The sequence below is a fragment of the Ostrea edulis genome, chromosome 6 (genome assembly GCF_947568905.1).
Source record: "Ostrea edulis chromosome 6, xbOstEdul1.1, whole genome shotgun sequence".
Lineage (NCBI taxonomy): Eukaryota > Metazoa > Mollusca > Bivalvia > Ostreida > Ostreidae > Ostrea > Ostrea edulis.
The window spans coordinates 89,715,025-89,859,203 of NC_079169.1; the positions used below are offsets into that span (position 1 = coordinate 89,715,025).

At 35.2% G+C, this 144,179-nt stretch overlaps 7 protein-coding genes and 2 long non-coding RNA genes across 17 annotated transcripts; 3 read left to right on the forward strand and 6 right to left on the reverse strand.

Moving 5' to 3' along the window:
* Positions 1-9,228: 9,228 nt before the first annotated feature.
* On the reverse strand, positions 9,229-20,818 carry LOC125648249 (uncharacterized). Its single transcript, XM_056142587.1, has 9 exons — positions 20,546-20,818; positions 15,938-16,103; positions 15,722-15,837; positions 14,806-14,872; positions 12,955-13,068; positions 12,674-12,764; positions 12,347-12,435; positions 10,681-10,791; positions 9,229-10,559 (listed from the first exon to the last, which is right to left on the reverse strand). Exons 2-9 carry the CDS (start codon positions 16,091-16,093, stop codon positions 10,383-10,385), a joined length of 921 nt encoding a protein of 306 aa, XP_055998562.1. The 5' UTR covers positions 16,094-16,103; positions 20,546-20,818; the 3' UTR covers positions 9,229-10,382.
* Positions 20,819-28,059: 7,241 nt separating this feature from the next.
* On the forward strand, positions 28,060-30,919 carry LOC125677252 (uncharacterized). The gene is made up of 2 exons (XR_008796345.1): positions 28,060-28,431; positions 30,526-30,919. It is a non-coding gene; the product is annotated as an uncharacterized LOC125677252 (long non-coding RNA).
* LOC125677253 (uncharacterized) lies at positions 30,307-31,990 on the reverse strand. 2 transcript variants are annotated; one of them, XR_008796347.1, is made up of 3 exons: positions 31,587-31,916; positions 30,784-30,882; positions 30,307-30,672 (listed from the first exon to the last, which is right to left on the reverse strand). It is a non-coding gene; the product is annotated as an uncharacterized LOC125677253 (long non-coding RNA). The 2 variants fall into 2 exon arrangements; XR_008796346.1 differs by having other exon boundaries at positions 30,784-31,990.
* Positions 31,991-33,401: 1,411 nt separating this feature from the next.
* On the reverse strand, positions 33,402-37,685 carry LOC125648246 (uncharacterized). Its single transcript, XM_056142588.1, has 3 exons — positions 37,463-37,685; positions 35,275-37,365; positions 33,402-35,177 (listed from the first exon to the last, which is right to left on the reverse strand). Exons 2-3 carry the CDS (start codon positions 37,321-37,323, stop codon positions 33,549-33,551), a joined length of 3,678 nt encoding a protein of 1,225 aa, XP_055998563.1. The 5' UTR covers positions 37,324-37,365; positions 37,463-37,685; the 3' UTR covers positions 33,402-33,548.
* A 3,169-nt stretch (positions 37,686-40,854) lies between these two features.
* LOC125648248 (DNA repair protein XRCC4-like) lies at positions 40,855-54,860 on the forward strand. 2 transcript variants are annotated; one of them, XM_048875221.2, is made up of 11 exons: positions 40,855-40,946; positions 41,197-41,350; positions 41,625-41,803; positions 44,103-44,267; positions 47,500-47,556; positions 52,484-52,538; positions 52,617-52,740; positions 52,849-52,876; positions 53,719-53,840; positions 54,009-54,089; positions 54,356-54,860. In XM_048875221.2, exons 2-11 carry the CDS (start codon positions 41,218-41,220, stop codon positions 54,459-54,461), a joined length of 1,050 nt encoding a protein of 349 aa, XP_048731178.2. In that variant the 5' UTR covers positions 40,855-40,946; positions 41,197-41,217; the 3' UTR covers positions 54,462-54,860. The 2 variants fall into 2 exon arrangements, with proteins under 2 accessions (XP_048731178.2, XP_055998564.1); XM_056142589.1 differs by having other exon boundaries at positions 40,880-41,059.
* Positions 54,861-54,970: 110 nt separating this feature from the next.
* LOC125648252 (soluble guanylate cyclase 88E-like) lies at positions 54,971-76,617 on the reverse strand. The gene is made up of 14 exons (XM_048875227.2): positions 76,543-76,617; positions 74,757-75,452; positions 74,203-74,358; positions 73,238-73,419; positions 71,158-71,287; positions 69,431-69,577; positions 68,725-68,871; positions 66,424-66,583; positions 65,662-65,771; positions 65,483-65,572; positions 62,003-62,118; positions 61,333-61,377; positions 59,533-59,645; positions 54,971-55,211 (listed from the first exon to the last, which is right to left on the reverse strand). The coding sequence occupies exons 1-14, from the start codon at positions 76,567-76,569 to the stop codon at positions 55,105-55,107; spliced, it is 2,226 nt and encodes a 741-aa protein (XP_048731184.2). The 5' UTR covers positions 76,570-76,617; the 3' UTR covers positions 54,971-55,104.
* Positions 62,444-66,967, forward strand: LOC125648247 (microfibril-associated glycoprotein 4-like). Of its 4 annotated transcripts, none has more exons than XM_048875220.2 (4): positions 62,444-62,563; positions 63,742-63,992; positions 64,264-64,382; positions 64,501-66,967. In XM_048875220.2, exons 2-4 carry the CDS (start codon positions 63,742-63,744, stop codon positions 65,235-65,237), a joined length of 1,107 nt encoding a protein of 368 aa, XP_048731177.1. In that variant the 5' UTR covers positions 62,444-62,563; the 3' UTR covers positions 65,238-66,967. The 4 variants fall into 4 exon arrangements, with proteins under 4 accessions (XP_048731177.1, XP_048731175.1, XP_048731174.1 ...); XM_048875218.2 differs by lacking the exon at positions 62,444-62,563 and adding an exon at positions 63,104-63,356; XM_048875217.2 differs by lacking the exon at positions 62,444-62,563 and adding an exon at positions 63,419-63,550.
* Positions 76,618-91,711: 15,094 nt separating the features above from the next.
* LOC125647428 (mucin-2-like) lies at positions 91,712-103,381 on the reverse strand. Its single transcript, XM_048874106.2, has 6 exons — positions 103,375-103,381; positions 100,703-100,810; positions 96,270-98,729; positions 94,388-94,711; positions 93,263-93,925; positions 91,712-92,362 (listed from the first exon to the last, which is right to left on the reverse strand). The coding sequence occupies exons 1-6, from the start codon at positions 103,379-103,381 to the stop codon at positions 92,295-92,297; spliced, it is 3,630 nt and encodes a 1,209-aa protein (XP_048730063.2). The 3' UTR covers positions 91,712-92,294.
* A 15,400-nt stretch (positions 103,382-118,781) lies between these two features.
* On the reverse strand, positions 118,782-139,148 carry LOC125647568 (CD81 antigen-like). 4 transcript variants are annotated; one of them, XM_048874286.2, is made up of 10 exons: positions 138,623-139,017; positions 132,191-132,295; positions 131,526-131,603; positions 131,092-131,301; positions 128,961-129,035; positions 127,939-128,031; positions 127,621-127,695; positions 122,522-122,623; positions 119,652-119,735; positions 118,782-119,422 (listed from the first exon to the last, which is right to left on the reverse strand). In XM_048874286.2, the coding sequence occupies exons 3-10, from the start codon at positions 131,589-131,591 to the stop codon at positions 119,357-119,359; spliced, it is 771 nt and encodes a 256-aa protein (XP_048730243.2). In that variant the 5' UTR covers positions 131,592-131,603; positions 132,191-132,295; positions 138,623-139,017; the 3' UTR covers positions 118,782-119,356. The 4 variants fall into 4 exon arrangements, with proteins under 4 accessions (XP_048730243.2, XP_055998565.1, XP_048730242.2 ...); XM_056142590.1 differs by lacking the exon at positions 132,191-132,295 and adding an exon at positions 132,873-132,979; XM_048874285.2 differs by lacking the exon at positions 132,191-132,295 and having other exon boundaries at positions 138,623-139,148.
* Positions 139,149-144,179: the final 5,031 nt, after the last annotated feature.

Sequence of the window (144,179 nt, forward strand, 5' to 3'; positions counted from 1 at the left end):
ATTTGCAAACTAGATCGGTATAACGACCACAGATTTGCGAAATGCTGTCTTTAAACGAGGGTATTGAAACCCCTTTAAAATCAACTTGTTTGTCAGTAGCCTGTCTCAATTTAAAAACTCACACATAGAACAAGCTCTTGCGTATCGAATCGGTTGAGAGACACAAAGGTCTCATTCAATCTGTATAAGGAAATAAAAACTGGCCATTTCCACATATATTTCTATTGGATTTTACTTTTATAATAATAAGTAATGTAACATTAGTTTCACACAAGTATTTGATATTTCATTATTTCTATATAGATTTAATACCAGCATATAGAATATTCTGGACCTGACCAGAAAGTTGGCTCTGTGTCACACATAGGTATGACATTGCATTTTTTTTTTTGTATATTCTTTGCATTATGATAAGTTCTGAATATTCTTATCAAGTTTATTAATAGTCTATGATTAATTAAGTGCAATAGTCGAGTAAGATAAATCTATTTATTATTTATACCATATAGTAATCAATAGTCAAATATATCTTTATAAGCACTATTAAGGGGAATAACTCTTGGTTGTAAACTGTGCTGAGCAAATGAGTTTTCTTTGTTGATATTTTTATACTATATGTTTTAATTCATGATATATATTATATGTGATATTCTTGTTATATATTTCAGAGTTAATTAGAAAAGAATACAAACTCTGATAGAACCCTACCATTGTTGTTGAGTTGTTTATATACCTATACAATCCACACTATTACATTTGGCGCCCACGTTGGGACTGACTGACTGATTGGTAAGGGACCATCGGATGGACTAGGAGACCTAGTGGACCAGGACTGGAAGGGACCAGGATCAGTGCTGGAAGACCACCTCCAGAAACAGAGTCTGAGGACCAGGAGAACATTGATTAGTGACAGTGAAAAGTGAAATCATTGACTTTTAGTGAAGCTGAACTGTGTGTGTTTCATATTCTGTGTTTCTAAAGTTGCCAGCATGGTAAGGTTGAATTATTTTTTGTGTGTATTTAGCAATTTGTTTAGCTCATTTTTGTATACCTTAGATTTACTTAGTTAAGTACATGTAGTACAGTGTATACCTGAATTCATCAAGAAGTCTGATCAAGGTCAGTAATTAAGTCATTTATTTAAGGTTAACTTGATTAGTTCATACTTGGGTAATTCTGCAGTGCATTACAAACTTATTGCTTCAGAATGTAATTAGTATTGCATAGTTGGTTTATCATTAATTACTATTAGTTAAGTTTATTTGTTTGCTATATCTTCATTAGTTGAGGTATATATATCATTCTACAGGGTGCTACCAATTTTTTCTTCTTTTTTGGTTTGAGTATTATTCATCTAGTGTACAACTCCTGTTCAAATTTTTTTTTGTCACGCCTGACTGCACACCATCATTCATTGATACTTTCCAGAGTTATTCTTCTTTCATAAATAATCAATTTCATCAGGTTCACTGAATTTATTTAGCTTTTTGAATTCTTAATATCAACTTATATATATATATTTTGCATTGTAAAGTTAAATCATTCTAGGTTAACTTTAGATTTCATCATCACTTGTGTTGCTAGTTGATTTTTTTAAAGATCCATATTTAGAGTTAATTTATTTTTTTGGTTTAGAGTTTATCAAACACAATTAAAGTTATTTGAATATTAGTCATAAGAAATATTAGCCACTAATTAGTTGCAATTTAATTAAGCTCTTAGATAATCCATTTAATTTTTTAAAAAATAAGTTATTCAAGAAATAATTATCATTATTAAGTCTTAGGGATTAATCATAAATTTAATATATTAAAAAAATTCATACTATCCGAGTGAGCTTTAGCGAAACTTCAAAACCAACATGGCGGAGCTATCTCAGGAGGAGCTTACGCAGATTGCGAATGCATTCAAGGAAATGAATATCAAACCAAAAGCCGATTCAACTGCTGACTTCAAGAAATGGATGTCTGATTTTGTCTCAAATATGAATGAAACTGAAATTAAAAAGGAACCAGAAACTGAACATACGCTTACTACTAGACAAGGAAACTACATTCCAAAGATTTCATGCTTTTCGGGAGATGGGAAACATGAGACTACATATGACCTATGGCGGTATGAAGTGGATTGTCTGATTAAGGAGAAGTATGCAGAAGGAGTCATTGCACAAGCAATAAGGCGATCTCTCAAAGGAGAGGCTGGGAGTGTTTTGATGAGAATTGGACCTGATGCCACCATATGTCAGATTTTGGATAAGATGGAAAGTATTTTCGGAACAGTTGAGAGAGGAGAAACTATCATGGAACGATTTTATAGTGCAAAGCAAGAACCGAATGAGACAACTATGAGTTGGAGTTGCAGATTAGAGGAAATATATAGGAAGGCAGTCATCAAAGGAGTAGCTCGGAAAGAAGAATCAAATGAAAAGTTGAGATCAAAGTACTGGAATGGACTTCATCAATGGATCAAAGATATTACTGGATACAAGTTCGACCAGATTTTGGATTTCGATGAACTTCGGAAAGAAATTAGACTGGTGGAGAAAGAACACGATACCATCAGGAAAACACATTTAAAGATGGCAGTAACATCAACCAGTACTGAAAGAGAGGATGATATCAAAGAGCTCAAGGCCATGGTTCAGCAATTAACAACCAAAGTACAGGAACTTGAAAATCCCAAAAGAAAGAGGAAAACAAATTCCAATTATTCTCAATACACGGAGACAAGGGACAAACAGAGACATGAAAATGATTCAGATAGAAGGAATTGGGAACCAAAACAAACATCATCCAGCAAATATTCTCAGAATCCTCATCCTGAACCATATGAGACTGAGGAAGGCAAACCTATATGCTTTAAGTGCCACCAACCTGGACACATTGCAAGAAATTGTCGCGTCATGATGGATCACAGCCAGCGTAATTTAAACTTCAGCAGACCTGCGCCGAGGGGCAGACGTTAGGTCATTTCAGGAACAGACGCCCTACATTTGAGAACACAAAGAAAACAGAAACTGTTTTAGTTGGGAGCGCGTCAGAAGTACAAATTTTTATCAATAACATGGAAGTAACAGCCCTAATTGATACAGGTTCTACTGTGTCCACCGTGAGTAAATCATACTATGAAACATGTCTCTCAGATTTACCACTGCATCCCATAACTGAAATCCTACACATAGAGTGTGCAGATGGAGGAACATTACCATATTGTGGATATATAGAGGCCAGTATAACATCTACAGGACTACCTCATTCTAACTTAGCAGAGTATCCTATCCTCGTTGTCCCGGACAGTAACTACAATCAGAAAGTACCTGTTCTTCTTGGAACCAACATACTTCATCATCTCCTCACTGATATACATACCAACTATGGAGACAGATATCTACAGACAGCCAAATTACACACTCTATGGTATTTAGCGTTCCGAAGTATGACGTTACAGGCTAAAGAACTTAGGAAACAACAGAACAGACTAGGGATAGTTAAATCCGCAGAAGTTCGACCAGTTGTCATACCACCTAACTCTAGCGTCACTATATTAGGCTACATTCATAGAGCTATTTCACGCCAAACAACACCAGCCATTCTTCAAGCAACTACTGATTCCAACATTCCATCTGATCTCGATATACAGCCCACAATCATCAACTATAGTTATCCGGCACGAAAATTAGTCAAAGTGTGCATTGACAATGTAACAACTAGGACAGTTCAAATCCAACCAAGATCTACTCTTTGTGAGATACAGCCTGTAGTCATAGAAGATCTCAACATTTACAATGCAGCACAAGCCACAGACCATTTACTGGAGGTAATCAAGCTGGAAAGAGAGACTTTGACGACCAACCAGATTCAATTAAGTGAGAAACTACTATTGACATACACAGATGTCTTCTCAAAGTCTGACACAGATATTGGCTGTACACAAATGGTCAGACACCAAATTGAACTACAGGATGATACACCATTTAAACAACGTCCACGTCGCATTCCACCATTTATGTTTTCTGAAATTAAGCAACACTTGAAGCAGTTATTAGATGGGGGAATTATCCGAAAATCAAAGTCGTCATGGTCAAGTAATGTTGTCTTATGCAGGAAGAAGAATAACGAGTTGAGAATGTGTGTCGACTATCGCCAACTCAACCAACGCACAAAGAAAGATTCCTATGCATTACCTAGAATAGAGGATATCTTAGATGCACTTAGTGGGAACAAGTATTTCACCATATTAGATATGAAAAGTGGCTACCATCAGATAGAGGTACACGAGGATCATAAGGATCGGACAGCATTTACCGTAGGCCCACTTGGATTCTTCGAGTACAATCGAATGCCGTTTGGTTTAGTAAATGCTCCAGCCACGTACCAGCGACTCATGGAACAATGCTTTGAAGGACTCCATCTTGACATTTGTTACATCTATTTGGACGATATAATAATATTCTCCAAAACCTTTGAGGAACATCTTGAAAGAGTAGAAAAAAATTTCCAGCGACTAAGAGATGTCAATTTGAAATTGTCTCCGAAGAAATGTGAATTCTTTAGACGACAGGTCAAATATGTAGGAAACATTGTCTCAGAGAGGGGTATTGAGCCAGACCCAGAGAAGATTAATAAGGTTAAAGAATGGCCAGCACCTATTAATCCGGATGAGGTACGGAAATTCCTTGGTTTCGTTGGATATTATCGTCGGTTTATTGAAGGATTTTCCAACATTGCTCGTCCATTGAATGACCTTCTACCAGACACCAAGAAGAAGACCCGAAAAGGAGCTAAACCAAAACCACCACCAGCTGGTTGGAAATGGGGTCCAGAGCAGGAACATTCATTCAACATCCTGAAAGAGAAGCTTATTACTTATCCAATCCTGGGATATGCTGATTATACCAAACCATTTGAGCTTCATACGGATGCATCTTCCAGTAGTCTTGGAGCTGTATTATACCAATTACAAAATGGCGCAAAACGAGTTATAGCGTATGCAAGCAGAAGCCTATCTAAGAGTGAGAAGAATTACCCAGCTCACAAGTTAGAGTTTCTTGCCTTAAAATGGTCAGTTTGCGAGAAATTCCACGATTATCTTTATGGAAACACATTTACGGTACTTACTGAAAATAACCCACTTACATACGTAATGACATCAGCGAAGTTGGATGCTACAAGCCAAAGATGGGTTGCAACTCTAGCCAATTATGATTTTGACCTCAAGTATAGACCTGGTAGTCAGAATGCTGATGCTGACAGCTTGTCCAGAATTCCAGCTGATTCCATCAAAGCCATTTGTAATTCTCTAAATGTATTGCCATACGTACAATGCCTATCTATGACAACATCTGCAGTAGGACAATTACCAGATTTATCAGACTACACCGAGATTGATTTACAGTACTACCAAGAGAATGATCCTGTATTACGCTTTTGGATACCATATGTCAGAAATAATGACCAGCCAAGAAAACATCAGCTGCCGTTCAATTTTTCACAACAACATGCTGCAATGTTTCGAAACTTTGCCAAACTGAAAATCAAAAATGGAATTTTAGTTAGACAGATCACAGTTAATGAAGAAGTCAAGACGCAGGTTATTTTACCCAAGTTATGTATCAAGAAAGTACTTTACCTTCTTCATACCGAAATGGGACATCCTGGAAGAGAAAAGACCATTAGTTTGATCAGAGATAGATTTTACTGGCATGGAATGACTTCTGATGTTGAAAAGTATATTAGCAACTGCAGACGATGTCTTCTGAGAAAAACACCGACTAACGAAAGAGCTCCATTGACGAACATCAGAACTTTTCAACCTCTAGAACTGTTATGTGTGGACAACTTGAAATTAGAAACCTCCAAAGGTGGTTATGAAAATATACTCGTCATTACAGATCATTTTACGAGATATGCCCAAGCCATAGTTACAAGAAATCAGACAGCCAAGACAACAGCTGAAGCATTATATAACAACTTCATAGTTCATTATGGCATTCCATTGAAACTCCACAGTGATCAAGGAGCACAGTTTGAATCTCACATTATCAAAGAATTATGCAGTATATTGGGAATTGAGAAATCAAGAACCACGCCATACCACCCTATGGGAAATGGGTTGACGGAGAGGTTTAATCGAACTTTGATCAAAATGTTAGGGACACTAGAAAATTACCAAAAGCAGGACTGGAAATCATACATATCTTCATTAGTTCATGCCTACAATTCTATGAGACAGGAAACAACTGGACAATCACCTTTCTTTTTAATGTTTGGCCGAGAACCGAAATTACCAGTTGACATCATCTTCAACACTTATGACCAAGACAAAACAGGAACTCTTCATAAATATATTGCAAATTTGAAATCGAAATTGGAAAACTCCTACAAATTAGCCAAAGATTCCATTGAAAAAGCACAACAAAGACAGAAAAAGAATTATGATATCAAAGTTAGAGGAGCTGTAATCCGACCAGGAGACAGAGTCCTAGTGAAGATCGTCGCATTTGATGGGAAGCATAAACTATCTGATAAATGGGAGGAAGAGCCATATATAGTTTACCGCCAGCCCAATGAAGACATTCCAGTTTATGTGGTCAAGAAGGAAAGTAACAGAAAGATATAAAGAACACTGCATCGAAACTTACTTTTGCCTATTGGTCACCTTGATGAATTTGAACTTGAGATCAACAAACCTAGACCCAAACCAGCACCTAGAAGAAGCAAACCTATCACCAGAGAATCCAAGAGAGAAACTAAAAACCAGAAACAAGATCAAAGCGATTCAGAATGCAGTTATGAGTTCGAGGGAGAGACAGAGGACATTGCAAACTGCGATGAAAGTACACCTGTTTCAGTTCCAAAGCCCTATGTAACTTCTGCAGATAGTTCAGAGACACCTGATACAGTGTTAACTGAGGTGGAAGGAGCTGCAGCCGCTCCAGAGAGAGACGAAGCACGTGCACATACAGATATACCCGAAGAAGCAGCAGTAGAAGTTTATACAGTCGCTAATGCTTCTGAGGATGCTGAGAAGGATGAAGAAGTCAGAACTCAAGATGAGGATGCAGATAGCAACATTGCTACAGCATTACCAGATACTAGTACTACAGTTGGGAACATACCCCATCTGAACAGTACTGATGAGGAAAATGGTGAGGAAGATGCTGAGGGTCAGAGGAAGTCAAAAAGGACTAGAGAGAAACCGGCTTGGATGAAAAGAGGCGATTACCTTATCAACCAACAGATAGCAGTATCTCAACCAGAATGGAAAGTCAGAGCAGATTATTTGCAGTCGCTTGCCACTAATCCAATTTTTAACTCGTTGAATTCCGAAGCAGTAACTAAAGCTCTCATTGATATAGTTACTGGTAAACATTAAAATTAAAGTCATTTTTTTAAAATCAAAACAAACCAGTCAGTTCAGTCAGTCTAGTAAGAGTTAGATATTAGATATCAAGTATTCGAGACATAAGAGTTTTAATATATTTTGCTAGCTTTGATTTTTCATACTTTACAGTCAAGTTACTCAAAATAAGCCATATTTATATTTTTTTGGTCATAGTAAATGACGAGGACGTCATTTTACAAAGAGGGGAAGCATGTGACAGGGTGATATTTTTCTAAAGTAAATATATTATTTCATTATTTAGATTATGAAGATTAGTACATGACAAAAGTTGTCTTTACTTTTAATTTATTTTATGTACAACTTAATAGTATATGCAAATATCTCTAAAGTTATTTATAGATTATGAGATCATAATGGTCAGTAATAGCACCATGTAAATATTTATAGAATATAGAACTCTCCAATTTCATTGGTTGTCTAAGTTCCCTCTCTTTACTATTGTTCACATTTTGAATTGTCTTCTAAGAATATAGAAGTGTTTTCCAGAAGATTTTCCTAGTACAATTTGACTGTAAGTAAATATGACTTTCTTTTGAGTTTTTATGATCATATATAATTCAAAGTACATGTGCTTACTTTGAATTAATACATTTGCTGAATAGTTAGATTTTATGCATTTTCTATGATGGTAATTGAGTAAGAGTGATCATATGCATTTCTACATTATCTTTAAGTTATCAATTACAACTAAAGAGTAAAATGTATATCAGTATGAATGTATATTAAAACTATAAATCATGATTGAATCAAATGTAGTAGTTTAAATATGTTATGTGTGAATGTCAGAGTGTTCGAGTAGTATTCAGCTATTTTTACTTTTTATGATTTCCTTGTGTGAATAAGTAATGTAACATTAGTTTCACACAAGTATTTGATATTTCATTATTTCTATATAGATTTATTACCAGCATATATAATATTCTGGACCTGACCAGAAATTTGGCTCTGTGTCACACATAGGTATGACATTGCATTTTTTTTTTGTATATTCTTTGCATTATGATAAGTTCTGAATATTCTTATCAAGTTTATTAATAGTCTATGATTAATTAAGTGCAATAGTCGAGTAAGACAAATCTATTTATTATTTATACCATATAGTAATCAATAGTCAAATATATCTTTATAAGCACTATTAAGGGGAATAACTCTTGGTTGTAAACTGTGCTGAGCAAATGAGTTTTCTTTGTTGATATTTTTATACTATATGTTTTAATTCATGATATATATTATATGTGATATTCTTGTTATATATTTCAGAGTTAATTAGAAAAGAATACAAACTCTGATAGAACCCTACCATTGGTGTTGAGTTGTTTATATGCCTATACAATCCACACTATTACAATAATACCATATTTATATGTGGTAGTTGTACTTAGTTTAGTTTTATATTTTTTATATTGCCATTCACATTTATTCACTTCAATACATATTGCGCTGCGCTACTTACTAACTTTGTGTTGTGTGTTAAAGAAACCTAAACACCCTTTTAAATATAATGGTTTAATCCGTAAGGGTCCAGTTAGAACATAACTCGGATTAGTTCATGTACCTCTTAGGTGTCATACTTGTTCTGTCATCTGATTGGTCTTAGTACTTTGTTCTAGCCAATAGGAATTCCTTGCGGAAATTCCTGAGTTCTTTTTATGAAATAGTTCAGGAAAATCTAGTCTTGAAAGAGATTCCAAAGGGTGTTGCCACTATTGAGTTCTAAATAAGCATAAAATATATATTTAATTTATAGAGGATTTGCTAACACCAACAACTGTAAGTAGCTGATAGTTTTACTATATGATTAAAAGCAAGTAATGAATTTAAATAAGTAATTAAACTTTTCTTTATTCATAAAACTTGTGTGCAAGTCGTGAGTGAAAGATTTACTGAAAGTAGAATTGTGGAAAAACATAATTTCTGTTCTTTAAGTAAATAATGAGTTTTAAGTAATATAAATGCGCAGAGTGATATATGTGTACAGAATTTAGTATTTTAGTAAATTATTCAATAGGTCATCATAAGAGTTTTAAGCAGTTCACCTTGATTTCGGAAGCTGTAGCCCAGTTCCATAAACTGGTATGTACAAGTACATATGCAATTCACTGCAGTACATTATATTCATTTTTTTAATATCAATTACTTATAATTGATGGTTCAGAGAGTTATTTCCTTTGACGATAAAATGATGACCAATAGATATATATCTGTATCGTTGCATATATCATATGTTCGATAGTGTCTTTTGTCTTTGTATTGTATTTGTCCTTATATGTTTTTATTGTTGTTATAGGGTTTGTTTTCATTGTTTCCAAAAAGTAAACGAATCTACGACCTTAACCATCTTGTGGATTATTCATATACTCAAGACCGGTTACATATATAGCACCCTTTTCATACACTATGTACGCTCAAAGGTGCTTTACAATGCATATATACCTTACAAGGGAATGTTATACACATAATACATAGAAAATAAATAAAACATTAAAAGCTGTACCTATCCTCATTGTACATATAAAACATGAAAACACAAGATACCATAAATATGCTAGATAAGAATAAACATCAGTTTCAGGGCGTATTAAAATAATAATGAAATACACACACGCACACACACCATATAATGTCTCCGGTATAATACATTAAAACATACAATTTCCTTTTTTTCTTTCTTTTTTTTTTTCAAGCTTTGTAGAAATTTTTAAGCTTTGCAGAAATTTCAATATATTCCTATTTTTCTTAGAGATTTGAATACTCGTTCAAGCTTATAGTACATGTCGTTACTAGGGCAAAATGTCTCTAAAATGTAAATCTCTGTTGTAAATGACAATGCATTCAAGGTCATCAAGTTAGATTTAGTTAAGTTGAAAACCTGTAGCATTCTTTAAATTACATTGTAGTTTTTTAATGTGATGCAAGTGTATCAGAATAGTCCAGTATAAAACGTCAAGGTAACGAATTTCGGAAAACAGTTTCCTCAATCAATATGTCGCTGCAAATCTCTGCTTCAAATAATCCAAGGTAGATATTGGTGGATGTTTATTGGATTTATCTAAGCATGTGATCATGACGTCATCGTCCGGTTGAATAAAGAAAGCAAATGATTGTCTGCCCTTCTTTTGTTTGATTTCTTCCACTGGTAAAAGCACGCGGTGTTTCTGTTTAAAAAAAAAGTTTGAAAATTGAAGCTTGTTTTGTTTCTTATTTATGAGATGGCTTTTAGGAATACATTTATTCATATTTCTATAGAGGCTAGCCAGAAGGTTAAGTAATGGTTACCGTGGCCTTCAGGCGATCTGCAGTCCATCTTTCCATTAGGTCACCAAGGTTCATTACTATTGCGCCCTCTATGGGCTTTACTGGCATATAATCTCCGTTTGGTGCTTTTATCTGTATAATAAAACGGAGAAAACCAGATATTAAGTAGACACAGAAAATGACATGTGATTGTATCATATGATTATTGTATTATACTTTGTACGTTACTAATGTAACAGGAAAGGATTCGAACCCGGGATCCCTGAACGTTTTACCGACTGAGCTATTTGACATTGGAAATCGAACACGTCTGACCACCTCATTCCACAGTTTGAAGAAATCGACCGATTATTATTATCCCCCGACAAGCATGCTCACCTGTAAGTTCCAGGGGCTGGAGTATAACACCAAATGTAATAGGAAAGAGAAAATGTGATAGGACAGAATATCCATCCCGGTGTTGTAGCAGAGACTTTTCCCCCGCATATACTTTAACCCCCGAAAAACGGGCCCGGGATAGATCATCCCCCACAGGGGGAAAAAGCGCCCCAGTATATAATTTCCCCCTATGTACAAAGTCGGAAAAACCGCCCTGGTATAAAATTTTCCCCCTCCTGTTTCCGGATTTCATCGACCGGAATCTTTTTCTTTTCATGTAGAAGCTTTTGAATTAATATAGAATGAAGCAAACCCAAGCAATTGAAGATAATAATCAATGAAATCTGTTAGTATTGCTATAAAGAGGTATATGTTATCCAAAAAAAAAAAAGTTACAAAGAGGAACAAATGTGTGGTTAAATTGTTACAGTTTAATGAAATAGATATATGCGCTCATTAATATTACGATATTCATAAAATAAAGGAATTTTATTTTGATATGTTGAAGTTGGGTTTACACGCTGAAAACATTGAATTGCATATAGTAAATACAATATGCTTCCCAAAAGAATTTAACGATGGTCAATATCATAAGTGTTTTTCGTAAAAAGTCGACTAAAAGATATACAATTAAAATATCTAAAAAGTCAATTAGATGCACTGTATAAATAAAAGTAATTTAAATTTCCCGTTTATTTAAATTCGAAATTTTAAATTAAGAAGACATTAACTTCTTCCCAACTTCACTATTCCAGATGTTAGATACTGGTAGATAACAGCAAAGACTTGAGATGTATGAATGAATATTGATATACCCTTACACGATTTGAATAATTTCCTTCTTTTTAAAAAAAACAAACAAACAACAACATAAGATGATGATTGTGATACACAAGACCCTGCTCAAAATTAAAAAAAAATAATAAAAATTCCTGGGTCTAGATAATCAAGAGAATTCTAGTAATGAACTGGAAACGGATACATGGCTAAAAGAGTACTGTCATTTTGGGGGAAATTCTATACTCGGGCGGTTTTTCCTTGGGGGAATTGGGCCCGGGTTAATTCTTCCTAGGGGGAAATTCTATGCCAGGCCCATCTTTCCGAGGGGAATGTCTATCCCGGGCCCGTTTTTCCGGGGAGAAATTCTATGCGGGGGGGGAGATTCCATGCAACAACACCGGGACCTCTGCAATATCAACCAGGTGCTCTAACCACTGAGCTATCCTGATCCATATTGCCTAAACCTCCACACAAAATGTACGTTAAAAACATAGAGCGTGAAAATTAGAAATCTGTCTTGTTCTCTGACCTCCAATCCCCCTATGTCATCCTGGAAGAGAAGTGTAGCTGTACCATAGTCCGAATGCTCCCCACACCGAACCTGTCCTTCTTTAACATCTGTTCTTACAAAAATTATAATGTAAACGATAATGTCACCTTTACAATTGGAAATGTAAAAAAGAAGTTACCTAAACAACAATGGACGAAAACAATAACCAATAATTTTATTCGAAATTACTCGTAATATACAAACTATGCTCAAGTGGAATACTCTGACAATGTAGCAGATATTTCAGAATGTTTATGATGATTAACTTTTTATAGCCATGTTGACCTTGATTAGAGCTGTGTTTACCTTTAATTGGAGGGTAGTAATTAGCTCGCAATGTCGTTGTATTATGTCCTTTGCCCATAAGTTGATGGCATTGCCGCAAATACTCTCTGTCCTGATGAACAAAACGTTAATTACCACCAGCAATATCTCTCTCTCTCTCTCTCTCTCTCTCTCTCTCTCTCTCTCTCTCTCTCTCTCTCATCTATGTGTTGGTGTGGTGGTGGTAGAAGTGGTGTTCGTGTTGTTAAATTGTACTTTATCATTTCTACTTGCATTTTTCATAGTGATGTAAAGAGACTCACAATATCCAGTCCAATGGACAAAAGATCTAAGATCCGCCACGCAAGTTTTTCACAGGTGAAGAAGAAATCCTCGAAAGCTTTCGTAAATTCAGGTAAGATGTCGTTTGGCACAGTCTGAAACATAGCTTTTAAACATGTTATTGATATCTTGTCAAACAACAATAATAATATCTGTAAACGCATAATAGATTCACGGTGTGACTGTTTGGGCCTTTCATTTTATTCAGTCTTAATCACACTTACCCTGTTTTTTATCACATGTGTTTTCCCTCACACTTACAGCGACTTACCCTGTTTTTCATCACATATCGTGTTTTCCCTCACACTTACAGTGACTTACCCTGTTTTTCATCACATGTCGTGTTTTCCCTCACACTTACAGTGACTTTCAGTGTTTTTCATCACATTTCGTGTTTTCCCTCACACTTACAGCGACTTTCAGTGTTTTTCATCACATTTCGTGTTTTCCCTCACACTTACAGTGACTTTCAGTGTTTTTCATCACATGTCGTGTTTTCCCTCACACTTACAGTGACTTTCAGTGTTTTTCATCACATTTCGTGTTTTCCCTCACACTTACAGCGACTTTCAGTGTTTTTCATCACATTTCGTGTTTTCCCTCACACTTACAGTGACTTTCAGTGTTTTCCCTCACACTTACAGTGACTTACCCTGTTTTTCATCACATGTCGTGCTTTCCCTCACACTTACAGTGACTTACCCTGTTTTTCATCACATGTCGTGCATTCCCTCACACTTACAGCGACTTTCAGTGTTTTTTATCACATGTCGTGTTTTCCCTCACACTTACAGTGACTTTCAGTGTTTTTTATCACATGTCGTGTTTTCCCTCACACTTACAGTGACTTACCCTGTTTTTCATCACATGTCGTGCTTTCCCTCACACTTACAGTGACTTTCAGTGTTTTTTATCACATGTCGTGCTTTCCCTCACACTTACAGTGACTTTCAGTGTTTTTTATCACATGTCGTGCTTTCCCTCACACTTACAGTGACTTTCAGTGTTTTTTATCACATGTCGTGCTTTCCCTCACACTTACAGTGACTTTCAGTGTTTTTTATCACATGTCGTGCTTTCCCTCACACTTACAGTGACTTTCAGTGTTTTTTATCACATGTCGTGTTTTTCCTCACACTTACAGTGACTTTCAGTGTTTTTTATCACATGTCGTGTTTTTCCTCACACTTAAGTGACTTTCAGTGTTTTTCATTACATGTCGTGTTTTTCCTCACACTTACAGTGACTTTCAGTGTTTTTCATTACATGTCAGTGTTTTTCATCACATATCGTGTTTTCCCTCACACTTACAGCGACTTTCAGTATTTTTCATCACATGTCGTGTTTTCCCTCACACTTACAGTGACTTTCAGTTTTTTCCCTCACACTTACAGTGACTTTCAGTGTTTTTTATCACATGTCGTGTTTTTCCTCACACTTACAGTGACTTTCAGTGTTTTTTATCATACATACCGTTTTTTTGGTTACAAATACCATATTTTACGTCACACTCATCGTGATTTTCTTTTACTTAATTACTTACTGTGTTTATCGTTACATATACCGTGTTTTCGTCACATTTCATTTATCGAGTCTTGTATCATACATACAGTATTTTCGCCAAACATACCGTGTTTTGCATCACACATACCATGTTTTGCATCATACATACCTTGTATTCCTTACACATACGGTGTTTGCGTCACACATACCATGTTTTGCATCACACATACCGTGTTTGCATCACACATACCGTGTTTTGTCACACATACCGTGTTTGCGTCACACATACCGTGTTTGCGTCACACATACCGTGTTTTTGTCACACTTACCGTGCTTTTCGTGGGTCTCATGTTGTATGCCTCTCGTAAGTCTGAAACTGGTCTATCTGGGTTTAACCTGTCAAATACATAAAAGACATCTGACAAGTGTTATTAATACGTGCTATGATTGCATGAATTGGGTGCTTGTTTTTTCTCTCCATGGTTTGGCTGCAACACTATGAATAACATACTAGTATGTTAGAGTTCCGGCTAAGTCGATGTGATTGAAAATGCTGACGTGTAGCTACTGTCAATTTATATTGTTTTCATTAAGTATAAGCTAGAACTACAGTATTGAAATCAAGATAGTTGACTGTCAATTTCTTATTGAATGAATTGTGTGACATGCGATATCGAACACTGAAGAAGGTTGAAAACTAATTTAGAACATTGTACATAAAATTAAGTTAGTTAAAGCATTTCAATATTGTATTTTCGGGCTTTTCTATTATTCACTTTGCCGATACAACCTTTTAATTGGGTCTGACGTGCTAGGCTGTTCTTTACACACGGGTTGCTCTGTTTACCTGAACAAGATATAAATGTAGGGCTCATGGCGGTTGTGACCGGTCGACAGGGTATGCTTACTCCTCCTAGGTACCTGATCCCACCTCTGGTATATCCAGGGGTCCGTGTTTGCCCAACTCTTAATTCTTTATTCCTTAGGAGTTATGGGATTGATCAGTGTTTGTTGCCGTCGTCTTTACATATTGTAGCAGTGTATATTTTCTCTTGTTATCACGGTCGGACTTTGTCATGTTTTGAATTCTGAGACATGGTTAATGATTTATTTGATACCAACATGCGTGATCATTTAATCATAAATACACACAATAAGCCTTCTGTGTTGCACGCACCTTCACTTTTCTCGACTCTCAATTAAATCAACACACTTCAACCGGTTTGCTTGCTTTTGCTCACTTACCTTTCTTGCTCCAGTGCAATCCACCCGTGAAATTCGTCAGCAGGTTTGGCATACTTTTGTTTGATATCCACTGGTTTGTTGAAAAACGTTTTGGACAATGCAAATGTATCTTCCACCTAATAGATATAAACATTGTTATGTATTTGAACAACAAAATACATGTACATGTATCTACTTGTATCTTGAATGCAATGATGTTCATGTGAAACTAGTTACCATTTCTGTTGGGATCCCGTGGTTTATAAGATATACAAAGCCAACCTCTTTGAACGCAGAGCAAATTTCGTCACCAAGTTTTTTCAACGTGGATGTGGGGGTATCATCGAGGGATGCCGACAATGAATACTGTGCTAAATCAACAACCGGGATCATCGTCGTTAATCTAAAATAACACAAATAGGACATACAGACAATTGTATGGAACATTGATAAGGGCTGCAACAAAAAAGAACAAAATGGTGTTAGCATTAACTCTGAATTCATCAAAGTCCAGATTGGAGAAATGGTGAACGAATACTACATGTATAATGATGATACGAGGTGAATATACATACATACATACATACATACATGCATACATACACGGGGGTTAATAAATGATGTATTGTATACACATGTATTAAATGAAACGGAAAATACAACGCTATATCAGCCTACAACTTAGCCTTAATTGTCTGTGAATGGTTAGACTGGTGATACCGTACTACTATATACATGTACTATAAAGTATAAACATTCCCTCAGTGAGATGAAAGCAGTTCTTGTTTTCATAAATCTCTAGTTGAGATCTATATGAAAATCAGTATGCTTAGTTTTGTTTCCATTGTCTATTGGATTAAAATTCATGTTTCTCATATTTGTGTAGATACATCATTGCCATTATTGCAAAGGTCAACTGTGCTGATATATAAAACAAAAATGTCTCATTTGAAACGGTTTATTTCTAAATTCAAAATATCTCATATTTTGTGAAGGTATAACAATTGGACAGACACGAAAAAGAAATATATACAATGTGTATATAGTATTTTTTCAAAAAGTATTTTGACACACTGCATAAAAGGTATAAAAAGTAGTATAAAATGGATGGAAAGGGTGTAAAACGTTCACAGTTTGTTGTTAAATCTATTTTATTGTAACTGAAGTCACAAAGGCATTAAGCACAAGTGCTTAAAACTTAGAATTCTCTCTCCCTTATACATGTATATATAACACTCTATTGTGGTATGCAGGGTAGAACACTCCTGTAACTGTAAATATAACATAACACATGTTGATCGCTTACAGACAAAATTTTGTTGCTGTGAAAGATAATAGAAAGGTGGCATTTTCATTGTACTTAATTTGTTTCCCAAATTGGGCCATTTATGTTTATTTTCACAAAAGTATGAAAGAAGTATAACATGTGTAGAAAGATGAATAAAAGTTGGACTTTTAATATTCTTTTCAACATACAAAATATAACCTATCATTGGGTCAAATGCTGTTTGACGTGTTTCATATCGATTGTTAGGCTGTTCTTGGCACACTGATTTTGACTACGATTTACTCCGTTTACCTGATCAAGACATATAACTCACGGCGGGTGTGACCGGTCAATAGGGGATGCTTACTCCTCCTACACACCTGATCCCACCTCTAGTATGTCCAGGGATCTGTATTTGCCCAACTTTTTATTTTATATTCCTTGTGGAAGTTATGAGATTGATCACTGTTCGTTATCTTAAGCCTTTCATAAACGTTTTTTCCAAGTACAGTTGTAGGCGCTATGTACATGTACTATATATATGTAAAATCTTTCATCAGACTGGGTAATTGCGGAGATGCATATGTTCTTGGTTTCTACTGCTGCTGAATATAAGAATTTAGCTTATATATACAGGACAGAAAGATTATGATAGATTCCATTGCCCTTGGGGCCATTGATGATTTTAACTAATACTCAGGTGATCAATAAGGCTCATGCGGACGAACAGATTTCATTAGTTCTCAATTTACACAAGTACCACTAGAAACTGAGTATATACTTGAACATTGTATGCGAAAACATCATAGGAATTCAACACCTTATGTGTATGTTTATTTATCGTCGGATACCCACGGCTGATCTCGTCTTCTACTCATGAGTAGACAAGATCAGCCGTGGGTATCCGACGATGATGTTCATTTTGAATTTGGGCACTCCTCCATATAAAACCTGTGAAGTTTTTAACTTTCCGTCCACATTCATTTCAGGGTGTGTAGTTTCTAAATCTAACTTGATCATTTTTCTATATGCTGTCAATGCTAAGTTTTAAATTTTAAGTGTCTTTTCTTGATATTAAAACTTAGGACACCGAATTCGTTTTGCCAACCATAACTTGCGTCTAGCAAGTGGCCAATCAAATTTTCTTAACCACTTCCCCTTCCAAATTCAAAATGTAAATTCGTTAAGGTATTCAATGTATAATGACCATATTTCATATATAATAAATGGATGGTGGAATGTTTATAATCATGGTATTATTTCAAAGAGTTCATCAAACAAAAATAAACCACCTGAGGAATTTTCAAAATTTTGTTTACTGCATGATTTATTTCATCTAGAATTTAAGATTGCAGTCTATGGGAAGAGCATGTTTTATCAAATATTTTTAAAAGGAATTATATTTTAATACAAATCGCTTGATAGAAAGTTACATACACTTTCTCTTATGAAAATATAAAATAAAATTAATCATTTACCACACACATTTTTTTAAAAATTGGATTTTTCTTATTTTTACAAAGGGCAGATAACTCGTCAAAAAAGTCTCAAGTGCAAAAAGGTCGGCTTCTAATTATTTACCAGCCATGTGAATATTATGTACTTCACTCTCAACAATATTTAACAATAAACATTTATGAATTGTTGATTTAAATCCTTCAAAATTGTTCATGATCCTTTCGTTATACATTGAATACCTCAAAGCAAGTTGCTATTTTCTTCTTTTTTATTTCAACGAAAATTTTGATACGCAATTTCTGAGTTATAGAGGTTAAACACGTGGTAATTAACGCAACCAACACACGTGGCTCTGAAGTTCAGTAACCTGGTAGATATGGTTTTGTTTATTTTATTATCGTCTAGATAACCATACCAACACGTGCTTAGATTATTAGCTAAACGTACAGGGTTAGAATGATCCTTAGGTACCCTTGCTTGTCGTAAGAGGTGACTAAATGGGGCGGTCCTTCGGATGAGACCGCAAAAAACGAGGTACCGCCTCACAGCAGGTGTGGCACGATAAAGATCCCTCCCTGCTCAAAGACCGGAAGCGCTGAGCATAGGCAGGGCCGTAAATTAACCTTCAATTTGGAGGAGGCAGGAAAATAGGCGGGGGTCTGGGGGCCGCCCAGGCTCCCAGACGCTGAGCACATTTTGTGCACACTGAACACGTTTCGTGCAAAATCCTTGATTCTAGGGCCTTTTAAGATGTTACTTGACTAACTCATTCTAAAAGAAAGATTTGGAATGCTTTTTAAGGGAGGTATCATGTTCTTAGTTATTGGAAACAACATAAATTCTAATGAACTTTAAATTTTAATTTTTTTTTGGCTCAAAAGTTGGAGGAGGCAGCTGCCTCCTCCGCCTCCATGTAATTTACGGCCCTGATAGGCCTAAATTGCGCAGAACTTCACCGGCAATGGTGACGTCTCCATATGAGTGAAATATTCTCGAGAGGGACGTTAAACAATATTCAATCAATCAATAAAAAACAGATACTCCATCGTCAACTTCCCATATTTACGTAGCAATATTCCATTATCATCTGCATATGGTGTTTATATCTCTCAACTGATTCGACACGCAAGAGCTTGTTCTGCTTATGGTCAGTTTTTAAATCAAAGCAGGCTACTGACAAACAAGTTGATGGTGCAGGGGTTCCAACAGTCTCGTTTAAAGTCAGCATTTCGCAAATTCAAATAAAAGATTAAACAATACATGTACAATGAAAAATCTAACATGTATACATTAAAAATTACAATAAAAGTGGAAAATATTGAATACAAGTAAAATGTAAAGATGGAAAATTATGCAATATAAATGAAGAAGATGAAATACTGCAGCGTTTGACATGCAGTAGGACTGGGTTGTGGATTATATCTATCACGAGCTCACTTTGAGGCATGCAGTATCAACTCGTGGAATGTAAGACTAGAACGACTACACCTGGCAACGTCAGACTCAGACGGTCTGGGTAACATATGGAGCCTTCGAAGGCATGTTTTTTTCTCGAGAGCTAACCCGTGTGTAGAGCTATGCTGACAGAAATATGCCCATCCCTCAAAGTAGAGACATAGAGCACCTAGGGATGTGACTCCGGTGGAACAGACTATATGATTAAGCGATACCGCCAGCTGTTGAAATGGATGCATTCTGTAGGGCAGAAAGATGCCATTTCAAGATTTTAGATAGACGATCTCGAAGGCTTATTCACTCAAGAGAACTCTTAAAGAACTGTGAGACCAATCCAGGTTTTCCATGAGACTTGGAATATAGAATAGTCACTTCGACCTTATTTAGAGTCCAAAACAAAATAAAGATTTGAATGTAACTACTGTGGAAAAGAGGGTCACAAGATGAAGTTATCTTTTGTCATACATATCTAGGAAGAGTAGAAAAAGAGTAAAGAGCTGAGACCAATAATACGAATCATAAACACTAAGGAAAAATAACAAGCACAAACGTAATCCTAAATGAATAAATAATAAAGATTTAGACTAACATCACCATAACTCAAACACCAAGAACAACACCAAAAACTTTAAGAGAAACGATAAGCGATTATCTGAGTGTCCTACCTCGTATGCTGTCAAAGTTTGTCGTTGCTGTCCAGTCCAATATTCATACAGATATGATTTGTTTATTTCGTCCCTGTTTGTTTACGTCACATTCGAGAATTGACCAGTGCTAGTCAGTTAAAGCTGACCTGAATTAATAAATATAGTATAATTCTATATGTCCGCCATATTTCTTTGCTAATCCGCCATATTAGTTGGATATTCTATTGTTATATGTATCAGGGTTCGCATGGTATATAAGGGGACGAGTTTTGCTACGCTTCACTTCGCATCAGTGTCTTCGATTCACCTGTTCAGATAGCTTCGACAGGTAACACGTACATCTCCGACAAAACATTGAAAAGAAATGAAATCACGTTTTGGAACACCACGCAGTGCTCAAAATTATAATAAAAATATCCTACAGTAGTAAATCATTATAAAAGCTTTCGATGAATAAATATAGAATGCCTTTTCTTTACGTGAATGTGCGTACATTTGCAGTAAATATGTCAAAACTATACGAAAACGCGCAGAAATATTTCATCTATTATCTATTGATGAAATGGAAAAAGCAAAGAGTATAAAATCTATACCATTCACACTTACTTCAAGCAAAATGCAAATACATAAATGCTACTAAACTTATAAACATGACATGGTCATGTATGCTCGCCATGAAAAAGCACCGAATGCGGACGAGTATTTACCTTGGTCTACTCGTAATATCTGTAAAGTCTCAATATACCTGGCGAATTGCCAATACGAAGCTAAAGTGACCAGGTTAAAATGTAAATATGTTAAAAGAGTATTTTATAGAATTTAAATAGTTTCATTGATATTGATATATGTATTAATATAGGGAGGTGACCATTCTACATTGATCCAGTGCCTTTTTATGGGATTCGAAACTGTGACTGAGATGTATGAGAGTTTGACTTCTAGGCGGGAAATTCTACTTTCACTTTAAACGGTAAGTTGAAAAGAGCATGCTGCATCTTTGATGTAAAATATCTCGAAAAGGAATCAAGGACCCTATTGCAAATTTGGCCTTGTTGGAAAGGTTAGGAATTTTGCTGAAAGTTGATATCTGTCATTATACTGGGGATTTTTTTTTATTTATTTTTTTAATTAGGAGGGGTTGAAAATGGGTATATTTTCCTCATTTTTGTTGCTTTTTTACTTCCAGGATGGCAGGTGCCTGAGTGTATCTCGACCCATTTCCAGGCTAGCATCAGATGTCATGATGGACCTTTAAAATCTTTCACGTGTACTTTCAAGAACCATATACATTATTTTTGAAAATTGGTTGCCATGGTAATAAAATCTGAAAATTAAAACATGGGCTTCTGAAGGCGAATTTTCCTCCATTTCCTGGTAGTTTGAGACCTAAAGGACCGCAGATGTACTTGTACACTTGTCGAAAATACTCTAAGTAGTAGTAAAACTCCCTTTATTTGCATAATTCATGAAACAATACAAACTCCATTTGTATTCCAACAGTAAATACCATTGTCCATTGTACAGACTGCGACACACTTAGCCCGTGCCGATCAGCTATCTTCAGTCAGGGGAAGTATCAGAGTATAATATTTACCCTGTATTGTGCACGAATCCTTATACCGTATGATTTACTGGTCGGAGTATTGCAGATTTATAAACCAGGAAATCATTTAGGTACATAAATTGTTTATGCATATATAATTAGCATATACAACACTGTACAAGTGTATGGGATGAGAGAGTTGTAGTAGTATTCTTTTAGATATTCAAATAGTATTTCAACTCGGAACATGATTATTCATCAGTCTTGTGTTTCTAATTAATCATAGGCACTGATAAAAATTAATATAATATAACCAATTATGATGATTTTATTTTACATTAGAATGCGTACAATTAAGCATATATATGTATACATGCATATATATATATATATATATATATATATATATATATATATATATATAAAGCACTGAAGAACCAACAACATTCAGTATCCAAAACTGTCGGATCTATATTAAATAGATACAATGGTCAGGGAAAATAATTATATAAAGCACTAGAATGACCAACGACATGAACAATTGGAATTGTCAAATTTTCGGGACAACCTGTCCCTTCGTCAGAACGTGAAAGGATTACATTGTGGAGAAAACACAAATTAATTAACAATAAGCACTAAAGCTACACTACAAAACTAGCTAAACTAGAGTTCGTCGCATCTGTTCATCTAAACATCCTTCCAAGAACAGAGCCAACTCCTGAAAACACACCTATGCAGAAGAGGCTATAGGGCTGCCCCAGTGCAATCGGCAATCGATGAGTTGTCCAGCAAAGACCGAAACACCATGTTACAATACAAAAAAAGAGAAAAAAGTAGCAGAGTCCCACTTGTGACTACCTTCCATCCCGTCTTGAAGAGTTTCAACGCTATCTTGCGTAGACACCTGCCAGTTCTTTACAACAACGAAAGGATGGCAACAGTATTCAAAGAGCCACCAATGGCAGCCTTCAGACGGCCTCGAAATCTCAAGGACATGGTAGTGAGAGCAAGACTGGACAACCCACTGCCAAACGGGGGCTTTAGAACTTGTTCTGACAAAAGGTGCCTTCTGTGCAAGCATAGCGAGGATACTGACACTTTCAGAAGGCCTGTAACTGGACGTAACTACAAAATCTTCGGAAACACGTCCTGCCACACAAACAACTGCATATACCTCATAAGCTGCAAAGCATGCCAGAAGCAATACGTTGGTGAAACAGGAGATCTCCGCAAACGTATTAATAACCACCGGTCGACCATCAAAACCAAAAGAATCACTGAGCCTGTTGGAGAACATTTCAACCTAGATGGCCACAAATGGGAAGACATGATTGTCGTGGTTATTGATCACAACCAAACCTGGAGCTCCACAGATAGAAAGAAAAAAGAAAAATTCTGGATGCACAGACTAAAGTCATTCCGTCCTAACGGCATGAACAAAATTATTTACTTTGCCAGAATGAACATTGGCTAAACCTATTCCTGATATAACAATGTTATTCTCCCTCTGATAAACGACAACGGTTTATTTCTCATAACTTTATTTCCTTTATTTCTCTTGAGATATCTGCGTACCGCCTCATATTACCAACGTTACATCGCCTTGCTTCACCAACTGGATGCATAGCAGTACCAGCACTGCCAACGTCGTTGGCACTCATCATCAACAAGTTCCATTTTTAGTTTTTTACAAGTAACCAATAGCTTAGACATTACGCCAATTTCATTTACTATTATCTAAAATTTAGATTTTCAATAGTTTGATCTAGTGGAGAATACCACGATGTACGAATCAACTGTTTCACCTTTTGATCGGCCAAGTTAGTTCTTCCATTAATTAATTTCACACTTTACCGACTGATACCACGGTGACCAGACATCCTGATTGTTATTCTTTTTTGAGTTAATAACAAAGCCTGCAACATGTAATCCGCTGGAAAAGTGTTTAGCTAGTTTTGTAGTGTAGCTTTAGTGCTTATTGTTAATTATATTTGTGTTTTCTCCATAATGTAATTCTTTCACGTCCTGAAGAAGGGACAGGTTGTCCCGAAAATTTGACAATTCCAATTGTTCATGTCGTTGGTCATTCTAGTGCTTTATATATATATATATATATATATATATATATATATATATATATATATATATATATATCCAAAATTAAAATAGAGTCTCAGTAATCGGATACTAATATTTTTTCCAGATCATTGTTGTACATTATCCATGACGTCACAATATAGACATTTAACGTTCCGCTTACTTTGAGGTCATAATCACTGTTACTATGATACTACTATGTATACATTTTTGTAAAGCTTCTGAAAGATGTAATGAAAGCGCTAAAGCTTTACGGAGGATTTCTGTGTTTTCTTTTCATATTTTATATATATATATATATATATATATATATATATATATATATATATATATATATATAAGCACAAAAACTTTCACTTTATTTGGATACCCACTTCCGACCTGCGGAACCAAATCTCCTAGCAGCATGTAACCAGCGCGCTAGACCGCTCGACCATCTAGGCAAGTCAAGAAACTTGCTTTCGATGACGATGGAATTCTCGCCACATGGTTCCACTTCATAAAACGCTTTCAGCGATAGTTTTTGTACTATTGGCCCAAAACTATAGAACTTACCCATGCATGGGCTTTTAAAATGGAGTTGTTGGTTTTTTTTTTGGTATATCATACTTGTACCTCTAACGTGTTTGTGCATTTGTGGTTTTATGTGCTGTTCTTTTTCACTCCTGGTGGCTGGTTTGAGAGAAATACCGGTATATCAACCTGAAGTTTTACTACCCATCTATCAGTCGAGGATGCTAAAATTAATTGTGACACCATTGTTTATGCATAAATTCTAAAATGAAGTCGTTTACAAAACTAGGATATTCAAGATAAGCGACTACTACATCATTCAAAGTTTACTTATATTATGACATTAATCATTACCGTAACTATCATTGAGAAAGTCGAAGCAAGTGTCTAAGTAAAACAAATCGTTCTTCTCCGACTCAATAATGCTCAAAGTATCTACAGCCAGTAAGATGTCGGTTTTTAATTTCAAATGCTTATTTATGCGCCCCTTTTAAGTGACATCGAGTCGTGAGTTAGAATAAATGTCCATTAAGTTTAAAGTCAGCATTTTGGAAATACTATGATTGTTATAACGATCTAGTTTGCTAATACAACTCATCATTGGGTCCAATGCTATCTGACGTGTTTCATACCGATTGTTAGACCGTTCTTGGCACACTGATTTTGACTACGGATAACTCCGTTTACCTAATCAAGATATAGGGCTTACGGCGGGTGTGACCGGTCGACAGGGGATTCTTACTCCTACTAGGCACCTGATCCCACTTCTGGTATATCCAGGGATCAGTGTTTTACCAACTCTCATTTCAAAATTAAGGATTATCTCCCTCATGCATAGCTCTGATCCTTAGACGAATTTGACTCCAGTCTTTGGCACTCTTTTTTTTAGTTCTTACAAGTTTATTGTTATATAGGATTTCCAATATTTCGGCTTGAGCATCACTGAAGAGACATTATTTGTCGAAATGCGCATCTAGTGCATCAAAATTGGTACCGTATAAGTTTTACATACATGTAAATTCAACCTTTCTTTCTCAATGACCATATGTAGCTTGTGACAACGTGGCGAGAATTCCATCATCATGGAAGGCTTTATGATTGATCCCGCCTCTAGTATATCCAGGGGTCCGTGTTTGCCCAACTTTTACTTTTGTATTCTTTATAGGAATTGAGAGATTAATCACTGTTCGTTATTTTCACCTTTTCATATATTTAGAAATATAAATGTATTACATGGGACTTGGGGGACAAAACCTCGTCAGGTTTTGGACGTTTTAAAGGGATATAGCACACTTGGTATGCAATTTCGCCTACATAAATACCTTTTTCTTGAATATCAATTTTTACAAATATTCTGCTATACAATGTCAGTTTATACTTGTGTTCACCTAAATTACTCAATAAAGATATCTATATGTTGATAGTATCTTTATTTGATAGGCATAAACATCACCGTGATTATATAGAGTATATAGTAGATGTAACGTAATGGGCCTGAAAAATCGCAAACTGTTGCAAAAGGCCACCCTAAACCAGAAATAAAACACTGAAATTGTTTTACTTGATTATGACTGTGTGTATAAGTCCGTTTGAGGAAATTTGGTTTAGGGTGGCCCTCTAGTGGTTTAGGTGCTCGGTAATCTAACACTTAAACCATACATTCCGAGTTCAAGTCCAATATTTGGGGGGGGGGGGGGGGGGGGGGGGGTAAATGTGATACATATATTATAACAAATATTAGTAATTTTCATCATAACTTCTAATATTTGCAAGTTACAACTTAAAGAAAGGGAATTTATTCCGAGATCATTGTAGTTCCGTTTGTTTACACTAACATGTTCCTGTGTGCACAGGATTTTCAAACCGTAGTGTGGCTGACGAAAAGCTAAACAAATACTACAAGAAAAAGGACACAAATGCACAGCATGTAATAAGTAAAAATAGGTCAAGGGAGGAAAAGAACCGTTATACATATTCACCAACAATGATCGATTATAACAGCATCAAAATAAATCCTGCTTTCCCTACTGAGCAAGATTCGCAGAGATTACTTGGTCACAACATAATTTTAATGGAAATTAACCGTAGCGCATACTATATGTATATATAAAAAATTGTAGACTTTCATAATATCAAAGAAAATAATTTATAAATGATCATTTGAGAAACATTATTATTATTCTGTCATAGAGGGTTACACATACGCCACTTGACAGTAGTAGATAACAAGTAAATATTATGACATTTTCCCTCGATTCAACTATGACGTGACGCATTTTTTCATTATGACGTCATAAAGCGCGGTTTGCAACAACAGTATTCCCTTTTGTACAAAGATCCCGAAAATGTAAAACATCACAAAAATAAGCCCATCTGGTCAAAAAACGACACGGGCGATTTCTTTTAAAAAGTCAATTTTTAAAAGATAAATTCCTACTGAACACACTGATCAATATGCAACATGTCTTTGTTCGCTACATGTCAAAATGTCCAAATGGGAAACGGTTTATTAAGTAAAGAACGACTCATATAAATGTCAGTTATGCTAAACTGCAGCAGTTATTTATCTTGGTTAACGAAACATCAAAAACGTTGGCCTTATATTTAAATATAACACGCCAGTCTATTATTGGAAACCGATGTTTTCCAATTAGATTTCTGAGTCGGCCGTATCGTCAGCAAATGCGCTATACCTCTTTGAAAATTGGTAATTCATTTTGATTGACTTTTTATTTTGTATTGCTTATAGGAGTTAAGAGATGTATCACTGTTCGTTATCTCCACCGTTCACTCATGCTTTAAAACTGTTACTGCCTGTCTGTTTTTTGTGTTACTTTTACTTTAGTAAGTCATTTTCAGCGTGGGCTTTAGCGCGATTTTAACGTGCATTTGCTTTCCCCTTGTTGCTCAGCATTTGATATATCCGATTCAGTGCTGATATTTGAGTTATCACATACGTAATATTTGTATATACCAATGAGAATGTCATTGGGGAAAAGAACAAAACAAGAGTATATACCAGAATCTTTATTAAAGAATTTACAATGTAAATTACAAGTTAAATTTCAGTTATCTTGGAGGTGGAAACACCAAATTATCCACAAAGAAATGCAAAATGTGTTGAAATAGGAAAGATATTGTAAAATTCATATTTGACCTTGGATCATTAGTACAACCTTGACCTAATACGAAGTGTATGAAATAGGACAAAATACTGTAAAATTGTTTTGACTTGATATTTTTGTACATATGATATTAGTATTGAAAATAATGCAATCTTATATGCATAAAACAAGTTATTTCTATTTGGGGAATTCGATTCACAATTCGGAAAATCCAAATGATGATTGCAAAGCAAACCATGCAATAGATTATATAGCCGTGTTTCGAGTTACTCCGGAACACAGTGTTTATTCTGTGTTTAGTCACGCCGCGTCAAAAATGTTCCACAGGGTTACTTCCGGTTTATCGCTGTTTACCAACAGTCGACACTTCGTGTATTAGGCCTAGGGTTAATTTTGTCGATCATCATGAAATTGAAATACACATTTAATAGTTTGGGGTGTATGCGGTACATATTTGTTTATGAGCGTTTGATAAGCTACTATTGATCTACGAAATACAACGAAAGACTTCGTCAAGAACAGAAGAAGACGATGCATGTCGTGTAACTCACACAAGGCCCAGCTGTCTAGTAACCGGAGGGGTAAAGGAAAAGAACGTATTAGACTCACTGAAACCTGTCAAACAGGTAAAATGAAAATTATGACGACATTTTATATATATACAAAACACAATGTGCACTGCTTCATAAAGCAGGCATTAGGTCCACTCGGGTCCAGTACAGTCTAGGGCCTATGTGAAATAGAATTTACGTTACCAAATCAGGGCCAAAATGGGCATAAACATGTAACATATATAACCAGGTCCATTCCAAAGACTATTTCTACCTACGTAGCTATTAATAGCTACCTAGGTATTTAAAGCTACTTAAAGTAGCTACTTTTACATGTTTTTAAAGATATAAATAATAATTAAGGCACATCTTTTAAACAGGTCAGTCGTTTTATGTATCATGTTGTGCATGTGCATGACAAAATTCGGAGTGTAAATTTAAATACTTTACGAGGGTGGAAAATGTAGAGGAAATTGCATGAAAAATCAACTCAAAAACTTTTAATGTAAGAGTGCATGAATGTTAACTTTAAAATTAATAAAGATTTGTAAAACATTCTAGACTTCTTATCATGTATCTTTGATCCTAAGTTCCTAGAGAATGGAAGTGGGTGCAGTTATTGATGCAAATTTGAAAGTAATCATTTTTTGTCCAATATTTTTGTGGTATTCATTGTCAGTATTAGTGAATCAAGAAATTTGGTACACGCCATGTTGCGCCGTTCCTGCGTTTGGCCACGAAATGCAAGTAAAGGAAAACGTAGGTAAAAATAGCTACCTGGAGTAGGTTTAAATACCTAGGTAGCTATAAGTAGCTACATAGGTAGAAAGAGTCTTTGGACTGGACCTGATAATTATTGATATAAAATTTAGATAATGACAATACACAGTGAAAAGTAATAGATTAGCTATAATATTATAGGTATTTGAAATGGCTTTATTATTTAAAGCTAGTTTAGATTGAATTAGACTGGGTTTCTAAGTGCAATGATATAGCCATATGTGGGTGAGGATAAAATTATCTACTTGGGTATAGTCAATATGCTGTATAATTTGAAAATAATTATTTAAACTAATACTTGTGTTACAAATTAAGTCTTTGGAGTTTGACTTCCACTGATATACTCATGTAATTGGAAGAATTCTTAGCATGACTATTTATTGTTGTAGTCATTTTATTGACTTTTCACAATCCAGTAGGTATTTGTGATTACTGCTCATATTTATATCACTGAACAAAATATATATCTGATCATGATTAAGGTAATATTATTCCTTTCAGCAACATAATTTCAATTATGTGCTCATAGACTGGTCCAGCACAATCTCTAGTATAATTAGCTTTATAAATATGCTAATCAAGCTATATAGCTTTTTAAAGCTAATTGAAATTGCTTGATATAACTATTTCAAATCTTCTATCAAATATATTTTTAAAGCATAAAAATTGAATTTCTAAGTGAAAATATTTCATCCTTGTACTTGAAACAACACACTGTAAACAAAAAAAGCTTCTTAAACTCTGTACCTTAGGAAGAATTTTGATTCAAAATTGTCAAATGTTTAGGATTATTAAGTTGTTACAGATTCCACATTGTAAAGTCATCATATACTTATCAAAGCTTCGACACACACAAGGTAGTGGACAGTTATCAATACAAAAGAAATTCTCTTTTCATGAAAATTCTTAAAATGACATATGATCTATACCTAGAATAGTGTTGTGGTTAGTTCAAAGTACATGTATATTGTTATGTGTCATTGCACTTGAGAAATTTAATCGAAACTAGCTTAAAGAAGCTGTTTGAAATAGCTTTATAAAACTATATAGCTAAATATAGAGATTGTGCTGGGCCTGATAGATATAGCAATGCAGAGGAAATCCGTCATATGCATCAAAAGTTTAAAAAAGGTGAATTGACTTAAATATAAATAAAATCATGAAAACTCATACATTCACAGTTTTAATATGAATTACTTCATGTATTTCCAAATAAGTTTAAAAAAAATATACATGTATGTACAGTGAACAGTATTTTTAACAAATACATGAATTATAATTTCAGCATTATTATTATTTTTATTTTTTTTTTTTTTTTTTTTTACATCTTTGCTTCTCAAATTGACAAAAGTCTATTATCAATATTGTGGCATCCCTCCTCTTTTTCAGGTATATGGGAACAGGATCATTTTCCATGCCTTTCACTTGAGGTCTTCAGTTTCATCATTAATCATCTGAATGTCGGTATGCCAAACTCTCATGATGTCATGCCATTACTGGATATTCCTTAACACTGGTTTATTTAAGCCACACTACCTATAACATTGCCAAAATATTAGACTGAAAATTTTCAAATACACAAGATTTGAAGCAGCAAAAGAAAAGAATTACATATGTATAACACACAAAAAAGAAATTAATTCTCACCTGGCTGATATGAACTTTTTACTCCTTTTTAGCTCCCTTTCACTGCATACCAGCCAATAACTAGCAGTCATTATATGCAGATCAGCCATTGTTATCAACCTGTGTATATATATGTTGAATGAAATATGAATGAAAATTGTTGTTCTTTGTTATTCTTTTTAAAATATATATATACTCAATAGTATATTTCCTTACACAGTACTGAATCAAAGGGGTAGGAGAGCAAATACATAATATATAACCTGGCTCATGTTCAGCTGGTTCCATTCTTGTATATAAGTGGTTTGAGTGGAAATGTACATATCTGATGTACATGTACATGCAAAGTACCTTGATTGCACAGGCAATATGCATCACTTGTGTTCGAATTTACTATTAAAGAGTACCCCAAGCGATGCATATTGCCTGTGCTTGATTGGTATTAAAAGTTGGAGAAAAGATCAATGTTCTTTGATATAATTCAAAATTTTGCAGTGAATGAACCATCGGTATGGAGCTTGAATAAATGATCATGCAAATCCTAGTATAGATCCGTAGGGATATATTATCTGGTGTTCTCATATTTTATTTAATTGGCAGATATATATACCCCCCCCCCCCTCTCATCCCTTGTGAAATTGCTTCGTAATTTTTATGAGCCTGAACCATAAGTTCATAATTGAAATTCTCTATTTAATGTCACATGAACACCGTTGTAAAATACATACACTGCTCAGATGTAGATGAGGGTACAAGTATACCTATTCTTAAGATTTACAAGATTTTGCACAGTCTATATTATATTTTTAAGAGTCAGTACAAACCTCTTGGTTTTCCTAAAAGTTAATATAAGGAAACTGGCTAGAACAATGATGTTTCTTTGTTGGTTCAGCTTTCACGGAATGTAATATTCGCACTCAATTTCGGCTGCTCGTGGTTTTCTACACAAATGACGCCACCGTTTCCTCTGCGTGAACGCTTTTCCCGGGTTTGGGAAAAGGCAAACTTTGACATCTTCCCAAGTAAATATATATCCCTTGCTATCCTTTATCTGATTTGCGACAGTTTGTGCCGCAAAATCTATATTTTGTCAAAAACAATTTTGTTACCAGTGTAAACAAAATTAACCGGAAGTGCCCCTGTGGAACATTTTGCTCATATCACGTGACCGGCGTGGCTAAATACGAAAAATCCCGGGTGTTCCGGAGGAACTCGAAACACGGCTATTGAAAGATACATGGCACAGTGATGGATTCAGTGTGTGTGTGTGGGGGGGGGGGATACATGGCACAGTGATGAATTCAGAGAGTGTGTGGGTGGGTGGGGGGGGGGGGGGGGGGGGGGGCGCTACAGTTGACGAATTTTTCCACCCGCCCTAGCTGTGTTATGTATACCGTATACAAATCGATACACCATGAGATATGTCTAATTTGAATGCGACACACAGACAGCGAGTAACATTCATCAGATAACAATATTATGGACACTTGATCTTTCACCTTGATCACTATATCCTATCAGCAATCTCGTGGACACAAAATTATTGCATGATAATATAATGGCATGTACTCTGAAATTTGGGACAAGCACACTTGAAAATGATACAAGAAATACTTAAACCATTTACCGTTTGATGTCTTTTAAACATTCTAAACAAACCACTGCATGGATAAAGATGAAATATATATAACCATATAAAGTATATCTTATAATATTTCCTTTATTCCTCGTGATTATAAACTACATGTATAACGATAAAAATTGGTACTATAATTTTTGTTGTTATTGATTTCTTTATTATTCATAGAATGGAGATAAAATGCTTATAATGAGGAATGCCAGTTGAAAGGGAAATGTGAATCTCCCGCGATTCTGTTTAGTCCTCGCGGGAAAGTATTTTCTCCCTGTAAATTTCCCTCTTTATCGAATTTGACCGCCAATGTTTGTTTGCATTGATTAATTAACCAACAGAGGGTCCAGCAGAAGTCAATACCTACTATCGAGTCTCTCGGGATTTATCCTCTTATTGTTTACAAATGAAGGAAATTTATAGTCTACGAGAGAGTTTTATAAACAAGTGATAGTGAGTAGCAAGTGAGTTCAGAGACTGATGTCTCGGAAATGCTAATTTTTCTAATTCAAAATATTTCTATAAAGAAAATAATCCATTTGGGAAAAGGCTTTCTTGAAATTCACTTGTCATCGGCACTTGCAGAGATATTTTTCTTATCATTATTATAAGATCATATAAATTTTCAAGACGAAAACAATATTACAGATTTTTTCCTATATTTATTTTTCACTTCAGGGATAAGTCTTGCATTGAAATTTTAAAACAAATGATTAAATTCATCTACAGTTACTTTGTTGTACTTTTTATTTTTTCAGGTGTAGTAAGAGGGGGGTGAAGCCGAGAAAGATCGTCATGCAAACTTTCCTGGAAAGAGAGATATTTCCCCCTAAGTAGTTCCCGGAAGTTATTCCATGTGTAGTAGGAAGAGGTTATGTGTAAATGACAAATGATCATGTCAATTCATTCAATAATTTCAAGAAGGAAACATTCGGCATGGTCATCTAAAAACCAAGCATTGATAGACGTAACAAAGCAAAACTTTGATAAAAAAAAAAAAACAACCCACCAATATCTAGTTTTTTTATATTTCGAATTGTGAAACATTATATATACATGTATATGTAATAAAATCTAATCAATACACCATCGTTTATTGAACTGCAAAGATACCCCGTGTTCTAACCAGTGTTCGTGGTATAAATATAGAACAATGCTATGTACTTGCGGTAACGCTAACGTCGTCAATGCTTGTAAAAGAGGTATTAATGTACTCTTGACTGCCGGAGCGGGAGGAGGCTTGTCTTGCAGCCTTTAAAACACTTCTTTTGCTGGAGGAAAATGTTTGACGAGGTCGTCCTTGCCGCCTGGAGTTTTTGAAATTTTTGTACATCTCTCTAGATTTCTTACTACATACTTCTAAACAGAACAACAAGACGCCCTGTAAACAATTCACAAATGTGACGACAAATGAAAAGAAAGTGACTTCCGGAATAAAAGCATCAACCAAAAACAACACCCAAGAAAGACCCGAGATGAAGAATAGTTTGAAGAAAACAAAAATCATATCCCTATCTGTTGTGTTTATTCCCAGATTCTGTTGTTGTCTTCTGTGCAAAAGAATTTTGTACATTACAAAAGAAAAGAATGCAATATTTAACAGACAGACTGTACCAATGATTAACACAAATGAAACAATCAAAGATGCTGCATTGTTCAGAAAACATATAGCATCGGCACCATATCCTGCATCTCCAGAAGCAAACAAGTTCATAAATAATGTAAGCAGAACTACAGCTAGTGGAATCCCATACGAAAAGAGAAAGTATCGTTTGTAAACCCGTTTATCGTCAGAATGGAATGCAATACTGGCCCTGAATGTCATGAACATAAGATATCCATTCAGAGCGTAACAACAAAATGTCGCCATCCACCAGTAATGAATTATCATACCTACAACTCTACACCCCGAGTCGCCTTGGAAATCTTTTCTAAGGAAAAACTGGAAGAAAAACTGAGAGAAGAACAGAGAAACAATTAAGGACATGACGTGGATTCCGTTTGTTGTGCGTAGTTTTTTGAAGAGACAGTAGTGAGTAAATGTTAGCATAAGGCATAGAAGAGAGGGCACGGTGCACACAATTGTGAATATGCGTAAAGCGTTTTGGAGATCAGATTCCGATAAAGCATTGCTGCTATTACACAGTGATTCACCACAAAACACGTCTAAACAGACAGCATAGGCACCATGTGCGGTGATGTAGTAATCACTTTGTTCTAATTCAGTCTGCGAATGAATAATCCTGATCTTCTTTCGACTGCTGTCTAAAACCTCTATTTCATATTCGTTTAATTCAATTTGCTTGCAGGTGATTATTGAAGCAACTATCACATTGCGGTAGGGTCCAGTCGGTTGGGACACGACGTTTGGTTCTGTTAGATAATCTGGCTCGTATAGAAATCTGGAAATGTTTGGTTTTAAGAAATGTAGATTTTTTAAGTGTTCCATAGGATTTTCCCCGAGCGCCACAAGGTTTCTTTCCGATTCTGCCCTCCACAGCATGCTTTCCACAAAGAAATTGTTTTCAATATCAATTATTTTGTCACCATCTATCGTAATATTTTTGATTCTCTGATGAAATGTGACCTCTGAAGCATTTAGAACTGCCTTGATGGTGTCACGTATACTTTCTTTAACATCATTTGTATCATATGACACGTTTTCTGGTATCGAAATACTGAAATAAATTGTATAATTCAAATTTTTGGTCACCGGAAGCAGAGGCATACAACCGTCTTTCGTCAGAATTTTCCCCGGAAAACATCTCATTTTTCTGCAGGTATCCTACATAAAGGCAAAAAAGTAAACAACTGAATTTCATATTTCTTCCAATCAATGTTACCTTACGTACAAAAATAATTAGTACAATTAAATTGCATACCTCTGAATCTTTGACATAAAGTGGGCTGCATTTCTTTTCTTCATGTCCTTTGAAAACGCTGAATATATCACGAAGAGATGCCGGTTTCCCCCCAAATTCTTTAGGTCTCTGAGTAGTTGGAATCACATAAGTTGATGATGGAGAATTGCAGAATTTACAGAACTGATTCTTAAAAGGAAACGCAGCACTTATCTCCGGAAAGGATGTACACGCACTCTTAATTTTGTCATTTTGCATATCCCATTTTCTCGTGACATTACACTTATCAAATCTGCTATGCCAGTTGATACTAGGATTGCAGATTTTGCAAAAGGCATTGTAATATATTTCAAATGGAAGATTAATCGAATGACATGCCCACACTATATCCAAGTCGTACGTTTGCCATACTCCAGTGTTATTACAAGTTCTTTCATACAGACCATTGTGTTGTCTCTTGGGCCAGCTGGACAAATGTGGGGCTAGTGTTATCTCTTGTTTAGACTGAAATACTGATTTAGCGACATCCATAATGGACGTGTAATACTGAATGTCCAGTATTTCGGAACTGTTTATGGTAATGTTCCACGGAACAACACTTGCAATGTTTGCAAACTCTGACGCGTTTCTTTGATTACATAGATAGCAATAGACGTTTGCATAATGCAGTCTCATGGACAAATCTGTCACAGGAAAAGATCCCAGGAAGTCATCAGTCGGATTCAAACATTTCTCTGTAAAAGCATTCTTCACATTACACGATGAAATAGCAACAAGGCTTTGTGATGAAGTATTATAGGAATATTTGAATTTTGGAGAATCCATGCTGTATTGGAGACGGAAGTCAATGCAGCATTCTTTCGATGGATCTTCAAAACATGATGGGTCACACACACAGCTCGACGCAATTCTTGTTTCACATGTGCTACTTCCAGTGACTGCTTGGTATTGTGTCACGAGGTTCGATTTATTTTTCCACCCTCCGTCTCTCAGTATCATGTTTGAATAACTGATTGAATCCGCGTCCACTTCCGCCATTCTTTTAAGCTTAGATAGTTCTTCCTCTGAAAAACCAGTCATGTGGATGTGATAAAAATAACCATGTTCTCCAACGGTCTCTGAGATTATTCCTTTCACTTCTTTAAACAACACTGAGCTATCAAAGTTGATATTGCATATTCGACAAAATATGTTCTTAAAAGGGTAGGTTACATCCGATTTCGAACCCGACATACACGCGTCTTCAACTTCCTTATCAAAATTTGACCAGAGTCCAGTTTGGTTGCAAACCGTTATCAAAGAATCCCCGTCAATTTGTGAGGTCCTTGATGGGTTACAGAGACGACAGAAAATATTATCGAAAAGTCCGGAGTGCTGATGGAGATTTGAACATGACCAATCGATACCTGGATCATATTTTCCCCATAACCCTGTTATGTTGCAGCGACTCACAGTATTATCTAGAGGACTGCATGCTGGAGCTTTTATTAAGTTGCTCGGAGTATATTTAACAGTACAGCCCTCTCGTCTAACAGTTTCCAAAAGTTTAGAAAATTCCGAAATGAAGTTGAAATCCACCGAATTATTGCAGATAAACTCTATACCCCAATGTATCAAAGATTTTGGATTTTCATATCTTTCAGCAAGTTTTTTCGTTTGATATGAATAAAATGTATCCAAAGAACTCACGGGAGTATTTCCTATTTTGACGTCAAATGCTTCCTCTGTGCAATAGTCCTCTTCGGAACACGAGGACACCATGTAACGATAATCCTTATATTCCTCTCCCGTGACGGTGACATCAACACACTTTGGGATAGTTTTGCTCGACACAAGAATGTCAGGACAACATGTTCCTCTCGAGATACACTTGCTGTCACAATCACACGGAGGACAAGCCGATGGTATGTTGGGCATTGATCTCAACGGAGAATGGACATTCCTACTAATGGGGCATAGAGAATTGGGAGAACAAGCATCAACATATTGCTGAATGGCATTGGTCAGGTCTGGAGTTTGTCCACACACAGAAGACGCTGCAAAAACTAGGAGAAGAATTTTCAATTCCATTTCCTTTTCTTCTCTTGGCTTGCCTTCTCAAGAATGTTATATCTGAAGAAATAAAGAAATAGGAATGAAAGATTTTATAAGATTAATGGTCCTATAAAGCAAATGTTGTAGTTATATGTACAGATAGGAATCCACTTACATTTTGCGGGTACTTCGTTTCGTTCTGTGTAATGATTTGGAACTACAGAAGAGTTGTGTATACAGTTGTTTCAAATTACATTTTAACATCCGGGATTCTTTGTTTGAATATAACCAAAACATGAACATTGTGTTGTGAGGTGTCTCGCTACTCGGCCTCACAAAAGCTACAGAGAAAGATGTAATCTACACACTTGAATAATGACGTTAAAGCACCAGGCAGTGTCATCGTCACTATTTAATTGTATTCTCAGCAACAGGTCCTATTGTGCCGCCTTTAACAAAGGTCAGAGAACAAACTTGGATTGCAAACACTGAATACATCGGCATAATGTTGATTACAGTGGAGATTTCAGTGAGAACAATGACTAACTGGATGTTTACATCGTTCTTATAATCTGTTAAAAACGCAGTAATCCGTACATGCACATTGTCTCTTCCATCTATATTATGGATAATCATGAAATAATAAACGATATAGACATAAAATAATTTCCTGGTGATACTTTATTTAATTATGGCTTGTTAAACTGTGAAACATTCTATTTGTAATTCTAAATGCTTAATTTTCCATTTGAGTTTAAATCTTATTGCAAGAAATTTCATTTGTATTCTATGCTTTCATATATGTATTGTGTATTTTTCTATTTGTATTGAATAATTTTCCATTTATATAATTTTATAAAAATTACACATACTTTTCATTTTCTCATATAAATGTTTCATTTATGTTATATTCTATGATTGTATATTTCATTTTTGCATTGTATAGTCAACCATGCTTGATTTGTAGTGTATGCAGTGGCGGATTTAGAGGGGGCGCAGCCGGCGCGCGCCCCCCTAAAATTTTCAAATTTAAGGTAAATCGCGGTATCTTGTTTCGGAAAATGTACTAAACGATAAAAGAAGCGATAAAAGAAGCAATAATTTCTTCCACTCCCGGAGAAATAAATGACAAAATCCTTTGATTTCTTGAATTACTTTATTGGGAGAACTTAATTTTTTTTCAAAAATCCCTTAGAATTTGGGTCATTTTATTAATTTCACCTTATTATAATGATAGAAAATAGTACAAATGACTTAATAGGAGAAATATTTCAAGCCCCATTAAATCTGTTAAATAGTTTGTCGTATTCACGCGGTGGGTACAAATGCTTATCGCTGCGTTCATATATTGCGTAAAGGAGGGTAACACCGGACAATAACTCGAACAAAAATCGATAATCGCCATCGTTCTTTGATTAAAGTATCACTCGTGTAGATAAGGAAATAAATGATAATTTCTATTTGATTTAATGGCGAAATCAAACAAATTATCCTTCATGTGGTCAGTTTAATGTATAGACCTACTAACGGCTGATATAAAAAAAAAACAAAAAAACTTATGTCAGTCTATACATCTTGTACCCACACAAGCGTTCAACAGAATACTGGACGTACATGTACCTTCATTACAAAAGAGCTGATATCTCGGAAATTGAGTATTCTTGTAGATTATTAAGAACTTTTGTCAGATAAATCTCTGTGATTACCAATCTAATGAAAGTCAGACTTTTTAGATCCTCGTTGAGTATACGGCGTGGATCCGCGCTAAGTATACGGCGCGGATCTAAGAAGTCTGATTTTACTTGGATTGTATGATTACTAGTAATGCTTTTACTAGTTGATTTTCTGTAGACTGTTCAGTAGACTTATGTAAACTATTCAGAACCCATACCAGGTAGATTCGTGTCACTGTTTATATAGAACCTTTACTGGGTTTATCAAAATATTATTACAAGTACTTGCTTTACTGACAAGTAGTATAGTGTATAAATTATATATGGATTCCCCCGTCTATGATTAATCTTTGGACGATTTTTGGCGGGCTTTCACTTTGGCTAGCATTTTATTCCTTGTGCAGTCGACCAGAATTTCAAAAAGAAATCAAGAGAGAGAGCTTATTTAACTCAGAAGTTAGAGTTTTTGTTCAAGAGATATCTTATTTTGACGCTCTTATATTTTAAAGATATATCTCAATATTTACATTTGCAACTGTTTTCTCCTACATAACACTATTACGAGCAATACGTATTTATCCCTGCATAAATCCACGACGGGGTCAACAGAGGTCACGGCTGTGCGTATGAACATTTATTAAAAGTAGGTAACAGGTACTACTTTTACTAAGGCAATACACATCTAGCAATCGCTCTCACTTACTACAGAAATCTATCAATAGATGAAATCAATATCACAAAATGTATTTACGGTTTTATTTGTTTTCTAAGCAGTGGAGTTTCATCCATAGATAAAGCATTTCTGTAAACAACATTTTACAATTGTATATGTCTAAATTTTCGTCTGCTACAACCGGTGATGCGGAATTGTACCTACTGCTAGACGATGACATTGGGCTTTAGCAAAAAGGTCATTCACAGGATATATGGCCGATGAGTCGTCGAAGTGCATTAAGACCGGCACACCACACTGCCACCGTGCCACAGCAGCCATAGGTGATTGATGTCGGTTTCCAAGTTTATGTCGGGACATCGAAGCGAGGCGTCGTTAAAAACCTACATGTATTATAGAAAAGAAGCATTCAGAGAGCTCATGTTTGTCAACAATTACATATCCAAATCCAAACATGTGTCTATGGTCCTGTCTATAAATGATTTGCCTACACCTGACGACTGCCGCCCTGTTCTTCATGTTCCTCCATCTCAGTCTTCTGTTAACTCCGTAATATCCACAGAATATCTTTCTAAGTCGGTCTTCAACGTCTTCACGTTTTAAAAGTGAAAGCGCATCACAACTGTAAGTGTAACATTGCGCACCCCCGTTTAAATCATAATTCTCCCCACCCCCTAAAAGTAGACATATGGAAGAGTTTTCCATTATATACTCCCGAGTTAATGTATAAGTATGTGTTGATATACTTGCTTTCTAGCGTCTTAATAATTGAAACAGTTCTTCATTTTATGGAACTTTGTGTTTTGTGGGGTTTTTTATTTTTTACCTATACTTTTACCAATCATTACGAAAAGTAATTCTCTCTCTCTCTCTCTCTCTCTCTCTCTCTCTCTCTCTCTCTCTCTATATATATATATATATATAGATGATAAAGGAGATTAAGGCTAGTTGGAAGCAATTTCAAATTAAATTGAAGACTACAAAGATGTTGGGGACAAGAGCATACTTTTGAACAAATTTTCCCCAGTTTTCTTTGGGGGGGGGGTATAATAATTTTCAGGGACCCACCCACCCCCACCCCTAAATTGGAGGGGGTTGAGATATGATAGTTTCAAGTAATTTAGATATGCCATTTACGATATCTGTTTCGCTTATACAAGTTGTTTTATTATGCCAATGTACTGAGATGTTTGAACGCGGAACGCTCAAGGCTAAGCTAGATCCCCTACTTTTACCAAGATCTGTGTACTTTCATTTTCATTTTATGGCGTCTAGATAAACAGGAAAACACAAACTCAGTAACTGTTGTAAAGGTAAATATTCACCATGCCTATTTACTACAATTGATCTAACAGATGACGATAAGCATTTGTAACGTCTGCAATACATAACGTTACGCCTGTAAACTAAAATAAGTATACTGAAAGTAAGTAAGTAAGTAAATTTTATTTTAGAGTCGGTACTATATCAGCTGTATATACAATACAAACAAGTAACGTGAGCTCTACAGAGCTCTTAAAACCGACAATCACAGGCAATTTTTTAACATTATTAATTTTACAGAGTGCTGTGCTGTGTGTTACGATGACCACGTCCTTCAACAGGATTGACCTGCACACAGGAGACTGTGTATATCTTCTCGTCCATTACAAAAATGTAGATGCTGACGAATTTCTGTTGTCTGTATCGGATGGGAAAAAAGTGTGGAAAGGAAAATGTAAGTAAACCGCGTCAAGTGATGAATAATCATGTTTGATTACTTAGGCCCTAGGCCTATATGAAACCATTTCTAGATAATAAATCTGTGATGTTCGATGATACATGTAAACATGTATGTGGATTTTTTAAATAGAATCCTGATTCTAGAATTGAAGAATACCAAAAACTAAACTTTTGTGAAGTAGTGACTTGGGGGGGGGGGTCTCTTTTGAAGTTATCAGGAAAGCAGAGATTCTAATTACACACAGAATGTTTACAATGTGATTTTTCAGTTGACGAAGATGACATAGAAGACATGAGAAAAACTCTGAAAATGGATTACGACTCCCTTTTGAAGAAAACAAAAGATGCTTTGACATGTGAGCATTCCTCCGAGTGGTCATTTGAGTACAAACTCAATTCACAAAGGAGTGAGTTCCAGTGGTATTATGCTCCAGACAAAGACTTGACTGTGAGTTTTTCTGATATCAAGGAATTAAAGAGCAGCTGAGTAGAATATTGTAAATTGTGTAAAGTATTTTCATTCATTTTTTAATACTTACATTTCCGAAGTTTTTAGCTCACCTGAGCTGAAAGCTCAAATGAGCTATTCTGATCACCTTTTGTCTATCGTCTGTCTATTCATAAACTTTTCACACCTTCATCTTCTTCTCCAGAACCACTGGGCCAATTTCAATCACTTTAATAGTACAAATCATTCTTTGGTAAAGGGATATAAGTTTGTTCAAATGAATGGCCATGCCCCTTTCAAAGGGGAGATCATCACAAAAAAGCAAAAATAGGGTGGGGTCATTTAAAAATCTTCTCAAGAGCCACTTGGCCAGAAGAGCTGACATGAAAGCTTCCTGACATAGTGCAGATTCATGTTTGTTAAAATATTGACCCTCAGGGGTAGGATAGGGCCACAATAGGGGATCAAAGTTTTACATACAAATATATTGGGAAAATCTTGAAAAATCTTCTTCTCAAGAACCATTGGACCAGAGAAGTTTACATTTACATGAAAGCTTCCTGACATAGTGTAGATTCAAGTTTGTTAACATCACGGCCCCCGGGGTAGGTTAGGGCCACAATAGGGGATCAAATTTTACATGCAAATACAAAAGGAAAATGTTTAAATATGGGGTAAGGTGACTTAGGAGAGCAATGTGGCCCATGGGTCTCTTGTTGCCTTTGATATCATTTACAAATTGTAATGATAGCAATTTCTTCATGAATGTGCAGCAGTTGTGAACAATGCATGGATGATTCTGGATAAAAATAGTACCTCAATTGTAATGGCTGGGAATTCCAACAAAAAGGAAAATAGAATGTGAAAATAAGAAATAAAATTCAGTTTTGAAAATACATTTATAAGGAAATGAACTGCAACAATTCATGATAAAACGCTTTATGAAATATGCCAACATGCAGCATCACGATCCTTACCCTCATGTATTTACAAAGATGAAATTTATTTTTTAAAGAGGTTATCACCTGAGATTTGGAGGAATGTTAATTTTTTGGGAAGTGTCTTTTTGATTTCTACATTGAAGGGGAATTAGGAAATTAAAAGAAAAACTGGGGTCACAATGCTTGTTATTGAGCTACAGTGTTCTAAACATGACCTTTTTGCACTTAAAAATGACTCAAGATTTACTCAATTACCGTGTAAACTTGATTTGTCTGTTGGTGTCAATATAAAAAAGTTGGTTGGATATTATCTAACGTTCTGCTCGAGAATATTAAACTCATATGGAGACGTCACCATTGCTAGTTTTAGGCCTGTGCTCAGCGCTTACGGCCTTTGAGCAGGGAGGGATCTTTATCGTGCCACACCTACTGTGACACGGGGCCTCTGTTTTTGCATTCTCAAGTAGACCGCCCCATATATTTGCCTCTTACAACAAACAAGGGGTACCGAGGACCTATTCTAACCCAGATTGCCATGGGCACAACATAAGCAACACAAATCAATCATTACATAGAATAGAGATATAATCATGTCTTCTAACAATTCAGATAAAAAAAAATGTTTAATACTACTGATGGAAATAAATAATGACCTTTTTGCACTTTATATACGAAAAAATTTATGATATGAAATTTTAGAGTTTAAAAGGACATATTAGGAGACTAGGAGTAATATCAATTTCTAAAATTTCACATAATTTTTAAGGTCTTGTCTTAAAATGGAACTTTAAAAAGTTGGGGGTTAGAGATCAAATTTTTAAAATGTTGGTGAAAATACTGAATTTTGAAACAAAATTTTGAGTAAATTAATTTAAGAATCAGTGTTCTGCTTGGAAAAATATATAGTCCAAATTAATAATAAATTACAACATTTGAACTAGTTCTGATTCTCAACTACATGTATCATAAATTATAAAACTGAAATGCACGTAGAGGAGTATAAAAATAGTCTAAGAAGATATATTGGATGAAACCGAAACTGTAATTTCATGCAGATTTAGAACTTTTGATTAATCAATCCTTCCGCCACAAAATATAGTCCCTGCCAAACCCTTTCAGAATTTGAATTGACACATTTTTTCAACTGGATAGGGTTCAGTAATAGCTGTGTAATATGTTTGCACCAATGGGATCAGTATTGAACCAGTAAATACTTAGTTATAGAATCCTGTGCAATTGTGCTCAAAAGCTCAGGAACTAACTTCCTAAGCATAACAAATCCTTCAGCAAAAATTTGTACATTGCCTTTTGTCTTATTCACTTTTTTCACTGATCTTTTGATGTCATTATTTTGATAGTACATGTTGGGAAGTTGTGCTCTCAAACCAGCAAATGATGCCTCAAAGTCCATGTGTGAAATCCTCAATCATTGCATTGACAGACACAAAGAGCTGAAGGAAAACACATGTGTGCTCCAGACAGATTACGACAGGATATCACAGGAGAGGGCTAATGCCCTGAAGGTAGGTTAACCGTCATTACTCATTATTGTCCTTGGATTTGTTATATACATGTAAGAAGCAATCTGAGGCACAGTGTTTGACCAGACTTACTATGGTAAATTAATGTCTGAGTATTTACATGGTTAGCTCAGTGGTAAAGCCTTCCTTTCGTAACTGGGAGGTCGTGAGTTCAAACTCGTGCCATGGCCACATCAAACCTAAATGTTGAAAAAGTAGTGATTGCTCCTTCGCCAAATGCTTGGCATTTAGAGGTGAGAATCACGAGTCTTTCGGATATGACTTAAAAATGGATGTCCCATGTTGTGACAGGCGTTGCATAACACATTAAAAAAGCCTCACTGCTATGGTCTTAAGCACTAAGCAAAGGTCTAAAGAACAAGGTACGGTTGTGTATATAAAAAGTTCAAAAAATGTCTCTGTTTTAACTGTGTCTTGAATTAAGCTTGATCTGTGTTTTAAGTAAGTTAAATATATGCCAAGTATACTATCTCAACTAAATTAAAGTTATTGCTTATTTGATAGCATTATTAAGTCATAAATAAGACCTTTTTCTGTCTTTTTTCAAAAAGAGCTTGATAACTGTTCAATTACATCCAGATTATTGCTTAGGAAAAGGTGTGCCCATCTGTCAAGCAAAATGAAATTAATATATATTGTCGACTGCCCTATTTCGGTGACTGACCAGAATCGGTGACCTTTTGTTTATGTGTGCGCGTTGTCGTTTTCGGGTGTCGATTAAGTCATGTATTTATTTATTCCAAGTGATTAATAAGAAAGTCGTGGTTTATCACTAAGGTCACCAAAACTGGTCAGTCAATGATATATTAATAGAAGATGAAAAATGTATTTGAATATGAATTTGCTTGACGCATGGGCTGAAAATGTATTTGAATATGAATTTGCTTGACGCATGGGCTGATGTTTTCTAAAAATAAAAAAAAAAAATAAAAAATAAAAAAAAAATAAAAACTGAATTTATGAATTTTTTCATTGATTTTGGCTTTGTTGCAATTTTATGCCAACTTCATGCTCATGTTATATAACACAAAAACAATTTTAGAACAAATTAAAAGTAGTCTGGATTTGCTTATATATTCCTTATTTGAATGCCACATTTTGGGACTCGTACTGAAATCATCCATTTTCTGTGCCAGATGACTGTAGAAACTGTTTCTGCTTCTTCACCTACACCTAGTGACATCTCAATATGAGTGAAAAATTCTCGACGGGACCCAATTAAACAAACAACTACCCCATAGTCTCTGAAGTCTTGGGTTCTGTCCAAAGTAATTACTGTTACTAGTATAAATTATGAGAAACAAATCCACACAATAATTTTAGTCGAAGAAAACCTTTGTAGTGCAAAACAATTTTACACATTAAGCTGTAAAGTACTGGTATATTTATTCAACAGACTATATTTACGGACTTTTTGGGAGTTGGCCGGTATAGGATTACAATAGGAGATGGAAAGTTTTGTATAAATTATATTAAAGTCTTCTTCCCAAGGACAATATTTAATCAAAATTCGATGCAAGCACTAAAGCACCCTCATGTAGAATATATTCATGTACCAGGTATTTTAGAAGAACAGTTCTTTACTGATGTAGGTGTCAACAAAATTTGGTCTGATAATTTAGAATTGTTGCATGAAATGTACAATGATGAGTAGATTTCACATGGAATTGCAAAATAAAAATCATATTATTTATTGTTTAGATAGTGTTGTTTACTATATACAGAGAATATTACATGTACATGCTTAAAAACATTTCATGTCATATCAGCCCGAGTGGCCCCACATCAGCCCGAGGGTTGATATGGGGCCCGAGGGCTGAAATGACATATGATATGGATTTTGGCATGTAATATTCTATTTATCAGATACTGCAGTTTTTTATGCTTAGATATTGCATACGAATGGTATAGCATTTTTGTGGGGGTTTTTGTCCCCCACCGCAACGCGGAAGGGGACATAGAAATACCGGTGTCCGTGCATCCGTCTGTCCGTCCGTCCCACTTAGTTGATCATATTATGCCAGAATTTTTATTCGACAATTTTGTCAGGAGTTATGGGACTTTTGTTGAATTTATACATGCTACACTATAGGAACACTTTGTGGACGCAACTCCACCGAAACCGCTCACCGGATTTCATTCAAATTTTGGAGGATTGTTAGTCACCATATGTAGTTGATCATAATGCGCTGTCATTTTGATTTTACAATTTTTACAGGAGTTATGAAACTTTGTTGAATTTGTATATGCTGCACTATAGAAACACTGTGGACGCAACTCCTCCGAAACCGCTCACCAGATTTCATTCAAATTTTGTAGGATTGTTAGTCACCATATTTAGTTGATCATATTGCGCCACCATTTTGATTCGACAAATTTTACAGGAGTTATGGGACTTTTGTGCTTCAACTTTTTTTTTTTGCGGCAGTGGGGGACATGGCTACGTGTGGCAATCTTATTAAAATTTGATATGGAGTCCAATAGCTTATTTTATAAAATATCATTCTTTTTATCACATGCAGGTTACTTTTTCGGATTTTAAAGATACATCAAGGAATATTTAATACATTGGTTTACTCTGGTAAAAACTTTGGTACATTGATTTACTATATAGATACTATATAGATAAATTGATAAATCTTTGATACATTGGTTAACTATGACACGTTAATTATAATTAACTATTGTAAAAATTATCTCACTTTGATTTACTTGAGTAAAACCTTTGTACGTTAATTTACTAACAGTAAAACATTGATACATTGATTTACCATGATAAAAACTTTTGATACATTGATTGTTACGAGTGAATATGTAATTTCCGGATAGATATATGATATGGGTTTTCAATGATATTGGCTCTTGTGATGTCGCCCATATCATGAAGTACAGAATCAGCAAAATCGTTACCAAGTATAGGGTGAACAGGGATATCGGATAATGTGTATTATACAGGGAAGTCAGACAGTGCACTACATGTGTCCAGGGAAATTTTTATCCACAATTTATTTTATCCACTTTCATCATTATCTTATGTAGACAAATTTAAAACTGGGGGAATTTAGGTTGACTCATTGTTCTGAAGTTGTAAAAATGGGATATTTAAAAAAAACAATGGTGAAATTGTGTTTCCAATTCTTCTTGTCAAAAACAATATGTAGCAAACATTTTCAAGTGTACAGTATTTCATATGATTTTTATATTGCCTTGACAGAGACTAGAGAAGTGTGTTGTTGCAAAAGAGGAACTAGAAAAAGAGTTGTACGCAAAGGTAAGAAAATTTTAGAATTTATATCTTTTTTTTCTTTTTTTTTATTTGCAAATTTTAGTATTTGATAATAACATTCATACATACATTCACACACAAAGTTAGTTATAATAACATAATAAGGTTGACAGTACCAAGTAAAGAGAGGAAAGGCATTAATCAAAAATATTTTTCCATACAGCCCAGATTGTACTGAATTTTTTAAAATTACAGTTTTTTGAAAATATACAATGCTCAATTTTATATTTCATCCTAATATATTGTAATACATCCTCAAAAGATGGTGATCTGTTTTGTTTGCAACATAAATATATATATTGCTTGGTATATAAAATTACGAAATTTATTACTTTGTTGGAATTTTGTAATGGACAATCACCAAAAATAATATTAAAAACATTGAAACCAATTCTATTTGTTGTTCTCTTATAAATATGTAAGCTTAGTTGGTTCCACAAAGTTCCTATTTTGTCGCAAAACACAAAAATATGTTCAATGTTTTCAGAGCTGTGTCCACAAAATGAGCAAATATCATTATCCACAACTTTGATTTTTTTTAAGTAACTTTTAACAGGTATAATTCTATGTAGAATTCTGTATTGCAACCATTGTGCTGCTGAATCTGACGTTAATTTAAAACATATTTCAAAAACTTCCTTGGTAATGATATCTCTTTAGCCCCTCAAAAATGGACATGAATTCCATTTAGCAATTGAAGTTGGAATTTCTTCTTTATAAGTAATGTTCTTATATATATAATTTGTGCATTTCTTATGCAATAGTATATCTTCATAGTGAAAAGGTGTGGATGGACCATTAACATATTTTCTCAACTCTTTCGACACACATAATTTTTTTGCCATCATAGAAATAGAATTTATAATACTGTTGTATTGCATAAAACAAACATGATCAATATCAAATTTTTTTTCAAATCTATCCATTGTTAGAAAAACACCGTTAGAGTCTACAAAATCATTGACTGTCTTGACACCTTTTTCATACCACTTTTTTACAAACACATATGATTTGCCAACTTTAACTTTTGAATTGTACCATATTGGAACATTTACAAAATTCGTTTGTGTCCGAGAATTCAATGTTAAGTGTAAACTCATTACCTTCATCCATGAAGTAAAAACATCAGTCCAAAATGGATTAAAAGTATTTTTTAGCAGACAATATATATATTCATCCCCAAAATCTAAGATTTTATTCACCACTCCTTTTCCACAAGAAGCTTCAAAAATGTTCATCCAGGATGGGTTGCATGTTGATACTTTTTGAATCCATGAACGCTTTAAAGATATTATGAAATTATTTATATTGGTCATGTTAAGCCCACCCAACATGCATTTTTGAGTAACCGTTACTCTTTTAACTTTATCACATTTTGCTTTCCATATAAATCTAAAGAGTTCCTGTGTTAATGAGTTTATGATTTCTTGACTGGGATTTGGTAGTGCAGAAAATGGGTGATTAAGTTTCGGGAGGAGAAGCGTTTTAATGACTGTGGCTCTTCCTATGGGTGTTAAAATCCTTCTACTCCACTGCTTTATCATTGCATGAATAGTAGGAATCTGAGGACTAAATCTAATTCTACAATTTTTTCTAGATCAACTGAAAAATGTATTCCTAGGAGATTGAAGCTTGTGGATCCCCAGTCTAGTTTCCATCTTGGGTGATGATAGACATCGGCAGAAAAATTTTTTGCTCCGATCCATATAATTTTTGTTTTGGAGCTGTTTATTCTTAATCCTGATAGCTTTGAGAAGAATTCTAGGGTTTCCAAAGCATTAAAAAGTGATTTATCTGAGCCATCAAGGGTCAAAGAAGTATCATCCGCATACTGAGACATTTTATGTTCTTTATCATTGATAACTATACCTTTAATATTTTTATTTTGTTTAATCAAAATAGCAAGTACTTCTGCACATAGAATAAATAAGTATGGGGCCATAGGGTCACCCTGACGGCACCCTCTCTGAATGTCGAATTGTTCAGAGAGCTTTCCACATTGTAGAACTGAGGCTTTGATATTGGTATTTAGAATTTTAACCCAAGTAATTACATTGTTACCGAAACCAAAGAAATCTAAGACCTTATATATAAACGACCATGATATTGAGTCAAATGCCTTCTCAAAATCTATAAGCATAAGCAAGCCTGGTAAATTATGTTTTTCTGTATATGCCATGAGGTCATATATAAATCTAGTATTTTCCCCTATATATCTACCTTTTATGAAGCCAGTTTGTGTATTAGAAATAACATAATCTAAAGTACTTTTAATTTTTTGGCTAATACAGCCTGATATTAATTTATATAACACATTAAGTAGAGTGATAGGCCGCCAATTCTTAAGGAATTGCCTTGGTTTATCACTCTTTGGTAAACAAGAAATGATACCAAGTCTCTGTGAGACTGGTAAATATCCTTGCCTAAAGATTTGATTAATAGCACCAGTAATATAAGCCTTAAGATCATTCCAAAAAAAATTTTAAAAAAATTCTGTTGTAAATCCATCACTGCCTGGAGACTTATTGTTTTTCATTTCTTTAAGCACTTGAAAGATTTCACGCTCACCAATATCTTTTTCTAGATCCATGGAAGTTTTTTGATCAAGTCTAGGTAATTTTGTTAAAGTTAATATATCATTAAGGTCCATATTGATCAAATCAGAGTCGTAATTCTTATATAGGTTTTTATAAAACTGTTTGATTTCTTTCAGAATATCTGATTGATTATAAATAATCCCATTATCTTGGGTTTCTATTTTTTTAATTGTCTTATTTAAATAGTTTCTTGCCTCTAGATGACAAAAATATTTTGTGGGTTTTTCCCCTTCTTCAATCCATTTGGCTCTAGAACACACAAAGTTACCTTTTAATTTTTCCTTTCTTATATTTTCCAATTGTTTTTGTTTTTCTTCCAATACCCCAAGCTCCTCTGAGTCATTGGTTTCGATTTCATTGATTTCTTCTATCAAACTGGCTTCTAAAGTATTTCTTTCTCGTTTTTTGTAAGATGAGTAAGAAATTGTCATTCCACGTACATGTATTTCCATAAGTAAGATTTCTAGAAATAAAGCATCATCAAGCTCAGAATTCTCATCTTGAGAGTCATGGGAATATTGTGTTTTTACTAATTGAATATGTTGTTTTACCTTTTCAACAAAGACTTTATCATATAAAAGTAGGTTATTGAACTTCCATAAACCCCGCCCTCTCTCAAATGTGTTAAATCTGAACTCGATGACTACTATTGAATGGTCAGATCTATAACCAGATCTAATTGAACAGTCTTCAGTGATATTGGTAAAGTTTTCTGAGATTAAGATATAGTCCAGGCATGCTTGCTTAAATGGCTTTTTTTCCCTCCATGTATATAATTTATTACATGGTTTGAGAACTCGCATATAGTCTACTAAATGTAAATCATTCATGACCTCAATAAGCATATCCTTTGCCTTGGGATTATTTACATGACAATAATTTTGAGTATCCAGAGTTTGATCCAAAGCTATATTAAAATCTCCACACAATAAGAAGTAATCATTATCGAAATCTATAAAACATTCTCGTACTTTTTCATAAAACTCTGGACAATCAACATTAGGTCTATATATGTTAACTAATGTTGTTCTATTGTTATTAATACTTAAATCAATCGCTAATAAGTTTCCATTGGAGTCTTTCTTTTCTTTTGTGTAATTCAAGTTCAAAATTATTGTTAAAAAGTATTGCAACACCTCTGGAGTTGGAAGAAAAAGAATTAAAAACACATTTGTATCCCCATTGTGCTTCTATGCACGCCTCTATATCACGTGTGAAATGAGTATCTTGTAAGCATACAATAGAAAATCCTTTTGTTTTATAAAAATTTAAAACATCTTGCCTTTTGGATGGAGTAGAAAGCCCCTGACAGTTTATAGTAACCACCTTTACAGTATCAACCATAACAATAATCGTAGAAACACATACATACATACATACATGCATTCACACAGTAATGGCTTAATATAACAACAGAAAAAATGAGAAGAAAAAAAGTGAAAAAATAAAATAAAACAGAAATAAACAGGTCAAGAATAACACTCTGCAATCTGCAGCGAAACACCTGATACTCGTTACCGGAAGTCTATTGGGCGAGTTAAATGTAAGGTTCAGTCCGAGAAAATACCAAGTTCCCGGAAAAGTCTTATTTCGAGTTTTTCTTTATTTTAGTCGGCAGATCGTCGGTAATATCGAATTTTACCTTACGATTATTTGACTTTAATTTGGCATACACGGCACTGTAGAAAATCACTAATATAGCCCACTCCAGCCAAGTTCAGGGTCCCGTCGATCTGCACGCTCACTCTCTTTCGAACACCATCTTGACCTCCTAGAATTTATATCAGTATTGCAAGAACCCTATAAGGAATACAAAATTCAGACTAAGGCAAACATGGATCCCTGGACATACAAGGGATGGGAGGAGTAAGCATCCTCTGTTGACTGGTCACACAACAGAGTAATCCATAGTCAAAATCAGTGTATAAAGAACAGCCAAACAATTTATATGAAACATTTCAGACAGCATTTGACCCAATAACAGGTTGTACATGTATTGGTAAATTAGATCATCATAATGACCATAGAATTTGCAAAATTCTAATTTTAAACAATATTGTTGAAACCCCTGTAGCTTCAACATATTTGTCAGTAGCATGCCTTGATTTAAAACTGGTCATATGCAGAACAAGCTCTTGCATATCGAATCAGTTGAGGAATATAAACACCGTATGCAGGTGATAATGGAATATTGCTACATACATTGTAAATGAGGGGAAGTTGATGATGCAGAAGCTGAAGTCAAAGATGTGCTTGATTTTAAAGTAAATAAAAGTAATTTTGAGCTAAAACTTTTTCAAACATTTTTATTTCAGTTTGTTGATGTACTGAACAGCAAGAAAGATAAAATCAGGAAACTTAAAGATAATTGTGAGTATACAAAGAAGATGATAGATACACACATGTGCATTCTTCCTGTCATTTTTATTTTACATATGAAAATTTCAGACACAAATGGTACAGAATCTGAAGCAGGGCCATCGGGTGCAAAAGATGAACCAATCAAAACAGGACAGAAAAAGGTCACAAAGAGGTCAGCACCATGCGATGGACCAAGTGATGAGGATAGGAGGTAAGACATGTTGTTGAAGGATTAAGATAAGGAATTATTTTTGTCCACAAAGTAAATGTTGCATTGTGTTGTGGGATGTGTAGTTAAGAGATTGGTCTTCACTTTTAGTGATGTTGATACGACAGATGAAGAAATGGTAAGTCATTTGATTAATAATCAACTGTAATAAGCAGTCGGTGTAAAACACTCTGCTAATAATGTAAGACTACTACCAGTTTATAACTTGTTTTTTCAGAAAACATGCATATTTTAATTTGATATTTTTTTAGCTCATTTCTGATCACATGTTGTCCGTCATCTGTCTGTCTGTCCGCCTGTAAACTTTTTACATTTTCAACTTCTCCAGAACCACAGGGTTAATTTCAACCAAACTTGGCAAAAAGCATCCTTGGGTGAAGGGCTTTCAAGTTTGTTCAAATGAAGGGCCATGCCCCTTTCAGAAGGGAGGTAATCACAAAAACAGGATGGGGTCATTTAAAAATCTTCATCTCAAGAACCACTGGGCCAGAAGAGCTGAACTTTACATTAAAGTCCCTGATATAGCGGATATTCAAGTTTGTTAAAATCATGACCCATGGGTGTAGGATGGGGCCACAATAGGGGATCATGTTTTACATACAAATATATAGAGAAAATCTTTAAGAATCTTCTCAAGAACCATTGGGTCAGAGAAGTTTACATTTACATGAAAATTTCCTGACATAGTGCAGATTTAAGTTTGTAAAAATCATGCTCCCGCAGGTTGGGGCCACAATAGGGATTAAAGTTTTAATGCAAATATATAGGGAAAATATTTGAATGTGGGCCAAGGTGCGCAGTGTGGGCCGCTTGATTTGAATTAAATTTTGGGTTTTAGATACTAATCCACGATGAAACAGAACGTAAGGAAGCATGATGTAAATATGAACAAATGTATTTGTTGTTCAGTTATGAGAATGAGGTCTGAAACATATTGTATTACTAGTATTTTTTATCCAGAGTTCATCATCAAAAGGCAAGAAGTCAAAGAAAACTGTGAAAAAAAGTCTGCTGAAGGCTGAATCGGACTCGGTTGTCTTGGATACTGGTGACAATAGTCTGGGGATGTCGATGGTGTCTAGGTATGTGTATCCGCGTATGAATCAATAGATAGAGATCATCAACAAGGCCTGGTTTCTCTGTAAGCACGGCATTGTTTAAGCTATGAGGGTTGATACCTTCAGTGGAGTGTACACAATCACGTTAAACTTTGTTTAGGATTTTAAAAGTATTCTGAATTTCAATTTTAGACCACGTAGGAATGCAGAAGGAAACAAACGTAAAACACCGTCAAAACCGATTCTGCCAAAAGTGTCTTCAACTGAGCACAGGTGTGTCGTGTGTCCTTCATCCTGGTATCGGGCAATATGGTGCTCTTTCAATTTGAGTTTTCATGTAAATGTAGTCATTTCAAGGCACCTTGCCAATACATTGATAAATTTCAGCTTTAGACACTTCTTTTAAATTCACCAAAACAAAAATTTGTTGTGGTTTTAAATGTCCATTAAAACCTATACAGTAATAAAACAGAAATATATAAGAGTCATGAGCAGCCCTGTCTGAATGATTTAATGGATATGTAATTGTTTCATCTCAGGCAAGAAAGACCAGTCAGAATGAAAAAATCAATCACAGGATCCTCATCCACTTCCAACCGCTCCTCTGACAACATAGATGCCGATGACCTCATTGACAATTTATGATGATGTCATTCACTGTTTGTGATGATGTCATTCACTGTTTGTGATGATGTCCAATATTTTCTCATTACATCATCGAAATGTGTGGACACCAATATATAATATTTGAACAGATTAGTACAGTGTATCTGATATTCACTGAAGACAGTTTTGTAGAATTCAGAAATCAGATCAAATGTATGTTTATGCCAGTTTTTACGATTGTTTAATGTTTTGACGGATTACAATGATCAGTCATTGAATATGTACAAACGTTAAACTATGTGGATAAATAGTAAAACATTTTGGAAGGTATAGTGCCATAGAGATGATGATGAAGACTAAACAACACTTTTATGGATAGTGATGTAGTGCAATTATCATAGGTATTCATTTTGACACATTAAATGATATTAACCTGATGCACTTCATGTTTTGTGTTTTTCAAACCTATGCCATCAAAGATAAAAACACTTAGTCTTATCCACTTAACTCCATTTCATTTTCCAGATGTTCAATTAGAAAAACTAAGAAACTGACGACATTTTATTTTCAACAATGTAGATCTTTTAAACAAGAGTAATTTTATTTTCTGTCCTTCAGAAAACCACATGTCAGGTTTACTCAGGCATTTTGATATGTTTTGAAATCCTGGATTAACTATTTCTCACACAAACACAGGTGCTGGTTTAGATTTGTCATCTGAGGCACTTTCTGCAACAATGTCTAATGAACTGGAATTCTTCTTCTTGAGCGTGCTTTTTGGCTTGGGGTCTGTAAATATAAATCAATTTAAGAACGAGGAATTTGAATTTTGGAGCTTTCTCTGCATGGAAACATGCCCGTATACTCTTAACGGTTGTTGTGGCAACCTATTCATATTCAGACACAAACGACTCCCCAGATTTCCCTGTTTTATATCCCCCAAAATACAAACAATTTAGATTTTTGTTCCTTAAATTGTAATATTTTGTAATTTTACTCGTTCATGTCAAATTATACGGTCAGTGATTTTATTTACGATAAATACATTGCAACGAAACAGCATAAAATAATCGCTAACAAACATTTAGTAAATGTAATAATTATGGTACTTCATACTTAGACAACCGTTTATGAATGAATGATAAATTATATGTTGAGATATATCATATTGTGCGCATGATATAATATGTGCATGAGATGGCATGGCATGACATGAGCACAAGATAACATGTCATGTACATGAGATCATACACATGGGATAATATATCAAGCACACAAGATCTTAAGTCATGCATTTGAGAAAATATGTTAATGCGCTTGAGATTCTGCTTATCATGAGATAATATATTATTAATAAGATATTAAGATGTGTGTACATACAATGTATTAAGCCAGGTGCACAAGATGTATAAAAGGTGAAAATGACGAACAGTGAAAAATCTCATAACTCCAGGACCTATTAGCAATACAAAATATTGAGTCGGGCGAACACGGACTCCTGGATATACCAGAGGTGGGATCAGGTGCCAAGGTGGAGAAAGCATCCCCTGTCACACCCGAAGAGAGCCTTATATCTTGATCATCCGTAATCAAAATCAGTGTGCCAAGAATGCCCTAACAATCGGTATGAAACATGTCAGACAGCATTTGACCATATGTTCGGTTGTATTGGCGAAATAGATCGTTGTAACGACCATAGAATTTACTTAATTCTGATTTTAAACGGGATTGTTGAAACCCTTGCACCATCAACTTGTTTGCCAGTAGCCTGCCTCGATTTAACAAGAGCAACGCCAACGTGGCATAATACGCCCGTAGATTTTGCTCAAGGAAAACATATTTCAGTGGGATTCATATTTTAGTGAAGTTAGCACTGTCGTCTGTGAGCTAATTCATTATTATGCTTGTAGAAATGGATATCAAGATATAAAGAGGGATAGCCTTAGAATGCGCTACTTCATAAATATGCTAACGGTTCGGTTTGTATCCTGCCCACAAGGTTTTCCTAATAAGTGATATTTCGACCTTGACCTCTGACCTTGAAAAACAATAGACACCTTCCTCTCATCATGATGATCAAATATACCAAGTTATAATATCCTGGAGCTTACGGTTCAGTTTGTATCCTGCCCACAAGGTTTTCCTAAAAAGTGATACTACGACCTAGACCTTTGACCTCTGACCTTGAAAAACAATAGGCATTTTCCTCTCATCATGGTGATCAAATATACCAAGTTATAATATCCTGGAGTTTACGGTTCGGTTTGTATCCTGCCCACAAGGTTTTCCTAATAAGTGATACTACGACCTTGACCTCTGACCTTGAAAAACAATAGGCGTCTTCCTCTCATCATGGTGATCAAATGTACTAAGTTGTAAAGTCCTAGGGCTTATGGTTCAGTCTGTATCCTGCCCACAAGGTCCAGACAGACAGACAGACAGACGTACGACACCATACCATAATACGTCCCGTCTTCGACGGACGTATAAAAACTGATCATACGCAGAACAAACTCTTGCGTATCGAATGAGTCGAGATATATACACACCATATGCAGGTTAAAATGTAATATTGCTACATAGATATGGAAAGTTGACGATGAAGAAGCTGAAATCATCCAGTTTGTCTTAAAATTGAGTTGTTACTTGCGGTTAATATCTATTTTTAATAAAATGTCTTAAGTATGAAGCCGAAGTAGATAACTCTGGTGTACTTTTTATTACCTCTGACCTTCGAGTTCACAGGGATATATCGAATCGATATGTGAATGAAAATCATTATTGTTGATAGATAAAACGTCAATATATCTAAATGTCGAACTGAAGGCCACAGCAAGAAATTTATTCTTCTCACGTACAGGTACATGTATAAGTTTTTGAATAGATTCTGCTTCATGAAAATATAGAAATAGCTCAGCTAACAAAGGAGCAGAATTCGTGACCATCGGAATTCCAACAGACTGTTGGAAGACCTAATCACCAAAGAATACAAAGATGTTGTCAAGGAGGAACTCCAGCATATTTTTTATTTCAACTTCAGAGTACTTATGCGTGTAATCAGAGTGGTGTTTAACAAAGTAATTTTTTGGATGACTGATCACTAGATATGAATATTTCCGTTTTCCATTTTTGTTGAAGAAGCAACTGTCAATGATGTCAAAAAGTCTAGTTTATGATTTATCGTGACGAATGGTCATGTAACGTGTTGAAAGTCAACAAGAAATTGATGTTGATTTGAGAAAAGTTTTGCTATTTCAAATTTACTAAAAGCTCTTATTGTATATGTCCAACGCACGAGATTACCAACAAAACAAGTGTACCAATGTATCGGGTTATGAAATAGGTATTGCTTTACTAAATATTGGAATATCAAGTTGCGAAAGCTGATTCAGATCTCTTGTAGCATCGGCCATTACACCTACCTTTATATTTCTAAATAAAATATTTTCTTTGTTGTTTTATCGGGTAATGCGGGTTTATGCAAATTTTTCTGCAATTACCTTCATCCTCCGATAAAACAACAAAGAAAGACATTTTATAATGCATAGTTTTGTGTATTTTTCAAAAATATAAACTAGATTTAAGTTCTGAAATATATATCGTTGACCAATTCGTTATCTTAAACGGAACCGCCAATGCTGACGACTCTCCATATTTGGCAATGATTGCGCGGCAGGAGGTACTATAAAACCAGTTCTTCTACACTGCACTACCTGAGGGTACTTCCATATTTTGATATGACCAATAGTGACCCCACTGTTCATCTGTTGTGGCCGGACCCTACCCATGGCCATGACGTCTACAAACTTGGGGTCTGTGAAAATCCGGGTTAAAATAAATCCTTAGTGCCCCTTGCTTGTAGCAAAAGGCGACTAAATGGGGCGGTCCTTTGGATGAGACCGCGTAAACCGAGGTACCGTGTCACAGCGGGTGTGGCACGTGAAAGATCCCTCCCTGCTGAAAGGCCATTAGAGCCGAGCATAGGCCCAAGTTTTACAGCCCTTCACCGGCAATGATGATATCTCAGTATGAATGACGTTAAACAATATATAACCAACCCTCAACAAATTTGAATTAACAATACCGGAGGATGCTTGCAATTTAATGACTAACCATGACCCTGCTATTTTAGAAAATATTTTTCCAATATATTCCATGTAAAACATCTAAATTATGACCCACCAAAGGGCCAAGATTTGAACTAAGTTGAATCTGCACTAAATAAGAATATTTGCATATTAATTCGACTAATAAGTCTTGTTGTTCTTACAAATAAAAAGATTTGTAAAGGTTTTTCCTATATGTTCCCAACCGGTCGCGGTAGCTCAGTGGTAGAGCGTTCGCTTCGTAACTGGGAGGTCGTGAATTCGAGCCCCAATCGTTCCAAGACAGAGTCAAACCTAAGACGTTAAGATAGGTAGTGATTGCTCCATCACCAAACACTCGGTATTCAGAAGTGAGTATCACGGGTCTTTCAGATCATGCGGATATGACCTTAAAAACAGCGGTCGAGGGAGGCGTTGGCACGATAAAGAACCCTCACTGCTACGGTCCCGAGTGCTAAAACATAGGTTTAAAATCGTGGTTCTTCACATATGTACAGCTGGTGACGTTTCAACATGAATGAACAATTCTTGACGGGACATAAAACAACAAACCAACCGATATGTTCCCTGGTAAAACTTGGATCCCCTATTGTGGCCCTATCCTACCCCTGAAGGCCATGATTTGAACAAATTGAAATTTTGCACTGACTGATGATGCTTTCGAATCAGTTTCATATTTATTTGACCCAGTTGCTCTCGAGAACACCGGGTACTGGTTAAAAGTTTCACTTGAGTTTACTCAGATGACCTAAAAAAAAATTAAAAGGCCCCACCACATTTTCACTATCTCTTAATTATCTCTTTTTAAAAATTCTTTGAACAGAATTGAATCCCCTTCAGCCAAGGATGATTTGTGGGAATTCTGGTTGAAAATGGCCTTTTGGTTCAGAAATCGGAATTATTAAAAGTATGTGGACATGTGAACGGCGGACAAAATGTGGATCAGAAAAGTTCACTTGAGCTTTCAGCTTATGTGCGCTAAAACAGAGAAGATATTCACGTACTCTGCCCACCTTTGTGTTGAGAATCCTCCTGATTGGTTGTCTGCAGTAGGGAGAAGTTAGCAGAGCTCGTGATATTATGCATGCCGTGTAGATCAAACCCATTTTCGAACGAGCTGCAAAGTGACGTTATTAGAAAGTTACTTGCTGTGACGTAAAGTATGTGTAGTCAAAATGCAATATACGCAATATGATCAGTCAAAATTCTAATCGGTACATGCAACTACTAATAGTATTTAACTTAAGGCCTTTAAAATAGTGACTTTACCAATCAATGTACTTGGAACAATTTGATGTGTGAAAGTGCGACCTGATTGTCAATATTTAAAACAAGTTCGCAATTTACTAGTATCTGACAGAGATCAATGATTATATGTTAATTAGTTAAAATCTATTGATGTATATATCTTGCATATACTAATGAGAGATATCGGCATGCGTATTACAATCCACTGACATCAACATTTATACAAGCATGATTTTCTTTTATCGTTTTCACGTATAATTTCAACACTGTTAAATAAAACATGCTGTAGCGTACTTAAACTACGGAAGCGTATTAGGGCCACACTAATATCTTTATTTGATGTGCTACATATCTTTAATTTGTAGTTTTAAATCAATCATATGTAATTTCACCCACCCATCCACCCCTTATAAACAACAAATAAAATACCCCCTCCCCCAAACAAAACCCAACCCACAAACCAACAACAAACCCTGACACTAGCGGTCCGATTAAACTTCAGTAGTAGATACCATACGCACTCACTGTTGGTAATCGTGTGTCGCTGTCGGTAGTCGTGTGTCTCTGTTATTTGAGTAAAGACAGCAAGTTTTGAGAGAAAAACATGTTTTTGAAAATCGTACTAATGACATCCATCTTATATTGAGACATTGTATGGACACTATCTAGAAGCCATAACAGTGAAGTAGCGGAAAGTGATTGACCAATTGCAATTTTTTTATTTTTTTTTTTATTTTTTTTTTGCTGCTGTAGAGAGAAGAAGCACGAGAGCATTTCAAACATAACCAAATCAGCCACACATAATCTAGAAACAAAGTTCATTATTTACGGTTTTTATGACCCATAAACCACTCTATGCTTTTATGTTTGGATTTGCATGCATATATGTATTCATTCCATATAAATGTTTATATATGTTAGACCAACACTGTCTCAAACTGGTCGTTTGCGTCATATCTTACTGCACGAATTCTTAAGTGAAGCGAATTGATGCGAAATTGGTAATGAAAGCCAGACGAGGATATAAATTCTTTAAGTGCACTTCAATCAGACATGCTACATCCCAATTGCAAGATACCTATGCATTTCTAAGAATAGGAGCTCTGTTGCGTGCAGTTCATATCAAACTCGTCATTGGAGTGTGCATATCACAGCGTCCACAAGGTAACAGAAGGTCCTTTTGCCCCTAATAATTTTCTCAGGTTTCACTACTTGTACCGTGGAGTGTGTTTTACGGTGGGGGGTTTTAATTACGATTTCTTGCATTTGGGAATTTCAAATTACACAAAGTATCTCTCTGAATTTCATCAATTTGAAAAATTAAAACATCAAGTAAAAAATTTCAGCGAGACTTAAAAAAAAAAAACATGCATAAATAGAATCGGAATTTTAAAACTTACCAAGCACGCTTGATGCAAAATATGCTAAAGTTTAGAATAACATTCCATGACAAACATTAGTCACCATCACCCTTATCCGACTTAAATTTGTATTCGATTTCCACAGGGTATCCGACTAAAGGGTGGACTATATCAGATCTACAGTGATTCTCTCACCTTAACTTTGCATGGAAGAATGAAAACGGCTTAACATCGTTGTACCTGTATTACAATTATGCACACAAGAGTAAAATGCCTGAGGATTAGTAAACACTTTCCTCAATATAACTAAATATCTTCACAGTGATATTATTATACTATATATATTCTCTGGTAAAGCACAAATCATGAGTTATTCTGTTTTTTGAAGTAGTTGGTGGTTATGAGGTATTGCTAGCATTGTTTGTAGTTCACTTACAGGAAACCAAAGAATATAAGCAATGCGCATGCCAAGTGTAAGCAGAAACTGATCCACATATCTCACCTGTTTTTTACATAATCTGAACCGTGGGATCTTGAAACTCAGAAATCTAAAAGTTTCAAATCCAGTTTTATTATGTAATTTCGTGTAAATGCAGATCCCCCCCCCCCCCCCCCTGAATTGGTTTTCTTTGATTTAGTATAGCCAAGTATTTATGCAGTACAAAGAACTTGATGCAGAGAGTAAAGATGTTTTTGACATTAGTAAATGTGTTTGATATAAATAATTGTCTAGTAACAATTCCGTATTATGATCAACGAGCGGAGATGCTGTAAGGCATGCATTTCGCCTCTAATAATTGAATTGCTTACATTTATTCTTATGCACGAGTATGTGGTAGATGACGGAATTAAGAGGTGTACTTGCCGATATTGGGTTTTCATCTTTTTGGCCTTTTCGGCTTTCAGTAATTCACATATGATTTTGGTTCTCTTCTCGCCATCTCTACCTGCCAGCCAGTATGTGTTCATCTCACCTTTGCCCTGCAAAAACCCAATCCATGCATGCTGTGATGGTAGTAGTTTGTCTCATCATTTCTCAACAATAATAGAAAAACAACAACAAAAACCCGATCCATGCATGCTGTGATGGTAGTAGTTTGTCTCATCATTTCTCAACAAAGAGCTCTATTTCATGATATAGAGAAAAGCTTTGTTTTATCATATTAAGAAAAGCTTTGGTTTGTTAAAGAGAGAAAAACTTTGTTTCATGATATAGAGAAAAGTTTTGTTTTGTTAAATACAGAAAAGAAAATGGCGTGGTCAATACCAAATGAACCTCCGAAGACACTTACGTGTTTTTCATTTTATTTACAGATAGAGCGAACGTTTCCTCTGGTTATTCAGAAATTGAAAGTAGGGCGTTTTTGATTGATATACCATATTTTACTACCGCCCCCTGACCAGGGCTGTAACACTGCTATAGAAGGTAAACCTTTGCAAAATTTAGATTTTTTTTTTCTCACCTAAAAGTTTAAAATCAATGTCTGAAAATACTAGTATTTTCATAATGACCCAAATGCATGCAATGACCTAGATATGAAGTAGTGCCGTGGACCTACTAAAGCTTTTCTGAATCGTCTTATGGTTTGAAACCAAAGCTTGAACCAAGTTCTTATACAACATACATAGTGTTTTTTAATATTATACCTTTATATGTCCACGATCTTGTTTTTGACAAATGCATCACTTTAACGTCTTCCGACGTTTAAAATGATAATATTATTCAGCAAATATTTCTGAAATGTTTTCGTCGTTTATTTCGACATATCGATAAGAAACATGCAGTTTTTGATATAGTTTAAACATTTCTATATCGAGATTTACCTGCACAAGATTATTTTGAAAATTTGATGGTAATTTTTTTTTAATTATAAAAACACATGCACCATTGAAAGTGAACAACGGAGAATGAATCATTCTACAATGTTTGGTTTCCCCAAGAAGTATGACGTATCAACATGTGTTTATAATCTTGCATCAATTGCTAAATTTCTATATACCTTGTGAATTTCGCTTACAGGAGTCATAAAAGTTTCAGGTTAGACAAGGGTCAGTAAATTCAGATGTAGTTTGACTGAAGCACATTATTTCATATCTCGATTTAATAATGAAATACGAACCCTCTGCGTTGGCACATGGGTTCACTCCTAAATCAAGGCTCATAGAAAGAATAATATCGTTGTCTTACATGTGAAAGCGGATACACAAAAACCAAAAAGGTGAGTATTTTTTACGATACATTACAAAAGTAACATACATGTACTTCGTTATGTATTTAAGTTGTTAACAGCTTACGAGTCACATCGTTGAAGGAAAATGATCCCTGGGTTTGGAAACATAATTAGGGGGATACGAAAGTGATCCACGAAGCAGCTAGAGGTTCGTTATAGTAAAGGCATCGTATTTCGTTATGGTAAATTTTACGTACCTCATGACTCCAGTTGATAAAGCTATAATAAATTTCAAGTTTTCAAAAGTTACATGATTAAATGTCAAAGAAAATATCAGGCGTGTCTGGTTTAAAAGTACGTAACGCAAACGATAAACAAAGTGTGATTTATAGTTTATCCACATGCGTTTTGAGATTTTTCCTTCATATTGCAGATGCATTGCATAAGCATTGTGATACAGGTCTTAGGAATGTTGTATTCATCTTTAAGCCAAGAAGATGGTTCATTACCGGCCGCTCGATCCCGGGAAAGCGTCTCACGGGCCAGCGTATGTTCGACGCTACAGTACCGGTCTCTGTCTACGTCATTACAAAACGAACATCAGTGTAACCTGTTAGAAAGGTTAAATCAAGACTTTGAGACCGCTAAAGCTAACCAAGAGAATGTTTTCAGTGACGTCATTATGTAAGTTAGCGACTGGTTATAGAATACGTGTATCTAGAAATATTATTACACGAATTTATGATTAAGAAATTGATTTTGGATGGGACAGAAAAACAGTATCTGATTCAGTTTTATTTATAGCATCAATGCAAGCATGAATAAAACTTTAAATGGCGTCTGCAGAATTAATGTATCTTTGTAAACTCGACGATTTTCGTTAACAACAAAGGTTTCATTTATTATCAGATCGGAAATTAAAATCCATAAACCTTGATTTTATTAATTTTAAAAGGAAACTGGAAACCTTGAATAGCAAACTTGATCAGCAACTTAGGAGACAAAGTGAATCGATAGAAGTTGAGAAGTACAAGAAAATGGCACCCAGTTTTCCAAATATACCTTTAGTCCGAGGTACATATCCAGATACTCTAGCTAAACTCCAGAAACTACAACATTAACTGCATATTTCTGTATATTCCAATGCTTCTTCTTTTTCTTTTTCATTAATTATTGAAATATTATTTTTAAGATTGCAACGAATTGAAAATCAATGGATTCCACAAGTCTGGAGTATACCCAATACGTTTCTCCAATGGCAAGATAATGAATGTCTGGTGTGACATGGACACAGAAAGAGGGGGCTGGACTGTGATCCAAAGGAGACAGGATGGAAGTGTGAATTTCACCCAAAACTGGAATGGATATGCATTCGGATTCGGTAACCCGAATTCTGAATATTGGCTGGGAAACGAATATTTACACGTGATGACGAGGGCTAACAACTACACCCTGAGGATTGACCTATGGGACTGGGAAGGAGATGAAGCGTATGCCATATACGGACATTTCGCCGTCTCTAACGAAGCAGACGGATACAGACTGATTATTTCCAATTACTCTGGAACAGCAGGTGATTCCTTCTTAAGTTATCACCAAAACATGAGGTTTAGTACGTACGATAAAGACTATGATTTGTGGTTTTCGTCCTGCGCGAGAAAGGACCAGTCTGGCTGGTGGTACCGAGACTGCGGTTACTGTACCCTAAACGGATTGTACGTGGAGGGTGGAACTATTCCCATTTCTGCCGATGGACTGATCAAAGGAATTATTTGGTTCCACTGGAAAAGGAGATATAGTTATTCATTGAAGAAGGTAGAAATGAAAATAAAACCATCGCTGGCGATTAAAGTGGAGCTAGAGGAACTTGCGGCACTGGAAGCAGTTCCACCTAGTTCGACCACAAATGCACCCACTACAACACGATAACTGAAAACAGTGCACCCACTACTACACGATAACTGAAAACAGTGCACCCACTACTACACGATAACTGAAAACAATGCCACTGATTTGGACCTTTTTCTGTTAAAATGTTATACAGAAGGACGTTCCCCTTTCAATTCAAATATACACTGTATTTTCCGGAATTTTATAGTCCCCTTTGAACAGTGATGCAGGTACCGCAACAGCTATTAGTGTGGCTGTTTGTCTACTGTTTTAACGTTACATACCTTGACGTTCAGCGTCCCTCGAAAGACTGTGGTAAAACCTTTCCCTCTCAGACATTCGTGACAAGGCTCACTTAAATGAATCCTCCCTGACTGAACAAAACAAATTGAATGTAGACGTGGTATTGATACGACACTTATAAATGTAAATTTGATTTCTCTGAGGATGTCTAGAACCTCACCTCGCTATAGGATTGCATTCGTGATGCGGTGTTCACAGTGTCGCCAAACAAACAGTACTGAGGCATCCTCTTCCCCACTATTCCTCCCACAACGCTCCCTGAGTGCATACCTAACACAAATTTCATATCCTGATATTTATATCCACCAACGTAAATCTAATCTGTTTCAGTGCATCTTATTTCTTGATAAAAGCACTGACCTTTGAACTTGAAAACCTAGATATTACAAAGTACAAATGTATATATAAAGAACAAATGTCTAGGCTGTTTTTATAATGTTTTATTTATAAACAACGGTCTTCTGAAGTGATTTCTGCATAATCAACTTTAATTCACTAATGTTTGCATTGTTTACTGTATATCCTCAGCGGATTATTTATTTACCATAATTTAATCATTTTAAAGTTCAAGCAAGTTGATCTGATGGTAGATACATAACGTAATGAAGTTTTACTCGTATGTGACGTCATAAAGTGTTCCCCGTATATGACATCACAACGTATAAACTTCAGTTTCTCTATATTTCAAAATGTGAAAAAAATAATGGTTAGTTTAAGCATTCAAATTAGAGAGGGAGAAATGGTGTGTTTGAAAAAATAAAAGCTGCACATTGTTCTTGAATCCGATGAACTTAATCTGATGCTACATAATGTGAGCGTCTTTGTTGGAGGATCCTTCCATCTTGCAATATGGTTGTTTCAACTATATTTACAACAGTATTTTAATCATGTGGCTACTGCAATACTATAGTCAGGTACCTACCCGCCCTGAGCTGGAGATTCTCTCCGGACACCGGGTCAATAAGACTGGCCGCTTTCTCCACTAGCTCTATTGCCAGTCCCGCCACATTGACCGCGTGGTTCTCGTTCCGGTCTGGGACACCTCCCGCCACCATGTACACGGCGTCTCCTAATGTCTCCACCTACAATAGAACAGGATTTGATTTGAACATATTATATTGTATAAATATACAAAGGGATTGTTTACAAGTTCTAGCAACTTAGAAAACCTCTCCCGTATACAAAATATATCATGTTATACATATACAAATAAAGATTGTCGTACCACAGAAAATAGATTAATCGCTATAATATACAATTATTGTAATATACGATATTTGTAATGTTTCCATCTATTATAAACAACACAGTTAAGTTATTCCTGTTGCTAAAATGCCGATCTATGAGTATCGTGGCATGTTTCGAGTAAATCATGTTTTGGGGAATAAGTTGAAATATTTGTAATTAAGTATTGCAATGTCTTTTGTTATAACCCGACATTTGTAATAAATGCTCTATTCAACACATTTTTGATTTATACTGTTATATTTGGGCAACAAAAAAGAAAGAAAGAAAAGAGAAAAACAGGAAGAAAAATAAAAAGAGCAGGTTAGCCCCATAGCGAGCATTGTACCAGTATGTTAGAATCTGTTGTTAGAAAGATGATTGTATAGAGTCGGTCAAGTCAGAGGGAAAGAAACACCATTAGAGTACAAAAACATATAAATTCTAGAATTTCAATAGCACTGTGACCAATCTGTGGGTGTCTTAATCAAATTAATACATATATGTAAATGAACCAAATCCATTTGGTCAATATTTAAATCAATGATTTTATATACTAGTATATCCATTACATTTTTAAGATGGTATTTTTATACGCCGTCATAGATAGTATTATTAAATGGCACAATGCGTCCGTTCGTCTGTCAGCACTTTGTGGATCAGATAAAAAACAGTACTAATAAGGCCAGGATCATCAAACTAGCTACACATGTTCCCGATGATCTGAGAGAAAAGCCTATTGTTTTTCACGATCATGTATCAAAGGTCAAGGTGAAACTTAATGGGGTGATTTTAAAGACATAAAACAGGAGAGAGAAAATACTAATAGGGCTAGGATGACTACACCTGATACACATATTCAAACATTATAGATGTTTGTCTGTCTGTCTGCATCTTGTGGGTCAGATTACAACAGCAGTTATAAGACTAGGATCATCAGACTTGTTTCATATGTTCGCAAAGATAAGTGGGAGAAGCCTATTTGGTTTTCTAGGTCAAGGATTAAGGTTCACCTTACAGGGGTAATGTTATAGACACAAAACAAAACTTAGAAGCAGTATCAACAAATACACATATTCAACCATCATAGAGAAGATGTATAATGATATGGTGCAGTGTTCTTCTGTACCTTGTGGCAAAGATAAAAAAGAGTACTGTTAGGGCTAGAAAAGTCAAATCTGGTACATATATTCCCCATGGTGAAAGGAAAATACAAATTTTTTCTCAATACCATAGGTCAAAGGCATCATAAAGAAAAACTGTACTAAGATTATCAAACTAATAATGTGCCTGTTCCCGTGATTTTGACGCCAAGTATATTTTAAAATTACCATTTTTGCTTCTCGAGGTATTCATCTTCACCTTTCATTATCAAAATAAAATCTTTCTTCACTTCGATATTGAACAAAGTGTTTTTAGAACTAACATTTCATCAATACTCTTCGATGAAACATAACTCCTTCTAGGAATACAACATAGAGAATTGAGCAAACACGGACTCCTGGACATACCAGAAGTGGGATCAAGTGCCGAGGAGGAGTAAGCATCCCCTTTCGACCGGTCACACCCACCGTACGCCCTATATCTTGATCAGGTAAATGAAGCAATCCTTAGTCAAAATCAGTGTGCTAAGAACGGCCTAACAATCTGTATGAAATATATGTCAGACAGCATTTGACCCAATGACATGAGAAAAATTGCTGAAAGACCACTGCCAGACATTTTGGACCAACGAACGGTTTATTTGGATGTAAATATTTTCTTTAATTACAACTAACTTCATCTTTGAATATATTGCACGGACGATATTTTGCAGTCTTGCTCTAGTTTTGCTAATCTTCAATTCGTTTAAGAGATTGATCACAAGATACATTCTTGAATCTCAGAAATAAACAGAGTGTAAATCCATAAAGATAACTATAATAAAATAAACGTCTAGCATTGTGTATCCATTCACAAATTAAACGTACATATGTAGTGTTAGGTGCACTTTTTGTACCTTGAAAACGTCATACTTGTCGACGACAGCATCAAAGCATGTGAAGACGGCGTTGATGCATTTCACGATCTGCATTGCTGACGCTTCAGCGCAGATATCTGCAAAGTCCACAATGTAGCTAAACAAAATCGTCACCTGCTCAAACATCTGAAAAACATATTCCAACTTCACCAATATTACAGTGTTGCACTTTACAATAATTATAAACGAAACTTTTCAAGTATTATGTAATGAAGCTTTGTTTCTTCACATCTCCCCCCCAATTTTTTTGGCTTTCAGCATTAGTGAAGAACACAATTTACTGCGACAAAAACACGATTCCTTACTTTAAACACTTCAGCAAATATCATCTAGACAATTCCTCACGAATGCAGATGTATTGTCTAAAAATTTCATACATATGCGACATTTGAATAAATCTCCTATCGATGAAAAAATTTCAAGTAATTACCAATTGCAAATTTATCTTGAAGCATGAGTCGACCAATGTGATAAAATACACAGCAAAAAATTAACCTTGGTCTTGATGAAAGGAAAAAGATAAGGAAACCGATAAAACCGATAAAAAATTACATTGGAACCGACTCCTTGTTTGATACAGGGGTAATGTCTGCCTCTGTTTATAGCGACGATAATTGGAAAAAATGGATTAGGATAGCAAAGAGAAAGTTAGTTATTTCACCAGCAATGTGTTAGACTGCAATACCTCGCATGTGTTGACCGGGTCCTCTCCACGTTTTAAGCGTTCAGCAATCGTTCTAGGGATCATGGAGTACAATAACGTCTCACTCTTCAGTTGCCATTCGTCTTGCTTTATCATGTTTTCTTCTATCAGTTTGCTATTTTCTTGTTGCTGAAATGTTATGATTTAAACGTGATTGCAACAAGAAATTGCAAGATAAATATACAATACTGCTTTGCGTTCGTTAAAAGGTAATAGGAAGAATCTTTAAGAAGATGTATATTTACACAATTACTCATGATTTTAATTCATCTTACTGCATGTTTGAAGCTGGCGATTTAAAGGAATTTAAATACATTTGTATTAATTTTACTTGAATACAGGTTGGTCATAACTTAGAACTGACAAAATTGCTCTTAGAAAATTGGGTGTTTCATAACAAAAAACCGGAAATTCATCGACGTCATTAGTCTTGATGTTACGTAAGGATCACCGGCTTTTCAATAGTGGAAGGGGAAGATTTCAATTCTCAAACCTAAGATGTTTTCAATTCTCAAACCCAAGAGGTTTTCAATCCTCAAACCTAATATGTTTTCAATTCTCAAACCTAAGATGTTTTCAATTCTCAAACCTAATATGTTTACAATTCTCAAACCTAAGATGTTTTCAATCCTCAAACCTAATGTTTTCCATTCCCAAACCTAAGATGTTTTCAATTCTCAAACCTAAGAGGTTTGCAATTCTCAAACCCAAGAGGTTTGCATTTCTCAAACCCAAGAGATTTTCAATTCTCAAACCTAAGATGTTTTCAATTCTCAAACCTAAGATGTTTTCAATTCTCAAACTTATGATGTTTTCAATTCTCAAACCTAATGTTTTCAATTCTCAAGCCTAAGATGTTTTCAATTCTCAAACCTAATATGTTTTCAATTCTCAAGCATAAGATGTTTTCAATTCTCAAACCTAAGATGTTTTCAATTCTCAAACCTAATATGTTTTCAATTCTCAGACCTAATATGCTTCAATTCTCAAACCTAATATGTTTTCAATTCTCAAAACTAAGATGTATTCAATTCTCAAACCTAATATGTTTTCAATTCTCAAGCCTAAGATATTTTCAATTCTCAAACCTAAGATGTTTTCAATTCTCAAACCTAAGATGTTTTCAATTCTCAAACCTAATATGCTTCAATTCTCAAACCTAATATGTTTTCAATTCTCAAAACTAAGATGTATTCAATTCTCAAACCTAATATGTTTTCAATTCTCAAGCCTAAGATATTTTCAATTCTCAAACCTAAGATGTTTTCAATTCTCAAACCTAAGATGTTTTCAATTCTCAAACCTAATATGTTTTCAATTCTCAAAACTAAGATGTATTCAATTCTCAAACCTAATATGTTTTCAATTCTCAAACCTAAGATGTTTAACATATATGGTGACTGCTCTTATGCCAAGCGTCCGACATTTTAAGTTAATGTCGCCGGTGTTTCAGATTTTGACCTTAGAAACGATGGCACGATTAACAACTTTCACTGCTACGGCCCTGACCCCCATATCTACGGTAGGTCAAAAGTTATGTCTCTTCATCTATTGCTGGTAATGTCTCTACACAGTGAAAAATTCTTGATTTGAGCATAAAACAACTTACAAACAAATCATGACTGCCACTTCTCGGGAAGAATCTTGTATCAAAAGCCACAATTTTCTCATCAACGACAGCATTTACTGCCAGGAAATTTAATTCTAACCTGTTCAAGAGAGAATTCCATCTGGGATGCGTATTGCCAGCCATTGAGAACAATGTCTCTGCTACAGTCAAAGAGGTTAAGGTCATTTATGTACAACCCGACCCGTCTCATGTCGTCCAGAGAGCCGACTCTACAGAGGAAAGAGAACAAAAATGAACAATATCTACTGCCATATCATATCGAATGCATTAACACAAAAAAGAACTTTAGAGATATAGAGCAATCTGATAATAACAGAGGAGACGAGTGTAAGATGATAATAAGGAAGAGTAACGTCGAAGAAGCTGAAGTCAGGAGAATATAGAACGCCGATGAACTATTTCATTATTTTTCATAAAAAGCCAAAGAACTTCCATTCCTCTTGGGACCTAGATGACCAAAATCTACTAATGTAAGTGAAACATTAATAGGTTTTGTCTAATGACCCTCGATAACTGGTCCTCCACATTAGAGTTTGCTTCAGCTCGTATGCAAGAGACGAAGATTTCTCCCTAGCATGTCAGTCCTGCTGTAATTGATTAACATTGAACGCGATGACCAGTGCGTGCTTATGAACATATGCCGGGACGGTTTGTATTGATTAGGTGTCACAAATCCTTGTCAGACAGTTGAAAAGGGAAACAGCACGAAGATGTTGGAAGATAATGTAAATAATGGCTTTAAATCGTGGACTTTTAGTTATCAAAGTCACCTTACTAAACGCCCACAATGATTAGATATTTGCTCAACAAGGAAATGAAATATGAAAGTACTTAGTCATGCTACTACTACAAGCGAACCAATTCATATTGAATCTTCCCAAGAGTTTAAACTACAACACTACGATTGATTGAAGAGTTCAGGTGTAGAATACTGAATAGAGACAGAAGTTTCTTGAGTTTGATTATAAGAGTCTCTGAATTTCACTTTGTTGAGTTTCAGTGAAAAGAGCAGAATTTTCCTTGTTGTTGATGTGGTAGTATTGTGAACTGGTCCATTCTAAATATATCAATCATTCTACATGAACTATTATTGAAAATAAAGACCTATGTGCAAAACTATGTATAGCGTTGTTGTTGCGACTAATAATCATATATGCAAGGTGAAGATAACGAACAGTGATCAATCTCATAACTCCTACAAGCAATACAAAATAAATAGTTGGGCAAACACGGACCCCTGGACACACCAGAGGTGGGATCAGGTGCCTAGGAGGGGTAAGCATCCCCTGTTGACCGGTCACACCCGCCGTGAGCCCTATATCCTGATCAGGTAAACGGAGTTATCCGCAGTCAAAATCAGTGTGCCAAGAACGGCTTAACAATCGGCATGAAACACGTCAGACAGCATTTGACCTAATGATAGGTCGTATTGACGAACTAGATCGTTATATATTCGTTGTGTATTCTATGGTTTTTCTTTTAATTATCAATTGTAAATTTTAGTATGTTGTACAGCGCTTTAGAATATTTTTAGATAAGGCGCTATATAAGTGTACTTTTATTATTATTATTATTATAACGACCATAGAATTTGCGAAATGCTGACTTCAATCGAGACTGTTGAAATCCTTGTACCATCAACTTGTTTGTCAGTAGCTTACCTCGATTTAAAAACTGACTATACCCAGAACAAGCTCTTGCATATCGAATCAGTTGAGATATATGAACACCATATGCAGGTGATAATGGAATATTGCTACACAAATATGGGAAGTTGACGATGGAGAAGCTGAAATCATCCCGTTTGTCATACAGTTGAGTTGTCAGTTTGCCGTTAATGTCTACTTTGAATAAAATATCTAAGTATGAAGCAGAAGTGGACGACTCTGTGGTGTCCTTTATTTCGAGCTCACAGGGATATATCAAATCGACATATGAATGAAATACTCGTATACTTTTGGATTGTGAAATTACAGTTTGTAAATAGAAGATTGTAAAGTACACGTGTGATAGAAAAAAACCGCCTACTATCAAACAGTCATTAAACTTTCTGTATAATTTCCTGTCAAAAATAATGGCTTAGTTGATATTTTCAATTAATAGAAGTTTCATAGTCCCTGCTAAGTTTGAATCCCGAATGGTGCACTTTAGATGCTTACAGTGGGTTGCAGAGGAAGGCGATGGCGTTCCAGTACGGGATGTATTTCATCTGTCCGCGGAAAATGAGTTTGAATTTGCTACTGATGGTATTCTCTACAAGTGACGCCATAATAGTGGAATGTCTTCGAGGGGTGAGGTTGGCGCACTGGAGTTCAAACACTACTGTCTGATGAGTAATGATCTGAAATGAAAACCAGAAATGTTATAAAATGATTACACGCTGCAATTTTAACTTTACACCCTTTAAAAGATGCACGATGATTGATGGTAAACATTTTGTACTCAAATTGTAGGTCACATTTATAATCAAATGACTATACAATCGTGGGTCTCATTCACGGCACGTTATCAAATTGTGACATCAATTTCTTTAATTCACTTAGCGCATGCATAGCATGAAACCTGTCAATCACTTCAAAATGTTGTAAATGTCCCTGTATATTTCAACCTACCAACTCAAACTATCGCAGAAATCTTACAAGAAAAAGAAATTACTCTGACCTAGATAACGATGCATTTGGCACGTGCCTTCTCTCTGATTTCATGAAGTTTATAAGAAATGCCAGATTCAATAAAACAAATGTTTTTTAAAGATATATGTTAGGGCTATTAGGATTTGCATGTGCTAATGAATTGTGATTTCATATTAGTCCTTCACAATGCTACTCTCACGTGCATGTATTTGAAAATATACATGTGTATGTGCATTTGATCTATGTTTATTTTGAAACTGTACAAATATCAACCGGGTTTTTTCTGATTACATTTTCAGATATCACAAATATGTTCCAATTCCTTATCAAAAATGTAGAGGTTATTTATTTTTACTGACCATTACATACCGGTAGATATCAGTAATCAAGAACAGCGGAATACTCAAACACCAGACCATTCTGTCAGTCAATAGAAAAGACATGTAATAGTATTTGTCAGTAGGGAGCAGTCATAGGGCCCAGTTACTTACATTATCCCATGTGAATTCTAATATTGGCCGTCTCAGTTTGAATCGAACATCGATGTATGAGCCAATCAAGTCGTTGGTATCTAGCCATTTAGACATTCTGTATCCTGTCATTGTAACCACCATGTCTCTGTTGAAGACAATGCTGAACGGGAAAACCTTCAAAAATCAAATCGTACAGAGAGAAAGGAGTGCAGAAAGGTAACACAATGATTAAAGACGCCACGTGGCTGATGACATTTAAAAAGTCTTATGATACATAAGTAAAGCTATGAAAACTAATGAGTTCAATCAGTCTGTAGTCTGAAATATTACTATGAATGATACAGAATTTGCTGAGGGCGATGCTTTCTAGCCGATGGGTCAGAGATAACTCAACAAAAGATAGGAAGTACGGGAAATAATGTTTAAATTGTACTCCAAAATCAATACCAAGAAAATGCACAATGTGTGAAGGTATTGGCTTCCTTGAAGCTATATTAATTTTTGTCGTCGAGCATCTAATGAGAATTTTTCCTCGATAACTACGAAGTGGGTGAGACCACAAAAATATCTACCTTGAAAAACAGTTCGTTTGAGATGAATTCGATGTCATAAAAGAAATCGCTGGGGACCGAAGCTTGCATAGGAGCACAATAAGCCGAATTGTCGAAGTTAATTCTAAACGTCACATTGCAGCCAGTATTTAGAAGCTCCTCCAGCAAAATTTCCAATTCTATATCAATATCATAGAACATTTTTGCACATTGAGCCAACTGGCCTGCAACATAGTTTTTGAAGCCGGTTCGTTTGGAGCGGTAACTTAGAACACACCCATATCGGTCTTCCGATTGAACCAGGAAAGATGGACTCTGCATTCTTTGGTAACTGTATCGCATGGTTTCGTGTAGATTATCAATGCCGTGAAGAAAATCCCGGAAATGGCGACCTTGCAGGCGAACAATTTTGTCATATCCACAATGATCAAAAAATTTAACAAAACACTGACCAAAAAATAACATGTAGTCGTCCTCTGTTTTCTGCTCGTTGAACACTTGACAACAGCCTTTGGCGATTTTCTTCATCAGATCGTCTGTGTAAATCTTATGAGTGGTGAAGACAATATTCCTCTGTTGTATATACTCCAAGATCCTATTCCAGTGATCTGTTCCGTATTTCTCTATGATGTAATGTTGTATACTCTCCAGAAGTAATCCATACATCATGAAGACTAGTAGAAGAGTTATCAAAAGTAGTGCTGTACCCAATAATCCCTAAAATCAGAGGGAAATGCATCTCATTTTGGTTTTTACTATATAAAATCGACACGTCTAACTCTTTCAAAAACTTATCTATCCACAGGTTAACCCGGCACTTCCTTTGCATTAACATATTAACAGTTAGGGTTGTATTTTGTTTGTATACAATAAGGGCTATATTTATGATTAAATGGTGTTATTTTTCAGAGCTTTTTTTGCGGTTCATACAGTGTTAAATTATATGTAAAAAGCGTTTTCAATGAAGTGCATTATTTACTCTATGAAGAAGACCTTTGAAATAGTACATTGTGTAAAACTACATTTTCTCCTGAAAGGATTACAGGAACCTACTCTCAACTTCCGCCATCTATATGACGATGACATTGCATATTCATTAGCTTTAAAAGTGTCAAGTACGAACTATTCATTCACTTTGCTGTCTATGAAAATTACACCACTGTTTACGAATAAAATGACAGTAAAACGTTATCTAGACAATCGCATCAATGCCCATGATTTGTGTACCGTACAAATTTGCTTGGGACTGCAATCTTAAATGATCTAATTAATTTCATCAACTCCATAACATAATATACCAAGCAACCATACAAATTAAACAGTGGAACAAATTAAGGAAACAACTCGTTCAAATACCACGAGAAGACGCAGGGAGAAACGAACGCTTGTACATGTATAAAAAAACGTATGTTTTATTAATGGGAGTTTTCAACACAAACTCAGTTTTTGCCTGGTGAAAACAAATCTCATCTCTCCACCAAATCCCATTCAAAAACAGAGCGGCAGTGATAACAGGAGGGGTAATGATAGCATGTAGTCTTTTTCCGTGTTAATTTCAAAGGAACATTTGTATCTTTAAAAAGTGAGAATTTCTGGCTTATCTCCGTATCACTGAATCCAGTCTTTGTGGCATGTTGCTTTGATATCTTGGTTAAAACAATACTTTCAATGTGCACAGTGTTTCTAAAATTCAATTTGAAACAAAATTGATAGCAAAATTAAAGAAAAGGGAATGTTTTGAATTAGTTGATGTATTATTCATGAAGTCGGAAATACACATTTATGTTCTTAAAAAAAACAGACCTACCTGACAGTCGAAATTCTCGCCGTTCATCAAGAAGTAAACTCCCGTAAGGTCCTTTTTAGCAGGTGTAGAACTAATAAAAATAAACAAATGCTATCCATTGGTTGGACGAAATCTCAAGTGGTCAAGGGGTAGTCATCTTGTGCAGGGCATAAATATTTTTTCTAACTAACTTGTGGTAATCAAGGATCATCGATTATTATTCTTAATGGTGTAATTACCCTGCACGTGCTGTCTGACGCGTCGGTTCTAACCTCTCGATATATTTCCCATATAGACTTCTCCTCTGACATTGTCACCGTATTATACATGTCTTCTATTCTTTAACCGATAAACTTTAGGGAACATTAACTCTCGGTTTTGTTTCTCGAGCTTTTAAAATCCTCGGTGCGAAAGACGTGTTGAAGCGGTGTCCTTTTTGTGACCAAAATCACTGAAGCAAAGGATAGCTTTGTTTTAATTTTATATAAAGCTATTCGTGTGACAGTCAAAATACTAGACTCGCCGTTTTCATTAAATCAGACTTGGAAAAATAACCCTAGTAATAAACATTTATAGAACACTATTTGCGATTATTTTATTTCATTCAGAGAGTGAGCGATAGTGTATCAGAATTGTTTCATAAGAAATATATTTTTTTATGCTATCATTTTTCCAAATTCAGATATAATTAAGACATGAAAACTGCTGTATTTGTCCTACTCACGTTCGCAATACGTTTATTTACAGACATGCTGGCAAGTTGTTCGAGCTATTTTTTCCAGAGCAGCAATATTTGCATATACTCCAATTTATGGATTGAACGAACAAATTCTCGGGAGCACAAGTCACGTTCACTATATAAAATAAAAACATGTTGTTTGATTGATCGGGTTATCATCAATTTGTGCGGAGACTGAACTTTTTCGAGAGTGTTCAAGATTAGAATTCTAATTTGTTTTCGCAGAGTTCATTCATAAAGCACTTCTCATAATTTCCTATAAAACCTTGACTTATTTCATGTGCTAAGCTGTAATGCTTGCAATGCTGATTCCGTAAAATAATTATTCAAATTCTTCAGAGAGGAATCTAGAAAGATTGATATTGGTATTGTGGTATATGTAATGCTTGGACAGCTCTGCCAACGATATGACAAATTCACTTTATGAAACGCAGAGTGCCAACAATCATGAAGATGGGTTTAGTTAAGAAATAAACGTCTATGTTCTTTATATACAAACAGGCATGTATGAGATCATTCATATAATCGACGAAGGCAGTTGTGTTGAAATTAGCCCTATGGTTCCATAGTTGATATAAGCGGCCCCACCCTCATCACTAAAGCAATTAACCAGAGCAATTATATTTTGTAAGTTTACATGTCATTTTGGATGGTCAGTCTCATTTTGGATGGTCAGTCCTGTTACTGACAAATAAAATAACCTTTCAAAAGTCGGAGGTTTATCGCTGACTAAACATTAGTAAATTTATGCAAATCCATATCATAACAAATTTTAAAAGCAGTTGATTATATTTTCATTTTTCATTCTGGTGAGGAAATATATTTACAGAAATATATCAAAAGCTGACAAATCTTATGTTTCAATTTGTAGAATGCGCAATGAACACAATTGACTTGGTCATTACATTGTATGAGATATACAGGTTGCAATACAGCTGGAAGAAAAACCTATTTGATTGAACGACCAATATTAGTATAAACGAATACGACTTGCGTACAGAATAAAGCACTGTTATCAGACGTAAAAAAATCATTACAGAGCTAACGTACCGACAATAAGGTATTTTTATGTGATTATGCAAAAAAAAAAAAAAAAATTGAAAAGGTAAAAAAAAAAATGATAATAAATTTTGTTGAATTAAACTTATCATTGAATATGTATTCCCTCCAAATTGGGGTGTTTTTTTTTAAAGATGATACACGCTATCGCTGGGGGTTTTAAGTGGCGACAAGCACTGTTTAGTGCCACGTGACACAAAGTAGGTTTGTATATCGGGTCCTCTGCCTTTCAACTTTCTCAACGGATGTTGTACAGGAAATTTATTAACGAGGTACGCAAGATAATTGAATACATTATTGATACACATACGTGATTTATGGCAGTGTCCTGGTATTGATTGTATCCGATAATCTTGAGAATGGAAATTCTTGGACAGTCACAGTGTAAAATTCATTATCCGATAGGTCAGCAGGTTTCAAACCCGGGGTTCATAACGGTGTTCATGATTAAACGGGATAAAAAAAACATCTTTTCATATTTGTTCTTCACTACAGTAATGATTAATTGTCAATAAATGTACAAAAGTATATTATTCTAATTCATTCTTTTAAGTTTTTAATCGAAATACGTTTAGACTATACATGTACTTTAACATTCTTCGAATGATGCCGCTACGTGAATGCTGAACATAACTTTGTTTTTCGATACCAGAAACACGCGTAGTTAGTACATCCCAAAGTGTCCATGAAATAATAATGAAAATAGTTTCTTACAAAACGAAGCTTACAATTTATGAGGAAAATCAACGACAGCCTATGTCATTGGAAGCAGCGTACGACTTCTATCGACACGACTCTGTATAACTTTTGGTAATGCTTGTAACTATTCTGATTTCTTTTATCATTATTTCATGATATTGCACTAGATTGTTAATATAAATGGCTTTAAGGTAGACTGAATTAGTCTAAAATTAAAAAGAATTTACTACATGTTTAACTTGTATCCCTGAAGTGACAAAGATGCCAATATTTGATTTTTAAAAAGATGAAATCCATGTTGAAAATGGAACTAAAGGCTATCAAAATGGCGTGTTGTATTTTTATTTTTTTTTTTTTTTTTTTTTTTGGTGGATTTTTTTTTTTATAATTTATTTATTGGGGAGGAGTGTATTCATAGATAAACAAAACATATACAAAATATCACTGTATTTGGAATGAAACCTATTCCAGTTAATAGCAAAGCCGTAAAGTGTAATTTTGATAAATCTCCACGCCAAATATCTTGTGAATTTTACTATTTGGATCAGATTTACAATGAAAATAACTTTTTTACAAGGTGAATTATATATTAATCTCAAATATCAACTTCTGATTTAACAAATTATTCTAATACACATTTTACAACTTACAATGACCATGAACAAATGATTTATCTTTTGAATACAGACTGAGTTCGTGGGATTTTAGCAAAGGTTTTTAATGACATATGAATTGTACCGGTGTTGTAGCATAGACTTTCCCCCTGGAAAAATGGGCCCGGGATAGATCTTCCCCAGCATATAATTCCCCCTAGTTACAAAGTCAGTATAGAATTTCCCCTTGGGCGGAAAAACCACCCTGGTATAGAATGTTCCCCCTCCTGTTTCCGGATTTCATCGACCGGAATCTTTTTCTTCTCATGTAGAAGCTTTTGAATTAATATAGAATGAAGCAAACCCAAGCAAATGAAGATAATAATCAATGAAATCTGTTAGTATGCTATAAAGAGGTATATGTTATCCCAAAAAAAAAGTTACAAAAAGAAACAAATATGTTCTGTTAAATTGTTATAGTTTAATGAAATAGATATATGCGCTCATCCATATTACGGTATTCATAAATTAAAGGATTTTTTTTAGATGTTCAAGTTGGGTTTACACGCTGAAAACATTGAATTGCATATAGTAAATACAATATGCTTCCCAAAAGACTTTAACGATGGTGAATATCATTAGAGTTTTTCGTAAAAAGTCGACTGACAGATATACAATTAAAATATCTAAAAAGTAAATTATATGCACTGTATAAATAAAAGTAATTTAATTTTCCCGTTTATTTAAATTCGAAATTTTAAATTAAGAAGACATTAACTTCTTCCCAACTTCACTATTCCAGATGTTAGATACTGGTAGATAACAGCAAAGACTTGAGATGTATGAATGAAGTTTGATTTACCATTACACGATTTGAATAATTTTCTTTTTTAAAAAGAACCATAAGATGTTGATTGTGATACACAAGACCCTGCTCAAAAAAAAAAAAAAAAAAAAAAAAGAATTCCTAGGTTTAGATAAGCAAGAGAATTCTAGTAATAGAACTGGAAACGGATACATACATGTACATGTAGCTAAAATGTAAGAAGGGGGAAAAGCGTACTGTCATTTAGGGGGAAATTCTATACTGGGGCGGTTTTTCCTAGGGGGAAAATTGGGCCCGGGTTAAGTCTTCCTAGGGGGAATTCTATGACAGGCCCATATCTCCAGGGGGAATGTCTATCCTAGGCCCGTTTTTCAGGGGAGGGGGGTCTATGCGGGGGGAAATTCTAGGCTACAACACCGCCATAGGAAAGGGGTTTTTATAGATCAGTCAACATTTTTTTTTTATTAATTTATCAATTCATACTCTCAGTACCCCTTGCTTGTCGTAATAGGCGACTAAATGGGGTGGTGTTTCTGATGAGACTGCAAAAACCGAGGTCCCGTGTCACAGCAGGTGTGTCACGATAAAGTTCCCTCCCTGCTCAAAAGGCCGTAAGCGCCGAGCATAGGCCTGAATTTTGAAATTTAAAAAACCGGCAATGGTGACGTCTCCATATGAGTGCAAGATTCTGGAGAGAACGTTAAACAAAATACAATCGATCAATCAATTATTACTTTACACGTGTATTTGATATGATACCTGTGTGTTTCATGTGACGTTTTACATACATATCCTGTTAGTGTGACATGTGACACGTTAATTTGTTCTTAACAGCTTAACTAAAATCTCTAAATAGGATAAGTTATGATTCAATCAATAAATTACTTGCTCATTCAACAGTGTAAAATGTCTCCAAAGATATGTAATATTCGAAACGTTATGATTTCATCAGATTGCTTGCTTTTTGATATCTAAAATGTCTGCAAATTATTACCACCACAAAAGTTTTGATTTAATCAACACAGTATATTACCAGTACTTATTCTATAGTGAAAAATGTCTCCAAAGTTGGAGTTATGATTGGATCAATAAATTACTTGTTTCTTCTATATTATAAAATATCTCCATCGTATCAATATCGTGAAAGTTATGATTTGATATATTTCCTTTTCCTATTTATTTTATTATTCATTCATTCAACTTTGTGCCGCTAGTTTCATCAATTTTACAAACATGCATGATATAAGCAGGACATAAAACACGGGAAAGACAGAAATCGCGCCATCTGTCGCACGTTTTAGATCTTATTCTATTCTGTACTGTTAAGCCAGTTTCGCCATATGTATTGTATTGTGTTTTAAGTCGGATTTATTTTACACAACTCTTTTTTATATCTATTAGGCATACGTGTATATTCTTGTTGTAAGATGATTTGCTTAGGTTTTTAAAATCTCTTGACATTTATTTCCTCAATAAATGACCATTCTAATTCCTGACAAAGGTGATGTGTTTTATTTTTATAATGAAGCTATATTTGAGCCAAACAGAACATCATTCAATCAGTTATGCACAAACCCTGTTATGAACCAAGTAGGATTCAGAAGATTGTGTGGAGAGGTCCCCAATCTCACTGTGGAGAAGCTTGAATGCAGTCAATTAAGAGTATAGATAGTATATATAAAGAATGTTTCATCAAACCATGTTGTAACATAGCTTACACATCTTTTTGGTGCTTCTCGTTTCAACACATGTGTTATTCTGGATATATTTTGATATAAATTGTAAACACGGGGATTTCAACACAAAAAACATCTCCAATATTATTGTGATTGCATTTGATACAACTTTCATTTCTTGCATTATCTTTTATTTGCCATTGGCAAGATATGATAAATGGGGACGATTCTTTAAGCCCCCGCCATATCCATATTTTGTAGGGATTCACTTTTTCTGTAATCATGATGCATTCCTCTTGCCGAAAGAAATAAAATCGTAAAATTACGTACAATGTGTAAAGTTCATCACAATGTAGAATCCTATTACTTGAACAAAGATTTTTTTTCTCGAACAAGGAACTAAGAATCAAAATAGAATATGCGCAATCGGAAGGTCTCTTACCCAAAGAGAGTCTTTGTAAGTTTGATGAAGACATGTAATCCATCCAAAGGCAGTATTAAACATAACAACACAGATCGGACCCCCTATCTTATTTTTGTCGTGAGAACAGCCGGCTTATCATTATGCACACTATACTTAGTCAGTTGTATTTTGAACAAAGATCTTTAGTTGAGAGTTATAATTGTATATGTGGTATATTAAACGTCTCCCATCATTTACTCATTGTATGTGATAGATAACATCATGTAAGAAATGAATTGTTCAGAAATCTGTTGTGTTTTACTCAACATCATTGATTGTCATATACTATATATATAGTACTTAGGGGGGTGTAATGAATCTCGAAGTATCGATTAAACCAGGGCATTGTCAAAAACATTTCGAGCTTCTGGCAGGTTTTGTTAATTATTATTAAATTGCTTACTGCTAAATTTAAAGAAACTTCTATATAAGCAATGATAGAGAGCAATCATAAAAAATCGATCTGTTAAACACCACTCTGATTCCATGCACAAGTACTCCGAAGTTGAAACAAAAAATATGCTGCAGTTCTGACAATGTCTTTGTAGTCAGGTCTTCCAATGGCCACAAATTGTGCTCCTTTGTTAGCTGGTCTGCTTTCATACTCCTATGAAGCAGAGTTTATTCAAAAGCTTCCACATGAAAAGAGTAAAATCTCTTGCTGTGACATTCAACTTGTCATTTAGATATATCGATGACGTTTAATCTATTAACAATAATCATTTTCATTCATATGTCGATTCGATATATCCCTGTGAACTCGAAATAAAACACACCACAGAGTCCTCCACACCTGCTTCATACTTAGATATTTTATTGAAAATAAATATCAATGACAAACTAACAATTCAACTTTATGACAAATGGGACGATTTCAGCTTCTCCATTGCCAACTTCCCATATTTATGAAGCAATATTCCATTATCACCTACATATGGTGTTTATATCTCTCGAATGATACAATACACAGGCGCTTGTTCTGCGTATGATCAGTTTTTAAATCGAGACAGGCTACTGACAAACAAGTCGATGTTACAGGGGTTTCAACAATCACTTTTAAAGTCGGTATTTTGCTAATTCAGTGGTGGTTATAGCGATCGATCAAGTTTGCCATTACCACCTATCATTGGGTCAAATGCTGTCTGACGTATTTCATACTGATTGTTAGGCCGTTCTTGGCACACTGATTTTGACTACGGATGACTCTGTTTACCTGATCAAGATATAGGGCTCACGGCGGGTGTGACCGGTCGACAGGGGATGCTTACTCCTCCGAGACACCTGATCTCACCTCTGGTGTGTCCAGGGGTCAGTGTTTGCCCAACGTCTCTATTTTGTATCGTTACAGGTCACTGTTCGTTATCTTCGCTTTATCATATTATGATATCACTGAAAAATATTTTGGTATTTAGTAACATGTGAAAAGATTTACATGTATAGAATCAATAAATGTGAAATTATTCTGTACATAATATATATTGAAAGAAAGCGACAAAATGACCAACGACACGAACAACGAGATTGTGAAATTTTTGAAAAGACCTGTCCCTTCTTTGACAATCTGGTTGTTTATGTCGTTGGTCATTTTAGTGCTTTGTATAATGTTTTTGTATTTGACATTGTATCCACGTTGTGGACCCGACAATTCATTGTATCAGGTGTTGGAACTTAGTATATATATATATATATATATATATATATATATATATATATATATAAAGCACAAACAAACAATTATAACACCCAACCTTACGTTTACCCCTAGGATCTAAACGATACATGTGATAATCAATTAATTAATATATAAAGCACTAAATAATCACAACTAGGTACTGAAAATTTTCGCCCCAGCCTGGGGTCGAACCAGCGACGTACGGCACCCACCGCCTAGCAAGATTGTCAAACCAGTGCGTATAAGTCCACTCGGCCACTCGTTATAGATTGCTTTTATTATTACCTCTAGAACCAGATTTGAAATTATTTAGGTAAATATTAAAAATAGTCCGTAACATATCATGTATGTATATTTTAATGATTGTCTTGTTCATACAGGGTACAAAAATACAAAAACACCAACAATGTGGCTGGAATCTGATATTAGTGCATTTATGATTAAATTTCAGAATAACGCATGTACGCTTCAATAAATATTTATGTCCCTTCATGTATAAATAAGGAACTCCGACATGTCATCCACAGCAAAAACAAAAAGGGTATTATGTGTGTCATACAGTGTCTGGAATAAGCCCTTAATATAGGCAAAATGTAAAAAAAAAAATCACATTTATTCCAAAGCGCTTTCGCTATTGTTGTTTTTCAAATTCCACTGAAGAGCCGTAGAGCTATACCGTTTTGGAATAAATGTGAAATCTTCGACTGATTTTGTAATATATATATATATATATATATATATATATATATATATATATATATATATAAAAAACACTTTCTTGAAATATTTCAACCGTGTTACCGGTTTTATATATATATATATATATATATATATATATATATATATATATATATAAAAGTATCTTAATGATTGGTGGTCCTTGTTAAACAGTTTTTGAAATTGAATTTATTTTTCCTGCTAAATATTCCCCTTTATTCTACACATGACACGATTGATGCATTTCATTCATATTTCTATGACCAACACATCAGCATTATCTTATCTCAATTCGCTGCTGCTGTAATAAACAAGACTGATAAAATTCTGGGAAATTGAAAAGGCATATCATCTATACACTGTATAGGGGGTGTAGATATCGGCGTGCTTCAGGTTTACAGAGGTCGGAAAATCATACGCAGAATATCGATAACACAGTTTTGGAAGCAATTCATAATTTGATGTAAACGACAACATTACTTACAATAAAGATGCCAAAATTTCTGATAAATTCCACTTATTGACAATTAAGAGATAATTGAAATATTAACTTACCTTTATGTATGTGTGGCTCGCTGTATTTCACGCTGTCATAACGGTAAATAAAGGATTACATTTGAGAATCATGTCTCAAACTTTTAAAGAAAACTGTTAGTTTTAAAAGAAATTCTGATAGTTAAACCTCATTAAAGAAATTTAAGACTGAAAAAAATAATTATTCCAAAACTCGCCTACGACATCGATATTAATGAATTTTGATAAAATAATTTACAATAAACTGTATAATATATCATGTAGTATGACTGCCAATCACTGTTTACTGACTTCATTTTCTTAATAAAATCGTTTGTTTGCAAATTATTTAGTTGCTCGTTTTTGTTTTAAGAACGTTGGAGACGCCAAACCTGCACTTAGTCAACTGATGCCCATCTGGTTAGGAAAACAATTGATTTTTTCTGTTATCAATCCAAAAGTTCATTGGAAAGACTTTCACTTATGCATCAATTAGACTCGGGAAAATGGATCCACAATGCATTACAAATCATTTCTAGCTATTAATGGCATCAAATCTCGACCCAAAGCAGCATTCTTTATTTGTTTAAATGACCGCCGAGAATTCGAATTGTACAGGTAAACGATAACGTAGTATTCTCTATCGGATGTGTCGACATAAAAATATATATTACTTTATGATGAAAGTCAAACTGATGTGTTCCACCTGTGAGCATGATGAAATTGCCATCTAATTATCTAAATTACATTGTACTTCCACGACAAAATGAAAGAGTGCAATTTCCGTTGCAGTAACTAAATTGGTGACACGAGTACTATTTACTTGTAAACAACTATTAGCTCTGCAGCCAAGAATAAGCTCTGATGTGTCCAGGAATCCGTGTTTGTCCTACAACCAACAACACTCAACATTCAAGCTGTCGTATCTGAATGTAGAGGTCAAATAACGAAAGACATATAATAGATAAAAGACACCACAGAGTCCTCCACATCTGCTTCGTACTAAGATATTTTATTGAAAATGGATATTAATGGCAAAGTAACAACTTAACTTTTTAATAAACAGGATTATTTCAGCTTTTTCATCGTCAACTTTCCATATTTATGTAGCAACATTCCATTATCACCTGCATAGCTGTTCGTTATCTTCACCATTCATAAAGCCCTAAAATGACCAAGAACTCACACAATTTGAAATTGTTTTTTCGGGACGACCTGTCCCTTATTCAGAATTATAGAATATCAACATAGAAATGAAAACTAAATTTTAAAAAAGTAAACTAACACTTAAATTAAACTACAAAAGCTGATAACAAACAGAACATCTACATATTGAAATTATCGGGAGGGGGGATCTCTGCTGAACGAGCAGTTTTGTAACTCGTATGTCATTTTTTGTGTTCGGAGCGAATATATACACATAAAGGAGGGGATAAACACGAGTGTGGTAAAAAAAAAAATGATTTCGATATTTAATTAATGATATAATAGTGTTTGATATGTGTAAACAGAGCAGTAAAAAATCAAATTTCAATATATGACGCAAAGATGTGCTTGAAACATCTAAACTTTTTATTTTGACAGCAAAGCACGAACCCTGCAACATGTTAGACGATTCAACTATCAACGTGGCGCCAAAGGTGATAGCTTTGGTGGAGGAGAAAAACTTTTAGAACGAAACATTTCAGTTCTTTTTTCTTTGTACATTCACCTAAATCGGTTTATCATTACCCTATGTTAAGATGTTGAATGCTTGTGACTTTCTTATGTCTTGATTACCCTCCATCATTTATTTCCATCATACAATACACGAGAAGAGTGAGATAATAACTGCTCAGAGGCTCTCGCTTAATCCTCACCTGGGATGTCAAGGGCTCCCTGAATATGATGGTCTTTTAATCAAAAATATTTTTTTATATGCATAAATATTACATAATATTAAAATATCATTTAATTCACGTGACTAGAGCATGCAGAGGGCAAGCGTCTTACAATAATATCTTGCACTACCCCCTGCGCACTAGTACCGGGTGTCAAATCAGTACTTAGGAAAATATGTTAGGAATTTTTTAATGTTAAATTTATGAGACAACAACACAAAAATACAGCGATATCAGGCCTCAACCGTGTGCAGCTTTTCGTGCGCCCGAAATCGAAGGTTTTTATAAGGGGTGGATCTGTAGCTCTCTGATCTCTCCCAATACTTTCACAGAGAGTTACAGTTCTGTAGCTAATTTAAATTCTGCTACAGTTTTATCTACTATCTGTAATACATCATTTTTGTAAATCATTATCCAGTCAACGGGTTTTACCAAGTTAAATTCTTTTTCCCATACATAAGCCATATGCGGTCTTTTGAACTTTTATGCACAAAAATGTCATAAACATTTACATGATTTACCAACAACAATCTCAGTACCTCCTTTGTCAAAACTTCACAAGTGTCATAATAGTTCACTACATTCAACTGCATTCTTAGAAACAGTTTTAAGAATTTCATATTCACATAATCGGTTTCGTTTATATATGAAATTGATATCACATAGCTCTTTAAACCCATTTGAGTAAATAAATCTTTCACCTTTTAAATACCAATCTTTATTCAGTTCATAAAGCAAAGAATATTTTTTTTTTTTTGCGTATAAAAATAAGGTATTTTTCCAGATATTCTGTGGAAGAAGATTTTCTTACATTTTTTAATCTTTAAGCCCCTTTCACACATTCACGGATCAGGAGCCGGTTGACGCCGGATGCGAAATAGTCATCCGTGGTGATCCGACGTAATGCCGGAGTCAACACGGTCTTATCACGATGCAGACACGGAAAACGCCGGTTTCTCTACGGATAAACGCGGTAGCTACCCGTATGTCCCGGGGGAAAATCCCGGTCGGTGCCGGCATGATCACGGAGCGTACGGAAGATCATGGTTTCTGCCGGTCCATTCACGGAGATACACGAATTATCACGGTCTTTCTTCCATGCATTAATACAACAGCTTAATCTGTATATTTGCAAAATAAGTGCTGCAACCTGAATGTGACCAGAAAATTCATATATTCCACCATTTTCACTGATTGGCTGCTTTTATACCCAATTGCCGGCCTTTAACAGACATTGAAATATGTAATCACATTAATTGGTGAAATTCTAAATGGGGGTATACACGTTGTAGATTTACATTCAAAGTTTAAAGCGCTTAATATATCATGGGTTCCCAAAATTATCTCATGTAATTATAAGTTAAAGGATTTTTTTAAACGTTTTTGTAGAAGAAATACGTTTGATTCACAGGCACTCGACGTTTAAATATCTATAATAAAAAAATTGTCTTCCTGTAAACATAATATTGACAAGGTATACCACGACGCCATCTTGGTTTTCGTTTTTACCAGCTGCATCGCTTGACAATTTCGGCGAAAAGTTCGATATAATACAATAATTAGAACCCTACCGTTTAGAAGCAACTCTGTGAAGGTCATACCTCTCGCATCGTCATGATGAACTGGAAATAAAGTCCATTTATCGGCTATAATCAACCGTCAAACATCGTCTACTGCTTCTCAAATGCGAAAAATCGCTGAAAGGTGGACGTACGTAGACATAATTTTGGGATAGCCCTTTTTTCATTGGTCGATAAAATTAAAAATAGTAAATATTATAATTAGCAGTAAATATGTTCTAGTGAGCGAGGTAATAGATCTTGAACATTATTCAATTAATACATACTTAATTTATTTTTTTAAACGTTAAACATGATAACTTCACTTATTCATCCATTCGTTTCTGTTGAAAGTAAATTTCATAACGTAATAAGAAAACTTCAAAATTGAATTCACACACACACGCACGTGCGCCTACACGTGGGTATACTCTCAAACGTACACAGTAACATTTATACATCCAAATGTCCTGTCCTGTTTATTTGTAAATTTTCAGTGTTGTCACAATGGGTGACAAAACGTGGGTTGGAGTCGAAGCAGGGGGGCGGGGGGGGGGGGGTCATGAACATTCCCAATGTTATTTGGTAATGTAATAGATTTACTAAATTTCCCGTGCCAGCCTGTCCCGAAACCACACAATTGTGCCGAGTTTTATTGTTTGCAGGACTGCAACTACCCTGCATTCAGTGCCCCCCCCCCCCCCCACTCCCCCTGCACAAGCGTCAGTGGGCAAGAGAATTCTCATTTGCATAATGATGTCAACTTCCGTCCCTAGATCAGGAGTTATCGCATTTGAGGAGCAGTAGACGATAGTTGATGCTTGATTATATCTGATCAATGGACATTATTTCAAGTTTTCCATAACGATGCGAGAGATAAGATATTGACAGAGTTGTTGCTAGACGGTAGGGTTCTAATTATTGTATTATATCGAACTTTTCGCCGAAATTGTCAAGCGATGCAGCTGGTAAAAACGAAAACCAAGATGGCGGCGTGGTATACCTTGTCAATATTATGTTTACAGGAAGACAATTTTTTTTTTATTATAGATATTTAAAACGTCGAGTGCCTGTGGTTTGATTTACAATATTTATTCAACACGAATTGTTCTTTTCTCAATGAAAATTAAATGCTACACAGATTTATTCCTCTTTTATAAGTCTTTATCTTCGAAATTCCGCACATGATTTCTTAGCTGATGACAAGCACGTGTTTACAGTTCTATGAAATGTACGCACACTCGTCTCTCTCCAGATGTAGACGATCACCATGTTTACAACCATACCTTTTGGGGAGCCCTTTGAAGGGTCATGGGCAGATTTTTGATCGATTGAAATTGACAGTTGTTTTTATTATAAAGATAAGATTCTTTTTGTAAATATTTTTACACAGGATATACTTTGCATTTACTAGTACATGTATATAAAATTGCTTGTCATAACCAGAAAACCACGTGCGGAGGTGAGAACACCAGTAGATCTAAACAGTCTGTCAAAAGCATTCAACATATCGATATGCGTTAATGATGACATACGTTCCTGTGAACGAGAAACTTCAAACGTACTGTACCACAACATATGTCAGAAGTGGCATCAAATGTAGATTTTTAAAAATTCTAAAGCACTTTTAGTAAATTGCAAATCGCAAAACTTTTCTCATATCAACTACATCAAAACGTATGACTTTTCAACACTTTATACGACCATTCCTCACAATAAATTAAAGACTAGAATATTGTGGTATCATAGTGCGTTGCATTGTCAACAAAAATGGAAGAAGGAAATATTCATATCTTGTGATCAGTCATCCAAAAATTACTTTATTAAACACCACTCTCATTCCACATTGACTGTTGGAATTCCAATGGGCACGGATTCTTCTCCTCGGTTAGCTGACCTGATCTTATAGTCTTATGAATCAGAGTTTATTCAAACGCTTCTACATGAGAAGAACAATTCTCTGGCTGTGGCCTTCAATTTGACATTTAGATAAATCGACGACGTTTTATCTATTAACAATAATTATTTTCATTCCTATATCGACTCAATATACCCCTGTGAACTTGAAATAAGACATCAGAATCGTCTACATCTGATTCATACTTAGATATTTCATTGAAAATAAATATTAACGGCAACTCAACTTTATGACAAAAGGGATGATTTCAGCTTCTTCATCGTCAACTTCCATATCTATGTAGCAATATTCCATTATCACCTACATGTACTGTTTACATTTCTTCACTATTTTGATACGCAAAACATTGTTCGGCGAATGATCAGTTTTTAAATCGAGGCAGGCTACTGACAAATAAATTGATGTTACAGGGATTTCCACAGTCTCGTTTAAAGTCAGTAAATTCTATGGTCGTTATAACGATCTAGTTTGCCAATACAACCTATCATTTGGTCAAATGCTGTCTGACGTGTGTTCATACCAATTGTTAGGCCGCTCTTGACACACTGATTTTGACTAGGGATAACTCCGTTTACCTGATCAGGATATAAGGCTCACTGCGGGTGTGACCGGTCAACAGGGGATGCTTACTCCTTCTGGGGACCTGATCCCACCTCTGGTGTGTCCAGGGGTCCGTGTTTGTCCAACTTTCTATTTTGTATTCCTCTTAGGAGCTATGAAACTGATCACAAGTCGTTATTTTCACCTTTCATCAGATTTATTGTTAAAATTGTAGTGCAATACCTATATTATTGTGTCAGCTCTATTATCCTCCCGCATTTACCATTACATATATTTGTTAAACAGAACACTGAAAGATCAAATGCATGTTGGAATTTTATTATCTTCAAGGAGACCTTAATTTTCTCATGAATGCGCTTACAATTGTTTGTGATATAATATAAAGATCTTAAAATACATTTTTTCACATGAGAAATTCGATACGAACACAGCCATGTGATTCAAATGACACGGTATAGAGGATGTCATATTTACAATATCAATTTGTTTCGCACTTTTTCTCCTTAAGTCGATTCTCTCTATACACTCCTAGGTTATACATGTGGGACACGATGGGTTATGAAGTATGAAAGATGACAAATGGTAATGAGTATACCACAATGCTATAAGATAGGTGAGGATGAAAGCTACTATATTTAGTTTTACGTCCCACGTTCTGTAACATCACTTAAAGAAAATTTACAGATCGATTACATGCATTTCGTCATGAATTGTAATTGAGGGAATTGGAACGGTTTACACAAGAACCGATTGCATGTATATCGAGAAGTGAAATGAACATGTACACTGGCGAATTTTTAGAGACGTTTGTATGCTGCTTGCCATGCGTCATTTCTCATTCTTTGTATCATTTCAGGAACGGATTTAGTTGCTATGACGTCATCATCATTGACCGGAACTACTGCATAGGGAAGACCGGAACCCCACCAGGCTGCCCACGAGGTATTCCGATATTTGGTGTCATCGCTATCATGAAAAAAGAATTACATTAGAAATAATTTGGATATATCATTGATGATTTATAAAAGAGAATCTTGCTCTTTTGTAGATCAATCAATAACAAAATATATCAGAACGGTTTCGTCATCAAGTTCTAATGATGATGTATTTACACATCAGAGAAATAAATCTAATCGTATCATACAATTATCTTTTTTATCACTCTTTACAAAATTGCATGTATTCAATGTTAGTGACAGCACAATAAGCTACAAGCTACTGAACTACATATGTATTACATAAAACACATGCACAGAGCAAAAACACGATGTGCAAGTGCATTGGCGGGAAGAAGCTCACTACAGTTGTGTGGTGAAACATTTAATAAAATCATACGACGAAATATGAATGAGAATTATGGTCCTAAAAGTGATTAGAAACATCCGGGAGGGGGTTTACCTTTCTCCCTTAGTCAAAAACTGGAAAAATAAAACAAGTGTAATTGGATGGTTGATATTGAAGAACAAAATGGCGTTATGAAGCAACATTTCATGAATATTTCGATTGTAATATACTGTTAAAAACAGTAAAACACGTTCGATGTGCAGAGAGAGAGAGAGAGAGAGAGAGAGAGAGAGAGTACAATATGAAAATGTTGTAAGTTTTGTGAGTGAAGCTTCTAAGAACAGACAATGTTTTTCTTTGTGTTACATTGACATCAAATCTACAGCTCCTTCAAGGTAGCTACATACCATTCAACTGCGTCCACTTATACTGTTCACTGTTTACAGCCAATAGTTATAAATGCATGGAAAATGTACAGCGCTTTATTTAATATATGTAGAGCAATTTGATTTGATATTGTTTAAATAATAGTATGCTAAATTCAATGATTCACTACTAGGTTTCAGAGAAAAAACTATTTACCTACGTCCTGGAGACGACGATTAAATTGCAAATTGAAATTTGAACTATCTAGTGGTCGATTATGTTCAGCAATAACTCTGGCGTTGGTACTAGATAGAACTCCGCCAACCAGCTCCGGAATGCTGGAGACAATTCCCCGGGCTGTTCCGGGAAGATGTACTCCATGACGAATAAGATCGAAATTCCATGGTTTTGGCGGGAGCGTAGATCGCTGAAAGTTTTTGATATGTGGCGTTTGGAAAGTAGACATTTCAGCATGTACAGCTATCCCTCCTGGAAAAAATGTATTCCGTTTTTTTCCGGAGAGATTTGGTTGCCCTACACTGTTCCCAACGCTGTCCATTATCACAGGAGATGAAGACGGGGAGAGAACTGTAGTTGAGGAAGGTAAAATTGTTGTTGAAATTGTTCCAGTTGACTGAATGTTTGTAGTCGAAACCACACCAACATCCGCAGGATGTACGCTAGGGTCCGTCACTGGACTGATATTGGGATCTGTTACAGGTGGGGAAGTGGGCCCTGTTTTAGGAGCGGGGTTGGAATCTGTGACAGGGGAAGGCATGGGCTCTGTTTTAGGAGCGGGAATAGGATTCGTCGTTGGTAAAACACTGGTGTTGGCTGACGTCGTTGACAGAATTATTGGTGATGATGTATTTATATGAACTGTAAAGTGAGAAATGATTTAATTGGCCATGTAGCAAAATCTTAATAGCCAATGGAAAGTAGCAGAATCTTAATAGCCAATAGAATGTTTAAGATACAAAATGAATATGTACTACGAATCTACCTCTGGTTTATATTAGACTATTTAATTCCTGATATCCGATATATACGTACATATAAAACATACAATCAAAATGTTATATCTGATTACATAACTACACTTTAAATATTTTGATATATATTTACATCGCAACATACCTGAAGGTTCTCACGTACTGAAATTACCGCCATACATAATCATCTTTGTCATTAACATTTGAAAAAGTTTAGAACATTTCATTTTCTTACTACTGACATACTTTCAAAACTGAGAGCTTTGTAATTTTCTTTTTCAAATATTCGCAAAAAAAATATTCTACATTTATAAATACCCTGTGCATCGAATGCTTCGTAGAAACCTACCTGAAGTAACATTCAATTGTGAAGAATTTGAGTTCTGTGGGATTAGTGTTGGATCTGCTGTGTTACTGTTGACTGTAAGCAAACCCCTCACACCTCCACTGATTGGAAATGGTAATCCTGTTGGAATGATATTTTTCTTCTTGAAGAAACCGTGTAGGATTTCCTCTATCAGATTCCGCAGCGAATCCACATTCATGAAGGCGACTGTTGGAGATACAGTAGGTTTCGGAACAGCAGCCACTGGTTTTATGTTCTCCAAGATCTTAAGATCTTGCGTTTTAGCTTGCGTTAAGGGTTTTCGTAGCACTGGCTGTCTTTGGTTTCCTGAAATATCATTTGTATATATTGTAGGTGTTTATCTATTTTTTGTTGAGGAATACAATAACGTTTTACTTGGGCAAGACGATATCTTATTCAAAGGGTTAATGAAATAATTTCTTTCTCAACTGAATCGATCCGCAAGAGCTTGATCTGAGTATGATCAGTTTTTAAATCGAGGCAGATTATTGACAAGTTAGATAATGTTTAAAGTCCGTATTTCGCAAATTCTATGGTCGTTATAACGATCTACTTTACCAATACAACCTATCACTGGGTAAAATGCTGTCTGACGTGTTTCATATCAATTATTAGGTCGTTCTTTATCCACTGATTTTGACTACGAATTACTCCGTTTATCTGATGAAAATATAGGGCTCATGGCAGGTGTGATCGGTCGACAGGGGATAATTGCTCCTCCTAAGCACCTAATCCCACCTCTGGTATGCTCCAGGGTCCGTGTTTATCCAACTCTTTATTTAGTATTTCTTGCAAGAATTATGAGATTGGTCACTGCTCGCTATCTTCATCTTCTCGAACAGTGACCAATCTTCGTTATCTTCATCTTCTATCCCGTGGGGATCCGGGTTAGAATAGGTCTTCAGTACCCCTTGTTTGTCGTAAGAGGCGACTAAATGGGGCGAACCTTCGGATGAGAAAACAAAAACCGAGGTCCCGTGTCACAGTAGGTGTGGCACGATAAAGATCCCTCCCTGCTCAAAGGCCGTAAGTGCTGAGCGTAGGCCGAAATTTGGCAGCCCTTTACCGGCAATGGTGACGTCTCCATATGAGTGAAATGTTCTCGAGAGGGTCGTTAAACAATATGAAATCAATCAAATATTGTATCATCAAATACATGTATTGGTTTGTTTCAGGGGGGAAAATGAGGTATGGAAATATTGCGTATAAAATAAAGACAGTTATTCACGAGAACTCTCCGTAGCTCGTTCAATGAATGGGAATGACTGTATGTGGGTTTAGGTGGCATGGAATTATGTGTCATTTCGTCTTATATTAACCAATCAATCGCATTCATGATTGTTATTACATTTATGAATAATTCCTAATTACTATGTCTTTGACAGGAAGTACAGATGTATTCCAAATTTCGGAACATATTCAGTGAATATTGTTGTGTAAATCATTTTTATTGTATGAAAGTCAATGTGGCTCCCATTATACGGGCCTATAATCCACTGTGATCGATTAATATTCACGAATCGTGACATTTTACATCTTCCTTGTAGTTTTCATGTCTGTCTATTTATAAACATATATACTTATGATTTATACCATGACTTACATATTCAGATGCATTGATACTACCTTATGCACCTTATGCAAAACACCTTGTTTCGTTTTCCATATTGTAATTAGTGATGTTTAAAGCATGTGCTTATTTTTGCTGATTATTTATACGATTTCACGACACTGCTTCTGTTGATAAAAATTGCTAAGTTTTCCCCTTTGTTGTTTTAGTTTCTAATAGTCAATTGCACATTCACAATCTGAATATAAAAAGTGATGATGCATGTTTAACCAATATGAATTCGTATTACCATACCTGCGAGTTCCATCAGAAGTAACTTATTTCTTAATGCATTTAGTTGTTCCTCTCTTCTTTTCAAAAGCGCCAGTCTACGCATGTGTAAAATATGACCTTGCCGTTGCAGCTCTAAAAACTGAGCGTCCGGCAGAGGATTTGGATCAACGGCGGTGGGTTGAGCGTTACTGAAAGCTATTGATGGAACGTTTGTCTGAAAACCATCGCTCTGAGCAAAAGGGTCAGTAATGTTTCCAGTATTGGGAGAATGTAGTCCTGTTGGGTCCTGTAAAATGGCATCAACAAATTGCGGTTGTAGATCATTCAAAAGGATCGTTGGAGGCACTGTTGTTGATAATCCTTGCAAGTTTACATTAGGGAGAGTTGACATCACAGGACGGTGTGGCTGTGAAGAGACTGGACTGATGTCTAGTAGCAGTTTATTTCTTAGTACATCAGAAGTCTGTTTACCTTGATGCATAGTCCCGTTGGTGGAATGAAAAGAAGGGATGCCCAAGGAGGTATTTTTTACCACATCCCCTACAAGACTAACTCCCATCACTGAAGCCGCTATGTTAGTGCTAGATGCCGATGTAGGATTAATGTTAAGCGGTATTGAAATATCTAACATCTGTGGATGGTTAGTAGCATTAGAATCTAAACTGGTATAATTATTGGACACCCATGACATATTCCCTCGAGAGTTGGTGAGATTAATGAGACCTGACGTGTTTACAAATATGGATGTGGGAGTTCCAAATGAGGCATCTCTGTTCATTTGAGGTTCGACAGGGCTTTTTGTACCTTGGGTCCCTGGAATTCCTAATAAATTTTGATTCGGAAACACGTGGTTATTTTCTGCAGTCGGTTGGACGTTCTGATTAATTGAATTCATGTCATTTGGATTTGAGAAATGCAGTTGTGTCGGAAAGTTTCTTCCAAACGAATTTGTTGATGTCTGGGAAGATGCCACTGGATTTATATGCACTGAACCTTTTCCATTAATAACTTGTGTCTTTAAAACGGGTGGTCCGGGTGGGAGAACGCCTGTAAATGTAATATTGTCTACCACAACAGTTGTTCGTCCACCATTATCAATTATCATTGGTTCTCCAATTGTCGGATCACCACTTCCAAATGAATTAGGTGGTAGAGCAGTTCCAGTACTTTGAAGAATAGTATTTTGTTGAACAGAATCAAGTCCACCAACGACCGATCCTATTACTCCTGTTGAAGATTGGGGAATAAGCATTTGAGAGTTAGCGAAATTCTGGTTAGAAGCAAGATTGTTAACCTGCAGAGGCTGAACCGCATTAAATTGATTTGACTGTACTGTGTCAATTGTTTCCTGGCGTAAATTTCTTTGTCTTGACATGCCATTAACATTGAAGAGTTGCGCATTGTTAGAAAATAAATTATTTTGGTTATTGTTTGTGAATGTATTAGTGTTTGCTAAAGAACCTGTGTCTTGTCCAAAGTTTCCAGTACTTGATGGAAACGTATTCCAGGGTAACGAATTGCTCGCGGGAATAGATCCCGAAACCGCAGGAGGCTGTTGGTCAAACATTTGAAGGTTTGGCAAAGAAGGATTGTTCACATTCGTCTGAAATTGAATGTTTGGTGGAAAACCAGTTTGCTGATTTGATGGAAAGCTGATTTGAGTGTTAGATGGAAAACCAGACTGGTCATTTGAAGAAAATCCTGCTTGTGGATTGCCAGGAAATGCAGTTTGGGGGTTGCCAGGAAACCCAGTTGGAGTATTGCTGGGAAACCCAGTTTGGGGATTGCTGGGAAATCCAGTTTGGGGACTGCCGAGAAACCCAGATTGTTGTACCCCTGAAAAAGCATTTTGATCAAATGAAATACTCCTTGCTTGTTGGTTATTAATCCCTTGCTGAAATGAATTGGTCGGGGTAGGTTGTGTATTTTGACCCACGGTTAACACGTTTCCGATGTTATTGGAAACAGGTGCTTTTGTGGTGGCTGGTTTCGGTGGTACAGCTGCCGCTGATGACCCAATTCCAATTCCAAGTCCTATGTTGATGTTCCCTCCACCTGAATTCGATGAACTTGAGCTAGTGTCGTCTGCTGGTCTGTCATTCTTTCGAACATTTCCCGAGTTAGTCGGATTAAAACTGTTCAATCTATTTATCATATTAGTTCTAGTCTGTTGCCGTTGATTAAAAGCCGTGTTGAAACCTCTTCCTGCTCCTATATTATTCATAAATCCAGTCTGCTGGTTTATCATCGTTGGATTGGTCATTCCTTGGTTGGCAACTGTGGGATTGGGATTTTGGGGTGTGGGGCTTGGTTCAGGTGCGTCCGGACTTTGGACATTGACCTCAATATTGACAGTTCTCTGTTTAATTGTTTCTCCTCCACTTTCTGACTCTGCGTTTGTCTGGGGAGCCTGAGTTCCGCTTGGTCCTCCTGTCCTTCCTAAGCCTCCTACTGTCGCGATTCTTCTTGACTGCTGAAAGCCTGGAAATGTAATAAATGTATGTTTCAGCAATCAAATCAATGCATGTTTGCATAAAAAGTAATATCTGTTTGTCATAAACATGCGATTTATTAGCAGTCATATAAATAGCACATACAGGTAATTAATTTATTTCAAAAACAAATACCATGCCATTCTTGCATGCAGATATTTGAATAGGACTCTAAGTATTTGTTTCCGCATGCATGATATGACCATATAGAGATAATTCATACAGGTTATTTTGGATGCTAAGAATCCCACTTTCAGCCTTCACGTGGATGGCGTTATGTCCCTTTGCATTGAAAAATACAAATTTGAAAACCCAAGCATTCATGCATGATACACTACACAGTCACGCTGTGTTAGTACTTTAGTACTTTAGTACATTGTGTATTAGATACATGGCTATATACCAGACTGAACCCATCTGCTGTAAAACACATGGTACTCTTTTATTCATTTGATTCACACTCGTATACTATTAATAGCAACACGTATTCGGTTGCTTTGAAAGATGTTTCTAGAGACACCTTTAGGAATTAAAAACTTCTTTAGAATAAAAACCAATTATTGCACAGATGAGAATATATTTCAATTCACCCAAATATACACATACAATGTATACATATCTATGTTTCCACATCGTGACCCTCAAACATGGTCTTACCTCTGTTCGGAGACCGGAGAACAACTATTGGAGGGGTTCTATTCCTTACTAAACAGAAACGGTTACTATTTACCAGTAGGAATGAATAATAATGAAACAGGTTTTTTTTTTTTTTAAAAAAACAGTGTAGTAAATCACATGATTTAAGTCAATCGACTTGCATGGCTGTAAAAAGTAAGATATGAAGCCGGTTTCATTTTATAATCCTTCCTTACAATGACAACCTAAATCAAGCTTCTAGAAACAGGAAAATGGGAACTGATCTCTTTAAAAATGTGACCCTAACGTCTCTAGGTGCTCTTGTGTAAAGCTCGCAAGGAAAGTTTAAAATACATCCAATTCCTCCTAGAATGCTCTCAAGATATATCTTCCATAATCGACAATATCAAAGTGTATGAAATCGCAAGGGCACAACTTCTTTTTCTTTTTTTAATTTCTTTCACCATGTGATACGATCACCATGCAAACAGGTACTTTTTAGTGTGATTTGCGACACTGAAACTATTATGCCATACGTTTTTTATTTACCTTTATTTACAAAAAAAGTAAATTCAAATTTTGCTATTGTGTTGTGTTATAATGAAACACCCCAATCTCAAATCTTATCGACGTACTGTACTATCATAAATTTCTTGTTTTCCATTCGGATGAGACTCGTGTTGAAGCCATCTTGGATTCCTACGAAACCAATTCAGGAAAAAGGCTCATGTTCCTAGAATCTGGATTTGTGTTAATGTCCCATTCGAGTATTTTTACTACTATAGAGATGTCACAAATTCGGTGAAGTGCAACCAATTATGCATATAATGTATGGTTATGGCGCTTATGATCATAACATTGAATGTTCTTATCCGTGCCACTCAGATTTCGAGGTCATACCCGAAAGACATGTGCCTTTCACTTCTAATACATATGGCGAAGAAACAGGTATCGAGAACAACCCGGAGATACCGGTTGCTAAGCACCTGGCTTGCGATTTGATTGGCTAGCGATTTGATTGGCTAGCGATTTGATATGCATTTAAGAATTGGCTTCGTGAATTGGTAAATGAAGACATGGCATAAAAATTGGATCTCACACTTATTTGTTTCTTGAAAAATACTTGTAGTGGATTTAAAGTGATTACCTATCTACCAAATAATCTTACAATTCATCTTATTCAGTGTAACATTTTCTAGAAGTCAACCAAGCCCAAAATTTACACAGCTATCCAATGGTAAAGAATGCATTTTGAATTCTTTCTCTCTTATATTTATAGATTAATCAGATATATAGATATTAATAGTTTTATTGTGCTATATTTACCTCTAGTTCCATTTCTTGAAGGTAGAAGATTGGCACGCCTGGCTGCGGCGACGATGGTTCTTATGTTGAAGGGCAGCTCCCTTACTCGCACGCGGTTTCCTCGGGGGTCTGTCAAATTGAAAGCAACGAGATCAAGTTAATAACACAAATGTTAGAACATCAATGTAGACTAGAAACCTGCACAAGTGTAGCAAAATATGATCAAGGACTACAGTGTGCTTCATAGAGTTTCATGATTAATTGACTTTTAACATGTTTAAAGAAGTATTCTATCGTAATTCTGAATATGTTTCATTTTGCTATTGCTCGCAATGAATTTGATAATTGTTGCATTACATTATTTATTCCAACTAGAAATGTGTAGCTATTCCAATTCAGTCGATGAATATCATATATGATTAAACTTTTCCCCTTGTATTGAGAGGTACATGATTAGAGGTTTAGTGTTAATTAGAAGTCTAGGCCATCATAAATCCGTCTCTGTCAGCTATTTCCGCAGCCTTCCGAAGGCAGTGTTTGAATTTTATGTCTACGTGCATGTGCACTGAGTAAAGGTGATGCCAGGAAGGTTAAGTGTAGAAAGTCATAAAAAAGAGGTGAGCAACTGCAGCTTAAATCAAGAAACCGACGCTAGATGACCATAAACCCAATGTGCGTATTTATGTCACGCATTTTGACGATATTATTTTGATTATGACGGCTATCAATTTCTGAGGTGTTTGGTAACGATTTTATCCGAAATTTTGTTTGCTTTTCTTTTTTTTAAATGTATCATCTAAAGCATTCACATGTATATTGCTCAACCAAAATCTGAAAGTCAAATGTTTATAAAGTCCCGGGTCTTGGTTTTGTTCACATAAGTTAGGTAACCTAAGGTTTTTGGTGCATAATTCCTTTTTAATCATATCTTTATTTATGCCTTTGTCATGACCACAATAAGGCCAGGGTTTTTTATGTTTGTTACATGCAGTTTTGTTAAAAACATGAAATTTGCTTACAGCAATTTATTTGTATACAATCAAATGCACGAGTCGTCGTTTAACACGCATGCGTTTTGACAGGTTTGATAACTGTCGGGAATGTTCAATATAATACATTGTAAATATTAAAAATTAAAATTGAAAAATATCGGATTAAAACTATTTTTTGAAAATTTTAAGTGAAAATAAACTCCAAACAGTTAAGGAGGTATGCTACACCAGAGAAATTTGATGTAGATGAAAAGTGTAGGATATGTACAAAAATATTTTGAACTTGAAATTTTCAAATTTACTTTATTTTGTCAAAAAATACAGTTTTAGTAGAAGGTAATCTGAAAAAAATTTAAAACCCCTGCTGGACTCGAACCTGCGACCTACAGTTCAGCAGTCGGTATTCTTTTTTTCTCTCTCTCTCTTTTATTTGCAGTCGGTATTCTAACCTACTGAGCTACTCGGCTAGGTATTTAAATAGAAAAGGAAAAGTCAAATATTGCTGATATCGATTTTGTCATCCATGTTTTTAAAGGAAGTCAGCCATTATGACGATGTAGAGTACTACCTTAAACGTTAACTAGTCTGCGTAAGCAGTATAAAAGCTAGGTGAATTAAATAATTCTATAAGAATGGTCATCTAGCGTCATCACATGCCAATATCCAACTCCTGTGTTACAAAATTACCTCTTCTGCGATTTCTTAAGAATTGTTCAGCTCCTATAATAGAAATTCCAGTGTTATATATACATATATTAAACACATGTTAGGGAAGTTCAGGGTGCCAATCTTTGTTGAAATTTACTACACCGTGTAATAACTAATATTCAAACTATATTACATAGCATTATAACACCTATATCTATGTCAGTATCCACGGGGCAACTACAGAGGTCTATAACTAGTCAATAGTCTATAAAATCTTAAGGTAGCTCACTACATCAAGACTATGACACTACCGGTACATGTACGTCACAAGATGGCGATTCAAACGTTTTTTGAAATTATTTGTATCTCTATATCCGAAGCTCAGTGGATATGGTATCGGGTTACTGACCAGCAGATTCCGAGTTCAAATCCGCCAGTGTCTTCTGTGTCATTTACTGAAATGAATTTTTGAAAATCATGTTTGTTCACAAAAATTGCATATTTTTGCCTTTTTGACATACATTATATATTTACTGTTTGCATACCATCATCTCTTTCACGATTAAATCATTGCGTGCTGGATCGAAAAACCCTTTCAAAGTGTAGCGAGCCACCTTAAATCTAAAGCATCTGTAATTGATTAATGTTATGTCCATCGAATACAATATCATGGATTGATTGATTGTATCTTGCTTAACGTCTCGCTCGAGAATTTTTCACTCATATGGAGACGCTATATCATGGAGTAAAGACATAAAGCAGAACATTTCACAAAAAGCTTACTTATGTTATTGTTAACATTCATATGGATTCATCAAGGTGTATTCAATTTTTGTTAGAAGCAAATAAACATATCAAAAGCGCGAGAGTATTCGCACATAGCTTTATTGAAGCTGATGAGCCAACCACAGACGCTGTCATTAAACGCTAAGCTTTATCTACACGTAATCCAAACACACGCTACTATACATTTCACATTTGTTTTCGTATTTGTCTACTATAAAATATGGATAAGCGCTTGGTACCATTACTTATCTATTGTCGTAAACCTACCTCTCATTAATCTAAGTTGTGTACGTCCATCTGATCTTGGGATAAGAAAACCTAGAGTAAATTCAAATATTTTTTTAATGCAGTGAAGAAATATATGACATATTCTAGTATTTGTTGAATAAAGTATGGCATATTGCACTGTTATAAAGTGTATCCCAGGGAGAATACTAATGAGTCTTGTTAAGATAGACATTGATTACCGATAAGTCTGGGATTTCCCCGACCTCTTCTAGTACTTAAAAGATTTCTTAGGGATCTAACAGCACCATCTTGCACCGGTGTCAGGATTACTCTGTCTATTTCTCTCTGAGCTGCTGTAGCTGTTGTTGGGAATCCCGTCCGAGGATTTCCGACAGTTCCTCCCAGAGTTCCGGTTCTTCCATTCGGAGACCCTCGGCCTCTTTGTATGACATTGTTACCATTTGTTCTACTTGTGACTCGCGTTCTTCTACGTAGTAGCTGTTCTCTTGCTGAAAAGTTCGGAAGATGTCCGGTTTTGAAATTATCCAGTTTTTAATCAAAAAGAGCATATTCGAGCACTTGAGAGAACTTAAACGAAACTTACTTAGCGTCCTGTTTCTTGTTAAGTCTGAAATGAACAAGTAGAATTATTTTTTTTTTAAAAAAAATTTTTCATTTCCTTCATGAAAATGGCCCCCGAAATAGATTTCTTATCAACTTTTGAAAATACAATTATAAGTACTTACGATTTGCTTGTGATAGAGCTGTAAAATAAATCGAACAATGCTTAATGGAAATTTTCTATGAAGATATTGGATCTTTTACAGTACTTCCGAATAATTTAGCATTTCAGAGAAACTTCTCATGGAACTGAAACGCCAATACACTGTGTCCTAAAAGTGTCATTAATGGAGGCATAAATCGAGAGAAATAGATTATGTTGTCAGCTATCTATCTGAAATAATAATAAAAATAAGATTCCCCTAAAGTATTCTTTTAATCTTAAAAATATTCATATTGTTATTTGGTACAGAAAACATTTTGCTGGCGTTTTAGTCAAGACATAAATAGAAGTATAGATGACGTTTATTGGTCATCGAGGAAAGTTCAAATAGAAGCAAGGCAATAACACCGGATATATTTATGACTCTGAACTCCTACAACATGCATCCAAGAGGTTAATACCTACCATCCGCCATTAACGATTGAACAGACCGGGAGAGGCAATGATATCTACCTGTTGGTGCAAAAATTGTCGGTATTCCTCCCACACCCACTTGGGGCAATATGGAGCAATGTGGCGAATGATTTGATGAAAATCCGAGGTTTTTTGTTTTTTTTGCGGTTTTGTCAGCGAAAGCATGCAGTAGTTACACGAAGCTGGTGTTATATTACCTTTACATGTACAATGTATACTGCTTAGACTTGTTCGACGTGGAATTTAATTTATCGCTATCGTTCAACGTTTAAACTATTTCCAAACTTGAGTTAGATGTATTCTTTTTAACCGGGCTTTCTCCAACACTTCTTTTTTTTTTTAATATTCAATGTATAACGACCCTATTTTATACATGTATCTAGTAAATGAATGGTGGGATTTTTGTAATCATGGTATCATTTTGAAGGGTTCATCAAATAAAAATAATCCGCCATTGGGATTTTCAAAATTTTGTTTACTGTTCGATTCATTTTACCTAGAATTTGACAATGAAGTCTATGGGAAGAGCATGTTTTATCAAAATATTTTTCAAAGAAATTATATTTTCATGCAAATCTCTTGGTAGAAAGTTACCTACACATCTCTTTATGAAAATACGAAATAAAATTAATCTTTTACCTCGCATATTTATTTTTTTAGAAAATTAGATTTTACTAATTTTTACCAAGGGCAGATAACTCTTCAAAAAAGTCTCAAGTGCAGAAAGGTCGGCTTTTGATCATTTACCAATCATGTGAATTTCATCTACTTCAGTTTCATCAGTATTAACAATAAACATTTATGTTGATTTAAATCCTTCATAATTGTTCATATTCCTTTCGTTATACATTAAATACTTTAAAATAAAACTTATTCTAGGAAATTAGATCAAGCAAACAACAACAAATGTTGTCACTTTTCATCTTTGCAGATAGTTAACGCATACTCTCATCTCATTTACTGTCTAAACCAAAGGCAATGCCCACATCTCGTGACGTAAACATTAAGTACTTAGTCAGATGCATGTTGATAAGGTCTTCGATGATGGTCAACCAAAATCCGACAATGAAAGCCCATCATGAGGCGAAACCACGGTTAAGTTTGCGGTCTCATTTCCGCATTCTACTGTACAATGACAACACGATTTCCATTTCATTTTGCGCAATCAGAAGTGAAAACTAGTTCCTTTTTTTCAAATTTGTTATTTTTGTCTCTTTTATTCTTGATAGAATAAAATTAACACAGAAGGATCTTATAATATTCAATTCAAGATTATACACACATTAGAAACTGTTTTATAATGTATCGATCAGGGTTGTTTTTATCCTATAATCTTTTTTTATCAAAGATTTCAAGAAATATTTGCATATATAGTCATCAATCATTAAGTTTTCCAAGCAATGGTATGAAGAATAATACAATTGACTAAAAGCCAAAACTTAGGCACATTTGGATATATATATTTGATAAATTGGATGTTTATTTTTACTCGATTTTCAAAGAATACAAAATACAAATTATCAAACAACCATTACATTTCTTACAGGCACAACTTTCCCCACACACATTTCACGCAGGCAAATACTCACCGAAAAATAGAGAAGATATTCCTAATACGTAAATCCAAGACCGTGTCATTGTTGCATTCAATTAAAAGTTTGGATTTTTGTCCTTCAAATTTTACTATTTTTATAAAAAAGATTTCTAATTACGGCTTAAGCCTACACAGAAAACACAGCATGTAAATGTTCCTTCATGTCAGAGGAAACGTATAACTATTCTCAGACATTAGTCAGACTGTGCAATACAATATGCCCCATTGATAGAGGAGTTTACACCACTGTCCTTTACGTGATATTGCAACTTTGCAAGCCAAAGCCCTCGGACAGTTCTGACGGCGCGTTCGTTCTAGTCTCTTTGACGTTTATTGTGTCCCCAGGCGGCAATACATTGCCACCTATTGTTTCCAAGACGTGTCATCAGGACTCTCATTGCAACAGTGCAGAAACACCCTTGTTTACATAATGAAAACTTGTGTATGTTTCACATCCGTTTTTCGGGTGTGATTGCAACTCTCTCGACAGGTACACGTGTTTGGTTCTTTGTTCAACAAGACTTTATAAAACCTTATCATTTGTTTCACGACTTAATGATAAATATACACGTCTAACATGATGCATTGATAGATGCAGGTTTGGGACAAACCCCTTTTAAATGTGAAATGTATTGGTATAAATTTATTTTGCTTAGAGACTAAACACTTACATGTACATGTATTACATATTAAAAGCGTTCATTGAAAATAGCTTTAAACTTTGCAATAAAATTATGGGATGTACAAAACTTTAAATTTTGCTTGTTTTATATAGGACTATCACGAACCAAGGGTTAAAACATAATGTGCTGTTTATGTGACAACCGCCTAGGAATAAAATTCTATGTTGCAACTGTTTTTCTCTGTTTAACTGACCTTTTTCTATCATATTTGGACATGTAATAACGACTTTAATAGCTCCATTTGATAACTGTTGAATATTTCAGACGTAATATTTTAGAACAAACATATCATGATTTTGATACGTGTTCGTTAAAGAAAAATTACCCTACCCTAAAGTATCCTACCAATGTTTCACGAAAACGGCTCAAACTGTTCATTACGTCGTGGACCTACTTCGGGAAATCATGAATCAGGAGTTTCAAATGGTCTTGTTATGTGACAGTGGACAATAAAACTTACATAATGTTATGTCAAATTGATTAATGTACTTACCTTAGTCTTGCCAACTGTCGTCACTGATGAAATTACAGTAGTATCAATTATGTTGGGATTTACGGCTTGATATGGTTTAATGCAAGCATTAGAATAAAAACGTTAATTAATCAGATATCTATGTTTACCACAAAGTTCTATCTCACAAAGCGCATTACAGGGGTTTAACTTCATTCCGAAATTTTTGCTGGGTCGGATGGATCAAAGAAATCAACAAATATCTTATAAATTTTATAGGGGATTACGCAGATGTATCTATTATTTTACTTTATACAGCTAGGAGAAAATGCAGTTTCATACCGCTGAAAGGTGTTTAGGTTAATGCCCTTAGAGGTGTCATGAATGTGATATCATTCAAAACTTTGCAATAGACATATGTCGTGATATGTGGCAATGCTTTTCTTCTTTTAGAATGCAAGCTACATTAGAAACATCGAACTTTGGCATACATTTATTTTACCTACACTATAAGCATGTATCTGAACATGGCTATACATGTGATAAGAAACATCTAAACAGTAATTATACCCCTCTAGAATTATAGATTCAATCTTATTTTTGATTGTTGATTCTTCAAATGGTATAGCTTAGTAACAAATAAAAATGATATATAGAATAAGTATGTTGCGGTATTTATAAATTTTTTTTTATCAATTAGCACATGTATACCGGTTATCGGCGTCAGAAAATTGCAATTTTCCTTAAACAGCATCATCAAAATTTCACAATCCCGTGGGGATCCGGGTTAGAATAGTTCCTCAGTACCCCTTGCTTGTCGTAAGACGCGACTAAATGATGCGGTCTTTCGGATGAAACCGCAAAAACCGAAGCCCCGTGTCGCAGCAGGTGTGGCACGATAAAGATCCCTCCCTGCTCAAAGGCCATAAGCGCCGAGCATTGGCCTAAATTTTGCAGCCCTTCACCGGCAGTGGTGACGTCTCCATATGAGTGGTCCCGTGGGGATCCGGGTTAAAATAGGTCTTCAGTACCCCTTGCTTGTCGTAAGAGGCGACTAAATGGGGCGGTCCTTCGGATGAGACCGCTAAAGCCGAGGTCCCGTGTCACAGCAGGTGTGGCATGATAAAGATCCCTCCCTGCTCAAAGGTTATAAGCGCCGAGCATAGGCCTAAATATTGCAGCCCTTCACCAGCAGTGGTGACGTCTCCATGAGTGAAAGATTCTCGGGAGGGACGTTAAACAATATACAATCAATCAAAATTTAACAAAAACTGTTTGAAACGATATAATATTATTTATAACAATTTCATGAAGCTGTTTCTTTGAAAAATATACAGTTATTGCCCTTGGATTCATTAATTGATTAATCATCATGTATTTAACTTAGACTTTTGAAATGTTTTATGGTTAACAAGATTTTTTTACAATAACTATTGAAAAAGACTCCAACAAAATTTATGTTCCTGTCATGCATAAATCTTATTAAATCACTGACTTTGAGAAATCTTATGACATTAAAATTTCAAAACGCGGTGTAAAATTATTGAAAATGAACATACGCACGTCAGCAATTAGAGGAGTATTCATAAGAAATTTATTTCTGTCTTTGAATTATGCACAATATTTCCTCTCAATAGTGATTGGTGTGAAAATGCACGGTGTGAAAATTTACATTATCTTCATTTATTGAAATGTTGTTCTTTGCAAGGGAGATAATTCAGTGATCTAATTTACGTACAATTTAACAAATGTACGTACAAGATTTTTAATCTTTAAAAACACAAACAAATTAAATCATTCTCATCTATCGTTATTGACTCTTTGATTGTTAAAACTGATATATCCTTTCCCAATTCATAGCCCGGCAGTTTAAAATTAAAGGTCAAAATTCTCTTTCACAATAAATTTCTAGAAAACAAGATGTGTTTGTGAAACAGAAATGCCCCCGATAATGGTCAATTCCAAAGATGGCCAAGGTCACAAGGACAAATATCTTGGTTCCAGTAGAAAGATCTTGTCACAAGAAATGTTCATGTGCAATTTGAAAGCTCCAATATTTACCATTTAGAAGTTATGACCAATGTCATTTTTTTTAAAGTAGGTCAAATGTCAAGGTCGAAAAGGTTTATTACCAACGGAAAGGTCTTGTCACAAGGAACACTTACTGTTCAAAAGTTATTAGCAAGATTAAAGTTTCAGACAAAATGACAGACAGGACAAAAACAATATGCCCCCCGATCTTCAATCTCGGGGGCATCAAAAGTACCTGACTCATATCTTTAGGTGGCAATTTCCATGTCTGCAAGATTCGCTACCTAAATAAAATTGCATTCACGCACAAGCACTGGAGGGTAATGAAAAATTTAAATATATGCATACATGCATGAAAAGCGAAGATAACGAACAGTGATCAATCTCATAACTCCTATAAGCAATACAAAATAGAGAGTCGGACAAACACGGACCCCTGGACATACCAGAGGTGGGATCAGGTGCCTAGAAGGAGCAAGCAGCCCCTGTCGACCGGTCACACCCGCCGTGAGCCCTATATCTTGATCAAGTAAACGGAGTTATCCATGGTCAAAATCAGTGTGTCAAGAACGGCCTAACAATCGGTATGAAACACGTCACTGAGACATCATTTGACCCAATGATGGGATGTACTGGCAAACTAGATCGTTATAATCTATTTTAATGTGTATTATGCCTTTTTAATATTGCTTTTGAAAATCGCTCGTAAAGATGGAAAACTTGTTAACGCTCGTAGGCTTGATATCAAACATTATCTCCTGTGTCGCAGGTGAAAAATGAATCGTACGGCGAATTTTGTTTTTTTTTGGGGGGGGGGTTGGGGTTGTGTGTGTCTGTCGCAGGTGGAAAATAGATCATAAGACGAAAGTTTTTTTCCCTCTGTCGCAGGTGAAAAATAAATCGTACGACGAAAGTGTGTAACCTCCATGTACTAATGAGGAATCTTGTCTATGAAACCCCGAGAGAAAAAAGTCGACTGAGCATGAGAGGATACGATTGTTTTAACGATTAAGCTGATTACGTGTATGGTCTTAACTCGTCCGATATTTAAAATTCGAAACATGATGGATGTTGTCCCGTCTAACAAATGACTGTTTTATTTTTATATTCGACTAAACGTTAAATCATGAAACATAGTATCAAGCAAGCGATATAATTTTACAACCGAAGAAAATTTCAAACAAATGTACGATGGAAGATGGACACTCAGCCACGCTGATATCTTGATCAACGAGCCTTTTCTGTCACAACTGAGGTCGTGGGACATTTAAATAATTATAGTGTCAACAAATCAAAACCATTGGTTACTTCATTGAAACCTTTCGAGTTTATTATTGCTTTTGTAGTAATGTTTGATCAGTGAAAAAGAGGAGCATATTTCGATTTCATTATAAAATTTGACGGAAACAGAAGCAATCGTTTCTAGATACAGACAAACACAAGATTGATTGATTGATTGATTGTATCTTGTCTCTCTCAAGAATTTTTCACTCATACGGAGACGGTCACCAATATCAGTAAAGGGCTTCCAATTTAGGCCTATGCTCGGCGCTTATGGCCATTGAGCAGTGAGGGTTCTTTAGCGTGCCACACCTACTGTGACATGGAGCATCTGTTTTTAAGGTCATCTCCGAGGACCCGTGACATTCACACCTGATGTCGAGCGTTTGGCGAGGGAACTGTCACTACCTGTTCTACCGACTTAGGTCTGTCGCGGCCGGTATTCGAACCCCGACCTTCCGCATACGGGTCGAACGCTCTTCCTGTAGGCTACCGCGGTGGTAGACAAACACAAGAAAGCGAGGAGCATGTATACTCTTTAGTGAAACTGTATTTATTATAGGCCTCGTTCTGATACGGGTTATACGTTTCTGCGGAATTAATCTTTTTCATATCTGCGGGTTTGATATAAATGTATTTCTAAACAAGTATAGCTTTTTAATAAATTTACCGTCTTTAGGAACCAATTTAAAAAGTAAACTAATATAAAGGAATCATTTGCTTTGAGTATTTCTATTTTTTTAATAACCACATAATCAAAACTTTTCTAAAATTGTAAATCTCATATTAAGATTAAGTCTTTAAAACACCTGCTAGAAACTACTGTGTAATACTTTTTCTAGTATGACCTTGAAGTAGACATGGTATTTGTACTAACATAGAAAGTATTGTTTCTTCTCAACCTTAAGAAAAAAGTAAGAAGCAGGTGTTCGGTGTGTTTGATAAAATGATATTCATTTTTCAAACAACAAGAAACAAAATATACTAAGTAGCTTTCAATCGCCCATATATAATATTTCAAGACGAATTTTTAGGTTTGCGTGCAAAAAAGACCATTTCTGTCAACTATTGCTATGAGTAAGATTAAAGTGTCAGTTTATTACACTTGCAATTTTCTTCTCTTCGTTTTCTCTCTATTTTTTAAAGATTAAAAAATCTTGAAAATTGTTCAATCGTACGTAAATTAGATCACTTGTATTTCATGTTGATGTAGTTAATAAATTATGACCCTAAATTACATGTAATCTATACATACTGGTACTGGTGCACCAAACATGCTCTGCACAGGTGCCCCTTTCTTTCTTCGATTTTCTCTTAATTGGGCTAATCTGCACCACCCCACACCATCACAGTACCAAGCGAGGGGATTTAGACACTGTGCACAATCAAGAACCCCGTCTGCCCTTCTTAAAAATCTACCTTTCATATGAGGCCATCTACCTTCCCTCTCAGCTAAAGACCTTTTGCTGGACCATGCATGTTTTCACCGGAATTTCTTAAGCAACAGACCACGTGTCTTACTTTAATTTCGTATTTGCACCCATCTATATGCTAGGAATCATGGCGACACCTACATGTTGTATATCAACATTTTTATGAAGCACTCAGCTACATTTGACATTTATCCTAAAATTATTTTGTACATTTTTACACATATAATATCACTTCGAATATGAGGTATTTCCATTTTCAAAGAAACTGTACCCTGCTACCATACTCTCACAACCGAGGTTGACATAGCGAACTAATCTCAGCGAGATTCGTCGAGGCTGGATATTTGGACTGACGGCTCATCTGAATCTCAGACCAGTGTCACACAAAGTGATTCGGGAAATCTTGCCTGAACTTCGGCCGCTTGTTGCGATTAAAATGGGTTAAACAGAATTTCTTGTCTGATTCAACTTTTTGCCTTAGACATCCTATTTACTCTCTATCACAATGAAACATGCATTTCTTACCTTTACATGGTGCAACTCCCACAGTAAATAAAGTTGCTATTTTCGAAGCCGTTGCAAACAGCAACTATTTCAGATTTACCTTCTCAACACTGAAGAGTTCCGATAGTTTAGAACGCCTTCAAATAGACTGATAAAAAATTACACAGAATTTTCTTTTTATTGCTTTTAATTTTTATGCTTAAATGCTTTGTATAAAGTAATTGTCAATCAGTAAGTTTTGTATTTCTACTCGTAATACAAACTGCCATGAAATAGAATATCGGAACTCTTCTGAGATTCGGATGAGGCGTCGACGAATCTCGCTGAGATTGATAGCGAATATGCTGTTTCTGAAATTGTCGGAAGGCAGATTAACACGATTTATTTATAAACCATTCCAATGTTTTTGTGCAGACTTCCTCAGAATATTGGAGAAAGGGCGGTAACTTACAATTCAGTATAGGTATATTAAAATATTTCCCTTTTTGTGTAAATTTTGTGAAGCTACCTTCATTTACGTATACGTAAAGGTGTCATTAATTTGCATTTGTGAAAATACAGCATTGATCAAAACACAATAAGTATTTTGAGAATGAAGTCATGAGACAAAATTACCTGAGTAACGCCCAGCTGTCGACGCGACAGTCCTCTTGTCATTTACCTGAGTAACGCCCAGCTGTCGACGCGACAGTCCTCTTGTCATTTACCGGTGCTGGCAAGCAACACCCTTAATGAATGGGGAAATCATTAGGGAAATGCTCAAAATGAAGAAACGTGAAACGTTTTCTCATGCGGACTCACTGTTGAAATATCATTGTGTCTCAATATCTACAAAACGATCTTAGTTCTACCGATAATACCTGGTGACGTCAAGAAGAGACTTTTAACAGAAATAATCCGAATCTCGATATATAAATATCTTTCATATATTCCATATTCAGATATGATAAAATAGTCATGCATATATTAATTATATGTATAACAAAATATTATTACGCCAACTTTCTCGCAAAAGAGAGCAAATTTCCTTGTCAGGAAACAGTAACTAGTATGGCAAGCCGTTTTACTAATTATTCAAAAAGAGTTATCTTTTTAACCTAGCACCGTAAAGAGATATCGATGTAAAAGACATATCGATGTAAAAGAGATATCGATGTAAAAGACATATCGATGTAAAAGAGATATCGATGTAAAAGAGATATCGATGTAAAAGACATATCGATGTAAAAGAGATATCGATGTAAAATACATATCGATGTAAAAGAGATATCGATGTAAAAGACATATCGATGTAAAAGAGATATCGATGTAAAAGACATATCGATGTAAAAGACATATCGATGTAAAAGAGATATCGATGTAAAAGAGAAAAGGTGAAGATAACGAACAGTGATCAATCTCATAACTCCTATAAAGAATACAAAATAGATAGTTGGGCAAACACGGACCCCTGGACATACCAGAGGTGGGATCAGGTGCTTAAGAGGAGTAAGCATCCCATGTCGACCGGTCACATCCGCCATGAGCCCCATATCTTGATCAAGTAAACGGAGCAATCCGTAGTCAAAATCTGATATCTCTCAATGTTGATATAAAGATAATCTTACAGATTTTCAAAAGTAGATTTTCTATAACTTTGAAAGATATATCCTGAAGCTAAATACATATTTTTTTCCACTTGACTGTAATGATTTATTCACGTATAATTATGTAATGTAATAAGCTATGGTGCAAAAATGGAGGAAATGTTGGAGGAGGTCGTTGGTACTGCCAGGCTGAGCCTTACGAGTTGTGTGATTATTACTTCATGATTTTGATTTCCTTGATTTTTAGAACTGATAGGATAGATAGATACCCACATATCCTTAACAAAAAGAGGAAATAAGCACATATTCAAAACTGAATTCTCTATTGTACTTGAATATATCCATGATGAATATTGCTGATATTAATCTTTTTATTCATGTTTTAAAAGGCAGCCATTGTGACGATTTACATGTAGCATACCTACCTAAGTCTTTTGAACGTAGATATATATATATATGTATATCTCTCTAAGTGAAAAATATGTCGCCCTAAGTGAAAGAGATATTTCTTAGAAAGATATCATATAGCTCTTAACTTAATGAGGCATCTTTTTTCTAAGAGATATTTCTTTAAAGTAAGACATATCTCTTTAAGTTAGAGATATATCTTATTGTCCGAATAAACAGTAAAATAGCTTGCCATAGTACGTTAAAAGAAGCATTTTGTATGCAAAAATTATCTTTCATGTCAGGAGGCATAACTCTTATTTGTTGAACAGGGTCAAACAATATTAAGATAGAAAAATTACAAGAAAGAGCTTTGAGATTTGTACATGAAGATTACTAGCTGCAATAATGTAGCCCTATCCATTTTTTTTTTAATTCTGACGTTTTCGGGATAGGGCTACAATTCCAAAGGATCTCCGTAATGGTGCAAAATAATTTTATGAATAACCGATAATAAACTCTGTGTATTAGTCCCAAATGTTGTTTACACCAAAAGGAGTACCAACTTTGTGCTCGGGTATGTCTAATAAAGGTGTTTTTCATTAAATATAATGTACAGTATGCAAAATTCTTCGTCTGCTCCTCCATGCTTGTTATCGCGAGATCTCGTACCGGTAGGTGGATCTAATGAAAAACCTAAACATTGACAATCAGCGCGAAAATGTAGTTACTCGAGCCACTTCGACAAAGAAAGGAAAATCATATTGTTGCAGAAAGAATTTACACTCTGCTGTTCGGTTTTTAACTTGATATTAAATTCAAACCTTTTCAATACCGACGAAATAGCTTTCGCCTCCATACTTGTCCATTGATGTAAATACTACCTTATATGGCATATGCAAATGACTTGACAATCGGAAGTTGAAACTTCAGTACATCAAACATGGCGCACAAATATGAATCGAGAAATTGGAATTTATCGAAATTGTTGAAAACGGTAGAATAGAGCCTCACAAATCTTAAGTTGCAGGTTGTAAATTTATATATTGACCAAGAAACATAGAATATCATTTTATTTACGTAAAAAAAAGTCAGGAAATGTTTAGAATGATCGCAAATGTTGCGGGAATGAATCACTCCCGCATTTGCACCATTACGGAGATCCTAAGGAGTTGTAGCCCTCTCCCTAAAAAAAAAATTAAAAAAAAAAAAATCAGAGAGGGCTACATTATTGCATCTAGAATATTACGTTTGTAGTTATTAAGAACTTTTAGAAAAAGCGAAAATAGCACCATTATACGTAAGAAGAATCCGTACTATGGCATTAGAAACTTTTAGAATTATCAATGGCATTGCACCACCATGCTTTCATGATTTAGTCAAGATCAAAGAAAAATATGATTTTCGTTACACCAATATTTTTACAGATTCCATCAGTCAGAACATCACAGAACGGTAAGAAATCTTACAGGCACCCTGCAGCATCAGTTAGAACATCACAGAACGGTAAGAAATCTTACAGGTATACTGCAGCATCAGTCAGAACATCGCAGTACGGTAAGAAATCTTACAGGTATGCTGGCACAGCATCAGTCAGAACATCACAGAACAGTAAGAAATCTTACAGGTATGCTGGCACAGCATCAGTCAGAACATCACAGAACGGTAAGAAATCTTACAGGTATTCTGCAGCATCAGTCAGAACATCACAGTACGGCGAGAAATCTTACAGCTCCAGCATCAGTCAGAACATCACAGAACGGTAAGAAATCTTACAGCCCCAGCATCAGTCAGAACATCACAGAACGGTAAGAAATCTTACAGGTATGCTGGCACAGTATCAGTCAGAACATCACAGAACGGTAAGAAATCTTACAGGTATGCTGGCACAGTATCAGTCAGAACATCACAGAACGGTAAGAAATCTTACAGGTATGCTGGCACAGTATCAGTCAGAACATCACAGAACGGTAAGAAATCTTACAGCTCCAGCATCAGTCAGAACATCACAGAACGGTAAGAAATCTTACAGGTATGCTGGCACAGCATCAGTCAGAACATCACAGAACGGTAAGAAATCTTACAGGTATTCTGCAGCATCAGTCAGAACATCACAGTACGGCGAGAAATCTTACAGCTCCAGCATCAGTCAGAACATCACAGAACGGTAAGAAATCTTACAGCTCCAGCATCAGTCAGAACATCACAGAACGGTAAGAAATCTTACAGGTATGCTGGCACAGTATCAGTCAGAACATCACAGAACGGTAAGAAATCTTACAGGTATGCTGGCACAGTATCAGTCAGAACATCACAGAACGGTAAGAAATCTTACAGGTATGCTGGCACAGTATCAGTCAGAACATCACAGAACGGTAAGAAATCTTACAGGTATGCTGGCACAGCATCAGTCAGAACATCACAGAACGGTAAGAAATCGTACAGGTATGTTGGCACAGTATCAGTCAGAACATCACAGATCGAACGGTAAGAAATCTTACAAGTATGCTGGCACAGTATCAGTCAGAACATCACAGAACGGTAAGAAATCTTACAGGTATGCTGGCACAGTATCAGTCAGAACATCACAGAACGGTAAGAAATCTTACAGGTATGCTGGCACAGCATCAGTCAGAACATCACAGTACGGTAAGAAATCTTACAGGTATGCTGCAGCGGTGTGTAACGTTATTCTACTTTAAATTCCATTCAATTTGAACAAGTTGATGGTACAGGGATTTCAACAGTCTCGATTGAAGTCAGCATTTCGCAAATTCTATGGTCGTTATAACGATCTAGTTCGTCAATACAACCTCGCATTGGGTCAAATGCTGTCTGACGTGTTTCATACCGATTGTTAAGCCGTACTTGGCACACTGATTTTGACTGCGGATAACTCCGTTTGCCTGATCAGGATATGGGGCTCACGGCGGGTGTGACTGGTCAACAGGGGATGCTTACTCCTCCTAGGCACCTGATCCCACCTCTGGTGTGTCCAGGGGTCCGTGTTTGCCCAACTATCTATTTTATATTGTTTGTAGGAGTTATGAGATTGATCACTGTTCGTTATCTTCACCTTGCATATTAACTTACAATGTGTTTTAAACATCTAGGAATTTTCTAATCAAATCTTTTTCTAGCCCGATTCTTTTAATGTGAATTGACTTTACTCTCATATCGAAATGAAACCTTTAAACATGGTAGACGTATGACTGTTGTTTCTCATTACATACTTGTTACTTTATAAATATGTTATCTGTCAGTCTATAAGCTCCCTGGAGCTTATTTTTCCTTGTTGTATCGACATGCAGACTTAAACTAAATATTATCTTGTCTTGCTCACCTGATTGTTAAGGTATATTTTCTGTTCACAAGAGTGTGTTAGTATCGTTTTATTTTTACCGAACCTGTAACCAGAAAATATATTGTTTCAATTCAATTATTTTTATTCATGTAGATATTTCTACCAATGAACGAAAGTTATACCTCCTTATCCCAAGTCAAAATGTGAGAATCACAGAGGGGGGGGGGGAGTAAAACGTGTAAAGTGAGGACAAATTTCAACCAATGGAGAGAAGTTGTGAGGACAGAATTACACTATGAGGACAAAAATGTCCTCACAATTACGTCCTCATAAACGTGACCTACAGCATATGAAAGATGTTGATACAAAATATTAGCTTAGTGAGGACAAGTGGTGTGAGGACATGTCCTTACTAATATTCTCTCTCAAAAACCTTTTTTTTTTTTCATGATTCGAAAGAGAGTATTAGATGAACTTTTATAGGTATCCCTATAGCTATACCTAACATAGTACTTTTTTGTCTTTAGAATAATATATGTGTACATTCTCTTCTACGCATTGTGAGGACGTCCTGACTTGTTAGGTTTGGTCAGAGAGAGAGACTATACAAATTTACCTTAGGTATACTCTGTATAACGAATTATGGAAATATTCATTGTGTTTTGCTTGAAACTCTTGGGTTTTTATTCTTTGAAAACCTTTGGTATCCTTGATGCACTTCAACAGTTTCCCCCCTTTGTTTTTTCTGCGCTTCTCTTACAAAGAACGCGGTGTGCATTTCATCCTTGTTTATGTAAAATAACATTAACAGACAACTACTCTTTGAAATATACATATAATAATTATACTGATTACATATTTTGATGTTTTTATGGTATGCAATAGTACAATGCTACAGGAAATCACGGAGGTTGGACAAATTCCAATGTAACAGCTGACTATAGTACAATCTATCCTCATTTGATAGTACCATGGTAAATAAATATAACACAAGTTTTGATTTTATATTTATTTTGTGTGGGTTTTTCTTTTTAATATCGATAATAGCAACATGAAAACATGGAACAAAACTGTCAAACAAACTCACACATCTAATATAAAAAAGAATATTCTATTTTGTTTTCATTCTGCACATAACACTGCAATGTTCATGTGTATATAGTTTGGAGCAATTTGACCGATTACTGGTTATTTGATTGAATACAGGGTACTTCAATTAATTATACAATGAAATATATTCGTGAAAGACATGGCTCAGTTTGTTGAAAGGCACATTAATTTAACGTGCATGTGTCTGACATTATCGATTAAATTTCAGGGATAATAAATATCAGTTTATATTAAGTAAGCATGGCAGTAAATTGCTTCTTCTTAATGTTACATGCAATGAGATAACACGACATCTGAGCTTTTAATTTTGTAAAATAACTCATGGTCATAACAAGTTCGGCTCTACGCTTCCAACATCGATTTCTTTATAGCAGCCTCTCATTCCAATGAATCACGTGGTCTCTATCTACAGACTGGACAATTCACCACAACTTTCTCCGCTGATAAATGTAGTCCATCTTAATCCCAATCCCAATATTCCGTTCTGTTTTGACATAGTATGACTGCACAAATTACTCCTAGGATCTGTTGTCGAAACAGGAAAACACATTTATTAATATTCAAATATTTGTAACATTCACTTTCATTCGTCTTCAAAATTTCCCATATCGTTCTATTTTATTTGCAAGTCTCGCTTTATCCAAAAACATATTTGCGACAGGATTTCCCTTCAAGGTTAACATGTGGTGTAGATATATATCATAAGTAAAGGTACGATCAATCAATGAATCAATCTAGTTTTGACCAGACTTACCTCAGTAACAGCCACTCCCACCACAGCGGAAATCAAAATAATGATGTTTCCATAGAGAAATTCTATAATACCGTCAAAACAGCTCTGTAAAACAGAAAATATTCACCATCAATAAAACATTATTTATCTGTTTGTTTATTTGTACGTTGTTTTACGCCCCCATCATGCCAGCCATGTTGTAATAGTGGAGGAGGGCACATTTTTCAGACAACGTACATTTTCCATTATTTTTACATACAAAGTAGGACATATTAGCTGGTTTACCCCCACTTATTTTGAAATCTAAGAGTACAAAGCTTGAACTGATGAATTGAACCATTGTAGTGAGATAGTTATAGAGACGTGTACATGTACAGTATATCGTCGGCTATGAGAATATTGCTCCATTCCACCATAGCATTCCATCGACAGCTAAAGTGGTCCAATAGGATTTAAGAAACACTAAGGCCCTAACACAGAGCCTTGTAGAACACCAAATGGCAAGGGACGGGAATCAGATTTAATGGGTCTAATAGTGACATGTTGGTGTACATCCTGTAAGTATGGCTGGAACCATTCTAGAGCACAACCACTGATGACATGGAGAGCAAAAACAAGAGTCTCAGGTCTAGTCCACGGCCAATGATGTCGAAAGTAACTAATCAATTAAAAGTGAAGATAACGAACAGGTGCCTAAGAGGAGTAAGCATTCCCTGTCGACCAGTCACACTCACAGGTAAACGGAGTAATTAGTAGTCAAAATCAGTGTGCCAAGAACGGCCTAACAATCGGCATGAAACACGTCAGACAGCATTTGACCCAAGGATAGGTTGTATTGGCATGCAGGATCGTTATAACGACCATAGAATTTGCGAAATGCTGATTTTAAACCAGACTGTTGGAACCCCTGCAGCATCAACTTGTTTTTCAGTAGCCTGCTTCGATTTAAAAACTAACCATACGCAGAACAAGATCTTGCGTATCGAATCAATTGGAAGATGTAAACACCATATGCAGGTGCTAATGGAAAATTGCTACATAAATATGGGAAGTTGACGATGTAGAAGCTGAAATCATCCCGTTAGTCATAAAGTTAAGTTGTTAGTTTGCCGTTAATATCTACTTTCAATAAAATATCCAAGTATGAAGCAGAGAAGCAGAAGTGGATGACTTTGTGGTGTCTTTTATTTCGAGTTCACTGGGATATATTGAATGGACATATGAGTGGAAATTATTATTGTTAATAGATAAGACATCGTCGATATATATAAAAATATCGAATTGAAGGCCACAACAATAGATTTCTGCTTCTCACGTAGACGTTTTTGAATACATCACGCAGCACCAGAACAATGAAGGATCAGCTCCCCTGTCGCTGTGGACTTTGATGAGTAATGCATTTTTAGATCTTTAGAATGTCGTGTGCTATACGCTGATTGAAATGATACATGATGAGAGGAGTGTGTCTCAATGCGTGCATCAATCCCACAGTTCACCAGATTTACAGGAATCTTTACGATTAATCAATCCCACAGTTCACCAGATTTACAGGAATCTTTACGATTAATCAATCCCACAGTTCACCAGATTTACAGGAATCTACGATTAATCAATCCCACAGTTCACCAGATTTACAGGAATCTTTACGATTAATCAACCCCACAGCTCACCAGATTTACAGGAATCTTTACGATTAATCAATCCCACAGTTCACCAGATTTACAGGAATCTTTACGATTAATCAATCCCACAGTTCACCAGATTTACAGGAATCTTTACGATTAATCAATCCCACAGTTCACCAGATTTACAGGAATCTACGATTAATCAGTCCCACAGTTCACCAGATTTACAGGAATCTTTACGATTAATCAATCCCACAGTTCACCAGATTTACAGGAATCTTTACGATTAATCAATCCCACAGTTCATCACATTTACAAGAATCTACGATTAATCAATCCCACAGTTCACCAGATTTACAGGAATCTTTACGATTAATCAATCCCACAGTTCACCAGATTTACAGGAATCTTTACGATTAATCAATCCCACAGTTCATCACATTTACAGGAATCTTTACGATTAATCAACCCCACAGTTCACCACATTTACAGGAATCTTTACGATTAATCAATCCCACAGTTCACCAGATTTACAGGAATCTTTACGATCAATGGCAAGTTAGAGGCCAGGTTACGAATGATTTTTTTTTAATTTTCCTATTCTTAAAAGGAGGTTTAATAATTTAAGTTTTCTTGAATGAAGAATGAAATGTCCACTGCTCAAAAGAGTCCACTGTGATGGCGGCCTGGCATTAAGATGTGATCTATTTACTAGTACTTCTTCAGAACGTTCATGGAAATAAAGTCCAGCTCACACATTTTTTCTAGTTCCTTCATTATAGTTCACTTTGTTTCTTCGGTATTATGTTCAAAGGAAGTCAACAAAGGTCCGGTATTTGTGGATCAGCATTGGCAGGTGGTGGGGTTCTTATCATTCTTCAATCTCAGTGCCTCCCTGATCGACGAAACGTTATCCATGAAAAACTTCATCTGATGAAAAATACTGGTTTTATCCATGAAAAAAATTGCCATGGTATTGAAATATCCGTGGTTCTCTCCGTCATGAAAAATCTTTGAAGAACATACTTTTCTTGCTTTGTGCAGCAGTAGACCTATAAAACGCTTACATTCCTTTCCGTGCTGTTCCAACGCCTCTCTGCTACGCGTTTTTGATGCTCCTTAGTTCCTCGGTATAACACTGCGGGTTACGGACACGGAAATTGCGTGAACTGTCCAGCATATAGCATGTGTTTCCTTTTACATTTTTCCGTTATGGAATATGACCTGATGGAGTAAAAGCCAAGAAATAAAAAAAGCATTACCTACCTTACTTCTGAGTTCTGTGTATACTGGCCCGAGATTTCTGGCCTGTTCATAACATGTCTGTGTCTTTCCTGTTTTACAACAGCTGTTTGGAACGATCCAGGTCTGAAAAAAAATGAAAAGATTTTCCCTGTAATGAATTTAAAAAATAATCAAGCCCTATTCTATAGGCGTTTTATAGAATTTAAGTAATAATGTGAGCAATGTTCATTAAATACTTAAGCAATGAATAATTGTTTGAAAAATGTAGTCTCATAACTGCAATTGTGTGTGCATACAAATTGAGTAACGCGCGTTATGAAAAATCGTTTGAACAAAGCGTTGCAATTATGAGACTACATCTTTCAAAATATAATATAGCATTGTTTATATTTACATTTTTTAAAAGCCTTTTTTGGTGTGTGCATTTTTCACTTATATCTTAAATTTCCGTCTAATTCTTTGGGTAAGTAGAGATTATAGGAGCAGCCATGGAAAACAAAATGTGATGACATAACGTAATTGAAAAACGTACATGCGCAATGCTGAAAAAAATTAATAGTTCAATTCTTGATATTCAATTAAATATCATAAACATCAACTTATTAACAAAGTTTACAATCTGAACTGGGTTTAAACAGTTCATATCTTTTCAAATGTAATTGTAAACTGTGTAGGTATAGTCAGTATAGTTGCTAGTCGGCCATGTTAAATAGAAAGTACAATTACTAAAAGAAGAAGAGTTTGTGTCTGTTTGGTGATATTAACCACATTAGAGGCAAGATCAACTTCTCGGGCAACAAATAAGGTGCACTTGTGTTGTCTGAGACGGGAATGGACAACAAAGCTTTGTTTTCATTCTGCACACGAGAACTGGTAATCTTGTCTGTAATAATAATAGAAGGGGTCAACACCATACCAACCCATAATAGGGGGGAATAATAATTTTATTAGATGGTGGTATGGTATAGGCCTCTGCTATTACTATTACAAAATCACCGGTTCCTGTGGGGCGATATGCTAGTTGCAGACGACATGTTCGACAGTGTCCATACGCCTAACAGATTTATGTGATTCCGTCTCACCAGTTATAAGCAAATAGCCTTCAAAATTCTCTAATGCATTTTATTACAGGATTAAAAAGTAAATGTAAATATATGTGTATAAAGCGGCGATAGTTTGGATTATAATCGTGACTTGTGTATAAAGTAAATATGAAACTTGTGACTGTATATTCACCACTAGAATTTCTAATAACCACATCCTCATTGACGTGGAATCATTGAGGGTTCAAAGTAGAAAAACCTGTATTCATATAGCTTTATCTAATCTCAAAGTTTTATTAATTAAAGATTTTGCAAAACCGTCACAACAGATTTTTAATTCATTCAACGACGAAACATCGTTTGTAATTCAAAATTTGTTTCATCTCACTATCAACGACAGCTTTGTAAAATTTCTCGAAGATACGTCACGAGTGCTGGCACGGAGCTCCGATTAGGGAAAGTTCCCGCTTCGGTGAAACACCCTCTCTATATATAACCCGATGGTAACTTTTTTCAATTCGAATCAATTCCATGCCCCCCCCCCCCCCAAAAAAAAGAGAGAATATGGCATTCATTTCATGTCATAAGAAGATACAGTTTTCTCTGCTTGGAAGTCCACATTGATGTTAATGATTACTGTAATGGTGTTTGTTTGGAAGTCCACATTGATGTTAATGATTACTGTGATGGTGTTTGTTTGTTCGGAAGTCCATATTGATGTTAATGATTACTGTAATGGTGTTTGTTTGGAAGTCCACATTGATGTTAATGATTACTGTGATGGTGTTTGTTTGTTCGGAAGTCCACATTGATGTTAATGATTACTGTGATAGTGTTTGTTTGGAAGTCCACATTGATGTTAATGATTACCGTGATGTGTTTGTTTGTTTGTTTGGAAGTCCACATTGATGTTAATGATTACTGTGATGGTGTTTGTTTGTTCGGAAGTCCATATTGATGTTAATGATTACTGTAATGGTGTTTGTTTGGAAGTCCACATTGATGTTAATGATTACTGTGATGGTGTTTGTTTGTTCGGAAGTCCACATTGATGTTAATGATTACTGTGATGGTGTTTGTTTGTTCGGAAGTCCATATTGATGTTAATGATTACCGTGATGGTGTTTGTTTGTTCGGAAGTCCACATTGATGTTAATGATTACTGTGATGGTGTTTGTTTGTTCGGAAGTCCATATTGATGTTAATGATTACTGTAATGGTGTTTGTTTGGAAGTCCACATTGATGTTAATGATTACTGTGATGGTGTTTGTTTGTTCGGAAGTCCATATTGATGTTAATGATTACTGTGATGTGTTTGTTTCTTTGGAAGTCCACATTGATGTTAATGATTACTGTGATGTGTTTGTTTGTTTGGAAGTCCACATTGATGTTAATGATTACTGTAATGGTGTTTGTTTGGAAGTCCATATTGATGTTAATGATTATTGTGATGGTGTTTGTTTGTTTGTTTGTTTGTTTGGAAGTCCATATTGATGTTTATGATTACTGTGATGTGTTTGTTTGTTCGGAAGTCCATATTGATGTTAATGATTACTGTAATGTGTTTGTTTGTTTGTTTGGAAGTCCATATTGATGTTAATGATTACTATAATGTGTTTGTTTGTTTGTTTGAAGTCCACATTGATGTTAATGATTACTGTGATGGTGTTTGTTTGTTCGGAAGTCCATATTGATGTTAATGATTACTGTAATGTGTTTGTTTGTTTGTTTGTTTGGAAGTCCATATTGATGTTTATGATTACTGTGATGTGTTTGTTTGTTTGTTTGTCCATATTGATGTTAATGATTACTGTGATGTGTTTGTTTGTTTGTTTGTTTGTTTGGAAGTCCACATTGATGTTAATGATTACTGTAATGTGTTTGTTTGTTTGTTTGGAAGTCCATATTGATGTTTATGATTACTGTGATGTGTTTGTTTGTTTGCTTGTTAGTCCACATTGATGTTAATGATTACTGTGATGTGTTTGTTTGTTTGGAAGTCCACATTGATGTTAATGATTACTGTAATGTGTTTGTTTGTTTGTTTGGAAGTCCATATTGATGTTTATGATTACTGTGATGTGTTTGTTTGTTCGGAAGTCCATATTGATGTTAATGATTACTGTAATGTGTTTGTTTGTTTGTTTGGAAGTCCATATTGATGTTAATGATTACTGTGATGTGTTTGTTTGTTTGTTTGGAAGTCCACATTGATGTTAATGATTACTGTGATGGTGTTTGTTTGTTTGTTTGTTTGTTTGGAAGTCCATATTGATGTTAATGATTACTGTGATGGTGTTTGTTGGTTTGTTTGGAAGTCCACATTGATGTTAATGATTACTGTAATGGTGTTTGTTTGTTTGTTTGTTTGGAAGTCCATATTGATGTTAATGATTACTGTAATGGTGTTTGTTTGGAAGTCCACATTGATGTTAATGATTACTGTAATGTGTTTGTTTGTTTGTTTGGAAGTCCATATTGATGTTAATGATTACTGTGATGGTGTTTGTTTGTTTGTTTGGAAGTCCACATTGATGTTTATGATTACTGTAATGGTGTTTGTTTGGAAGTCCATATTGATGTTAATGATTACTGTAATGGTGTTTGTTTGGAAGTCCACATTGATGTTAATGATTACTGTAATGGTGTTTGTTTGGAAGTCCACATTGATGTTAATGATTACTGTGATGGTGTTTGTTTGTTTGTTTGGAAGTCCACATTGATGTTTATGATTACTGTAATGGTGTTTGTTTGGAAGTCCATATTGATGTTAATGATTACTGTAATGGTGTTTGTTTGGAAGTCCACATTGATGTTAATGATTACTGTGATAGTGTTTGTTTGGAAGTCCACATTGATGTTAATGATTACTGTGATGGTGTTTGTTTGTTTGTTTGGAAGTCCACATTGATGTTAATGATTACTGTGATGGTGTTTGTTTGTTTGTTTGTTTGGAAGTCCACATTGATGTTAATGATTACTGTGATGGTGTTTGTTTGGAAGTCCACATTGATGTTAATGATTACTGTGATGGTGTTTGTTTGGAAGTCCACATTGATGTTAATGATTACTGTAATGGTGTTTGTTTGTTTGTTTGGAAGTCCACATTGATGTTAATGATTACTGTGATGGTGTTTGTTTGTTTGTTTGGAAGTCCACATTGATGTTAATGATTACTGTAATGGTGTTTGTTTGGAAGTCCATATTGATGTTTATCATTACTGTGATGTGTTTGTTTGTTTGTTTGTTTGGAAGTCCACATTGATGTTAATGATTACTGTAATGGTGTTTGTTTGGAAGTCCATATTGATGTTAATGATTACTGTGATGGTGTTTGTTTGTTCGGAAGTCCACATTGATGTTAATGATTACTGTGATGTGTTTGTTTGTTCGGAAGTCCATATTGATGTTAATGATTACTGTGATGGTGTTTGTTTGTTCGGAAGTCCACATTGATGTTAATGATTACTGTGATGTGTTTGTTTGTTTGGAAGTCCATATTGATGTTAATGATTACTGTGATGGTGTTTGTTTGTTTGGAAGTCCACATTGATGTTAATGATTACTGTGATGTGTTTGTTTGTTCGGAAGTCCATATTGATGTTAATGATTACTGTGATGGTGTTTGTTTGTTCGGAAGTCCACATTGATGTTAATGATTACTGTGATGTGTTTGTTTGTTCGGAAGTCCATATTGATGTTAATGATTACTGTGATGGTGTTTGTTTGTTCGGAAGTCCACATTGATGTTAATGATTACTGTGATGTGTTTGTTTGTTCGGAAGTCCATATTGATGTTAATGATTACTGTGATGGTGTTTGTTTGTTCGGAAGTCCACATTGATGTTAATGATTACTGTAATGGTGTTTGTTTGTTCGGAAGTCCATATTGATGTTTATGATTACTGTGATGTGTTTTGTTGTTTGTTTGAAGTCCACATTGATGTTAATGCTTATCGTATTGGTGTTTGTTTCTTTGGAAGTCCACATTAATGCTTACCATTTTGGTGTTTGTGTTGGGTTTGTTTGTTTGGGGGTTTTTTTGTTTAAAAGTCCATATTGATGTCAATCCTTACCATTTTGGTGTGTGTTCCATTGTTTAATGCAGTGTCTCTATAGTCTGAAAAGTTTCTGGATCCACAGCAATCAAACTGAAAGCAACAATGGTAATAATCAAAATTCTGAGAACCATGCTTTCACTTACATTCTATGTGTATCTAAGCTAGATAAACAGAAAGAAGTTTGTATGAGGCTCAACCCCACGTTTGTGTTCGATTCTGGACTCAATAAGTGTACTTATATCTAGGCATGAGAAGGAAGGAATATTTAGTTCGACATTCAATGCTGTCATTCGTATACGGAGAAATTTCTCAGCGAGTCTTTCTCATACTCACTCGTATTTGAAGGAAATCCATCGTGACATTATTGTTGTGTTCAGAGTAGTCTTTTACTAGTCTTGAAAGTTCATTTTGAAGCATTCCTTCCAACTGAAAATAGAATTGTGAAGGTTACTTTACTTTAACTAGCAATTTATTTTTTGCAACATAATATAAGTCATTCATTATTTGTTAGAGCTATCTTATTTACATTCATGCATAGTTATGAAGAGTGATTGTGGGGAATATACAAGATCTTAAAATACTACGTTACCGGTACTCTCGTGAAAAGAAGTCTTAAAAAGTTTATGTAGCTAGGACCAAAACAATCTAGATTAAATCGTACCATGCAAATTAAAGAAGATACGAAGCAACACATGGAAATTCAAAATATACTTTCAAATATCATAATACTTTCTGCTCATGGTGAATGTTTTATCAGCATGAATTATTTTTAGCGTTTTCAGACCCACCGCTAATAATGCCAAAATTAGATTGCCGATAAGAAACAATTATACGATATACTTTATTTGGACCAAATTTAATTAAAATCGACACAATTAAATTCGTTAATATACGCTCTTGTCTGCTCTTGCAAACGATGATTGAATAAGTCCCATTGATATTCCGGGGTGTCTGTATGTGTTCTTCCTCTTCCTGTTAATTTCGATCGCGATCGATAATGGTACATCATCACGAAAACCATCTACATAGGCCTGCATAATTTTGAGTTTTATTATATCACATTATACAAAGAGTTGCCCAAATTCTCGAAATATCCGGGTCTCCCGAGATTTTAAGTGTAGAAAGTAAAAATCAAAACCAAGCTGGAGTAGACATTTACGATCTTGTGTATTGATTAAGAATGCTTCAATTCATCATATCGCTGTTCGCATTGAATTTTCCACAAGAACGTCAAAATAAACCCTAGGACTGCATCTTATGCGGAGTACTTCAGACAAAATCAGCCCCCCCCCCTCTCTCTCTCTCTCTCTCTCTCTCTCTCTCTCTCTCTCTCTCATCCTTCATTAGTTACTTACATTTTTCCGTTCCACAGCGATATAGACTCCTATCACCAACTCGGCCACCAGTATCAGGACTACACAGCCTATATACTGAGATAATGAGATAAATCTCATAAGATATAAATAACTTGGCCACCAGTATCAGGACTACACAGCCTATATACTGAGATAATGAGATAAATCTCATAAGATATAAATAACTCGGCCACCAGTATCAGGACTACACAGCCTATATACTGAGATAATGAGATAAATCTCATAAGATATAAATAACTCGGCCACCAGTATCAGGACTACACAGCCTATATACTGAGACAATGAGATAAATCTCATAAGATATAAATAACTCGGCCACCAGTATCAGGACTACACAGCCTATATACTGAGATAATGAGATAAATCTCATAAGATATAAATAACTCGGCCACCAGTATCAGGAAGATAATGAGATAAATCTCATGAGATATAAATAACTCGGCCACCAGTATCAGAACTACACAGCTTGTATACTGAGATAATGAGATAAATCTCATAAGATATAAATAACTCGGCCACCAGTATCAGGACTACACAGCCTATATACTGAGATAATGAGATAAATCTCATACAAAACGTCCATAAAACTAAACACAGAGTTAATGAGATATATCTTACGAGATACATACAGCAGGTTACTAAAATAGGGACTACCGAGCCTATATACTGAGATAATGAGATATTTCTTATGAGATACTGACATACAACTCGCCCGACAGAATCAGGGCTACATATCCTGAGATCAATCTTATGAGATACATAAAATTCGGTCACCAGAATCAGGATTGCACAGCCTACAAACTGAGCAGTAACAAACAACTGTAATAACAAAAAATATTTTGATATAAAAACCAAATATATATACGTATAAGTCTGATAAATGCATAAAAGCAAAATACATTTCAGTTTTAATGGTACTTGCAGCATTAATTCGTGGTTTTACTAAAACTTTTAGGGAAGAACTTGCAACCCAGGACCAAAATCTACAACGATTTATTTCTTCTTTCCGTTGATAAGTTTTGTCATATCTATTTAATACAACATATGTAGTGATTACAAAATGATATTCATGCAATTTGTTCGCACAATTAGCATAGTAAGTTGATATTATTACAAAGAAAGTTTCTATAGGGAGACATTTCAGAGAATAGCAAGTCCTAATCTGACCTACTTCCTATTTCATTTGTGACATTAGTTTAATTTCCTTTGTCAACACTATATAAAGATAGGGAAATTAGATAAAAAATGATAATTCTATTCTGATTCAATCATTTTTATAGAATATTTTCAAATAATGCAATTGTTGAGAGTGCTATTTTGGGAACTATTGGTGTTAAACTGGTTTGAAATGTGGGATTCATGTTTATAAATTAAAACAATTGTTGATGATAATTGAATTCATTATATAACGTTGCGTTAATCAGACATCTTTTTATTACGACGAACTGCATATACATATATATAGTTTATTTTCAATACTGACAAACTAAGATAATTAAAGTCAATTGTCAGTCGTATCCTAATCATTTTGGTACCTGGTAAACCTAATCCTTTTGATACTTTTGTAAACCTAATCCTTTTGATACTTTTGTAAACCTAATCATTTTGGTACTTTGGTAAACCTAATCATTTTGGTACTTTGGTAAACCTAATCATTTTGGTACTTTGGTAAACCTAATCATTTTGATACTTTGGTAAACCTAATCATTTTGATACTTTGGTAAACCTAATCATTTTGGTACTTTGGTAAACCTAATCATTTTGATACTTTGGTAAACCTAATCATTTTGGTACTTTGGTAAACCTAATCATTTTGATACTTTGGTAAACCTAATCATTTTGATACTTTGGTAAACCTAATCATTTTGATACTTTGGTAAACCTAATCATTTTGGTAAACAGATACATCTGACAGACCGAGGGTTTTTATCAATATTTATATGGAATAAGAATTGTAAGCTGCGGTAATTGTGCACATGTCACAACAATGAATTGACTTACATACACCTAGAACGATAATGGCCCCTCATTGACGACAGGAATGAAGATGGATATTGTTATAGATTTTTTTTTTAACTTTTATCTTACAAATAGTTGTATTTTTTCTTACACCAGCTAACATCCAGGCACTTTCCCGAACGGCTCCACAACATCCACAGAATCCGGTGATGAAAATAAATCCTCCGATGCCAATTATAATGTACGCAAAAATATAGATCCAGTTCAAGGGGAAACTAATGCTTGCATTGCTGAGGAATTCTTCAATCCTGTCGTCCACACAAATCCAGATCCCGATTCCTAACAGTCCACATCCAGATACCTGTCAATAAAAGAGTTTTACTAAGAAAAGGGAGTCCACTTTGTCATCGTCGTCACCTTACATGTATAGATAAAGATTTTCAAATCCATGACTAGCGATATCACCGTTATTTGTCCCATCACAAACCACTTTCTCTCCAAATTTTATTTTGTGTACATGTTTTATGTAAGTTAAATTTATATGTGTTAATTGTGAATAATTTTCTGAGTATTTAAAAATCTTACCCAGAAAAAGAAGTTGAAGATAACCAGAAGGTACCTGGAGCACTTCGCACATTTTCCATCTGCCATGTTTATTTGCCGCTGTAAGTAGAAGTGAATCATCGCGTGCAGTTTCCCTCTGTATTATGCTAATACATTGTTTAATGCATTACAAGGATATGTATAGTTCTTTATTAATTCATGTATACTAAATAAAGAGAAGCTATAACGACATCTAGAAGTTCAAAAAATTTACTTTATGCGTTACAAGGGTAGCTATATTTCTTTATTAATTTAATGATATTAGATAAAGAAAAGGCTTAAGATGTGTTCACAACCCAACCTAAAGTCATTGTCACATAAACATCATCCAACAAACATCATTCAAAATGTTTGAGGGTCTTAATTTTAATTTTTTTAAAAACACCCTCTATATGTACATCTAATGTCGGAAATAGAATTCAAAATTCAAGTACATTGTATTTCACATCCTACATGTATTGAGCAATGTTTGACATTTTTTGCAGTGATCACATAACAGACAAATATTTTAACAGTGTATCAAATTCCTCGACATGACACCTACAACAACACGTATATTTCAATAGGTCAATGAATTACGTCATGTTAATGTAAATGGCGACAAATCTGTAAATTCAAACACGTTTACAGTCTGTTGTGCTGCTGACCTTAGGACACACGGGAATGGTGTTGAGTACTGTCAAGTGCACGTGTTCTGCAGTGCACGAGCGATACTGCCCTTTATATCCCCAGGTGTGTGTTATTGATTTCGTCTAATTATACATATCAATCCTGATCAGTATTACACAAATGTTGTATCATATGTGTAGATAAACACTACATTAATTCGGCCTTTAAGATGCAATAGAAAGAGAATTTTCCGTTCTTTTTTTTTCAATTTAGAGTATTTAAATGACAATATTTGTAATTCTGGTAATTCCATTCTTCGACTTGCATGAAATACTGATGTTCTAAATATATTACGTATATATATATTTGACTTCACAAATATCAAATGTGAAAATATTTCTTTTTTCATCGTAATAATAATAAACCCCAAAGCAGTACATGCTGGTCAAGCATCCGTTCTAACCTTCTCTCTTTCTTAAAATAAAATACATGTATACATAAAACTTTTAGATTGAGTACATGTATCATCGAATCAGTCTAGCCGAATGGTTATAAATATTGACTTCATATAAGAATGTATTTCACACCGTTATGTGTTCATTAAAACATTTCTTACCTTGTAGATATACAATCCCACTTAATAGTCGTAATTTGATAGAAAGGCCTAATTATTTCGTACGTTTTCTCATTTTTGTTTTCTCTCGCGTTGTCTAAGAATACCTTTGCAATGATCCTTGATAATCTACAGAGGGACGTATCGTTCCACGGGGTCCAGTAAGGGAGACTCAACAAAACATCCTCCGAACACAATACATTCTCCTCCAATACTATCACAAAACAGTATAATATTTTATTAATTTAATTCTATGTTTAGATCAAATAACCTTGATTTTATCAGAGCGTTTACAACTTTTACTAGAAAGTTTTCAATCGTAGCATTTCCTTATTGGCTGCTCCATGTATAGTTTTTTTTTTACTGGTGATTATAGCTAAAGGGAATATTTATTTGGCCAGGCGGGGCCGTGACATTAATGTCCGTCTCATGTTTTCTGTCCATGATTTACCTTATGTGGTCAGTTTATTCGTTCTCCGCCTACTAAGAGATTTTTGGATTTGGAAATCATTTTAGAAAAAATGAAAAAATTTTCCTTGCGAATTGACAAATCAATTATCCAAAAATAATCCGGATAACCAATCAATATATTTTCTCGTTAGTTCAGACATATGCACTGTGTGTATGACATAACGCGAATACATAATCAGATTTGTGTTCCTCGTGTGAGCGTTTGGAGAGAATAGAATGAACCATTGTTGTATAATGCAACCCTTTCTGAATCACTTTAAGAGGATGTTAAGAAAACGATAAACAAGTCTTTGTTAATGGAGTACATGTTTCTTGGATGACAAAAATCAGGTTTTTAAAACTATGCATAGTTGTTGTGAATTGTTCACGGTAACGGCAAAATTAACCCTAGGCCTGCATAAACAAATATTTTATGCGAAGTACTTCAGGCAAAAGTTAAACGTTGGTTGACCTCTCTCTCTCTCTCACTCTCTCTCTCTCTCTCTCTCTCTCTGTCTCTCTTTCTTTCTCTCTCTTTCTTTCTCTCTCTCTTTCTTTCTTTCTCTCTCCTGTCCGTAAATTAACCACTGATGTATGGCATCTATCATACGTATATCATAGGTAAATGGGAGTTCGTGGTAAATGACCAACTTCCTGGGAAATGTACAGGGGACGTAACGCCCATCCACTGCACGCGGTGTTGGAGTACATCGATACAGGGAAAAGGCATTTACGGAAACACGTTATTTATTTACTTTCCCGGGCAGAAAATGTTCCATACTTTAGGATTTATAACCAAGTATATTTCGACGGTGAAGACATTTTGTTTTTGACAGAGACACACTCTTGATGATATATTGATGTATGATCTTTCATTTTCATACGTATCATAATCTAGTGACAGGATATAAGGAAAACATACAATTCTATTTTCGAATTTTGCGACAAAAGTATACGCATGGTAAACGTCAGACAGCCGTGAAACCACTGATGAATGGTGGCAATCCGAAATATGTGTTTCAAGTCAATGACAACAAAAAGAAAAAGAAATCTAAACAAGCATTGAATCACCGTAAGAAAATGCCTTATGTGATATCTTGTTCAATTAAATGTAATCCTGATCCTGTCAATGTAGACATCATCTTCATGAATTACATAGATACTAAATCAATATACATGTACACGTTATACGGAGAAAGTGCGTGTAACATTTAGACGGTACGTAGTTGATTTACAAATAATTTGTATTTTCCACTGTCCAGTGTGAATAGAATGGACTATCGTGTCTTATAGTCTATTTTTCTTCATATTACTAAACATCACTAATAAAGAAGATTATTATATGATTGAATAATTCCTAGCTCTCTAATTGGCTGAGATCCAACAATGTAGAAATCATAATTACGTTATGTTTACCAGCACGTGACCTTCCAGGTGAACATATAAAGGAATTATTTTTTCCACATAGGACCAAAAATAGGTCGTTGAAACTTACAATTAAAGCAAAGAACAATCTTGAAGGTTTTTTTTAATCATTTAATCATATAATAAAACAATTATTGCTGTTTTTGAGGTCAATACGATGATTTAGTCACCTTCGAAGTACAATATTTACCTCGCCCTTCGGGATCGGTGAATATTGTATTCCTCAGGTGTCTAAATCATCGTATTGACCTAAAAAACAGCAATAATTTTATAATAGACAATAGGAACTCTTCAATATCAGGAGATAAACAATTCCTTTATGGAAGTCTTTTGAAAGAAAAATTTAGTGACTGTTTTTATTTTAAGGTTTTCATACCTGAAAGGTAAGCATTGGAAAGTAGTAGAGAAAGTGATAGAGAGTTAGTTTAACGGTCAAATATTCGAAGAGAACGGCCGTGTCATCTCAGTGCACATTAATTGCTAGAACCGGCCTAAGCCGAATGTTAATTTTCATACAAGGATTATGAAGGATTGCTCCGATATTCGGTGAAGGCGTCAGTCCAAATATCCAGTCAAACTGAATGTAAGTCAAGATTAGCTCCCAATGTGTTTTGTAGATCACCTTATCCCCAACACACATGCTCCCGTGGGGATCCGGGTTAGAATAGGTCCTCAGTGTCCCTTGCTTGTCGCAAGAGGCGACTAAATGGGGCGGTCCTTCAGATGAGACCACAAAAACCGAGCCCCCGTGTCTAGCTGCAGAACTGTAGCTCTCTGAAAAAATATTTTGACATAACAGAGAGCTACAGATCCACCCCTTATAAAAAAAACCTTCGATTTACAGCGAACAAAAAGCTGCGCACGGTTGAGGCCTTATATCGTTGTATTCTTGAGTTGCTGTCTCATAAATTTAATATTTAAAAAATTCTTAACATATTTTCCTACTATACTTGTGTCCAAACATACCTTCAACGTTCAAATATTCATTAAAGCCCCATACGACCCGAAAACTCCCAGCTTTAAATGATGTCAGTTGTTGACATACACATGTAGCCATGTTAGGTAGCCGGTCAATTCGAACCCTGTTGTTGTTGGTATCTATTCATAAAATTCGTAATATGCTATGTATTCGCTCTTCGTTTATTATCAATACGAATAATTTAGAGAAATTAAAAAATAAAGTTTTTCTAAAGGGAAAATAAGCTCTTGATTCATGAAAATGTTACAAAAGTCCTTAACACTCGTGTGGCAGGATGGAGACCGGACCAGACTAATGAAAGCCGCATTGCCGTGAGTTTAGCTATTTTTTTTAAAAAATAATTATTATTTAAAAGCACTGGGATGATATATTATTTAAAATATTTTGCTCAACATATTTGTGGGGATATTAGTCCACATCTAGAAGTTATTGTACAAGTATGGAAATTAACCGGGATTAGAATTGACCGACTATCTACAATGTAACATGGTTACGTCAACAAATGAAATTATTCGAAGCTGGGAGTTTTCAGGTCGTATGGGGCTTTAATGGATATTTGAAGATATGTTTAGACACAAGTATAGTAGGAAAATATGTTAAGAATTTTTTTATATATTAAAATGAGACAGCAACTCAAGAATACAACGATATAAGGCCTCAACCGTGCGCAGCTTTTTGTGCGCTGTAAATCGAAGGTTTTTATAAAGGGTGGATCTGTAGCTCTCTGCTATGTCAAAATATTTTTTCAGAGAGGTACAGTTCTGCAGCTACCCCGTGTCACGATAATGACCCTTCCTTGCTCAAAGACCGTAAGTGCCGAGCATAGGCTTAAATTTTGCAGCTCTTCACAGGCAATGGTGACGTCTCCATATGAGTGAAAGATTAGAGTCTCGAATGGGACGTTAAACAATATATGCAACCGACACATGTTTATTTCTTAATTTAGATAAGTATATCAGTTGTACGTTTGATTGACTGTATTTAAGGATGAAGGTGTAAATTGCTTGTATTTTGGGAATACAATGTATATAAATAATAAATGTAATATGCATATTTTTTTGCAAAAATGACCACATGCTTCCATTGCTTGTATATAAACAACTTAGACATCTATTCTTTATATTTCTATTTTGTAATATATTATACAATTATTGACATTTTTTTAAGGTGAATATGATATTTAGCTGCCGAGGAACTACAATTATTCACAGAGTCCGAAGGATGAGATGAGTTTTGTACTTCAAGGGTAGCTATAGTATCGTAGTGACCGAAAAAATGTCAGTAATGGTTGTACTATATTTTTATATATCTGAATAATCATATAAAACATTGGAACTAGCTACTAAAGCCTACAAAATAATTGCCTAGTTAGCCCTTCAAGTACAATAGATATCTAACATCTACGTAACGAAATAATTGCCTGGTTAGCCCTCCAAGTACAATAAATATCTAACATCCAAGTACAATAGATATCTAACATCTACGTAACAACGTGGAGTTTGGCGACATGATAGCAGATTTTTAAAGTCAATTTTACTAACAAATTCGGGTAACCTTAACTTGACTGTGCATTACCAATATTACGATTATTTGAATAACTGCTAGGAATACATGTATTTATATCCTATTGTCGGATTCCACGATTTACATCGGTATTATGCTGTGTGGTGTCACTTCTTCAAACTCCGGTATTAGAGGTCAATTTCCCCTGGTCTTATATAAAGAAGAAGGCCCCGTGCCACGGTGGGCATTGACACGCTAAAGAAGCTACGGCATTGAGCGCTATATACATAGGTCAACGTTGAAGTCACTTCACCAAAACTAGTGATATATAGGAGTGAAAAATTCTCGACAACACATACAAATAGACTCACGTCAGTTCACCAAAACTGAAACATTTCTTTGTTAAACGCGTAAGAGAGAGAGAGAGAGTGAACATTGAATTTTATCACAAGAAAAACACCATTGATGCAGCGGTATTGCAAATAAGCTAAACAGTACATCGTATTAGAAAGGACACTAGATGGCGTCAATAGTAAGGATGCGGATGGTGTTGAAATCGAGGACGACATGCATTCTAAGGCTCAGATATTATTTTTCTGACATTTTCTCTAAAATTATGTTTTGTTCAAGATTATTTTTTTTTTTCATCTCGATATGAAGAGTTCTTGTATGATTTCCGAAATAGGTTAAAGTTTTAAATTGTAATGGTATTACAAAACTTCATATATTGGCCTGGGTAGCTCAGTGGTTAGTTCACCTAATATATAAAGTAATGCAAGGTTCGATACCCAATTGTTCCAAAGATTGTCCTCCCCTTCTTTGCTACAGTAAACTAATTACTGTAATACATCAGACTTCACATTTTTACTTGCAACAACCAGGAACTAACAAGATATGCTATCTTTAACACAGACATGGTAATATGCCCCTAAGATTTTTTGTAGAAATGAGATAGAAATGCAAGTGAATTATACGTGTCACAAAAAATTACATATTATTGAGAATAATATAAATTAATTCAAAGTCCGAGCTGTCTGAGTCTAAATTCTGCTGCTGTGTGTGTTTTAAATAATCATACATTTTAGATAATTAATCATCATCAATTTACATAATTAACCTTCAACAATTAACCGTCAATATTCACCATAACTTCTCAGCTTTTTCACTTAAGACCCGGATCTCATGAAATATCACTTGGCTTATGGTATTTCCATATTCGTTTAGAATAAGGAAATACAGACAAATTGTCATAATCTGTCGTTTGTTTCAAATCAGAAAGCGGTCATTCGGATGAGATCGCAAAAACCAAAGGCCCCGTGTCACAGCAGGTATGGCACGATAAAGATCCCGCCTTGCTGAAAGGCCGTAAGTGCCGACTATAGGCCTGAATTTCGCAGCCCTTCACCGGCAATGGTGACGTCTCCATATGAGTGAAAAATTCTCGAGAGGGACGTTAAACAATATACAATCAATCAATCAAATCAGAAAGAAACCACTTACCAGACAATTTCCAACATAGCTCACTAGATTATATGTTTGTAAAAGTTCGCTCTAATGACAATATCCGCCAAATTTCTCTAAGTCTGCGTGTATGTGTGGTATAACAAGAGACCTATGCAAACATCTGCATCCTTGAAATATACAGCTAGGATACTATCGTTGTTCAGTGATAAACACTGTGACAAATCACACCGCAGATCGTACAATAGTGAGATCTCTGTCGGCACCACTGAGTACAGCGAGCGCACCAGAACACAGTACTTAATAAATATCTAGCAGTCCTTTGAATGAAAACGAATATGAATTCACTTTTCAAAATCAATCGACATTTATAATCCAATCGCGTGAAGCATTACAAAAATTTGATTCCTTACAAGATAGCATAGTTAAGCCGTTCTTTCCTGTTGTTCAAAACAGCACTTTGGTCACCAGGAAAACTCTTCAGACATTAATTTGTGTGCATGGTCTCTCATGGTAAATGACTAGTGTAATGTTTTATTCGTGTAAAAACGAGACAAATAAGAAATTGACTAAATTCACAATATTAGTCTTTCAAAATCATTAATGTTAATGATAGTGTCATTGTCATCCGGGAACTATGTGTGTATACAATGTGTATACCAGAGTCAATGACTCGTGATTTTAATATGTTCGTGTGTATTTAAAATTACGTAGCATATATATTTATTTATTCCTGATCTACTCCTTGAATCCACTTGAAAATATATTCTGATATCTTAATTTCCATCAATTTCGGGGTCATGTATTGATCAGGAAAATCAACTGTGTGTGTTTGTTTGTTAGTGAGTTTGGTTTTTTTTTTTATAGACATTTATCTGTACACGTGCATTGTGTACATAATATACACAACGAATACTTCGACTCTTTTTTCTTTTTCTTTTCTTATTTTTTCTTTTCTTACTATCACCTTTTCATTACAATTACGAGGGCTGTTCGACATGTAATGTGTATTGTACGATATCTCAAAAGACTCAAATAGTGAAATGAACATTACATCCCTTCAAAGTATTTTCCGCGGTTTGAAATATATAATTTCAATCTCTGAATCCATTACTTAAATGCATCACGATACGCTGATTTAGGTAAACCTCTGAGACACTGACTGATGATGGCTGAACCAAGGGCTTGTCGGGACTTGTAACGACGACCAGATAAGAACTTTTTAAGTTTTGGAAAAAGGAAAAAGTCCCATGGGCGTAGATCTGGAGAGTATGTGAGTGTGGCAAGACGGTAACCTTCTCCGACTTCAAAAATTGCTCCACAAGCTCACATGTATGTGATGGAGCATTATCATGAAGTAGACGAACATACCTAAATCCTGACACAGGACGTCCTTTATAATCATATTTCTTGAGCTTTTTTAGTATAACATCTCGGTAACACCGACCTGTTACACTTTTGCCCTTCGGCACCAGAATTGTACGGCTATACCATCACATGAGAAGAATATGCAATAAAGAACCTTCTTTGTGCTTATGGTTCTTTTGGCAACTACAGGCCTTCTACCGTGTTTAGTTAGCCATATTATGTTTCCAATTTTTCTTACTGGTTCGAAATAGTGAACCCATGTTTTGTCACCAGTAACAATGTTTGCAAATTGTTTTTTATTGAATTTGGGAAACATTTTGAGCAATTTCTTAGCGGTTTGTACTCGTACCCGTTTTGGTCATCTGTCAATATATGCGGTATCCATCTGGCAGAAATCTTTCGTACTTTCAAAATATGCTTCAAAATGAAATGCACCCGCGATAGCGATATGCCAACAGCTTTGGCAATATCACGAATCGTGTATCTGCCATCACTTTCATTTATTTCTCCGACTTCTGAGACATTTGCATTGCCTGTTACAGTCACAGGTCGGACAGATTTTGCTGCATCTTTGACGGATTCTGTGCCAGTCAGAAATTTCTTTCTCCACCTACGAACTGTCTCATAAGATACCTTATCAGACCCATAAACTTCCCCCAATTCGGTTTAAAAAAAATCTGCATTACCGAATGACCGAGTTTTGTGCGAACTTTTATAGAAGCTCTAATTTCTTCAATATTCTCAACTCGTTACCCAACCATTTTTACAACAGTGGTCAACGACTGGGTCTATTGAAATTACTATAAATTTTAAACTATGTGGACCTGAGGGCTCGTGTTTATACCATTGAAAGGGCATTGAATAGAGCTATTCAAGAGTATCATCCACAAAATCATGCAAAGCGTTATCGCACTGTGGTACAATACACATTACAAATCGAACAGCCCTCGTATATCACATGACAATCGATAGTATTACAATTTAGTTCAGAATCCATTTTAGAAATAAATTTCATATAAACGATTTTCATGAAGCATGCCGACATGAAAGTCGCGGTCCATGCCCTCATGCATTTACAAAAATGAAATTTGTTTTTTATATTTAAATTCTACTTTCATTTCTGTTGGAATTTCCCAGACGTTAGAATAGACGCACTATATTTATCAAAATTCAAACGAGCATTGTTCACAACTTCAGCGCATTCATGGGGAAATGGCTATCATTACAATTTTTAAGATACATTGGAAACGTAAATATTTGGAAATGCCCAGATCGTTCAATTGACGACAAAATGTCATCTCTATTACGAATTATGTCGAAGTTTGTGCTAGACGATGATGAGCTAATTATGATAAGGAAGAATTTGACACTGTCAATGACAGAATTTAATGCATTAAGTGGAATATCAAAATCACGTTAAAACAAGTGCCTACAACTATGGAGCGCCAAATTAACATAAACTCAAATAATTGAAGATATCTTCAATTATTTGAAGATATCATCAATTCATTTGATGCACGCAACAATTTAATTACATATCTCTTCAAACAATTAATGATATCTTCAATTCTGAATTATTGCGCGCATTAAATGAATTGATGATAGCATTAATTCTTCTGCTGAATTGATGCGCGCTTTAATTGAATTAATGATCTCTTCAAATGAATTAATGATATCAACAATTGAATTGATGCGCGCTACAATTCAATTGAAGAGAGCAATAATTGATATAATGCGCGCATTAAATCAATTGATGACAGCAATAATTTAATTGATGCGCGCATTAATTCATTTGATGAGAGCAATAATGGATTTAATGCGCGCATTAATTCAATTATTGCTCTCTTCAATTGAATTAATGATATCTTTAATTCATTTGAAGAGAGCAATAATTCTTTTAGAGAGAGCAACTAAATAATTAAAGATATCTTCAATTCAACATATCTACAATTGAATTAATGATCTCTTTAATTGAATTGTTGCTCTCTTTAAAAGAATTGATGCGCGCATTAATTCCTTATACAAAAGCATTGCAAATAATTAAAGATATCTTCAATTGAATTAAAGAGATCATCAAATTATTTATACCGAGCTCTAAATCAATTATTGCGAGCAATATTTCTACGAAATTAATGCTCTCATCAGTTGAATTGAAGAGAGCAATATTTGAATTAATGCGCGATTCAAATCTATTATTGCTCTCATTAATTCAATTGATGCTCTCATCAATTGAATTGAAGAGAGCAATAATTGAATTAATGCGCGCATTAAATCAATTATTGCTCTCATTAATTCAATTGATGCGCGCATTAATTCAATTGATGAGAGCAATAATTGAATTGAAGCGCGCATTAATTCATTTGATGAGAGCAATAATTGATTTAATGTGCGCATTAATTCAATTAAAGAGAGCAATTATTTAATTGATGATATCTTCAAATAATTGAAGATATCTTCAATTATTTGAGTTTATGTTAATTTGGCGCTCAATATACAACAAGTGTGTTTAGTAAACCAGAAGTGATGTTAGATATATAGAGGATATCTATATTGCGTGTTTTGATATTTGGTTTATCCAACGAGTTGATATGGCACGCCTGCTAATCGATCTTTTGCATAACAAGAGATTATGTATAGAAATCAAAAGAGATCGATTTCTGGTTATGCAATCGATACCCAAATTTCACATGCATAGATGGTAAGTTGTCTCGATGCAAGCAATTGTTGAGATTTTAATCAAAATGTAAGAATGTGATTCGATGAGTAATTCTATTTTCTATTGTTTTACACTCTTATAAAATGCAAGGGTGATCGATTAGCGACGATCTTTGTTCTGAAGCGAGGGTCGGTAGAGCGAAAATGCTGTCAGAGAATCGTATTTACCGACAGGAATTTGTGTTTATTTCATTTTAAACATAATTGTCAATGCTCACCTTACGCGGGAAAAATAGTGCGCTTATAAACCATTAATATACAGTACAAATGGTCATTTTTATAAAAGAAACCATGGATGAAAATTGTTTTAAAAAGTTTATAATTAATAATGGTTTTGCCATTCCAACAAAGTAACAACTATTGACATAGTATTTATTTTTTGACGTAGGCCCGACCTTCTGACAAAAGTTTGATGTCGTCGTCGTTTTGAAATAAACATGTGTAGTAACGATCAATGAAAGTAATATTTTAATGCAGCGTTATTAGAATGTTCAACAGCTTACAGTGAAAAGTAGAAGTGTCTGTGCATTTGGATTTTATTTACGTAGTTTCTTTGGATCTAAGGGCGAGAGGAAATCCCGAGGCACTTTAGATAGGCCTAGCCTGGCCTAGTAAGTAAAGCTGTTGAGATTTGTTACATTTAGGCTAATATGCTCCAGAAAAAAAGAGACTGTGCTTGCGAATACTTGGTACCGCAGCATGTCAAGGTGCTTTCGATTAGGCTTGTCCAGTAGGCCGTCGATGATAATAGTGTGCACATATTTTTGTTTTCTGATCGTAATTTTTGAGTAGTTACAGACCGAGTTGGCATTTTGTGGCCGGTAACTTGCATTATACATTATATTGCATTTATATGGCCGGTATTTTGCAAAAGTAGTTCGGACCGGTGCTTTATCAAACGGGCGTGTGATAAAGCTAATGCTTTATCTCACTCTCAATATACACCACACGTATGAGATAAGTTGTATTAGCAATATTATTGAGTTCAGATGACAAACCTAACAACAATACCTTTGTTGTAAGGCTTAATTCTAGTACAACGGTATTTTAAACAAATTTGGCTTTAATTTCCCATTTTCTAATCCAACTTATACTGCAAGTTTCCTTTCAAAAGATGAAATTCATCAAAACCACGCTTTAATTCTAAAATGCATTTAATATCCTAGTCAATGGGACGAATGGATATGGGTTTCCGTGCTTATAGTGGATTCCAAAACTTCACTAAAATCTTTACAGAGATACATTGCTGGATCCAGTAAGTGTTCTACCAAGCCCCTATATGTACTCCTCTTGAAAATATCAACTGCTGTAAAGGAGAGATTTCAAAATAATTGTGTCACAACATAGGCGAAAAGTGGTACAATCATCAAACGTGAAATTTCAAAAATTCCGAAGAATTTTTAGTAAATTTAATATTACAAAACTTTCCAAAAATCAACAACATCGATCAAAACGTACTGCTTTTCAACACTTTACACTTCGACAGGGATGCTTACTCCTATTGGGCACTTAA

What these genes read in the sequence shown, in the direction of transcription:
- LOC125648249 (XM_056142587.1), bottom strand. Translation starts at nt 16,093, where the DNA reads ATGATCCCGGTTGTTGATTTAGCACAGTATTCATTGTCGGCATCCCTC. An exon ending in ACGGGATCCCAACAGAAATG is followed by an intron (nt 15,838 to 15,937) that starts GTAACTAGTTTC and finishes TATATCTATTAG; the next exon opens with GTGGAAGATACATTTGCATT. An exon ending in ATGACATAGGGGGATTGGAG is followed by an intron (nt 10,792 to 12,346) that starts GTCAGAGAACAA and finishes TTTATTATACAG; the next exon opens with ATAAAAGCACCAAACGGAGA.
- LOC125648246 (XM_056142588.1), bottom strand. Translation starts at nt 37,323, where the DNA reads ATGGAATTGAAAATTCTTCTCCTAGTTTTTGCAGCGTCTTCTGTGTGT. An exon ending in TTTATGTCAAAGATTCAGAG is followed by an intron (nt 35,178 to 35,274) that starts GTATGCAATTTA and finishes GCCTTTATGTAG; the next exon opens with GATACCTGCAGAAAAATGAG.
- LOC125648248 (XM_048875221.2), top strand. Translation starts at nt 41,218, where the DNA reads ATGACCACGTCCTTCAACAGGATTGACCTGCACACAGGAGACTGTGTA. An exon ending in CTCCAGACAAAGACTTGACT is followed by an intron (nt 41,804 to 44,102) that starts GTGAGTTTTTCT and finishes TTATTTTGATAG; the next exon opens with TACATGTTGGGAAGTTGTGC. An exon ending in GGGATGTCGATGGTGTCTAG is followed by an intron (nt 53,841 to 54,008) that starts GTATGTGTATCC and finishes TTTCAATTTTAG; the next exon opens with ACCACGTAGGAATGCAGAAG.
- LOC125648247 (XM_048875217.2), top strand. An exon ending in GTTTTCAGTGACGTCATTAT is followed by an intron (nt 63,993 to 64,263) that starts GTAAGTTAGCGA and finishes TAATTTTAAAAG; the next exon opens with GAAACTGGAAACCTTGAATA. An exon ending in AAATATACCTTTAGTCCGAG is followed by an intron (nt 64,383 to 64,500) that starts GTACATATCCAG and finishes ATTATTTTTAAG; the next exon opens with ATTGCAACGAATTGAAAATC.
- LOC125648252 (XM_048875227.2), bottom strand. Translation starts at nt 76,569, where the DNA reads ATGAACGGCGAGAATTTCGACTGTCAG. An exon ending in CAAACGAACTGTTTTTCAAG is followed by an intron (nt 74,359 to 74,756) that starts GTAGATATTTTT and finishes TGATTTTTGAAG; the next exon opens with GTTTTCCCGTTCAGCATTGT. An exon ending in ACAAGTATGACGTTTTCAAG is followed by an intron (nt 66,584 to 68,724) that starts GTACAAAAAGTG and finishes GTTCTATTGTAG; the next exon opens with GTGGAGACATTAGGAGACGC.
- LOC125647428 (XM_048874106.2), bottom strand. An exon ending in TTCAAGAAATGGAACTAGAG is followed by an intron (nt 98,730 to 100,702) that starts GTAAATATAGCA and finishes TTACATTTCCAG; the next exon opens with GCTTTCAGCAGTCAAGAAGA. An exon ending in ACTTCTGATGGAACTCGCAG is followed by an intron (nt 94,712 to 96,269) that starts GTATGGTAATAC and finishes ATGATATTTCAG; the next exon opens with GAAACCAAAGACAGCCAGTG.
- LOC125647568 (XM_048874285.2), bottom strand. Translation starts at nt 131,591, where the DNA reads ATGGCAGATGGAAAATGTGCGAAGTGCTCCAGGTACCTTCTGGTTATC. An exon ending in TCTTCAACTTCTTTTTCTGG is followed by an intron (nt 131,302 to 131,525) that starts GTAAGATTTTTA and finishes TTTTATTGACAG; the next exon opens with GTATCTGGATGTGGACTGTT. An exon ending in TGGGAGTGGCTGTTACTGAG is followed by an intron (nt 119,423 to 119,651) that starts GTAAGTCTGGTC and finishes TTTCGACAACAG; the next exon opens with ATCCTAGGAGTAATTTGTGC.